The following is a 144,179-nucleotide window of genomic DNA, read 5'->3' as shown; positions in this document are numbered from 1 at the left end:
CTTAAGACTAACTAGTTGGAGAAGATTAAGCAAACAGTTGGAGAAGATTAGGCTCGGAGTTGGATGAGGAGGATAGAGCAAAACCAATCTCCCTTTGTGCAGTCGCACTGAAATGTAGAGACGTTGGCCGTGTGACATTTTAGTACAACTGCACAAAACACTCTTAAGAAAAAAGTGATTTGTGCTGTTCACCAAAAGGTCGCAATAGCAACAAGGTGAAATGGATAGCCCTATTTGCAAAAAAGAGGTAGAAAGGTAACAATTACTGGCCAATAACAGTTGATGACACATACGACGAAAAAAGAAGAAGCATATTCCTTGTCCTAAGGGAAGATAACAACACGGTTGTGTTTGTCTAAAATGGTGTGAGGACGAGATTGCAATATGGAAAGTACGCCGGACGAGCTACGTTTTGGGCAAAGAACTATGGAAGATCCACATGCAAGATTTTCCACATGCAACGACGTGGGAAGACGGGAAGTGGAGCAAGGCCGGAGGGGATGCCCGGGGGTCGTCGGGATGCAACTAGGAGAGCGGCGGCGGGCGGGATCTGCCCATACTGCGGCAGCGAGCAGGTGGCATAGGCCCTACCGCGTCGAAGCTTGGTCAGAGAGAATGGAGGGTACCACAGATCAGGACGTGCTGCCTCGGCGCCGTCGAATGGAGAAACGACGCACATCCTCCCTTTCCACCGGCGGACGGGATGCGGCCGGATCAGAGAGAGAGAGAGAGAGAGAGAGAGAGAGAGAGAGAGAGAGAGAGAGAGAAAGAGAGAGAGAGATAGAGAGAGAGAGAGATGCCACCGCTGTCGGTGTCAAAACCGGCGGATCTCGGGTAGGGGGTCCCAAACTGTGCGTCTAAGGCTAATGGTAACAGGAAGCGGGGGACATGATGTTTACCCAGGTTCGGACCCTCTCTATGGAGGTAATACCCTACTTCCTGCTTGATTGATCTTGATGATATGAGTATTACAAGAGTTGATCTACCACGAGATCATAGAGGCTAAACCCTAGAAGCTAGCCTATGATTATGATTGTTGTTGTCCTACGGACTAAACCCTCTGGTTTATATAGACATCAGAGGGGGCTAGGGTTACACAGAGTCGGTTACAAAGAAGGAAATCTACATATCCGAATCGCCAATCTTGCCTTCCACGCAAAGGAGAGTCCCACCCGGACACGGGACGAAGTCTTCAATCTTGTATCTTCATAGTCCAATAGTCCGGCATAAGCATATAGTCCGGCTGTCCGAGGACCCCCTAATCCAGGACTCCCTTAACCGCCACCTTGTGTGAGATACTCTGAAGAGATACAAACCCAAGCAGGCATGCTCCTTTGTATATAGTGGAGCGGACTACCTTTTTCTCCATAAAAACCATTTTATATTCTGTGTAAGTGCCATTGAGCGATATAACTTTATTTAAAAATAACGCGCCAATGCATCAAGTCAAACTTTGTTTCGGGCACGCGTGGTACACAACCTCCGTAGGTAAACAACCGCTACACACGTTCAAATTAGCACGTGGGCTGCCATTTCGTATAGAAATGAGCTCCACCGTGTACCCATGCGAGTGTGGCTGGGCACGAAGCGTGAGTACGTGCACCTATTCTCTTTGTGTACGTACACCACCTACGCGGGGTTGTGTGAGAGAGATACAAATGTACAAAGATATAGTGTGTGGGTTCGTGCGTGTTTTTTTTTCTGGGGGGGGGGGGTGTGTGTGAGAAATAGACAAGCAATATATGTGGATGATATTTCAATCAAAAAATGTAACATATGCAATGTGTGTGAAATAGAGTCCTGGATATATCATATATATAGAGGGGGTGATCCACGAGAAGAAAATGGAGTTATCATTGGGTTGAGTTATCCACAGAATCGAAGAGAGGGATGATGGGTGTGTGTGTGTGTGTGTGCGCGCGCACGCGATCGATAAAGAGTGCCATCGAATTTGTTTGTGCCCATGTCAAAGATATAGGGTGGCTGGCCTACTGGAATGTGAGAGGGGACATGTGTAGTTTGTATCTATGGCATGGATACCTACCTACAGCACTCGACTATCGGTGTGTGGTGGGGGTGGGGGTGGGGGGGGGAGACCTAATTAACTATCGAGGTACAATGGCTGGTATATGTGTGGAGGAGGAGAGAGGCCTACCTTATGTATCGAGGGAGATCGATCGGCATCCATGCATATGTGTAGGAGAGGAATAAGGTTGGGAGAGAGACAGAGCTAGACTGTTGGAGGGGGTGGTGGTGGAGTTGCTTCTAACAAATGGTGGGAGAGGCTTGCTAGACAAATGGAGGGCACACCTGCAATATCAATAAGAGAGGGGATGGCTGCCTGTCTGTGCACGTGGGCATGAGAGACGGGTTAGGAGGCATGCACGAATGATGAGGGGGGACAATATGGCTGTGGTAAGCAGATGTAACTACATAGGAAGATCAATCGTCCTTTGTCAGAGAAAGGAGAGACATAACTTGTGAGGTACATCGATCGATGGGTGGGGGAAAATATTTAAAATCAACCTAGGTATATGTAGGGAGATCGATCGGTATACATGCATGTATGTGTTAGAAGCAAATAAGGCCCGGGGAGAAGGATAGAGAGAGAGGGATGTAGCTAGGAGGTGGTGCGAGAGGCATACTATATCGAGGGGGAAGGAGTGTGCGAATACGAGATCGATGAAAAGAGGGGTGGGAGTGAGGCATGTACGGTGAGAAGAGAAGAGGGAAAGCTTGTGTTTGTGGTAGGCACACCTGGCTAGAGAGGCATATCGATCGATGTGTGCCGTAAAGAAGGAGCTGGGGGTCCTACACACACCATGGGTGAACGACCTAAAGTGAAAAGAAGAATTTGCGCGATGGAGCTAGAGAATGCTGAGGGAGGGTGAGAGGGGTGCGGGCGTGTGCATGCACGAGAGAAAGTTAGCGCTAGCTACAAAGATAAGAGGATTGTGTGGGTGTAAAAGACGAATAGAGATCATAATTCATTACAAAAAGTGAATTCGGATATTTGAAGAATTTATCATAGTGTTTTAAACCGACGCATGTGTGAACATATATAACGGTGATACACATGGTGTGGTTATGAACATGTTATACTACATATAATATATTTTATCTCTACTCTTATAAAAAACAGAGTTGTTGATGATGGTGTGCCTGCCATCCTACAATATAGTTAGTACATCAAATGTACTATTATTTGGAATCAACACCAAGTGTATTCAAAAAATTGAATTCGAGTTCATATAGTACACATAGTTCATATCTATCTCTATAGTAATCATGTGGTGAGTTGTTAAGGTAATACACGAATGATGGTTGAAGTTGGCAACAACCATGAATGTAGATTCTTATTGAAATAGAGAAATGAATTCAAATTTAGTTCGAATTGCAACGGTAGTATAGACATTTGGTTGCACTAAAATGTTGGTATGAGTAGGTGATAACCCGCAAGTATACAGGATCAATTGTAGCATTTTTCGATAAGTAAGAGTGTCGAACCCAACGAGGAGCTAAAGGTAGAACAAATATTCTCTCAAGTCCTATCTGCCACTGATATGACTCTCCGCACGCTTAGTGTTCACTTTACCTAGAACAAGTATGAAACTAGAAGGACTTTGTAGGTGTTGTTGCATAAGTTTGCAAGATAATAAAGAGCACGTAAATAAAAGATAGGGGCTGTTTAGATAAAGAAGCAATAAAGTAAATATAGCGAGTGTGGAAAAGTGGTGGTAGGAGTTGTGAAAGTGTCCCTAAGCAATTGACTACGTTACTGGACCGGTAATCACTATTACAATTTTATTTGAGGGAGAGGCATAAGCTAACATACTTTCTCTTCTTGGATCATATGCACTTATGATTGGAACTCTAGCAAGCATCCGCAACTACTAAAGATCATTAAGGTAAAACCCAACCATAGCATTAAAGCATCAAGTCCCCTTTATCCCATACGCAAACAACCTACTTACTCGGGTCTGTGCTTCTGTCACTCACGCCACCCACCATAAGCAAATCATGAACATATTGCAAACCCTACAACGGGGATCCCTCACGCTTGTGCAACACGGAGAGCACCATAGGACAACACCAATAATAAAACATGCAACTCAAACCAATCATAGCAATTCATCAATCACTAATAGGACAACGAAAATCTACTCAGACATCATAGGATGGCAACACATCATTGGATAATAATATGAAACATAAAGCACCATGTTCAAGTAGAGGGTACAGCAGGTTGCGGGAGAGTGGACCACTGAATATAGATGGGGGAAGGTGATGGATATGTTGGTGAAGATGGCGGAGGTGTTGGTGAAGATCGCGGTGATGATGATGGCCCCCGGCAGCGTTCCGGCGCCACCGGAAGCAAGGGGAGAGAGCCCCCCTTCTTCTTCTTCGTTGACCTCCTCCCTAGTTGGGAGAAGGGTTTCCTCTCTGGTCCTTGGCTCCCATGGCGTGGGAGGGGTGAGAGCCCCTCCGAGATTGGATCTGTCTCTCTGTCTCTCTCTGTTTCTGCGTTCCCTGATTCTGCCCTTTCACTGTTTCTTTTATATCCGGAGATCTGTAACTCCGATTGGGGTGAATCTTTCACCCAGATTTTTGTCATAAAATTAGCTTTCTTGCGGCAGAAGAAGAGCGTTAACCGCCTTACGGGGTGCCCATGAGGGTACAGGGCACGCCTGCCCCCTGGGGCGCGCCCCCTGCCTCGTGGCCCCCCGGGCACCGTCTCGCGTTGATTCTTCCTCCCCAAAATCACAAATATTCCAAAATAATTCTCCGTCCGTTTTTATCCCGTTTGGACTCCGTTTGATATTGTGTTTCTGCGAAACATAAAACATGCAACAAACAGGAACTGGCACTGGGCACTGGATCAATATGTTAGTCCCAAAAAATAGTATAAAAAGTTGCCAAAAGTATATGAAAGTTGAATAATATTGGCATGGAACAATCAAAAATTATAGATACGACAGAGACCTATCAGTAAGTTACATGCATTATACAACCAGCAAATTTTTTTAATTGGACATAACATGGATTCATACTCTGTTTTGAATAGCATTTGTATAGTAAAACGGGACAAGACTCTTTCTTTGTGTGGTGTGAATAGTTTTATTTTTTTCCTTCGTTGAGGGAAGTGCGAATTGATTTGGTACGTACAAGTACAATATTACACGTTAGGCTTGTCCCTAAAATTCCACCCATGCCTTGTTATATCCCAAAAATTCAGATATCATGCTCCCAAAACTGGCGCCTTCACAACCCGCGCCTTGCTATCCCGAAATTACAACGCGCGCGAAAACTCCCTCCAGCTGCCAAATCCCGACACGCGAAATCCCCCTTCTAACCCTGAGCCAAAAGGGCCACTAATTCAAATTGGTGGGGGTACTTTTGTAACACACCCTACATTTTGGACAAGCGCGTCCCTAAGTCATGGTCCCCCCTCCTATCACCTCCTTTTAGCCATTCGAAATCCCAGGCCGCCATAACCTCTCCGCTCCAGCCACGAAACCCCACCCTCCTCCATCCGCCACCTAACCGCTGCCCAGCCGGAGCCTCTTCCCCGACAACATCGTCCACCACAATAGCTTGACGTCCCTCATCCACCTCCCTGGATGAGGATCCGTCGTCCATTTCGTCGTCCCGCCGGTTCAGCCGCCCCGTCCTCCACCTCCAAGGAGCTTCTCCAACGATCGCCTCGTCTATTGCGGCTGCTCCATCCCCACAACGCCGCCTTAACCTGCTCCACCAGAACTGCAACATCCTCACCGACTCCTCGGACGAAGCTGAGGCCTACTCGGCGCCACCAAAGAGGTTGCACACTCATCGCATCACACCTTCTCCTTAACTCGACCTCCCGGCGCCAAAGGTGCTCCATCCCGCACCCTCATGGGGAGGCTACCTCAAAGCCGGCGCTGCGGGAGACATCTCCATGGCGGCTCTCCCCTAGTGCGAGGCCCCTTCAGCGGCGGCGTCCATACCAGCCGAATCTGCTCCTGTTGCTCCGGCTCTCGCTCGATCACTCATGTTGTTGCTGCTGCTATGGCTCTCGCTTGCTCGCTCGCGTAGCTGCTGCTGCTCCGGCTCTTGCTCGCTCGCGCTGCTACTGCTGCTGCTCCGGCTCTCACTCGCTCGCGCTGCTGCTACGTCTAGAGCTTGCGTTGGTTTTCCTTGAAGAGGAAAGGGTGATGCAGCAATAGTAGCGTAAGTATTTCCCACAGTTTTTGAGAACCAAGGTATCAATCCAGTAGGAGGCTCCTCAAAAGTCCCACACACCTACACAAACAAACAAAGAACTCGCAACCAACGCAATAAAGGGGTTGTCAATCCCTTCATGACCACTTGCAAAAGTGAGATCTGATAGAGATAGTATGATAAGATAAATATATTTTTGGTATTTTATAATATAGATTGGAAAAGTAAAGATGCAAATAAAAATAGATTGAAAGCTTATATCATAAAAGATAGACCCGGGGGCCATAGGTTTCACTAGTGGCTTCCCTCGAGATAGCATAAGTATTACAGTGGGTGAAAAAATTACTGTCGAGCAATTGATAGAAAAGCGAATAATTATGAGATTATCTAGGCATGATCATGTATATAGGCATCACGTCCGTGACAAGTAGACCGACTCCTGCCTGCATCTACTACTATTACTCCACACATCGACCGCTATCCATAATGCATCTAGAGTATTAAGTTCATAAGAACAGAGTAACACCTTAAGAAAGATGACATAATGTAGAGGGATAAACTCAAGCAATATGATATAAACACCATCTTTTTATCCTCGATGGCAACAATACAATACGTGCCTTGCTGCCCCTGCTGTCACTAGGAAAGGACACCGCAAGATTGAACCCAAAGCTAAGCACTTCTCCCATGGCAAGAAAGATCAATCTAGTAGGCCAAGACAAACTGATAATTCAAAGAGACTTGCAAAGATAACTCAATCATACATAAAAGAATTCAGAGGAGATTCAAATATTTCTCATAGATAAACTTGATCATAAACCCACAACTCATCGGATCTCGACAACCACACCGCAAAAAGAGTTTACATCGAATAGATCTCCACAACGGATGGGGAGAAAATTGTATTGAGATCCAAAAAGAGAGAAGAAGCCATCTAGCTAATAACTATGGACCCGAAGGTCTATGGTAAACTACTCACAACTCATCGTAGGGGCTATGGTGTTGAAGTAGAAGCCCTCCGTGGTCGATTCCCCCTCCGGCGGAGCACCGGCGAAGGCTCCAAGATGGGATCTCGTGGATACAGAAGGTTACAGTGGTGGAAATTGTGTTTCGTTGGCTCCATGGATGTTTTTGGGGTACGTAGGCTTATATAGGAGGAAGAAGTACGTCGGTGGTCGCCCGAGGGGCCCACGAGACAGGGGGCGCCCTACCCTCTCGTGGCCACTTGGTCGCTTCTTGACTTGCACTCCAAGTCCTCTGGATCACGTTTGTTCCAAAAATCACGCTCCCGAAGGTTTCATTCCGTTTGGACTCCATTTGATATTCCTTTCTTCGAAATACTGATATAGGCAATACGGGCTGGGCCTCCGGTTAGTAGGTTAGTCCCAAAAATGATAAAAATGTGTAAAATAAAGCCCATAAACATCCAAAAGGGGTAATATAATAGCATGGAACAATAAAAATTATAGATACGTTGGAGACATATCAAGCATCCCCAAGCTTAATGCTGCTCGTCCTCGAGTAGGTAAATGATAAAAACCGAATTTTTGATGTGGAATGCTACCTAGCATATTTCTCAATGTATTGTTCTTTATTGTGGCATGAATGTTCAGATCCAAATGATACAAAATAAAAGTTCATATTGACATGAAAATGGTGATACTTCAAGCATACTAATCAAAGTAATCATGTCTTCTCAAAATAACATGGCCAAAGAAAGTTATCCCTACAAAATCATATAGTCTGGCTGTTTATCTATCTTCATCACACAAAGTATTTAATCATGCACAACCCCGATGACAGGCCAAGCAATTGTTTCATACTTTAATAATCTCAAACTTTTACAACTTTCACGCAATACATGAGCGTGAGCCATGGACATAGCACTATATGTGGAATAGAATGGTGGTTGTGGAGAAGACAAAAAAGGAGAAGATAGTCTCACATCAACTAGGCATATCAATGGGCTATGGAGATGCCCATTAATAGATATCATTGTGAGTGAGTAGGGATTGCCATGCAACGGATGCACTAGAGCTATAAATATATGAAAGCTCAACAAAAGAAACTAAGTGGGTGTGCATCCAACTCGCTTGCTCACGAAGACCTAGGGCATTTTGAGGAAGTCCATCATTGGAATATACAAGCCAAGTTCTATAATGAAAAATTCCCACTAGTATATGAAAGTGACAACATATGAGGCTCTCTAACATGAAGATCATGGTGCTATTTTGAAGCACAAGTGTGGAAAAAGAGATAGTAGCATTGTCCCTTCTCTCTTTTTCTCTCATTTTTTTCTTTTTTCTTTTTTTTTCTTTGGCCTTTATTTTTTCTTTTCTTTTTGGCCTTCCTTTTTTTCTTTCTTTTTCTATTTTTCTTTTTGTGAAGTCCGACTCTCATCCCGACTTGTGGGGGAATCATAGTCTTCATCATCCTTTCCTCACTAGGACAATGCTCTAATAATGAAGATCATCACACTTTTATGGATTTACAACTCAAGAATTACAACTCAAAGCTAGAACAAGATATGACTCTATATGAATGCCTCCGGCGGTGTACCGGGATATGCAATGAATCAAGAGCGACATGTATGAAAATTATGAAGGTGGCTTTGCCACAAATACGATGTCAACTACGTGATCATGCAAAGAGCAATATGATAAAAGTAATGCGTGTCATATGAACGGAACGGTGGAAAGTTGCATGGAAATATATCTCAGAATGGCTATGGAAATGCCATAATAGGTATGTATGGTGGCTATTTTTAGGAAGGTATATGGTGGGTGTATGGTACCGGCGAAAGTTGGACGGCACAAGAGAGGCTAGCAATGGTGGAAGGATGAGGGTGCGTATAATCCATGGACTCAACATTAGTCAAAAGAACTCATATACTTGTTGCAAAAATCTAGAAGTCATCAAAAACAAAGTACTACACGCATGCTCCTAGGGGGAAAGATTGGTAGGAAAAGACCATCGCTCGTCCCCGACCGCCACTCATAAGGAAGACAATCAATAAATAAAATTGTGCTCCAACTTCATCACAAAGCGGTTCACCATACGTGCATGCTACGGGAATCACAACCCTCAACACAAGTATTTTTTTTATAATCACCTCAACTAGCGACTTTAATATCACTACCTCCATATCTCAAAACAATTATCAAGCATCAAATTGATCATAGCATCCAATTCACTTTCTATGATAGTTTTTATTATACCCAACTTGGATGCTCATTATTCTAGGACCAAATTTGTAACCATAGCAACTACCATGCTGTTCTAAAAGACTCTCAAAAAGATATAAATTAAGCATGAGAGACTATAAATTTATTCAAAATTAATCCACCACCGTGCTCTAAAAGATATAAGTGAAGCACTAGAGCAAAAACTATCAAGCTCAAAAGATATAAGTGAAGCACATAGAGTATTCTAGCAAATTATAATAAAGTGGGCTTCTCCCAAAAGGTGTGTACAGCAAGGATGATTGTGGTAAACTAAAAAGCAAAGACTAATATAATACACGATGCTCCAAGCAAAACACATATCATGTGGCGAATAAAAATATAGCTCCAAGTAAAGTTACCAATGAAGAAAGACGAAAGAGGGGATGCCTTCCCGGGGCATCCCCAAGCTTAGACTTTTGGTTATCCTTGAATATCTTGGGGTGCCATGGGCATCCCCAAGCTTAGGCTCTTGTCACTCCTTATTCCATAGTCCATAAAAGCTTTACCCAAAATTTGAAAACTTCACAACACAAAACTCAATAGGAAATCTTATAAGTTCCGTTAGTGAAAGAAAACAAAACCACCACATAAGGTACTGTAATGAACTCATTCTTTATTTATTTTGGTGTTAAACCTACTGTATTCCAACTTCTCTATGGTTTATAAACTATTTTACTAGCCATAGAAGCATCAAAATAAGCAAACAACACACGAAAAACAGAGTCTGTCAAAATAGAACAGTCTGTAGCAATCTGTAACTAACGCAATGTTCTGGAACCCTAAAAATCCTACCAAAATAGGAAGTCCTGTAAAATTTGTCTATTGATCAGAATAAAAACGAATAAATGCAAAAGCACGTTTTTGTGATTTAACAAAACTAATTTAGTGCGTGCAAAGTTTGTGTTTTTCAGCAGAATCAAATTAACTATCATCATAGGTTATCCTATAGGTTCTACTTGGCACAAACACTAATTAAAATATAAAAACACATCTAAACATAAGGTAGATTCAAGATTTATTACTAAATAGGAACAAAAACAAAATACACAAAGAAAATTGGGTTGCCTCCCAACTAGCGCTATCGTTTAACGCCCCTAGCTAGGCATAAAAGCGAAGATAGATCTAAGTAGTGCCATCTTTGGCACTAAATTCATAAGTAGCTCGCATGATAGATTCAAAAGGTAATTTGACTTTCTTTCTTGGAAAGTGCTCCATGCCTTTCTTTAATGGAAATTGGAATATAATATTCCTTTCCTTCATATCAATAATCGCACCAATCGTTCTAAGGAAAGGTCTACCTAGAATAATAGGGCAAGAAAGATTGCAATCTATATCAAGAATGATAAAATCTATGGGCACCAAATTTCTATTTACAACAATGAGAACATCATTGATCCTTCCCATTGGCTTTTTAATGATGGAATCCGCAAGGTGCAAATTTAAAGAGCAATCATCAAGATCATGGAAACCTAGAATATCACATAAAGTTTTCGGAATCGTGGAAAACACTAGCACCCAGATCACACAAAGAAAAACACTCATGATCTTTAATTCTAATCTTTATAGTAGGTTCCCACTCATCATTAAGTTTTCTAGGTATAGAAACTTCCATATTAAGTTTTTCATCATAAGATTGCATCAAGGCATCAACGATATGTTTGGTAAAAGCTTTATTTTTACTATAAGCATGAGGAGAATTAACAACGGATTGCAACAAGGAAATACAACCTTCTAAAGAACAATTATCATAATCAAATTCCTTGAAATCCGAGATAGTGGGTTCAATGCTATTTAAAGTCATGACCTCTCCAATCCAACTTTTACCAAATTTAGCATCAAGATCTAAAAACTCCGAATTCTTGGGACACCTTCTAGGTAAAGTTGACTCATCTTCAGTCCCATAATTATCAAGATTCATATTGCAAAACAAAGATCTAATAGGAGACGCATCAATAACTTTAAGATCTTCATCATTATTTTCATGGAAACTAGAAGAACACGCCTTTATAAAGCAATCTTTCTTAGCACACAATGTAGCGGTTCTTTCTTTGCACTCATCAATGGAAATTCTCATGGCTTTTAGAGACTCATTGATATCATGCTTAGGAGAAGAAGATCTAAGTTTAAGAGAATCAACATCAAGCGAAAGTCTATCAACGTTCCTAGCTAAATCATCAACTTTGAGCAATTTTTGTTCAAGCAAGGCATTACAATTCTTTTGAGAGATCATAAATTCTTTCACACTATTATCAAAATCAGAGGGCATCTTATTAAAATTACCATAATAATTACTATAGGAATTTCTATAATTATTAGAGGAATTACTAGGGAACGGTCTAGCATTAAAGTTTCCTCTATAAGCATTGTTTCCAAAACTATTCCTAACAACAAAATTCACATCCATAGATTCATTATTATTCTCAATCAAAGTAGACAAAGGCATATCATTGGGATCAAGAGGAGTATTCTTAGTAGCAAACAATTTCAAAAGTTCATCCATCTTTCCACTCAAAACATTGATTTCTTCTATAGCATGCACTTTTTTACTAGAAGATCTTTCGGTGTGCCATTGAGAATAATTATCCATACTATTATCAAGAAGTTTTGTAGCATCTCCTAACCTGATTTTCCATAAACGTGCCTCCCGCGGCCGAATCTAAGAGATTTCTAGAAGCAAAGTTCAAACTGGCATAAAATTTTTGTATGATCATCCATAAATTCAAACCATGAGTAGGGAAATTGCGAAGCATCAATTTCATTCTTTCCCAAGATTGGGCAACATGATCATGATCAAGTTGTTTAAAATTCATAATATCATTCCTAAGAGTGATGATCTTAGCGGGAGAAAAATACTTAGAGATAAAAGCATCTTTGCACTTGTTCCAAGAATCAATAGTATTTTTAGGCAAAGACGGAAACCAAACTTTAGCACGATCTCTAAGTGAAAACAGAAATAACTTCAATTTAACAATATTTTTATCCGTATCTTTCTTCTTTTGCATAACACACAAATCAACAAAGTTGTTTAGATGAGTAGCGGCATCTTCGCTAGGAAGGCCGGCGAATTGATCTTTCATAACAAGATTCAGCAAAGCAGTATTGATTTCACAAGACTCAACATCATTAAGAGGAGCAATCAGAGTACTATGGAAATCATTATTATTGGTATTCGAGAAATCACACAATTTGGTATTATCTTGCGCCATGGCAACAAGTAATCAAACACACAAGCAAACAGAAAAAGGCAAGCGGAAAGAGAGGAGGAGATTGGGAAAGAGAGGGCAAATAAAACAACAAGGGTGAAGTGGGGGAGAGGAAAACGAGAGGCAAATGGCAAATAATGTAAATGCGAGGGAGATGAGTTTGTGATGGGTACTTTGTATGTCTTGACTTGAGCAAAGACCTCCCCGGCAACGGCGCCAGAAATCCTTCTTGCTACGTCTTAAGCTTGTGTTGGTTTTCCTTGAAGAGGAAAGGGTGATGCAGCAATAGTAGCATAAGTATTTCCCTTAGTTTTTGAGAACCAAGGTATCAATCCAGTAGCAGGCTCCTCAAAAGTCCCGCGCACCTACACAAACAAACAAAGAATTCGTAACCAACGCAATAAAGGGGTTGTCAATCCCTTCAGGCCACTTGCGAAAGTGAGATCTAATAGAGATAGTATGATAAGATAAATATATTTTTGGTATTTTATAATATAGATGCAAAAATAAAGATGCAAATAAAAGTAGATTGGAAGCAAATATGATAAGAGATAGACCCGGGGGCCATAGTTTTCACTAGAGGCTTCTCTCACGATAGCATAAGTATTACGGTGGGTGAACAAATTACTATCGAGCAATTGATAGAAAAGCGAATAATTATGAGATTATCTAGGCATGATCATGTATATAGGCATCACGTCCATGACAAGTAGACCGACTCCTGCCTGCATCTACTACTATTACTCCACACATCGACCGACTCCTGCCTGCATCTAGAGTATTAAGCTCATAAGAACAGAGTAACGCCTTAAGCAAGATGACATGATGTAGAGGGATAAACTCATGCAATATGATATAAACCCTATCTTTTTATCCTCGATGGCAACAATACAATACGTGCCTTGCAACCCTTTCTGTCACTGGGTAATGACACCACAAGATTGAACCCGAAGCTAAGCACTTCTCCCATGGCAAGAAATATCAATATAGTAGGCCAAACCAAACTGATAATTCGAAGAGACTTGCAAAGATAACTCAATCATACATAATAGAATTCAGAGGAGATTCAAATATTTCTCATAGATAAACTTGATCATAAACCCACAATTCATCGGATCTCGACAAACACACCGCAAAAAGAGTTTACATCGAATAGATCTCCATAAGAGAGGGGGAGAACATTGTATTGAGATCCAAAAAGAGAGAAGAAGTCATCTAGCTAATAATTATGGACCCGAAGGTCTGTGTTAAACTACTCACAGCTCATCGGAGGGGCTATGGTGTTGATGTAGAAGCCCTCCGTGGTCAATTCCCCCTCCGGCGGAACACCGACGAAGGCTCCAAGATGGGATCTCGCGGATACAGAAGGTTACGGTGGGGGAAATTGTGTTTCTTTGGCTCCCTGGATGTTTTTGGGGTATGTAGGCTTATATAGGAGGAAGAAGTACATTGGTGGCCGCCCGAGGGGCCCACGAGACAGGGGGGCGCGTCCTACCCACTCTTGGCCGCCTCGGCTGCTTCTTGACTTGCACTCCAAGTCCTCTAGATCATGTTCGTTCCAAAAATCATGCCCCCGAAAGTTTCATTCCGTTTGGACTCCGTTTGATAATCCTTTTCTTCGAAATACTGAAATAGGCAAAAAAACAGCAATACGGGCTTGGCCTCCGGTTAGTAGGTTAGTCCCAAAAATGATAAAAATGTGTAAAATAAAGCCCATAAACATCCAAAAGGGATAATATAATAGCATGGAACAAGCAAAAATTATAGATACATTGGAGACGTATCAAGTATCCACTATGTTCTGAGATTGATGTTGATATGACTTTGCTATGCTTAATGCTTATCACTAGGGCCCGAGTGCCATGGTTTCAGATCTGAACCTATTATGTTTTCATGAATATATGTGAGTTCTTGATCATATCTTGCAAGTCTATAGTCACCTATTATGTGTTATGATCCGACAACCCTGAATTGAAAACAATCGGGATACTTCTCGGTGATGACCGTAGTTTGAGGTGTTCATGTATTCACTACGTGCTAATGCTTTGGTCCGGTACTCTATTAAAAGCAGGCCTTAATATCCCTTACTTTCCATTTGGACCCCGCTGCCACGGGAGGGTAGGAGAAAAGATGTCATGCAAGTTCTTTTCCATAAGCACGTATGACTATATTCGGAATACACGCCTACATTACATTAATGAACTGGAGCTAGTTCTGTGTCACCCTATGATATAACTATTACATGAGGAATCGCATCCGACATAATTATCCGTCACTGATCCAATGCCTACGAGCTTTTCACATATTGTGCTTTGCTTATTTACTTTACCATTGCTACTGTTACAATTACTACAAAACTGCTATCGTTACTTTTGCTACTGTTACCATTACTATCATACTACTTTGCTACTAAATACCTTGCTGCAGATACTAAGTTATCCAGGTGTGGTTGAATTGACAACTCAACTGCTAATACTTGAGAATATTCTTTGGCTTCCCTTGTGTCGAATCAATAAATTTGGGTTGAATACTCTACCCTCGAAAACTGTTGGGATCCCCTATACTTGTGGGTTATCGGGGGGAGGGGGGGGGCTAGAGGGATGGCCGGGGCGGCAGCGGACCGGCAGTGTGGAGTTGTTTCGGGGCGGCGAGGCGGCGGTGGACTGGCAGTGGGGAGTTGTTTTGGGGCGGCAAGGCGACGCGGGAGCTGACAGTTCGGCCGGTGGTGGCTGGCGGCTAAGGGGGTGCAGGTTGAAGATGAACTGCAGGCCCTCCCTAAACTACATGTGAAGTGCCTCTCTGCTACCATTGCGTTCAGTTTTGATAGTAACATTCAGATTCCACAGTAAATTTCAGTTTCGACTATTAAGTTTAGAGTCAACAGTTTTTACCTCATCTTTTGTAGTCAGGTGGTTTGTAAATTTTACACCTATCACTTTTTGGTAATGTATTTTACATCATATATAGGAAATGCTATTAGAATCCTACTTGAGATTAACAATGTCTGTCTTGTGCTGCTTCATCTTCGACGTCTTACGGCCCACCAGAGCTGCTCCAACAACGAAACGATCCATCACAACAGAGCAGTGCCCTGGACGCCGTCTATAGATTCCTCAGATCTTCCTCCACAGCTCTGACAGCCACCTATGCCTCAACTTCTTTAGCGACCAACCCAATGATGCTCAGGTTGCCACGACTATGGCAAAGAGGTTGTACACTTGTCGCATCACTTATTACTCTACATTCATGTCGATCAATTAGGGCTATTTTCGTTCAACGGAAAAACATAGCAATATGAAATTTTCCTATGGCACTCTACTATTCAACTACTCATGCATTTTGTTGAAAGGAATGGAGCAAAACATCCACCTGGACCTACTTTATTTTTGGATCCATCCGCTGGTTGTTACCATTACTCTAAATTTCTGCATGCTCTCCGTACATAATCTCACTACATTTTTTTGTATGCATGTCAGATATTGTACACAGTCATGCTGAACATGTAGAGAAAAAGAGAAGAGTTTTGCGCGGCAATACAATGTCATGCAGCCATCGCTCCATGGTTGGTTCAATGGCAAACCTTCCCCCTCTCCAGATTGTAATCCAAAGGAAGATATCTGTTCTGAGGCAGATTCAGACGCAACTGACCACTCCTATTTACCCCCAAGGTGTTTGCTCTAACTTGGCATGACGATGTTAGTCATATCATGCATATGTTGCCTTGCAGTGCCTACTTTTGACATCATATATGTCATCTGCTTAGTTTAGACATGTTCTGTAATGCCACCAATTTAGTTTCAATATCATATATGGGGATTATGCAGTCTCATTTATTTTAGCCAGCCATAATATATGTGAAATGTGCAATGCCACCACGTTTAACCAGGCATCATATATGTAACATCCCAAATTTTCAATTTGGAATGTTATACATAGATCATCTTTGCATATCATATTTTTTTTTGCATTTTGGCTTGATCCTAGAAATTTCACGCAGCTCAAGGACCCACGAAGAGAATTGGGAATTTCGTTATTTTCATATTTGAGTTTTCTCAAATTTTGAAAATAGGATCATTTGATTTTATTTATTTTATCTTCAGTTATTTCTACTATGAAAATATGAGAGAGGGACTAAAATGACTTTCCCAAAATAAAGAAATATTGAGGATTTGATAATAAAATCAAATTAGATTTTATTTTGGACTTTATTGCTATTTTACTTGAATTTAGGAAAAATGCGGGTTTTTCAAAATTGCATTTAGGCCCCAAATAAATGTTCATCTGAACCGGCTTGATTTTAGAAGTTGGGAAAATTTATTTCGGGATTTTTGGAGTCCCTTTAGTATTTCTTATATTTCTTTTTCTGCGCGTAATGTTAAAAAAAAATGAAACCGACTTTGGGCCGTGTTCGGCCAGGACTCCACCTGGCCGGGGCCTTTATAAAGCGCCACCCGAGCCCACGAGCCACCAGCCCGCCCCCGCGCCCAAACCCTAACCCTAAGCCGCCGCCGCCGCCCCGAATCCCGCACCGCCGCTGCCTGCCGCAGCCGACGCTGCACGCCGCCGCTGACGCCGCATGCCGCCGCCGCCTCGGATACCGCCGCCTCGCCGGACCCCGTCGCCCCCTCGCCAGAGTAAGCCGCTGCCTCGCCGCCGGCGGTTTTCCTCGAGAAAACTGTTCGGTTTTCCGCTGGTTTTTCGTTCGTTTAGAAAAAACCCTAGATCTGTTTTTTTTCGGTTTAGTTTATTTAGCGGACCTTCGTCCGTATGTTCGTTTTAACGAACGGTTTTTGTCGTTTAGCCGCAGACAGCTAACGTTCGTTCGTTACTCTGTTCATTAGTTTTTCTTTTTCTCGGATTTTCCGCGATTATTTCTGATCGTGATTTCCGATCTGTTTTTCTTTTTAGTTTATCTTTTCGCTCTTTTATTGGAATCAGACAATTCAAGCACCTAGAGTTTCGTCTCGAAACCCTCTTTCCGTTTAACCAACTCAAACAAGTTTTTGCTACTGTAAAATTTGACTTAGGCCCAGATTAGTAAATGAAGCTTGTTTCTTTCGCCGTTTGACTTTCGTTGTTTTGTTTGATTTGATTTTTTTGCAAACCGGAGTTCTTAAGTTTTACATGTGCATTAGATGAGTACTTATTGTATGCTTGTTTGTTTGCGATAGAATACCCGGAGTGCGCCGCTTGCTACTTTGAATCTCTAGGTTTCACGGACCATCAGCAAGGCAAGTAACACTTTGATCATACCTCTTTACTACCCAGTTTTATTGCATTGATGAATCCTTAAACAATTGCATGATTAGGATCTGTTTAATATGTGGGTTTTGGGAAGTAGATGAGGTAGTACCTATTACCTGTTTTCTTATCAAACCCTTGGGAGTTACTTCTACGTTTGCTTATTATGCCATGCTATGCTAGTAGACGTGGATTGGGTGAGTGTATCCATGACAGATGTGAGATTGTTTAATTAATGGTTTATTTAAGGTGGCAACTTTAATACACATCTGGGTGGATTGAGGAACCTGGGTATTCCAGTGATTGCCTGTGTTTTTCTTTATGGACCGCCACCCAGGCTCAAAGGGATCATGAGATTTTTCATGCTAGAAACTTCCATGTGCAGCCACAAGCTACTATGGGCTCTAGCATAGTTGATTAAGTCGTGCGAACTCTTACAGTGGTAGACTAGCAGATGTAGGGGAAAGTAGGTGTAACGGTCTACGCGATCGTAAGGTGTTAGCGCTTCTGAAAGACTATGTCTCGGTCATCCGTTTCTCAAACACCATGTAGTGGGAGAATCCCAACGGAGGAGATCGAGTCTTGTGGGGAAAAGTGCGCAAACCTCTGCAGAGTGTATGAACTAATCATGCTTAGCCGTGTCCCCGGTTATGGACGTTTTGAGTATCTAGTACTTGGATTATCATGTGAATCTCATCATGTTACTTTTAATTAATACTGTTGGGTTTTAATGATAATGTTTAATTGGGATTGAGAGGGTGTCTACACTCTCAATGTTTAACAACCACCATGATAGTTAAATAAAATTTATTCCTTTGTAGTAGGGAAAAATTGGCTTTATGCAAAAACTGTAACCATAGAGCTTTCCACCAGCCATTTATGCATGTAGTATAGCTTTATTTTTTTCATTACTCTCTATGTGTTACATTGCCAGCATATTCCATGTGCTGACCCGTTTCGGGCTGCAACGTTCATGTTGCAGACTTTTCAGATGACGAGTAAGGTGCCTTTAGGTCGTGGTTCTATACTCAGTGATGCCTTTGGAGTTGATGGACTACTTATCTTCCAAGCCTTCTGCTGTTATCGTTATTAGATGGCCTTAATCCATATTTATTGTAATAAGTTCTCTTTTGAGACATTCGATGTAATAAGTGTGTGATTGCTACTCTGTTATAAATCCTTCAAGTACTGTGCATGTCAGCATTACTGATCCAGGGATGACACTGATGCACGGAGATCAGACTGTTTGAGGTCTGGTCGCTACAAGATGGTATCAGAGCACACGCTGACTGTAGGACACAACCACTAAGCTAAAACCCTAGATCACTACTCTCTCTCTTCTCATTTCTGACTCCTCATCTTTTCTACTCTTTTAGGATGGCGGATGCAAGGAACAAGTTCACGCAACCGGATGAAGATACACCCTTTGGACGCCACCTAAAGGAAGTCACTAGATATCTGAACATCGGAGTACCAAGTTTCACATGGACCTACATCGCCACTTTACCCGAAGAAGAGCGCTGGATGATTCAAGTTCAAGTCCCAGGAAGGACGTTCATGCTAGTCACCGAGCCCATAGAGTTTTCCTTTGATGCACCAACCTGGAGTCTAGGAAAGAGCATGGCAGCTCACATCACCATGGGATGCATTGGAGAAGTTTACCACAAGGATCTCAAGGATACTATCAACCAGATTTGTGGGCACCGAGATGAGCAATGGGAGATGATCAGCACTAGGAAGGATAGATCAATCACAGCTTTCATCCAGGAGTTAAACCAGCACATACGACGCCAGGAGAACCAGATGTGGGCAGACATGATGGATCTGAAGAAGGCCTTGACCAAGATCATGGAGCTGGAGGAAGAACTCAAGTCTACGCGTGATGGATATGAGGTGGAAATGATGACACTCGTAGAGAAGAATGATGATCTGAAGAAGAAGCTAAGAGTGTTCATGGGCTTTCCCGCAACTAGAGGAGAAGATGATTGCACTTGTCCAGAGAACTACATCATCATCGACGACACCCACTCGGACACAGACAATAGCGATGATGACTATGTTGATGAAGCCGGAGCAGATATCATGAATCTTCATCAGAGCAATTTTTCTAGTCAACCACCATAACAGTAGTAGTATTCCCCATGTATCTAGTATAGTCCGAGCACTTTTGTAACGATAGTTAGACCGTTGTATGCCCTTGTTTGATTTGAATGAAGTGATTTTGTTTGCTTTTGTCTCATGTGCATATGGGTAGTGTTTTCTCTCTAGACCTCATTCTATTCTATATTATCATCTTTTCTAAAACCTCAGATGCCTCCGAGACGTGACAATGGATTTGCTTTCCCACGAGAGCTCACTCAGTAGATCCAGCAGCATAATGCGTTGATGCAGTTGCTAGTCCAGAATCAGAATCAGGGGAACAACAACAACAGCAACAACCCACCACCACCACCACCTATTGATCACTTAACCCGTTTCCTTAGACTGAATCCGCCGATGTTCTCCAGTAGCACTGAGCCGATAGTTGCAGATGATTGGCTCCGCAAGATAGCCAGGGAGTTAACCACTGCAGGATGCACAGATGCAGAGAGGGTGCATTTTGCCGCACATCAGCTGGAAGGACCCATAGCATCATGGTGGGAGAATTTCACAGCCACTTATCCTATCGACACTGTCACATGGGATCAGTTTCAACAGGCTTTTCGCAACTTGCGCCAAGGAGGACAGACAGTTGGCCAGTATGTGGATGACTTTAGTAAGCTAGCACGTTATGCCCCAGATGACGTTGCTACGGATGCAGCTAAGCAGGAGAAGTTTCTGGAAGGACTGAATGATGAGCTGAGCATGCAGTTGATGGTAGCAACCTTCAACAACTATCAGGAGTTGGTAGATCGTGCTCTTACGATTGAAGGGAAGCAGCAGCAGATTGAGAACCGCAAGAGGAAGTATGGACAAGGGAAGTACAATTCTGGAGCTCAGCAAAAGCCATGTTTTACCTGGAAATCGGGAGGACATTTTCAGCATACCCATGGGGGAGGTAGTTCGCACAATCACTATGGTTCCAAGAACGGTAACGGGAATGGAGGAAGCAATGGCCAGAACCGTACCAACCCGTCAACCCCAGCCAAGAGAGACCTGAGCCAAGTCACTTGCTATAAGTGCGAGAAGACTGGACATTATGCCAATGAATGTCCTGAAGCCCAGAATGGGAATGGCAATGGAAGCTCAGGAAAGAAGCCGAACCCTTTCAACAGGGGACAGGTGAACCACGTTAATGTGGAGGAGGTTGAAGCCCAGCCAGATGCACTAATAGGTAAGTTTTTGGTTAAGTCATTTGCTGCAATTGTTCTTTTTGATACTGGTGCATCACATTCATACATATCAAGGGGATTTGTGGATAAGAATAAACTGCCCACCAAGGTTCTTAGAACACCTATGTTAGTAGGCTCACAAGGAGCGGGGTATATGGCCAGTCGAGGATGTTTTCAAGTGCCATTGAGTATAGGTAGGCATGTTTTCCCTCGGATTTAATCATTTTGGAATCCCAAGGCTTGGATGTAATTCTGGGTATGGATTGGCTATCGATGTATGGAGGAAACATCGATTGCACCAGTAAGTCAATTTTGCTTACCACCCCAGAAGGAAGAAGGATCAAGTATGTATCGCGGCATGAGCCGAAGAGGACACAAGTAAATTCCTTATCAGGAGTTGTGCAGGAGGAAGTACCAGTGGTGAAGGATTCCCCTGACATATTTCCCGAAGAGTTGCCAGGCATGCCACCGGATAGAGGCGTTGAGTTTTTGATTGATCTTTTGTCAGGCATAGGGCCGATATCTAAGAGACCATACCGGATGCCTGCACAAGATTTGGAGGAAATTAAGAAGCAAATTAAGGAGTTATTGGATAAAGGATATATTCGCCCAAGTTCTTCACCTTGGGGATCACCGGTGCTTCTAGTGGAGAAGGATGGATCTTTGAGGATGGTTGTTGATTATCGAGGACTGAATGAAGTGACCATCAAGAACAAGTACCCACTGCCGATGATCAATGATTTGTTTGACCAATTGCAAGGAGCTAAGGTATTTTCCAAGATCTATTTGCGATCACGATACCATCAGTTGAAGATTCGATAGCATGATATACCCAAGACAGCTTTTTCCACCAGGTATGGGCTATACGAGTATACCGTTATGTCATTTGGTCTGACTAACGCACCTGCGTATTTCATGAACATGATGAACAAGGTGTTTATGGAGTTTTTGGATAAGTTCGTCGTGGTGTTCATTGATGACATTTTGGTTTATTCAAAGAATGAGGAAGAGCATAAGGAGCATTTGCGTTTGGTACTGGAGAAGCTCAGAGAACCTCAATTATATGCCAAGTTCAGCAAATGTGAGTTTTGGTTGAAAGAAGTTGGATTCCTTGGACATGTTATATTTGGAGAAGGAATAGCAGTAGATCCCACCAAGGTTGTCACTGTGACAAATTGGGTAACACCAACAACAGTTAGAGAGATTCGGAGTTTTCTAGGACTGGCAGGATACTACCGGAGATTCATTGAAAATTTCTCGAAGATTGCGAAGCCTATGACGAAATTGTTAAAGAAGGATACCAAGTTCAAATGGACTGAGGAATGTGAGGCCAGTTTCCAGGAGTTGAAGAAATGTTTGGTTACATCGCTAGTGTTGATTTTGCCGGATCAGCTCAAGGATTATGAGGTGTATTGCGGTGCTTCACGTCGAGGACTTGGAGCCGTGCTTATGAAGGAGGGAAGAGTTGTATCGTATGCTTCTCGACAGCTTAAGCCTCATGAGCTGAATTATGCCACACATGATTTGGAGTTAGCAGCCGTAGTGCATGCATTGAAGACATGGAGACACTTTCTCATCAGAAAACATTGTGAGGTGTACACAAATCACAAGAGTTTGAAGTACATTTTCACACAGAAGGAGTTGAATCTCAGGCAAAGGAGATGGTTGGAACTCATCAAGGATTATGACATGAGATTGCATTACCATCCCGGAAAGGCTAACGTAGTAGCCGATGCGTTGAGCTGTAAGAGCCATGTCAACACACTCATGACCGGAGAGTTACCAAAGGAGTTAGCCGAGGATCTTCGTGAACTATGTTTGGAAATAGTTCCGAGAGGCTATGTAGCAGCATTGGAGATGCAGTCAACCCTAATGGATAAGATCAGAGAAGCTCAGAAAACTGACAAGGAGATTGCCTCTATAAAGGAGCAGATGAGCAAAGGAAAAGCTAAAGGATTTCGTGAGGATGAGCATGACACCTTATGGTTTGAGGACCGCGTTTACGTGCCTAATGACCCGGAGATCAGGAAGTTGATTCTATAGGAGGCCCATGATTCACCGTACTCGATTCACCCAGGAAATACCAAGATGTATTTGGATTTGAAGGATACTTTCTGGTGGACCGGAATGAAGAAGGATATAGCGGAGTATGTAGCAGTATGTGATGTCTGTCAGAGAGTGAAGGCAGAGCATCAGAAGTCGGCAGGATTGCTACAGCCATTGCCAATACCCGAATGGAAGTGGGATAAGTTAGGCATGGATTTTATCACAGGATTGCCCAGGACTCGTTCAGGCTATGACTCGATTTGGGTTGTAGTTGATCGTTTGACGAAGGTAGCTCATTTCATCCCAGTGAAGAGCACTTACACCAGTGCTAAGTTGGCTAAGGTCTACATGACCAGGATCGTATGTCTGCATGGAGTTCCGAGCAGTATTGTATCAGATAGAGGAACCCAGTTTACCTCAAAGTTCTGGAATCAGTTGCACAAAACTTTTGGTACCAGGCTAGAGTTCAGTACAACTTTTCACCCGCAGACAGATGGACAGACCGATAGAGTCAATCAGATTTTGGAGGATATGCTGAGAGCTTGTGCGCTAGATTATGGATCAAGTTGGGACGATAATTTTCCATATGCAGAGTTCTCCTACAACAACAGTTATCAATCTAGTTTGAAGATGGCCCCTTTCGAAGCTTTGTACGAAAGGAGGTGCAGGACCCCATTATCGTGGGATGAAGTTGGATACCGCCAGTTGTTTGGACCAGATTTGATTAAGGAATCTGAACAGAAGGTGAAGTTGATCCGCGAGAGGCTCAAGGTAGCCCAGTCCAGGCAGAAGAGCTACACAGATTCTAAACGCAAGGAGACAGTTTACGAAGTCGGAGACAGAGTTTATCTTCGTGTATCTCCACTTCGGGGAGTTAAGCGCTTTGGAGTTAAGGGAAAGTTAGCGCCACGTTTTGTGGGACCATACAAAGTTTTGAAGCGTATGGGAGAAGTTGCTTACAAATTAGAATTGCCCGAAGGATTGTCAGGAGTTCACGATGTGTTCCATGTTTCCAGTTGAAGAAGTGCCACACAGAGATGGCTGATATACCGCTGAGAGATACAGTGCTGCTGGAAGCGATTCAGTTGGATAGTGATTTGACCTATGAGGAGAAACCAGTCAAGATTCTCGAATATGCCAGCTGAGTCACCCGCAGCAAGGTTATCAAGTTTTAAAAAGTTCAGTGGAGTCACCACACCGAGGATGAAGCCACCTGGGAGCGAGAGGAAGATCTGCTGAAGGACCACCCTCACCTATTTTCTAGCCAACCCGAATCTCGAGGGCGAGATTCATCTTAAGGGGGGTAGGTTTGTAACATCCCAAATTTTCAATTTGGAATGTTATACATAGATCATCTTTGCATATCATATTTTTTTGCATTTTGGCTTGATCCTAGAAATTTCACGCAGCTCAAGGACCCACGGAGAGAGTTGGGAATTTCGTTATTTTCATATTTGAGTTTTCTCAAATTTTGAAAATAGGATCATTTGATTTAATTTATTTTTTCTTCAATTATTTCTACTATGAAAATATGAGAGAGGGAATAAAACGACTTTCCCAAAATAAAGAAATATTGAGGATTTGATAATAAAATCAAATTAGATTTTATTTTGGAGTTTATTGCTATTTTATTTGAATTTAGGAAGAATGCGCGTTTTTCAAAATTGCATTTAGGCCCCAAATAAATGTTCATCTGAACCGGCTTGATTTTAGAAGTCGGGGAAAATTTATTTCGGGATTTTTGGAGTCTGTTTAGTATTTCTTTATTTGTTTTTCTGCGTGTAATGTTTAAAAAAACGAAACCGACTTTGGGCCGTGTTCGGCCAGGAGAAAACCGTTCGGTTTTCTGCCGGTTTTTCGTTCGGTTTTTTTAGAAAAAACCTAGATCTGTTTTTTTCTAGTTTAGTTTATTTAGCGGAGGTTCGTCCGTACGTTCATTTTAACGAACAGTTTTCGTCGTTTAGCCGTAGACAGCGAACGTTCGTTCGTTAGTCTGTTTGTCAGTTTTTCTTTTTCTAGGATTTTCCGCGACTATTTCTGATCACGATTTCCGATCTGTTTTTCGTTTTAGTTTATCTTTTCGCTCATTTATCGGAATCAGGTGATTCAAGCGCCTAGAGTTTCGTCTCAAAACCCTCTTTCTGTTTAACTAACTCAAACAAGTTTTTGCTACTGTAAAATTTGACTTAGGCCCAGATTAGTAAACGAAGCTTGTTTCTTTCGCCGTTTGACTTTCGTTGCTTCATTTGATTTGATTCTTTTTGCAAACCGGAGTTCTTAAGTTGAACTTTCTGGTTTGATCTCTTATTTGAGTTTTACCTGTGCATTAGATCAGTACTTATTGTATGCTTGTTTGTTTGCGATAGAATACCCAGAGTGAGCCGCTTGCTACTTTGAATCTCTAGTTTTCACGGACCATCAGCAAGGCAAGTAACACTTTGATCATACCTCTTTACTATCCAGTTTTATTGCATTAGATGAATCGTCAAACAATTGCATGATTAGGATCTGTTTAATATGTGGGTTTTGGGAAGTAGATGAGGTAGTACCTATTACCTGTTTTCTTATCAAACCCTTGGAAGTTACTTCTACGTTTGCTTATTATGCCATGCTATGCTAGTAGACGTGGATTGGGTGAGTGTATCCATGACAGATGTGAGATTGTTAAATTAATGGTTTATTTAAGGTGGCAACTTTAATGCACATGTGGGTGGATTGAGGCACCTGGGTATTCCAGTGATTGCCTGTGTTTTTCTTTATGGACCGCCACCCAGGCTCAAAGGGATCATGAGATTATTCATGCTAGAAACTTCCGTGTGCAGCCACAAGCTATATGGGCTCTAGCATAGTTGATTTAGTCATGCGAACTCTTACAGTGGTAGACTAGCAGATGTAGGGGAAAGTAGGTGTAACGGTCTACCCGATCGTAAGGTGCTAGCGCTTCTGAAATACTATGTCTCGGTCATCCGTTTCTCAAACACCATATAGTGCAAGAATCCCAACGGAGGAGATCGAGTCTTGTGGGAAAAGTGCGCAAACCTCTGCAGAGTGTATAAACTAATCATGGTTAGCCGTGTCCCCGGTTATGGACATTTTGAGTATCTAGTACTTAGATTATCATGTGAATCTCATCATGTTACTTTTAATTAATATTGTTGGGTTTTAATGATGATGTTTAATTGGGATTGAGAGGGTGTCTACACTCTCAATGTTTAACAACCACCATGATAGTTAAATAAAATTTATTCCTTTGCAGTAGGGAAAAATTGGCTTTATGCAAAAACTGTAACCATAGAGCTTTCCACTAGCCATTTATGCATGTAGTATAACTTTATTTTTTTTCATTACTCTCTATGTGTTACATTGCCAGCATATTCCATGTGCTAAACCGTTTCGGGCTGCAACATTCATGTTGCAGACTTTTCAGACGACGAGTAAGGTGCCTTTAGGTCGTGGTTCTATACTCAGTGATGCCATTGGAGTTGATGGACTCACTTATCTTCCAAGCCTTCCGCTGTTATCATTATTAGATGGCCTTAAGCCATATTTATTGTAATAAGTTCTCTTTTGAGACATTCGATGTAATAAGTGTGTGATTGCTACTCTGTTATAAATCCTTCAAGTACTGTGCGTGTCAGCATTACTGATCCAGGGATGACACTGATGCACAAAGATCAGACTGTTTGAGGTCTGGTTGCTACAATATATTTGAATGAGATCTTGCCCATCCTTTTCTTCATTACATTTCCATTCGTCGACAATGTTTGTACATTAAACTACTCTTATTGTGGATCAGCCATTTGAGTGGGTGATGGAAAAATCTGGAGTGAAAACAAAGCCTTCAGAGCAGACAGTGCTACCTGTCAAAGCAGATCTTTTGCTGGGTCCCGATAGCTCCTCAGAGATGGATCAGAGACAGATGACCAGTCCTATTCCCCCACCGAGGTGTATGATCTAACTTGGCATGATTATACTGCTCATATCATGCATATGGTGTCTTGCATTGCACAGTTTAGACATCATATACACAATATTCAACACCATGTTCTTAGTTCAGACATCATATATGCGAATGCCCTCTGCTTAGCATATAAATCACATATGTGAATTAAATCATGCGATCCTGATTACTTAGATACCATGTATGTGAATTATGTCATGCGATCCTGTTTAGTTAGTCATCATATCTTTGAATTATGTTATGCTATGCTATCCGGTTTAGATAGACATCATATATGTGAAATTATGTCATGCTATCCATTTTAGTTAAACAATATACATGTAAACTATTTCATGCCCTCTTTTTTCCACACTATCTATTGCATCTGTCTCTCATACAATGTCTATACATTCAACTACATTTCCTATTTATCAGCCATTTGAATTGGAGCGGGTGATGGCAGCATCTAGCAGAGTAAAAACACGGTCTTCAAACAAAACAGTGCTACCTCTTGGTCGAGATAGCACCCTGGTCTTACATGCACGAGAACCAGCCCTACCACACATAACCCAGACTCTCGCAGATTTTACCCCTACTGCGATGGACAGAGAACCAGTTTCACCCAATCTAACCCCAACCCGAGTAGATAGTAACCCAGTTCCTGTTGACACATCACCATCTCCACTACAGATCTCCCAAACAAGAGCAGTTAGTAAGGCATCTCCAGTGCTCAAAGCTCCAGTACTACCACGGCAAACCCCAACTCCACAAGTTAGTACACCCATTCCTGTGGAGGAAGCACAACCAGCCATTCATAGTTTAGCATCTATCGCATTTGATGTTGTTAAATCCTATATGCGTATCTTCCCATCATGGAAATATTGTACTGAAGATGATGGAAAATGCCAGTTGCAGGTGTTTGTCCAGGAGTTATGTGTAAGTAATGTTATTCATGGCAATTACTTTGCATTGTCCCATACATTCTACCTCCATGATGGTTATACTACAGCAAATTTTCCCATTTTTCTCTATAGAGAAGGATCGATTTGGAAACTCAGGATGAGGTAACCTGCGCTAATAACTCTGCTATCTTCAAGAATGCTTGCTGGCAGTATCTGAATTACCTGAAGAAAGCATACTTCACTGGCAAAGAAACTCATCAAATTCCCTTGCGTTCTCCTGAGACACATTTACTGGACGATGACTGGGAACGCCTTGTTCTGTACTGGTCCCAAACCAAGAATGTGGTAAGGCCTATGAGCTCATTTTATTTTAAGTACTATATACTTGCGTCTTACTGTACTCTGTTCATGTAGAACAAGTGCTTAAACCTGAAGAACAACTGCTCTCATTTAAGATTCCATTGCTATCGTGTATACTACTTTGCTCTTGTATCACTGTATTTACTCATGCAAACTTATTATTAAATTGAACGATCCAAAGGAAAGTCCAATGGCACAATAGGTATGTTTACACATGTTTCCTTAACAGGTTTGCTCTTATAAATAGCTCTATTGATTTCAATTTCAATTGTGTATACAGTTGACTTCTCATATCATGCACATTACTAGCATCACAACAGGGCCAATAGTGTTGTTGTACCTGTAGACCCGTGGTACCCATCTGAAATCTTGTTGTGCCGTGTAGTTTCCCACGCTTTGTATTGTTTCAGTGTTGCTTTCTCTTGAACTGGTATGATTTGAACCGTGTCTCTATTTTGATTTGTCAAGACAATGCAGTGACCATAGGACATAGATATATGTTTGTTTGATGCTTTTATAATGTACTACTTGACAATAGAAGACTTGGTAGTTTAATCTTGTCCACCTTACTAATGAACTGATTCACCGAAATGAGTTTCATATACTAGTACATGCTAAGCCTGTTATGTGTCTGCTTCTTTCTTCTTTTAGAATGCTGACAGCATATTAGGGAAGAGTGCCTTATTAAGCATTGGTTAAGGAAGTAATGCAGATAAGCTTCAGGATAGTGATACATCCTTGTTGGTCACCAACAAAGCTGATAAAACAGCTAAGGAAAACTATCTTGAAGACAGTGAGGCAACCCCAAAGTCCTGTCTTGGTTTACTGTTCGAGTTACTCGCCACTACCGCTTGCACAAGCTATTCAAACTTATTGCCTGAATCAATTCGATTTCTTGAGTCTCAACTACAAGCTAAAAGACACCGATCAGCTGTGCTGCGAGAAGAAGCGGAAGGACTGCGGAAGTCCCTAGAGCATTTAGATGCATACTTTCTGGTGCAATAACAAGCGTTGGAGGATTTTAGCGCCAAACAAGACAAAGCTAAGAAGCCTGTTAAGCTTATTGCCAGCATGGTGGATACCCAGGATAACGTTTCTTGAGCTCTTCTGAAGTTGTTTCAGTTATGGACTTGTTTTGCTGCCGCGTTTATTTGCACTGGTAGCCAATTTTGACGGGCAGTGTATGTAATATGCTGCTTTGTTCCCTATATTGGCACTAGTGGAGAACTTTGATGCCCAGTGGATGCAATATGTGTAATAGCTATAATAGGCTAGCGTTAGTTGCTTGCTTATTTATTTCCTTATTGTCTTATTTAGTTGTTTGCTTGTAGTCACTGCAGTTCTTTTTCCGCGTTTTTCTAGTGGCCACAATAACCTATTTTTGGTAACTAGGCCACAATAATCATGGCAACACACAGACTGTTGTAACCATGGGCCTCCTGCGGGCCGTAGGATCCATGGGCCTTCTACGGGCCGTATGATCCATGGGCCTTCTACAGGCCGTAGGATCCACAGACTTTCTATGGGTCGTATGATCCATGGGCCTTGAGGGAGTCCTGGACTAGGGGGTGTCCGGATAGCCGGACTATAATCGTCAGCCGGACTCCAAGACTATGAAGATACAAGATTGAAGACTTCGTCCCGTGTCCGGATGGGACTTTCCTTGGCGTGGAAGGCAAGCTTGGCGATACGGATATGTAGATCTCCTACCATTGTAACCGACTCTATGTAACCCTAGCCCTCTCCGGTGTCTATATAAACCGGAGGGTTTTAGTCCGTAGGACACACAACCATTACAACAATCATACCATAGGCTAGCTTCTAGGGTTTAGCCTCCTTGTTCTCGTGGTAGATCCACTCTTGTACTACCCATATCATCAATATCAATCAAGAAGGAGTAGGGTTTTACCTCCATCGAGAGGGCCCGAACCTGGGTAAAAACATCGTGTCCCTTGTCTCCTGTTACCATCCGCCTAGACGCACAGTTCGGGACCCCCTACCCGAGATCCGCCGGTTTTGACACCGACATTGGTGCTTTCACTGAGAGTTCCTCTGTGTCATCACCGATAGGCTTGATGGCTTCTTCAATCAACAACAACACAGTCCAGGGTGAGAATTTTCTCCCCGGACATATCTTCGTATTCGGCGGCTTTGCACTGCGGGCCAATTCGCTTGGCCATCTGGAGCAGATCGAAAGCTACGCCCCTGGCCATCAGGTCAGATTTGGAAGCCTAAACTTCACGGCCGACATCCGTGGAGATTTGATTTTCGACGGATTCGAGCCACAGCCGAGCGTGCCGCACTGTCACGATGGGTATGATCTAGCTCTGCCGCCGAACAGTACCTTGGAGGCCGCACACGAATCCGCTCTGACCCATAGTTCAGAGCCGACCGCACAGATCGAGGACAGGTGGCTGGACAGCGCCTCGGGAGCTGCAACTTCTACGGTGATGGAGCCGAATACTGACCTTGTCCCTTATAAAGCTCGTGACTCCGAGGTGCTGGACTCCTTGCCGGACTCCGAACCTCCTGCGCCCCTACCAATCGAATCCGATTGGGCGCCGATCATGGAGTTCACCGCCGTGGACATCTTTCAGCACTCACCCTTTGGCGACATCCTGAATTCGCTAAAGCATCTCTCGTTATCAGGAGAGTCCTGGCCGAACTGCTGTCAGGATGGTTGGGATGCGGACGACGAAGAAAACCAAAGCCAACCCACCACCCACTTTGTAGCCACTGTCGACGATCTAACCGACATGCTAGACTACAACTCCGAAGACAACGACTGTATGGACGACGATGCCGGAGACGATCAAGAACCAGCGCCTATAGGGCACTGGAAGACCACCTTGTCATACGACATATACATGGTGGATACCCCAAAGGATGGGGACGGCGAAGAAGCAGCGGAGGCAGATTCCTCTAAGAAACAGCCCAAGCGCTGACGTCAGTGGCGCTGCTCTAAATCCTGCCACAGCAAGAATGGAGACTCCAGCACCGGAGATAATAACACCCCAGAGAGTGCCGAAGACAACCCCCTCCAGCAAGATTCAGCACAGGAGGACAGAGAAGCCAGCCCTCAAGAGAGAGCGGCAGATGAGGAGATAGAGGACGACAATTACATGCCTCCCTCCGGAGACGAGGCAAGCCTCAACGACGACGAATTCGTCATGCCCGAGGATCCAGTCGAACAAGAGCGTTTTAAACGCAGGCTGATGGCCACGGTGAACAACCTAAAAAAGAAGCAGCAACAACTTCGAGCTAATCAAGACCCGCTGGCCGATAAATGGACCGAGGTCCTCGCGGCCGAAGAGTATGAACTCGAACGCCCCTCCAAAAGCTACCCAAAACGCAAGTTGCTCCCCCGACTAGAGGAGGAAGCATACAAACCTTCATCACCAGCGCACAATACGGCAGACCGACCACCTCGTGGCCGCGACAGAGAGGCATCTAGGCCCTCCGCCAGAACCGTACCCCGGCACCGCTCGAAAAGCGCGAAGCCACGGGGAAATGCACCGGACTTGCGGGATATATTGGAGGACAAGGCAAGACAATCCAGATCCATCTACGGATCACGTGGGCGCCCCACGACCCATGACGACTACCGTCGCACCGGATACAGCAACTCCGGCCGGGCCGAACACAGCAGACAACGCTCTCTTGAGCTACGTCGTGATATTGCTCAATACAGAGGCGTCGCACACCCACTATGTTTCACAGACGAAGTAATGGATCATCAAATCCCAGAAGGGTTTAAACCTGTGAACATTGAATCCTACGATGGCACAAAAGACCCCACGGTTTGGATCGAAGATTATCTCCTTCATATCCATATGGCCCGCGGTGACGATCTCCACGCCATCAAGTATCTCCCACTCAAGCTTAAAGGACCAGCTCGGCATTGGCTTAACAGCTTGCCCGCAGAGTCAATTGGGTGTTGGGAGGACCTGGAAGCCGCATTCCTCAACAACTTCCAGGGCACATATGTGCGACCACCAGACGCCGATGACCTAAGCCACATAATTCAGCAGCTAGACGAATCGGCCAGACAGTTCTGGACACGGTTCCTAACAAAGAAAAATCAAATCGTCGACTGTCCGGATGCAGAGGCCCTCGCAGCCTTCAAACATAACATCCGCGACGAGTGGCTGGCCCGGCACCTAGGACAGGAAAGGCCGAAATCCATGGCAGCCCTCACATCACTTATTGTTGGGGAACGTAGTAATTTCAAAAAATTTCCTACGCACACGCAAGATCATGGTGATGATATAGCAACAAGAGGGGAGAGTGTTCGTCCACGTACCCTCGTAGACCATAAGCGGAAGCGTTAGCATAACGCGGTTGATGTAGTTGTACGTCTTCACGATCCGACCGATCCAAGCACCGAACGTACGGGGCCTCCGAGTTCAGCACACGTTTAGCTCGATGACAATCTCCGGCCTCCGATCCAGCCGAGCTCCGGAGATGAGTTCCGTCAACACGACGGCGTGGTGACAATGATGATGTTCTACCGGCACAGGGCTTCGCCTAAACTCCGCGACGATATGACCGAGGTGGGATATGGTGGAGGGGGGCACCACACACGGCTAAGGAACGATCCGTAGATCAACTTGTGTGTCTATGGGGTGCCCCCCCGCCCCCATATATATAGGAGCCAGGGGGGAGGAGGCCGCCGGCCAAGGAGGGCGGGCCAAGGGGGGAGTCCTACTCCCACCGGGAGTAGGACTCCCTCTTTCCAAGTAGGAGTAGGAGAAGGGGGGAAAGAGGAGGAAGAGGAGAAGGAAAGGGGGGGGGGCGCCGCCCCCTTCCCTTGTCCTATTCGGACTAGGAAGGGGAGGGGCGCGCGGCCCCCTCCTGCCTCCTTCCCTCTTCTCCCTCGAGGCCCATGTAGGCCCAATAACCACCCGGGGGGTTCCGGTAACCTCCCGGTACTCCGGTAAAATGCCGATTTCACCCGGAATCATTCCGATGTCCAAACATAGGCTTCCAATATATCAATCTTTATGTCTCGACCATTTCGAGACTCCTCGTCATGTCCGTGATCACATACGGGACTCTGAACAAACTTCGGTACATCAAAACTTATAAACTCATAATAAAACTGTCATCGAAACGTTAAGCGTGCGGACCCTACGGGTTCGAGAACTATGTAGACATGACCTAGAACCATTCTCGGTCAATAACCAATAGCGGGACCTGGATGCCCATATTGGTTCCTACATATTCTACGAAGATCTTTATCGGTCAAACCGCATAACAACATACATTGTTCCCTTTGTCATCGGTTTGTTACTTGCCCGAGATTCGATCGTCGGTATCGAATACCTAGTTCAATCTCGTTACCGGCAAGTCTCTTTACTCGTTACGTAATACATCATTTCGTAACTAACTCATTAGCTACATTGCTTGCAAGGCTTATAGTGATGTGCATTACCGAGAGGGCCCAGAGATACCTCTCCGACAATCGAAGTGACAAAACCTAATCTCGAAATACGCCAACTCTACATGTACCTTCGGAGACACCTGTAGTACTCCTTTATAATCACCCAGTTACGTTGTGATGTTTGCTAGTACCCAAAGTGTTCCTCCGGTAAACGGGAGTTGCATAATTCTCATAGTTACAGGAACATGTATAAGTCATGAAGAAAGCAATAGCCGTATACTAAACGATCAAGTGCTAGGCTAACGGGATGGGTCATGTCAATCACATCATTCTTCTAATGATGTGATCCCACTAATCAAATTACATGTCTATGGTTAGGAAACATAACCATCTTTGATTAATGAGCTAGTCAAGTAGAGGCATACTAGTGACTATAGTTTTGTCTATGTATTCACACATGTATCATGTTTCCGGTTAATACAATTCTAGCATGAATAATAAACATTTATCATGATATGAGGAAATAAACAATAACTTTATTATTGCCTCTAGGGCATATTTCCTTCAGTCTCCCACTTGCACTAGAGTCAATAATCTAGATTACATAGTAATGATTCTAACACCCATGGAGTCTTGGTGCTGATCATGTTTTGCTCATGAGAGAGGCTTAGTCAACGGGTCTGCAACATTCAGATCCGTATGTATCTTGCAAATCTCTATGTCTCCCACTTGGACTTGGTCCCGAATGGAATTGAAGCGTCTCTTGATGTGCTTGGTCCTCTTGTGAAATCTGGATTCCTTTGCCAAGGCAACTGCACCAGTATTGTCACAGAAGATCTTCATTGGTCCCGATGCACTAGGTATGACACCTAGATCAGAAATGAACTCCTTCATCCAGACTCCTTCATTTGCTGCTTCAGAAGCAGCTATGTACTCCGCTTCACATGTAGATCCCGCCACGACGCTTTGTTTAGAACTGCACCAACTTATAGCTCCACCGTTTAATATAAACACGTATCCGGTTTGCGATTTAGAATCGTCCAGATCAGTGTCAAAGCTTGCATCGACGTAACCATTTACGACTAGCTCTTTGTCACCTCCATATACGAGAAACATATCCTTAGTCCTTTTCAGGTATTTCAGGATGTTCTTGACCGCTGTCCAGTGATCCACTCCTGGATTACTTTGGTACCTTCCTGCCAAGCTTATTGCTAAGCATACGTCAGGTCTGGGACACAGCATTGCATACATGATAGAGCCTATGGCTGAAGCATAGGGAACATCTTTCATTTTCTCTCTGTCTTCTGCTGTGGTCGGGCATTGAGTTTGACTCAACTTCACACCTTGTAGCACAGGCAAGAATCCTTTCTTTGCCTGATCCATTTTGAACTTTTTCAAAATTTTGTCAAGGTATGTGCTTTGTGAAAGTCCTATTAAGCGTCTTGATCTATCTCTATAGATCTTGATGCCCAATATGTAAGCAGCTTCACCGAGGTCTTTCATTGAAAAACTTTTATTCAAGTATCCCTTTATGCTATCTAGAAATTCTATATCATTTCCAATTAATAATATGTCATCTACATATAAAACTAGAAATGCTTCAGAGCTCCCACTCACTTTCTTGTAAATACAGGCTTCTCCAAAAGTCTGTATAAAACTATATGCTTTGATCACACTATCAAAACGTTTATTCCAACTCCGAGATGCTTGCACCAGTCCATAAATGGATCGCTGGAGCTTGCATACTTTGTTAGCACCTTTTGGATCAACAAAACCTTCTGGCTGCATCATATACAACTCTTCTTCTACAAATCCATTCAAGAATGCAGTTTTGACATCCATTTGCCAAATTTCATAATCATGAAATGCAGCAATAGCTAACATGATTCAGACAGACTTAAGCATCGCTACGGGTGAGAAAGTCTCATCGTAGTCAACCCCTTGAACTTGTCGAAAACCTTTCGCAACAAGTCGAGCTTTATAGACAGTTACATTACCATCAACATCAGTCTTCTTCTTAAAGATCCATTTATTCTCAATGGCTTGCCGATCATCGGGCAAGTCAACCAAAGTCCATACTTTGTTTTCATACATGGATCCCATCTCAGATCTCATGGCCTCTAGCCATTTTGCGGAATCTGGGCTCATCATCGCTTCCTCATAGTTCGTAGGTTCATCATGGTCAAGTAACATGACTTCCAGAATAGGATTACCGTACCACTCTGGTGCGGATCTTACTCTGGTAGACCTACGAGGTTCAGTAGAAACTTGATATGAAGTTTCATGATCAATATCATTAGCTTCCTCACTGATTGGTGTAGTTGTCACAGGAACCGGTTCTTGTGATGAACTACTTTCCAATAAGGGAGTAGATACAGTTATCTCATCAAGTTCTACTTTCCTCCTACTCACTTCTTTCGAGAGAAACTCCTTCTCTAGAAAGGATCCGATTTTAGCAACGAAAATTTTGCCCTCAGATCTGTGATAGAAGGTGTACCCAATAGTCTCCTTTGGGTATCCTATGAAGACACATTTCTCCGATTTGGGTTCGAGCTTATCTAGTTGAAGTTTCTTCACATAAGCATCGCAGCCCCAAACTTTAAGAAACGACAACTTTGGTTTCTTGCCAAACCACAGTTCATAAGGCGTCATTTCAACGGATTTTGATGGTGCCCTATTTAACGTGAATGCGGCCGTCTCTAAAGCATAACCCCAAAACGATAGCGGTAAATCGGTAAGAGACATCATAGATCACACCATATCAAGTAAAGTACGATTACGACCTTCGGACACACCATTTCGTTGTGGTGTTCCAGGTGGCGTGAGTTGCGAGACTATCCTGCATTGTTTCAAGTATAGACCAAACTCGTAACTCAAATATTCTCCTCCACGATCAGATCGTAGAAACTTTATTTTCTTGTTATGATGATTTTCCACTTCACTCTAAAATTCTTTGAACTTTTCAAATGTTTCAGACTTGTGTTTCATTAAGTAGATATACCCATATCTGCTCAAATCATCTGTGAAGGTGAGAAAATAACGATATCCGCCACGAGCCTCAACATTCATCGGACCACATACATCTGTATGTATGATTTCCAACAAATCTGTTGCTCTCGCCATAGTTCCGGAGAACGGCGTTTTAGTCATCTTGCCCATAAGGCACGGTTCGCAAGTACCAAGTGATTCATAATCAAGTGATTCCAAAAGCCCATTAGTATGGAGTTTCTTCATGCGCTTTACACCGATATGACCTAAACGGCAGTGCCACAAATAAGTTGCACTATCGTTATCAACTCTGCATCTTTTGGTCTCAACACTATGAATATGTGTATCACTACTATCGTGATTCAATAAAAATAGACCATTCTTCAAGGGTGCATGACCATAAAAGATATTACTCATATAAATAGAACAACCATTATTCTCTGATTTAAATGAATAACCGTCTCGCATCAAACAAGATCTAGATATAATGTTCATGCTCAACGCTGGCACCAAATAACAATTATTTAGGTCTAATACTAATCGCGATGGTAGATGTAGAGGTAGCATGCCGACCGTGATCACATCGACTTTGGAACCATTTCCCACGCGCATCGTCACCTCGTCCTTAGCTAATCTTCGCTTAATCCGTAGTCCCTGTTTCGAGTTGCAAATATTAGCAACAGAACCGGTATCAAATACCCAGGTACTACTGCGAGCATTAGTAAGGTACACATCAATAACATGTATATCACATATACCTTTGTTCACTTTGCCATCCTTCTTATCCGCCAAATACTTGGGGCAGTTCCGCTTCCAGTGTCCAGTCTGCTTGCAGTAGAAGCACTCAGTTTCAGGCTTAGGTCCAGACTTGGGTTTCTTCTCTTGAGCAGCAACTTGCTTGCCGTTCTTTTTGAAGTTTACCTTCTTCTTCCCTTTGCCCTTCTTCTTGAAACTAGTGGTTTTGTTAACCATCAACACTTGATGCTCCTTCTTGATTTCTACCTCCGCAGCTTTCAGCATTGCGAAGAGCTCGGGAATAGTCTTGTTCATCCCTTGCATATTATAGTTCATCACGAAGCTCTTGTAGCTTGGTGGAAGTGATTGGAGAATTCTGTCAATGACACTATCATCAGGAAGATTAACTCCCAGTTGAATCAAGTGATTATTATACCCAGACATTTTGAGTATGTGTTCACTGACAGAACTATTCTCCTCCATCTTGCAGCTATAGAACTTATTGGAGACTTCATATCTCTCAATCCGGGCATTTGCTTGAAATATTAACTTCAACTCCTGGAACATCTCATATGCTCCATGACGTTCAAAACGTCATTGAAGACCCGGTTCTAAGCCGTAAAGCATGGCACACTGAACTATCGAGTAGTCATCAGCTTTGCTCTGCCAGACGTTCTTAACGTCGTCAGTTGCATCAGCAGCAGGCCTGGCACCCAGCGGTGCTTCCAGGATGTAACTTTTCTGTGCAGCAATGAGGATAATCCTCAGGTTACGGACCCAGTCCGTGTAATTGCTACCATCATCTTCCAATTTTGCTTTCTCAAGGAACGCATTAAAATTCAACGGAACAACAACACGAGCCATCTATCTACAAACAAACATAGACAAACAAAATACTATTAGGTACTAAGTTCATGATAAATTTAAGTTCAATTAATCATATTACTTAAGAACTCCCACTTAGACAGACATCTCTCTAGTCATCTAAGTGATCACGTGATCGAAATCAACTAAACCATGTCCGATCATCACGTGAGATGGAGTAGTTTCAATGGTGAACATCGCTATGTTGATCATATCTACTATATGATTCACGCTCGACCTTTCGGTCTCCGTGTTCCGAGGCCATATCTGTATATGCTAGGCTCGTCAATTATAACCTGAGTATTCCGCGTGTGCAACTGTTTTGCACCCGTTGTATTTGAACGTAGAGCCTATCACACCCGATCATCACGTGGTGTCTCAGCACGAAGAACTTTCGCAACGGTGCATACTCAGGGAGAACACTTCTTGATAATTAGTGAGAGATCATCTTAAAATGCTACTGTCAATCAAAGCAAGATAAGATGCATAAAGGATAAACATCACATGCAATCAATATAAGTGATATGATATGGCCATCATCATCTTGTGCTTGTGATCTCCATCTTCGAAGCACCGTCATGATCACCATCGTCACCGGTGCGACACCTTGATCTCCATCGTAGCATCATTGTCGTTACGCCATCTATTGCTTCTACAACTATCGCTACCGCTTAGTGATAAAGTAAAGCAATTACAGGGCGTTTGCATTTCATACAATAAAGCGACAACCATATGGCTCCTGCCAGTTGCCGATAACTTCGGTTACAAAACATGATCATCTCATACAATAAAATATAGCATCACGCCTTGACCATATCACATCACAACATGCCCTGCAAAAACAAGTTAGACGTCCTCTACTTTGTTGTTGCAAATTTTACGTGGCTGCTACGGGCTTAGCAAGAACCGTTCTTACCTACGCATCAAAAACCACAACGATAGTTCGTCAAGTTGGTGCTGTTTTAACCTTCGCAAGGACCGGGCGTAGCCACACTCGATTCAGCTGAAGTGAGAGAGACAGACACCCGCCAACCACCTTTAAGCACGAGTGCTCGTAACTGGTGAAACCAGTCTCGCGTAAGCGTATGCGTAATGTCGGTCCGGGCCGCTTCATCTCACAATACCGCCGAACCAAAGTATGACATGCTGGTAAGCAGTATGACTTGTATCGCCCACAACTCACTTGTGTTCTACTCGTGCATATAACATCAACGCATAAAACCTAGGCTCTGATGCCACTGTTTGGGAACATAGTAATTTCAAAAAAATTCCTATGCACACGCAAGATCATGGTGATGATATAGCAACGAGAGGGGATAGTGTTCGTCCACGTACCCTCGTAGACCGTAAGCGGAAGCGTTAGCACAACGCGGTTGATGTAGTCGTACGTCTTCACGATCCAACCGATCCAAGCACCAAACGTACGGGGCCTCCGAGTTCAGCACACATTCAGCTCGATGACGATCTCCGGCCTCCGATCCAGCCGAGCTCTGGAGATGAGTTCCGTCAGCACGACGGCGTGGTGACGATGATGATGTTTTACCGGCGCAGGGCTTCGCCTAAACTCCGCGACGATATGACCGAGGTGGAATATGGTGGAGGGGGGCACCACACACGGCTAAGGAAAGATTCGTAGATCAACTTGTGTGTCTATGGGGTGCCCCCCGCCCCCGTATATAAAGGAGCCAGGGGAGGAGGCCGCCGGCCAAGGAGGGCGCGCCAAGGGGGGAGTCGTACTCCCACCGGGAGTAGGACTCCCTCTTTCCAAGTAGGAGTAGGAGAAGGGGGGAAAGAGGAGGAAGAGGAGAAGGGAAGGGGGGGCTCCGCCCCCTTCCCTTGTCCTATTCGGACTAGGAAGGGGAGGGGCATGCGGCCCCCTCCTGCCTCCTTCCCTCTTCTCCCTCGAGGCCCATGTAGGCCCAATAACCCCTCGGGGGGTTCCGGTAACCTCTTGGTACTCCGGTAAAATGCTGATTTCACCCGGAACCATTCCGATGTCCAAACATAGGCTTCCAATATATCAATCTTTATGTCTCGACCATTTTGAGACTCCTCGTCATGTCCGTGATCACATCCAAGATCTTTATCGGTCAAATCACATAACAACATACATTGTTCCCTTTGTCATCGGTATGTTACTTGCCCGAGATTCGATCGTCGGTATCCAATACCTAGTTCAATCTTGTTACCGGCAAGTCTCTTTACTCGTTACGTAATACATCATTCCGTAACTAACTCATTAGCTACATTGCTTGCAAGGCTTATAGTGATGTGCATTGCCGAGAGGGCCCAGAGATACCTCTCCGACAATCGAAGTGACAAAACCTAATCTCGAAATACGCCAACTCTACATGTACCTTCGGAGACACCTGTAGTACTCCTTTATAATCACCCAGTTACATTGTGACGTTTGGTAGTACCCAAAGTGTTCCTCCGGTAAACGGGAGTTGCATAATTCTCATAGTTACAGGAACATGTATAAGTCATGAAGAAAGCAATAGCAGTATACTAAACGATCAAGTGCTAGGCTAACGGGATGGGTCATGTCAATCACATCATTCTTCTAATGATGTGATCCCACTAATCAAATGACATGTCTATGGTTAGGAATCATAACCATCTTTGATTAATGAGCTAGTCAAGTAGAGGCATACTAGTGACTATAGTTTTGTCTATGTATTCACACATGTATCATGTTTCCGGTTAATACAATTCTAGCATGAATAATAAACATTTATCATGATATGAGGAAATAAATAATAACTTTATTATTGCCTCTAGGGCATATTTCCTTCACTTATGACCCTCTTCTGTGCGGGGGAGGACAGCTGGCTAGCCCGCAGTAACAACCTCAGCAAAAATTCTGGCAATCCGGACAGCAAGGACCGCAATGGCAGGTCGCGTTGCAACAAAAACAAACGCCGCGTTAATGGCGATAACACTGAGGATACGACAGTCAACGCCAGATTCAGAGGCTCTAAACCCGGTCAGCGGAAGAAGCCATTCAAATGGACCACTCTGGGTCCATCCAATTTGGACCGAATACTCGACCGCTCTTGCCAGATACATGGCACCCCCGAAAAGCTAGCTAACCACACCAACAGGGATTGTTGGGTATTCAAGCAGGCAGGAAAATTAATTGCCGAAAACAATGACAAGGGGCTGCATAGCGATGATGAGGAAGAGACCCGACCGCCGAACAGTAGAGGATAGAAGGGTTTTCCCCCACAAGTGCGGACGGTAAACATGATATACGCAACCCACATACCCAAGAGGGAGCGGAAGCGTGCACTTAGGGACGTGTATGCGATGGAGCCAGTCGCCCCGAAGTTCAACCCATGGTCCTCTTGCCCGATCACTTTCGATCGAAGGGACCACCCCACCAGTTTCCGCCATGGCGGATTCACCGCATTGGTTTTAGACCCAATCGTCGATGGATTCCACCTCACTAGAGTCCTGATGGACGGCGGCAGCAGCCTGAACCTGCTTTATCAGGATACAGTGCGCAAGATGGGCATAGACCCCTCAAGGATTAAACCTACAAAGACGACCTTCAAAGGCGTCATACCAGGTGTTGAAGCCAATTGTACAGGCTTAGTCACACTGGAAGTGGTCTTCGGATCCCCGGATAATTTCCGAAGCGAGGAGTTAATCTTCGACATAGTCCCGTTCCGCAGTGGCTATCACGCTCTGCTCGGACGAACTGCGTTTGCAAAGTTCAATGCAGTGCTGCATTATGCATACCTCAAGCTCAAGATGCCAGTCCCTCGTGGAGACATCACGGTCGACGGAAACACGGAACGCTCCCTCCGAACGGAGGAACACACAGCGGCTCTCGCGGCAGAAGTACAGAGCAGCCTTTTAAGGCAATTTTCGAGTCCGGACGTTAAACGACCGGACATGGCCAAACGCGCCCGGAGTAACATCAATCAAGACCACCTGGCACGTTCCGAGCACGCGTAGCAATGTGGCCCCAACCCCAGCCCTTGCATGATTGCAAGACCAGCTCTTCGCGTACACCACTACGCTCTGAAGATACCATGGGCATAGGGGGAGGGGCACGAACACGACAGGCCCAGAGTGCGGCTTAACCACACCAGGGGCTCCCAAGTGTGTCACTCTTTTTTTTTTCCACAGGACCCCGTTCACCAGAGGCCCTGTCCGGCGGTAAACCTGCCGAACTCACAATGCAACAGCCAGGGAGGGATAAAGGCTACGACGAACACTCAGGTGGTCTCCATTATGAGCATTAAATTTGTTAAATACACCAGTCCGCAGCCTACCCCTGGAGGGGGACATGATTAAATAGTCCAAACCCTTGCTTACCGCACCATTTGTATCGTTCTGCACTCATAGCAGAATTCCTGGAATAAACAATGCATCACTTTTTGTTTATAATTGCATTCCTTTCTTTTTATTATATGTTCATCTATGACATCTTGCATCCGTACACTTTGGTACGGCCGAATACACCAGGGGCTTATGTTCCCCGCATTATGGTGTGGCAAGTCCGAACACTTTCACAAGTGCGGCACCCCGAACTTATAGCACTATATGCATCGGCTCCGAATCATGTCTTAGGTCAATAGTTGGGTTTGCCCGGCTCCCATGTTTTCGTACCTTACGTTCCGTTCTATTGGCTAAGGTAGCACTGGGAGAACCACTGCGATTGCGCCCCGGTTGAGCTGGGCGAGCGCCTCAGTGGAGAAAGCTAAAACTGACTGTCATGATAAGGCGAGAGCTGGTCGCTATTCGAGAGGTCTTTTTGAGTCCCTAAAGACTTATGCCGCTTAGAGCGAGGAACCGGCTGTGTCCGGCCAAGGCGTGGATAGCGCCCCGAATTCGGTCTTCCGAACACTGGGGGCTTCGCCGAAATTTAAAATTATAGAATTCTATGGCTAAGTGAGAGTGTTCAAGCATTATAAGTTCGGTTGCCTTGTTCGTTGTGTTGAGCGCCTCCCTAGATGGACACAAAAATGGGAACAAGAGCGCTCAAGTTTATCCCGAACACCCCAGCACTCGTGGCATGGGGGCTGAAGCCGACGACTTGCCATCTCTCAGATTTGATAAACGGCCGCACAGAAGGTAATATTTTAAATTAACAAGCGTTGCTTAGCGCATATGAACAAAGTTTTCAGCGCACAGGATAACGCATTGCGAGTCTATTAAAAAATTACATCTTTGGGGCACTCATCCGCAATCTTGTGGGCACCCTTCAGGACACTCTTATAGTACATTTCGGGCGTACGATACTCCTTGCCCGCTGGTGGCGCATCCGTGATAAGCTTCTCAGCATCCAGCCTACCCCAATGCACCTTTGTGCGGGCAAGGGCCCGATGGGCACCTTCAATGCAGGCGGAGTGCTTGATGGCTTCCACCCAGGGGCACGCATCCACCAGCCGCCGCACGAGGCCAAAGTAGCTCCCAGGAATGGCCTCTCCAGGCCATAGCCGGACTATGAGGCCCTTCATGGCCTGCTCGGCTACCTTGTGGAGCTCGACCAGCTGCTTCAGCTGGTCGCTTGGGGGCACCGGATGTCCGGCCTCAGCGTACTAAGACCAGAAGACCTTCTCCATTGAGCTCCCCTCCTCGGCCCAGTAGAATGCAGCGGCATCGGACACACTGCGAGGCAGATCTGCAAACGCCCCTGGAGAGCTCCGAATTCGGGTAAGTAACAGGTAATTTACATTCACATGCTTGCTTTGCATGAAAAATGCCTTACTCGCCGCTATTTTCTTCACCGCCTCAATCTCCTGGAGGGCCTTATGGGCCTCGGCCTTAGCGGCTTTGGCACTTTCAAGAGCTGAGGCAAGCTCGGACTCTCGAGTCTTCGAGTCGCGCTCCAAACTCTCATGCTTTTCCATGAGAGCCTGGAGCTCTTGCCGCACCTCCGCCACCCGCGCCTCCTGCTTCTCTCGCTCTGCTCGTTCCGTGGCCATGTTGCATTCGGCCGCGGACACGGCCTCCTTCAGGTTCGCCACCTCGTTCGTGGCCCCTGCAGTACCCATGTTATCCTTGTTATTTTTATTGCAATCAAAATACTTTTTCTGTAAGGTACAAATTTAATGCGGTGTTACTCACCTTCTTTGTCGTCGAGCTGCTTCTTGGCAAGGCCGAGCTTGTTCTCGGACCGCTCGAGGTCCTGCTTCAAAGCACAGACCTCCGCAGTCAGTGCGGCAGAGGTCAGCAGCGCAGCCTGCAAACCCATATTGACATAATTGTTAGCACTCCTGCGTATATCTTTTATTGATCCTCAGTCCGGTTTTTCTTTCCGAACACCGAACCGAGCATCAGGGGCTACTGTCTATGCGGTATTACCTTACGTATTTTAAAACTTCTTACCTCAAAGCCTGTTAGAAGGCTGTTGCAGGCTTCGGTCAGGCCGCTTTTGGCGAGCTGAACCTTCTGAATCACCGCACTCATGATAGTGCGGTGTTCTTCCTCGATGGAAGCGCCGTTGAGCGCCTCCAACAAGTTGTCCGGTGCCTCCGGTTTGATGGAGGCTGCCGGTGTCACGGTCTTGCCCTTCTTACGAAGGGGCCGCCTGCCGGACTCCGGAACCACTGCAGGTTCCGGCATGGAGTCCGGCGCAAAGTCCGGGAGGCTGCCTTGCGGCACCTCCGGAGCCTCCTCCTGATGGGTCCCCTCCTGGGATCCCACCTCGGCGTCGTCAGCATCACGAGGGGTGGAGGAGGTCGGAAGGGAATCCACATCCGACGGAGGCAGGGACCCACTTGATGAAGCGGGAAGATCATCCTCGGCCGGACCACAGGTAGTGTGCGGCATTAGAAGGACACTGCGTGACACAAAAGAGAAATTATAAATCATTCAGGAATCCGGATACTTACGATCTTGCCGGAGGCTTGGCCCTTGAGGGCCACCCTTCGTCGCCAATGTTGGTGTTGGCAGAGCTGTCCGGAGGAAGGGTCGTTCCCCTCTTGGACCCTTCGGCCTCCCCTGTCGGGGAAGCCTTCCTCTTCCTCTCTCCCCCCTCTTGGGGAGAGTCTTCTTTCTCCTCCTCGTCTTCGGGGGAGGAGTCCGCCTCGGAGCCATCGGACGATGAATCCAATATCACCTGGCACCGAGAACTCCTTCGGGTTCCCGTGGCCTTCTTCTTGGCCTTCTTCTCCGGCACCACGTAAAGGGCCGGAACCAGCAGCCCCGTCAAACGGGTGTCCGCTGGGTCTTCGAGAAGAGGAGCCGGACAGTCTACCTGTCCGAACGTCCTCTGCCAGTCCTGTCAAAGGCATTGGGAGTTTTATATCCCACATAGAATTCAACTATGAAAGAAAATAAGTGTCCCATAGAGGATAACAAAGCTTACCTCGCTGGCCGGGCGCTTGGTGCTGAATCCGCGGTCTTCCGTCGCGGATGCGGGGGCTTCTCCGCCCTTGAACATCACCCTCCAGGCAGCTTCGTACATCGTGTCGAAGAGCCCGCTCAGGGTCCGGTGCTGTGCCGGATCGAACTCCCACAAATTGAAGGCCCGCTGTTGGCAGGGGAGAATCCGGCGGACGAGCATGACCTGGATCACATTGACAAGCCTAAGCTTCTTGTTCACCAAGGTCTGGAGACAGGACTGGAGTCCTGTCAGCTCCTCCGAACTGCCCAATAGCAAGCCCTTCTCTTTCCAGGAGGTGAGCTGCATGGGGATACCAGATCTGAACTCGGGGCCGCTGCCTATTTATGGTCACCCGGCTCGGTGATGTAGAACCACCCCGATTGCCACCCCTTGACGGACTCCACGAAGGCCCCCTCGAGCCAGGTGACGTTGGGCATTTTGCCCACCATGGCGCCTCCGCACTCCGCTTGGACGCCCTTCACTACCTTTGGCTTGACATTGAAGGTTTTTAGCCACAAGCCGAAGTGGGGCTGGATGCAGAGGAAGGCCTCGCACACGACGATAAACGCCGAGATGTTGAGGATGAAGTTTGGCACCAGATCATGGAAGTCCAGGCCGTAGTAGTACATGAGCCCCCGGACGAAGGGGTGCAACGGGAAGCCCAGTCCGCGGAGGAAGTGGGGAAGGAATACGACCCTCTCATAGGGCCTGGGGGTGGGGATGAGCTACCCCTCGTCGGGCAGCCGGTGCGCGATGTCACTGGAAAGGTATCCGGCGCCGCGCAGCTTTTCGATGTGCCCCTCCGTAACGGAGGAGGCCAACCACTTGCCTCCCGCTACGGACATAGCTGGAGAAGGTTGAGACGAGATGCGTGGACTTGGGCGCTGGAGCTCGAGTGCGCGGAGATGGATAAGCAAAGGAGGAAGAAGGCGTAGGTAAAAAGGTGGATCCTTATCCCCTTATATGGGCAGACGAAGACTATGCGTCCCCACCTGCCTGGTAAAACTCGCTTATCCCCCAAGCGCCACCATCAATGGCGCAGTTGGGTTACCCACGTCCATATTGATGGGAATCCCGAAATAAGGGAACACGATCTCTGCTTCGACAAGACGTGCCAAGGAAACCGCTTCGCTAAATGCGCTGAGGTGGTATAATAAAAAACAATTCAAGTAAAGGCTTGGTAGTGGCGTGACGTCATGCCACAGAATATGTCAGCAGATTGAACTTGTGTACATATTATTCTCTCTACGATGGAATGTGGAAATTATTTTGTAGAGCCGGACACTATCCTCGTGTCGGTGTCAAAACTGGCGGATCTCGGGTAGGGGGTCCCGAACTGTGCGTCTAGGCGGATGGTAACAGGAGACAAGGGACACAATGTTTTACCCAGGTTCGGGCCCTCTTGATGGAGGTAAAACCCTACGTCCTGCTTGATTAATATTGATGATATGGGTAGTACAAGAGTGGATCTACCACGAGATCAAGGAGGCTAAACCCTAAAGCTAGCCTATGGTATGATTGTTGCAATGTATTTGTGTCCTACGGGCTAAAGCCCTCCGGTTTATATAGACACCGGAGAAGGCTAGGGTTACACAGAGTCGGTTACAATGGTAGGAGATCTACATATCCGTATCATCGTCCGCCGAATACAGCAAAACGTGCCCGAAGCAATACCAACCAAGACCACCTGGCACGATCAGAGCACGCGTAGCAATGCGGCCCTAACCCCCGCCCTCGCATGATTGCAAGAACAACCCTCCATGTACATCATTATGCTTTGGAGATACCATGGGCGCAGGGGAAGGGGCATGATCACAATGGACCCAGAGTGCGGCTCGACCACACCAGGGGCTCGCAAGTGTGCCCCCCTTTATTTTATTATTATTATTATTTTTCTTTCTCTGAATACATAGGACTCCGTTAACAAGAGGCCCTGTCCGGCGGTGAATTTGCCGAACTCACGATGCAACAACCAGGGAAGAAAGAAGGCTGCGACGAACACTCAGGTGGTCTCAATTACGAGCATTAAATTCGATTATATACACCAAGTCCGCAGCTCATCCCTGGAGGGGGACATGTTTAATTAGTCCAAACCCCTTGCTTACCGCACTATTTGTATCAGTCCGCACTCATTGCAGACTTCCTTTAATAAATAAGGCAGAACTTTTTTGACTGCAATTACATTACTTTTTATATATATGTTCATTACATGACATCTTGCACCCGTATATTTTGGTACGGCCTAATACACCAGGGGCTTATGTTCCCCACATTATGGTGTGATAAGTCCGAACACTTTCATAAGTGCGACACCCCGAACTTATAGCATTATATGAATCGGCTCCGAATCATGTCTTGGGTCAATAGTTGGTTTTGCCCGGCTCCCACGTTTTGGTGCCTTACATTCCGTTCTGTCGGCTAAGGTGGCACTGGGAGAACCACTGCGATTGCGCCCCGGTTGAGACGGGTGAGCGCCTCAGTGGAGAAAGCTAAAACTGACCGGCATGATAAGGCGAGAGACTGGTCGCTGTTCAAGAGGTCTTTTCGGGTCCTTAAAGACTCATGCCGCTTCGAGCGAAGTTCCGGATAATGTCCGACGAAGGCGTGGATAGCTCCCCGGATTTGGTCTTCCGAATACCAGGGGCTTCGCCGAAATTTAAAATTATAGAATTCTATGTCTAAGTGAGAGTATTCAAGCATTATAAGTCCGGTTGCCTTGTTCGTTGTGTTGAGCGCCTCCCTAGATGGACCCAAAAATGGGAACAAGAGTGCTCAAGTTTATCCCGAACACCCCAGCACTCACGGCTCGGGGGCTGAAGCCAACGACTTGCCATCTCTCAGATTTTATAAACGGCCGCACAGAAGGTAATATTTTAAATTAAACAAGCGTTGCTTAAGGCGCATATGAACAAAGTTTTCAGCGCACAGGATAATACATAGCGAGTTTACTCAAAAATTACATCTCTAGGGCATTCATCCGCAATATCGCGGGCTCCCTTCAGGACAGTTTTATAATACATTTTGGGCGTGCGATACTCCTTGCCTGGTGGCGGTGGGTCAGTGAGAAGCTTCTCCGCATCCAACCTGCCCCAATGCACCTTTGTGTGGGCAAGGGCCCGACGAGCACCTTCAATACAGGCGGAGCGCTTGATGACCTCCACCCAGGGGCACGCCTCCACCAGCCGCCGCACGAGGCCGAAGTAGCTCCCAGGCATGGCCTGTCCAGGCCACAGCCAGACTATAAGGGCCTTCATTTCCTCCTCAGCTACCTTGTGGAGTTCGACCAGCTGCTTCAACTGGTCGCTTGGGGGCACCGGATGGCTGGCCACAGCGTACTGAGACCAGAAGACCTTCTCCGTTGAGCTCCCCTCCTCGCCATGGTAGAATGCGGCGGCATCGGACACACTGCGCGGCAGATCTGCAAACGCCCCTGGAGAGCTCCGAATGCGGGTAAGTGTCAGGTAGTTTACATTAACATGCTTGCTTTGCATGAAAAATGCCTTACCCGCCGCTATCTTCTTTAAATCTTCAGCCTCCTGAAGGGCCTTACGGGCCTCGGCCTTGGCGGACTTGGCACTTTCGAGAGCCGAGGCAAGCTCGGACTCTCGAGTCTTGGAGTCACGCTCCAAGCTCTCATGCTTCTCCATGAGAGCCTGGAGCTCTTGCTGTACTTCCGCCACCTGTGCCTCCTGCTTTTCTCGCTCTGCCCGTTCCACGGCCGCACTGCGTTCGGCCGTGGACACAGCCTCCTTCAGGGCTGCCACCTCGTTCGTGGCCCCTGTAATACCCATATTATCCTTGTTAATTTTATTGCAACCAAAATCCTTTTCTGTAAGGTAACTATTCAAAGCGGTGTTACTCACCTTCTTTGTCCTCGAGCTGCTTCTTGGCATGGCCGAGCTCTCGCTCGGACCGCTCGAGATCCTGCTTCAATGCACCGACCTCCGCAGTCAGTGCGGCAGAGGTCAGCAGCGCAGCCTGCAAACCCATATTGACATATTTAAAGCAACCCTGCGTATATCTTTTTAGATCCTCAGTCCAGCTTTTCTTTCCGAACACCGAACTAAGCATCAGGGGCTACTGTCTATGCAGTATTACATTACATAATTATAACTTCTTACCTCAAAGCCTATTAGAAGGCTGCTGCAGGCTTCGGTCAGCCCACTCTTGGCGAGCTGAACCTTCTGAATCACCGCACTCATCATAGTGCGGTGTTATTCCTCAATGGAAGCGCCTTTGAGCGCCTCCAGCAAGTTGTCCGGCGCCTGCGGTTGGGCGGAGGCCGCCGGCATCATGGTCTTACCCTTCCTTCGAAGGGGCCGCCTGCCAGACTCCGGAACCATTGCAGGTTCCAACGTAGAGTCCGACGCAAAGTCTGGGAGGCTGCCTTGCGGCGCCTCTAGAGCCTCCTCCTGATGGGTCCCTCTCCGGGATCCCACCTTGGCGTCCTCATCGGTGCGGGGGGTGGAGGCAGTCGGAAGTGAATCCACATCCGACGGGGCCAACGACCCGCTCGATGAAGCGGGGAGATCATCATCGGCCGGACTGCAGACAGTATGCGGCATTAGAAAGGCACTATGTGGCACGAAAGAAATTTCATATTATACAGGGATCCGGATACATACGATCTCGCTGAAGGCCACTCCTCTTCACCAACATTGGTGTTGGCGGAGCTATCCGGGGGAATAGTTCTCCCCCTCTTGGACCCTTCGGCCTCCCCTATTGGGAAAGCCTTCCTCTTCCTCTCTCCCTCCTCCGGGAGACAGTCTTCTTCCTCCTCCTCGTCTTCGGGGGAGGATTCCGCCTCGTCGTCGGACACCTGATTACGGGAACTCTTTTGAGTCCCCGTGGCCACCTTCTTGGCCTTCTTCTCCGGCACCACGTGCGGTGCCGGAACCAGCAGCCCCGCTAGACGGGCGTCCACTGGGTCTTCTGGCATGGGAGCCGGGCAGATGAGCTGCTCGGCCTTCTCCATCCATTCCTGCCAAAGGAAAAGAGAGATTGAAACCCTCTTAGAATCAATCTATTTACCAGAAGTGTCCCGTAAAGGGGTTGAATCACTTACCTCATCAGCTGGATGCTGCGAGTGAAATCCGTGATCTTCCGTCGCGGAAGCGGGGGCTTCGGCGCCCTTAAACAGCACCCTCGAGGCGCCTTCGTACGTCGTGTCGAAGATCCCGCTTAGCGCCTGGTGCTGTTCCGGATTGAACTCCCACAGATTGAATGCCCGTTCTTGGCATGGGAGAATCCGGCGGATGAGCATGACTTGGACCACGTCGACGAGCCTGAGCTTATTGTTCACCAGCTTCTGGATACAGGCTCGGAGTCCCGTCAGCTCCTCCGGATTGCCCCACAACAAGCCCTTCTCTTTCCAAGAGGTGAGCTGCGTGGGGATGCCAGATCTGAACTCAGGGGCCGCTGCCCACGTGGGTTTGCGCGGCTCGGTGATGTAGAACCACCCGATTGCCACCCCTTAACGGAGTCCACGAAGGCCCCTTCGAGCCAAAGAATGTTGGGAATCTTGCCCAACATGGCACCTCCGCATTCCGCTTGCGTGCCCTTCACAACCTTCGGCTTGACGTTGAAGGTCTTGAGCCACAAGCCGAAGTGGGGCCGGATGCAGAGGAAGGCCTCACACACGACGATAAACACCGAGATGTTGAGGATGAAGTTCGGCGCCAGATCGTGGAAATCCAGGCCGTAGTAGAACATGAGCCCCCGGACAAAAGGGTGAAGTGCAAAGCCCAGTCCGCGGAGGAAGTGGGGGAGGAAAACGACCCTCTCATGGGGCCCGGGGGTAGGGATGAGCTGCCCCTCGTCGGGCAGCCGATGCGCGATGTCGCCGGAAAGGTATTCGGCGCTGCGCAGCTTGGTGATGTGCTCCTCCTTAACGGTGGAGGCCAACCATTTTCCTCCCGCTCCGGACATGGTCGGAGAAGGTCGAGGCGAGATGCGCGAGCTTGGGCGTTGGAGCTTGAGTGCGTGGAGATGGATAAGCAAAGGAGGAAGAAGGCGTAGGTGAGAAGGTGAATCCTTATCCCTAATATATAGGCGGGCGAAAACTGTGCGTCCCCCACCGGCCTGGTAAAACTCGCTTATCTCCCAAGCGCCACCATCAATGGCGCGGTTGGGTTACCCACGTCCGTATTGATGAGAATCCCGGAATAAGGGGAACACGATCTCTGCTTCGACAGGACGTGACAAGGAAACCGCTTCGCTAAAGGTGCTGAGGTAGTATAAGAAAAAACGATTCAAGTAAAGGTTTGGTAGCGGTGTGACGTCATGCCGCATAATACGTCAGCAGATTGGACTTGTGTACATTTTATTCTCTCTACGGTGGAATGTGGAATTTATTTTGCAGAGCCGGACATTATCCTGGTGTTCATGATCTTCTCTGGATTATTCAAGGGACGAAGCCGCCTTGCAATGCCGAACTGCGCGCCGGACTTATCGTCATTGAAGCCTGGTTCAGGGCCTACTGAGGGAGTCCTAGACTAGGGGGTGTCCGGACAGCCGGACTATCATCATCTGCCGGACTCCAAGACTACGAAGATACAAGATTGAAGACTCCGTCCCGTGTCCAGATGGGACTTTCCTTGGCGTGGAAGGCAAGCTTGGCGATACAGATATGTAGATCTCCTACCATTGTAACCGACTCTGTGTAACCCTAGCCTTCTCCGGTGTCTATATAAACCAGAGGGCTTTAGTCCGTAGGACACAACATACATTACAACAATCATACCGTAGGCTAGCTTTAGGGTTTAGCCTCCTTGATCTCGTGGTAGATCCACTCTTGTACTACCCATATCATCAATATTAATCAAGCAGGACGTAGGGTTTTACCTCCATCAAGAGGGCCCGAACCTGGGTAAAACATCGTGTCCCTTGTCTCCTGTTACCATCCGCCTAGACGCATAGTTCGGGACCCCCTACCCGAGATCCGCCGGTTTTGACACCGACATTGGTGCTTTCATTGAGAGTTCCTCTGTGTCGTCACCAATAGGATCGATGGAATCTTCAACCAACAACGCTGTCCAGGGTGAGACTTTTCTCCCCGGACAGATCTTCGTATTCAGCGGCTTCGCACTGCGGGCTAATTCGCTTGGCCATCCAGAGCAGATCGAAAGCTACGCCCCTGGCCATCAGGTCAGATTCGGAAGCCTAAACTTCACGGCCGACATCCGCGGGGACTTGATCTTCGACGGGCTCGAGCCACAGCCAAGCGTGCCACACTATTACGATGGGCATGATCTAGCTCTGCCGCCGAACAGTGCCTCGGTGGCCGCACAAGAATCCGCTCTGGCCTTTAGACCGGAGCCGATCGCCCAGATCGAGGACTGGTGGTTGGACACCGCCTCGAGGGCTCCAACTTCCACGGCGATGGAGCCGAAAACTACCCTTGTCCCTCGCGAAGCTCGCGACTCCGAGGTGCCGGACTCCCTGCTGGACTCCGGACCTCCCGCGCCCCTGCCAATCGAATCTGATTGGGCGCCGGTTATGGAATTCACCGCCACGGACATCTTCCAGCACTCGCCCTTTGGCGACATCCTAAATTCGCTAAAGCATCTCTCGCTATCCGGAGAGTCCTGGCCGGATTATGGCCAGGATGGTTGGGATCCGGAAGACGAAGAAATTCAGAGCCCACCCACCACCCACTTTGTAGCCACTGTCGACGATCTAACCGACATGCTAGACTACGACTCTGAAGACATCGACGCTATGGACGACGATGCCGGAGATGAACAGGAACCAGCGCCTACAGGGCACTGGAAGACCACCTCGTCATACGACATATACATGGTGGACACCCCAAAAGACGGGGACGGCGAAGAAGCAGCAGAGGCAGATTCTTTAAAGAAACAGCCCAAGTGCCGGCGTCAGCGGCGCCGCTCTAAATCCCGCCACAGCAAGAATGGAGATTCCGGCACAGGAGATAATAATACCCCAGAGAGTGCCGAAGATAATCCCCTCCAGCAAGACTCAGCGCAGGAGGATGCAGAAGCAAGCCCTCACGAGAGGGCGGCAGACGAAGAGGTCGAGGATTATAACTATATGCCTCCCTCCGAGGACAAGGCAAGCCTCAACGACGACGAATTCGTCGTGCCCGAGGATCCCGTCGAACAAGAGCGTTTCAAACGCAGGCTTATCGCCACGGCAAATAGCCTAAAGAAAAAGCAGCGGCAGCTTCAAGCTGATCAGGACCTGCTGGCCGATCGATGGACCGAGGTCCTCGCGGCCGAAGAGTATAAACTCGAATGCCCCTCCAAAAGCTACCCAAGACGCAAGTTGCTCCCCCGACTAGAGGAGGAAGCATACATACCTTCATCACCAGCGCACGATACGGGAGACCGACCACCACGTGGTCGCGACAGAGAGGCATCCAGGCCCTCAACCAAGACCGTACCCCGGCATCGCTCCAAAAGTACGAAGCCAAAAGGGAACGCGCCGGACTTGCGAGACGTATTGGAGGACAAAGCAAGGCAATCCAGATCCTTCTACGGATCACGAGGGCGCCCCATGACCCGCGACGAATACCGTCGCGCCGGATACAATAACCCCGGCCGGGCAGAACACAGCAGACAATGCTCTCTTGAGCTACGTCGTGATATTGCTCAATACAGAGGCGCCGCACACCCGTTATGCTTCACTGACGAAGTAATGGATCATCAAATCCCTGAAGGGTTTAAACCCGTAAACATCGAATCCTATGATGGCACTACAGACCCCGCGGTTTGGATCGAAGATTATCTTCTTCACATCCATATGGCCCGCGGCGACGATCGCCATGCCATCAAGTATCTCCCACTCAAGCTTAAAGGGCCAGCTCGGCATTGGCTTAACAGCTTGCCCGCAGAGTCAATTGGGTGTTGGGAAGACCTGGAAGCCGCATTCCTCGACAACTTCCAGGGCACGTATGTGCGGCCACCAAACGCCGATGACCTCAGCCACATAATTCAGCAGCCAGACAAATCGGCCAGACAATTCTCTACACGGTTCTTGACAAAGAAAAACCAAATTGTCGACTGTCCGGATGCAGAGGCCGTTGCAGCATTCAAACATAACATCCGCGACGAGTGGCTAGCCCGGCACCTGGGATAGGAAAAGCCGAAATTCATGGCAGCCCTCACATCATTAATGACCCGCTTTTGCGCGAGAGAGGATAGCTGGCTAGCTCGCAGCAACAACCTCAGTAAAAATTCTGGCAGTCCGGATACTAAGGACAACAATGGCAGGTCACGTCGAAGCAAAAATAAACGCCACATTAACGGCGACGACAAGGAGGATACGGCAGTCAACGCCGGATTCCGAGGCTCTAAACCCGGTCAACGGAAGAAGCCATTCAAAAGAACCATTCCGGGTCCGTCCAATTTGGACCGAATACTCGACCGCTTATGCCAGATACATGGCACCCCTGAAAAGCCAGCTAATCACACCAACAGAGATTGCTGGGTGTTCAAGCAAGCAGGCAAGTTAATTGCCAAAACAATGACAAGGGGCTAAACAGCGACGACGAGGAAGAGACCCGACTGCCGAAGAATAGAGGACAGAAGGGTTTCCCCCCACAAGTGCAGACGGTGAACATGATTTACGCAACCCATATACCCAAGAGGGAACGGAAGCGTGCACTAAGGGACGTCTATGCGATGGAGCCAGTCGCCCCGAAGTTCAATCCATGGTCCTCTTGTCCGATCACTTTCGATCGAAGAGACCATCCGACCAGCATACGCCATGGCGGATTCGCCGCATTGGTTTTTAGACCCAATCGTCGATGGATTTCACCTCACGAGAGTCCTGATGGACGGCGGCAGTAGCCTGAACCTGCTTTATCAGGATACAGTGCGCAAGATGGGCATAGACCCCTCAAGGATTAAACCTACAAAGACAACCTTTAAAGGTGTCATACCAGGTGTGGAAGCCAATTGTACAGGCTCAGTCACACTGGAAGTGGTCTTCGGATCCCCGGATAATTTCCGGAGCGAGGAGTTAATCTTCGACATAGTCCCGTTCCGCAGTGGATATCACGCTCTGCTCGGACGAACCGCGTTTGCAAAGTTCAACGCGGTGCCACATTATGCATACCTCAAGCTCAAGATGCCAGGCCCTCGTGGAGTCATCACGGTCAACGGAAATACGGAACGCTCCCTCCGAATGGAGGAACATACAGCGGCTCTCGCGGCAGAAGTACAGAGCAGCCTTTTAAGGCAATTTTCGAGTCCGGCCGTTAAACGGCCGGATACAGCAAAACGCGCCCGAACAATACCAACCAAGACCACCTGGCACGATCAGAGCACGCGTAGCAATGCGGCCCTAACCCCCGCCCTCGCATGATTGCAAGAACAACCCTCCGCGTACATCATTACGCTTTGGAGATACCATGGGCGCAGGGGAAGGGGCACGATCACAATGCACCCAGAGTGCGGCTCGACCACACTAGGGGCTCGCAAGTGTGCCCCCCTTTCTTTTATTATTATTTTTTTTCTTTCTCTGAATACACAGGACTCCGTTAACAAGAGGCCCTGTCCGGCGGTGAATCTGCCGAACTCACGATGCAACAGCCAGGGAAGAAAGAAGGCTGCGACGAACACTCAGGTGGTCTCAATTACGAGCATTAAATTCGATTATATACACCAAGTCCGCAGCTCATCCCTGGAGGGGGACATGTTTAATTAGTCCAAACCCCTTGCTTACCGCACTATTTGTATCAGTCCGCACTCATTGCAGACTTCCTTTAATAAATAAGGCAGAACTTTTTTGACTGCAATTACATTACTTTTTATATATATGTTCATTACATGACATCTTGCACCCGTATATTTTGGTACGGCCTAATACACCAGGGGCTTATGTTCCCCACATTACGGTGTGATAAGTCCGAACACTTTCATAAGTGCGGCACCCCGAACTTATAGCATTATATGAATCGGCTCCAAATCATGTCTTGGGTCAACAGTTGGGTTTGCGAGGCTCCCACAGTTTGGTGCCTTATGTTCCATTCTGTCGGCTAAGGTGGCACTGGGAGAACCACTGCGATTGCGCCCCGGTTGAGCCGGGCGAGCGCCTCAGTGCAGAAAGCTAAAACTGACCGGCATGATAAGGCGGGAGACTGGTCGCTGTTCGAGAGGTCTTTTCGGGTCCTTAAAGACTCATGCCGCTTCGAGCGAAGTTCCGGATAATGTCCGACGAAGGCGTGGATAGTGCCCCGGTTCGGTCTTCCGAATACCAGGGGCTTCGCCGAAATTTAAAATTATAGAATTCTATGGCTAAGTGAGAGTGTTCAAGCATTATAAGTCCGGTTGCCTTGTTCGTTGTGTTGAGCGCCTCCCTAGATGGACCCAAAAATGGGAACAAGAGTGCTCAAGTTTATCCTGAACACCCCAGCACTCGCGGCTCGGGGGCTGAAGCCAATGACTTGCCATCTCTCAGATTTTATAAACAGCCGCACAGAAGGTAATATTTTAAATTAAACAAGCGTTGCTTAAGGCGCATATGAACAAAGTTTTCAGCGCACAGGATAATACATAGCGAGTTTTACTCAAAAATTACATCTCTAGGGCATTCATCCGCAATATCGTGGGCTCCCTTCAGGACAGTTTTATAATACATTTCGGGCGTGCGATACTCCTTGCCCGGTGGCGGTGGGTTAGTGAGAAGCTTCTCCGCATCCAACCTGCCCCAATGCACCTTTGTGCGGGCAAGGGCCCGACGAGCACCTTCAATACAGGCGGAGCGCTTGATGGCCTCCACCCAGGGGCACGCATCCACCAGCCGCCGCACGAGGCTGAAGTAGCTCCCAGGCATGGCCTGTCCAGGCCACAGCCAGACTATAAGGCCCTTCATGGCCTCCTCAGCTACCTTGTGGAGTTCGACCAGCTGCTTCAACTGGTCGCTTGGGGACACCGGATGGCTGGCCTCAGCGTACTGAGACCAGAAGACCTTCTCCGTTGAGCTCCCCAACTCGCCACGGTAGAATGCGGCGGCATCGGACACACTGCGCGGCAGATCTGCAAACGCCCCTGGAGAGCTCCGAATGCGGGTAAGTGTCAGGTAGTTTACATTAACATGCTTGCTTTGCATGAAAAATGCCTTACCCGTCGCTATCTTCTTTACATCTTCAATCTCCTGAAGGGCCTTATGGGCCTCGGCCTTGGCGGAATTGGCACTTTCGAGAGCCGAGGCAAGCTCGGATTCTCGAGTCTTGGAGTTCCGCTCCAAGCTCTCATGCTTCTCCATGAGAGCCTGGAGGTCTTGCCGTACTTCCGCCACCTGTGCCTCCTGCTTTTCTCGCTCTGCCCGTTCCGCGGCCGCACTGTGTTCGGCCGTGGACACAGCCTCCTTTAGGGCTGCCACCTCGTTCGTGGCCCCTGTAATACCCATATTATCCTTGTTAATTTTATTGCAACCAAAATCCTTTTCTGTAAGGTAACTATTCAAAGCGGTGTTACTCACCTTCTTTGTCCTCGAGCTGCTTCTTGGCATGGCCGAGCTCTCGCTCGGACCGCTCGAGATCCTGCTTCAATGCACCAACCTCCGCAGTCAGTGCGGCAGAGGTCAGCAGCGCAGCCTGCAAATCCATATTGACATATTTAAAGCAACCCTGTGTATATATTCTTAGATCCTTAGTCCGGCTTTTCTTTCCGAACACTGAACTGAGCATCAGGGGCTACTGTCTATTTGGTATTACATTACATAATTATAACTTCTTACCTCAAAGCCTGTTAGAAGGCTGCTGCAGGCTTCGGTCAGCCTGCTTTTGGCAAGCTGAACCTTCTGAATCACCGCACTCATGATAGTGCGGTGTTCTTCCTCGATGGAAGCGCCTTTGAGCGCCTCCAGCAAGTTGTCCGGCGCCTCCGGTTGGACGGAGGCCGCCGGCGTCACGGTCTTTCCCTTCTTTCGAAGGGGCCGCCTGCCGGACTCCGGAACCATTACAGGTTCCGACGTAGAGTCCGGCGCAAAGTCCGGGAGGCTGCCTTGCGGCGCCTCCGGAGCCTCCTCCTGATGGGTCCCTCTCTGGGATCCCACCTCGGCGTCCTCATTGACGCGGGGGGTGGAGGCAGTCGGAAGTGAATCCACATCCGACGGGGCCAACGACCCGCTCGATGAAGCGGGGAGATCATCACCGGCCGGACTGCGGACAGTATGCGGCATTAGTAGGACACTATGTGACACGAAAGAAATTGCATGTCAGGGATCCGGATACTTACGTTCTCGCCGGAGGCCTGGCCCTTGATGACCACTCCTCCTCGCCAACGTCGATGTTGGCGGAGCTGTCCGGGGGAATAGTTCTCCCCCTCTTGGACCCTTCGGCCTCCCCTGTTGGGGAAGCTTTCCTCTTCCTCTCTCCCTCCTCTGGGAGAGAGTCCTCTTCCTCCTCCTCGTCTTCGGGGGAGGATTCCACCTCGTCGTCGGACACCTGATTACGGGAACTCTTTCGAGTCCCCGTGGCCACCTTCTTGGCCTTCTTCTCCGGCACCACGTGCGGTGCCGGAACCAGCAGCCCCGATAGACGGGCGTCCGCTGGGTCTTCTTGCATGGGAGCTGGGCAGATGAGCTGCTCGGCCTTCTTCATCCATTCCTGCCGAAGGAAGAGAGAGATTGAAACCCTCTTAAAATCGATCTATTTACCATAAGTGTCCCGTAAAGGGGTTGAATCACTTACCTCGTCAGCTGGATGCTGCGAGCGAAATCCGCGATCTTCAGTCGCGGATGCGGGGGCTTCGGCACCCTTAAACAGCACCCTCCAGGCGCCTTCGTACGTCGTGTCGAAGAGCCCGCTTAGCGCCTGGTGCTGTTCCGGATTGAACTCCCACAGATTGAATGCCCGTTCGTGGCATGGGAGAATCCGGCGGATGAGCATGACTTGGACCACGTCGACGAGCCTGAGCTTATTGTTCACCAGCTTCTGGATACAAGCTCGGAGTCCCGTCAGCTCCTTCGGATTGCCCCACAACAAGCCCTTCTCTTTCCAGGAGGTGAGCTGCGTGGGGAGGCCAGATCTGAACTCGGGGGCCGCCGCCCACGTGGGTTTGCGCGGCTCGGTGATGTAGAACCACCCCGATTGCCACCCCTTAACGGAGTCCACGAAGGCCCCTTCGAGCCAAAGAACATTGGGCATCTTGCCCAACATGGCACCTCCGCATTCCGCTTGCGTGCCCTTCACAACCTTCGGCTTGACGTTGAAGGTCTTGAGCCACAGGCCGTAGTGGGGCCGGATGCAGAGGAAGGCCTCACACACGACGATAAACGCCGAGATGTTGAGGATGAAGTTTGGCGCCAGATCATGGAAATCCAGGCCGTAGTAGAACATGAGCCCCCGGACAAAAGGGTGAAGTGAAAAGCCCAGTCCGCGCAGGAAGTGGGGGAGGAAAACGACCCTCTCATGGGGCCCAGGGGTAGGGATGAGCTGCCCCTCACCGGGCAGCCGATGCGCGATGTCGCCGGAAAGGTATCCGGCACTGCGTTTCTTGGTGATGTGCTCCTCCTTAACGGTGGAGGCCAACCATTTGCCTCCCGCTCCAGACATGGTCGGAGAAGGTCGAGGCGAGATGCGCGAGCTTGGGCGTTGGAGATCTAGTGCACGGAGATGGATAAGCAAAGGAGGAAGAAGGCGTAGGTGAGAAGGTGAATCCTTATCCCTAATATATAGGCGGGCGAAAACTGTGCGTCCCCCACCGGCCTGGTAAAACTCGCTTATCTCCCAAGCGCCACCATCAATGGCGCGGTTGGGATACCCACGTCCGTATTGATGAGAATCCCGGAATAAGGGGAAGACGATCTCTGCTTCGATAGGACGTGCCAAGGAAACCGCTTCGCTAAACGTGCTGAGGTGGTATAATAAAAAATGATTCAAGTAAAGGCTTGGTAGTGGTGTGATGTCATGCCGCATAATATGTCAGCAGATTGGACTTGTGTACATTTTATTCTCTCTACGGTGGAATGTGGAATTTATTTTGCAGAGCCGGACACTATCCTGGTGTTCATGATCTTCTCTGGATTATTCAAGGGAGGAACCCTCCTTGCAATGCCGAACATTATGCGTGCCGGACTTATCGTCATTGAAGCCTGGTTCAGGGGCTACTGAGGGAGTCCTGGACTAGGGGGTGTCCGGACAGCCGGACTATCATCGTCCGCCGGACTCCAAGACTACGAAGATACAAGATTGAAGACTTCGTCCCGTGTCCGGATGGGACTTTCCTTGGCATGGAAGGCAAGCTTGGCGATACGGATATGTAGATCTCCTACCATTGTAACCGACTCTGTGTAACCCTAGCCTTCTCCGGTGTCTATATAAACCGGAGGGCTTTAGTCCGTAGGACATAACATACATTACAATAATCATACCATAGGCTAGCTTTAGGGTTTAGCCTCCTTGATCTCGTGGTAGATCCACTCTTGTACTACCCATATCATCAATATTAATCAAGGAGGACGTAGGGTTTTACCTCCATCAAGAGGGCCCGAACCTGGGTAAAACATCGTGTCCCTTGTCTCCTGTTACCATCCGCCTAGACGCACAGTTCGAGACACCCTACCCGAGATCCGCCGGTTTTGACACCGACATTGGTGCTTTCATTGAGAGTTCCTCTGTGTCGTCACCGATAGGAAGGATGACTCCACCCGTTTTCAAAGATGGTGTTTTCGCCAAAGGGGCCTTGGCCGCCGGCCAAACTATCCGGCTAGGTGGTTTTCTTATGACCGCCTGTCCGGCCACGGCTTCGACGATGACTTCTCAAGTCGTCAAAAGCAATCTCCATGTCAGCTCGGAATTCGCCGAGCGGCTAGATCCGACAAAGCTCTCGTCTGTCAATGAACTCTTGGATCGCATCGCTGCCCTGGGAGTCGCTACGGACTACAATCAGATTGGGCTTAAAACCGATCCGAGAGAGATTAACTCTCCCCAGGTTACCCACCACGTCGCAGTGGTAGAGGAACAATGCGGCGAATCTCCTCCTATATTAAAAACTAAACATGTCCGGGCTTCCGAACCCTCCACACCGGATTTCCGCGGAGGAACGGACTTCGATCGAGCACTGAACTTAAAGTCAGGCATCGGACCGGACTCGCTGGACAGCATCCAGCAATCCAAGCTTCCAAAATTGGAAACTTCACGGCCTTTAAGCCCCAAGATGGGTAGGGATCCGGATTTTATTCCACCCACTCGCCCAGACATATGCGATCTATCTCTAATACGGCAAGAGCCCGCTGAAACAGTACATCACTACTGGGCCAGATTCCTCTTGGTTATGGACAGGATAAAGGACTGCCGAGAGGAAAACGCAATCTCAATCTTTTTCAATAATTTCACGGACAAGGGAATACTGAACGCCATCGGCCACCGTAAAATCACACGCTTCACCGACCTGGCATCCATAGTACGAAAATACTGTGCGATGGAGAGTTTCCGGAAAACCAAAAATCAGTTTTGGGACAATCCGGCTCCGAATACAACCCTAGTCCGCAACAAAAGGGTGCACCATATTGAGGCACCAGATGCAAAAAGCAAAAGGCAAAAACCCCTTAAAGGGCACGGAACCGTACTGGAAGGATGGCTCAGCGGACCCTGTAAGCTTCATAGTACAGAGGGCGCCGTCCCAACACATAGCCTTCGAGCATGTTGGATACTACGGCAGGTGGCCAAAAGTGGCGAGGATCTTCTAGCCCCGGAAAACTACTCCAACAATAGCGGTACGGTATCAACAGTCTTCGAGACCTTCGCATCAAATAATATGCGAAAACGAACAATCCCACTCGCATCAACTGTGGCGAGGAGCTTCGAGCATGTTGGAATGGACTTTTGGGTCGAAGGCGATCCGATGAGTATTCGCGGAAGGAAGATGGTGTGATTTGGATCTGTATTATTGCCTCTTTTGTAGGCGGATGATTTGCACGACTAGGGGGTGAAACATAAAAGACACCCTGGCTTTTCGCATTCGTGCGACGCGTGGAAGAAGGCCATTATTGGGCGTAGAAGCCAAGAAGCACAACATTTATGAGGACGCCGGACACTGTTCGGCAGGTACATGGAACTTGAAGGGAGAACCCGCCTTGCAACGCCGAAGACTATATACGCACTGGACTTATCGTCATTGAAGCCTGGTTCGGGGGCTACTGAGGGAGTCCTGGACTAGGGGGTGTCCGGACAGCTGGACTATCATCGTCCGCCGGACTCCAAGATGTTAGTATTCGGCTCCATCACCGTAGAGGTTGCAGCCCCCGAGGCGGTGTCTAGCCACCCATCCTTGATCTGCACGGCCGGCTCCGAATTAAGGATCAGAGAGGACTCATGTGCGGCTTCCATGGCACTGTCCGGCAGCATAGCTAAATCATGCCCATCGAGACAGTGCAGCGCGCTCAGCTGTGGCTCGAATCCATCGAAGATCAAGTCTCCGCGGATGCCAGCCGTGAGGTTTAAGCTTCCAAATCTGACCTAATGGCCAGGGGCGTAGCTTTCGATCTGCTCCAGATGGCCAAGCGAATTGGCCCGCAGTGCAAAGCCGCCGAACACGAAGATCTATCCGGGGAGAAAAGTCTCCCCCTGGACTACGTCTACGTCGTTGTTAATGATCGAAGGAGCCATCAAGCCTATCAGTGACGACACAGAGGAACTCTCAATGAAAGCACCAATGTCGGTGTCAAAACCGGCAGATCTTGGGTAGGGGGTCCCGAACTGTGCGTCTAGGCGGATGGTAACAGGAGACAAGGGACATGATGTTTTACCCAGCTTCGGGCCCTCTTGATGGAGGTAAAATCCTACGTCCTGCTTGATTAATATTGATGATATGGGTAGTACAAGAGTGGATCTACCACGAGATCAAGGAGGCTAAACCCTAAAGCTAGCCTATGGTATGATTGTTGTAATGTATGTTGTGTCCTACGGAGTAAAGCCCTCCAGTTTATATAGACACCGGAGAAGGCTAGGGTTACACAGAGTCGGTTACAATGGTAGGAGATCTACATATCCGTATCGCCAAGCTTGCTTTCCACGCCAAGGAAAGTCCCATCCGGACACGGGACGGAGTCTTCAATCTTGTATCTTCGTAGTCTTGGAGTCCGGCGGATGATGATAGTCCGGCTGTCCGGACACCCCCTAGTCCAGGACTCCCTCAGTAGCCCCCGAACCAGGCTTCAATGACGATAAGTCCAGCGCGTATATAGTCTTTGGCGTTGCAAGGCGGGTTCTCCCTTCAAGTTCCATGTACCTGCCGAACAGTGTCCGGCTTCATCATAAATACTGTGCTTCTTGGCTTCTACGCCCAATAATGGCCTTCTTCCACGCGTCGCACGAATGCGAAAAGCCAGGGTGTTTTTTATGTTTCACCCCCTAGTCATGCGAGTCATCCGCCTACAAAAGAGGCAAAAATCCAGATCCAAACCACACCATCTTCCTTCCGCGAATACTCATCGGAGCGCCTTTGACCTAAAAATCCATTCCATCATGGACCGTCGACGCGGCTCCTCTTCTCACGCTCCCAGCCCACCACCAGGAGTTTGGAGGAGATGCTCTGTTCCGCACAACGAGCTAGTGAAGCTCCAAGCGGGGGGATATCTCCCTCCGGCCTTCATGGTCCCGGTTGGAGCTGGGCTGGCCACCTACCAAGGTGGGAAGCAAGCGGAGGCTACCCCAAGTCCCAACAAAGGGGAGCGGGTATGCTTCGTCCCCTATCTGATAAGGGGACTCGGATTTCCAATATATCCGTTTCTCCGCGGGCTCCTGGAGTTCTATGGACTCCAGCTCCATCACCTTACGCCCGCCTCTGTCCTACATATCGTGGGCTACGTAGCTCTTTGCGAGCTGTTCCTGGGCATCGAGCCCCATTTTTCACTGTGGAGGAGGCTGTTCTGCCTCGTACCCCGTTCTCACGAGGGATCCATATATCAAGTGGGCGGCGCCGAAATATGGCGCATTGCCGGGACCGGATACCCATCAGGTACCCCTAAGAAGGCGTCCGAAGACTGGCCTTCGGAGTGGTTTTACATAGAAGACGCTCCGCTGCCAGACCCAGTCCGGATTGGCCTCCCGGAGTTCAGTGCTGCTCCTTTGAAGAAATGCCTCAGCTGGCGCCCGCGGAGCCCTCGATTGGAGGAAGACAAGAGCGTCCATTACCTGATGGGCCGAATAAGATTACTGGCCCATTCCGGGATGACCATGATTGGAGTCATGGAAACATGCATCATGCGGGGGGTACAGCCATTGCAATACAGAGGCCACCCCATGTGGGATTTCAACGGGGAAGATGATGCCACCCGTCATGGCCGCGTAGGGCCGGATTCGACCGAGGATCTGGTGCAGATCCTGTCCGGCCTGTACAAGGGGGAGAAGGAGGACTTCCTTCGAACGAACCCCTTGAATGGGTTTTCCATGAACAACCCTAGAGGCTGGGTAAGCGAACACTTTTAAGGGCTCAACCCATGCTTTCGAAGTTTAGGCTTCTTACATTATGTCTTCGGCGCAGGAACTACGCCGGATTGTGGAGGACATGGTAAGTCCCGCTCCGCAACCCGAGGATCCAGAAATATCCCAGGATCCGGCCTCCGAAGAGGACCCGGATATCCAGGTGGAGCTGATCGACGGGGTGTTCCACCAACTCAGCGTGGATAACGCTTTAGTCGCCATTACGGCGGACTACCCCGGACTATGTCCGGCTTCCCAGGTGACTGTGACCGAGGCCCGGACACCATTACCTCTTCCTTGCCCATTTCTGACCTTCGCGAACGATGGTGTTTTGCAGGAAGCGCCTTCAAGGCGGGAAGCCGAGCCCGCGGTGGCTGACCAACGAAGGTCAGTCCGGACCAGCAGGCGGAAAAGGAGCATGGCACGGACTGAGATGTCGCCGCAAAGGTATAGCTCGTATTTAAATTTTCAGAGCAACGTTCCTAGGAAGCGTCTGAGTGCTCATGATCTTTGTAGGAGAAAAAGCGCCCGCCGGACTGCGGGCGTAGAGGTTGCCGATCCGACCCATACCAGCCAGGCTCCAGCTCCCGGCCTAGAGGGGGAGGCAAGCGCAAGGCGCGGGCCGGATATCCCTCCAACGGAGGATGCCGACAGACTGTCCGCCACCAAGTCTGAGGTGGAGAGCGCCATGAACCACAGGCGCCACCGGACAGTATTTCGTGAAGCGTGCTTCTCCCCTGAGGCATTGGACGCCTTTAACACAGGGGACGCGCATCTCCGTGCTGCTCAAGACGGTTTTACCAGAGCCACGGAGCAGTATGTGAAAGACATATGAGTAAGGGAATTTAATGGTTATATATGCCAGTAGCCCCCGAGACTTAAAGTAGTTATGTTAACTGATTTAAGGATCATTTGAAACACAAGCTCTTACTGAGAAGAATGCCCAGCTGTCTCAGGAGCTGCAAGAATGCAAGGCCCAACTTGAGGCTGCACTCGCTACCGCGGGAGGAAACGCAGAGACCCCTCCTGGTAACACATTTTTATTAATAAATATAAGCGCTGTGCAGCGTGCGCGCAAGTCTAATGATGACATCGCAGGTGCCGCCGGACAGGATCCGGACCGGCAGGAATTACTGCGCCAGCTGAAGGCCGGCGAGAGGGTGCTGAATAGGGTGCAGCAAGAAAGGAACCAGCTCCAGGATGCCAACGCCAGGCTCGGAGAAGAGCTAAAAGGCGCTCAGGCTGGGCTGTCCGGCTCCGTTAAGGAGAATCAGCAGCTTCGTCGCGGCATCTATAGTAAGTGCTTGAGCGGACTCCTTTGAAAAGAAGAGTTCAGCGAGGAAGTAAATTGACATAATATGTCTTGTAGGTATACTCACAGGTCGCCCTGCGGAGGAGATGCCCATATCAACGGGTGATCAACTTCTCGAGCAGTTGCAACTACTCGAACGAGTTCGGTAGGCAATGAGTGGCGTCGTCCAGGCTTTGTGGCCAGCCCTTTCCCTACCCGAGGGCCTTGGGGAGCTTGCGGAGAAGCTTCAGGGAGTGCGGCAGCGCTTCCGTTTATGGAAGATTTCGGCTTGCTGTCAAGGTGCCAGGGAGGCTTGGGCCATGGTGAAGACGCGTTACAAAAGGCGGATCCCAACCACATGGCCGAAGTTGGACCGGTGGGGCCCGATGGGAAGGAGATCCCTGTGAGTTTAGTATACAGCCAAGTAGAGTTGGCTGCGAAATTTTCCCAACGAGACTGTAAGTTAGACAACCTGTTAGACGGGATTGAGGAGGAATACAATCAGTAAATTTGACAATGTATTCTAAAATGACATGTGAAATGCCTTCTAGCCGGATTGTAGATCGTTTGTCTTTGCTGACCTTTTTGCTTCAACCTCGGGACCCTAGAGTCCGGAGTGTGTCCGAATACCTTCTTGGTTAAGAAACAACCGAGGTATGCATGGAGACCAGGCGTAGGGGTCATTAGTGCTTTATCAGACAAGTGCCCAACTAGTTATGTTATATTACATGGTTAGTAAGAAACATCTTCCAGGGAGAATAGTTCTGTTAAGGGTTCCTTTCCCTGGGAGGCATACCCTAAAGTGCATGCCTGGACTGCGAAAAAAGCAGAAAAACATCTGGGGGCAGATAAATAAGTAGGTAAAAAATCATCTTTCAAGTCACCGACCGAATATTCCCTTAAGAACGCTAGCTTTCGGCTTCACCCAGTCTGAGGTACACATCCGGCTGACCCGGCAGTAACAATCGCAGAGGTGCTCCCTTTACCTCCTAGACGAACAATCGGGAACGTAGGGGTAAGCACAGGAGCCAGGTAACCCAGCTTGGCCAAAACTTAAGTCATATCGATGCATATAATGGTGAGTAAAAGGTACATGTGGAAGCTTGACACATGTGTTGGGCATGAAGCCTTTATAATTTGAGCTTCTGGAAAAGAAGCCCCCAGGTATAATGAGTGCGGATGGCACATCTAGTGTATGCGAACAATGCGCGAGTAGGCCCTTAAGGGCTTTTTAGTAGAAGGGGTAAGAGAAGAAAGAGAAACAAAAGACAGCTGAAGTGTAAAAATTTGAACGGGGGAAGGGGACGAACTCTTAGTCCGGCGCTAGGCATAGAATCTTCGGAGGCGGGCTGCGTTCCATGGGTTCGGCTCGAGTCGGTTATCCGACGCATTTCGTAGACGGTACGCTCCGCCGGTCAGGACTTGATCGATAATGAAGGGGCCCTCCCATTTGGGCTTGAGCTTGTCCTTTTTCTTGTCCGGCAGGCGTAGAACTAGTTCGCCAAAGTTGTAAGTCTTGGCCCGTACTTCTTTGCTTTGATATCTTCGAGCCTGCTGCTGATAGAATGCGGAACGAGCCTTGGCGACGTCGCGTTCTTCCTCCAATGTGTCCAAGCTGTCCTGCCGATCCAGCTCGGCCTCTCTTTCTTCGTACATGCCCACTCGAGGTGAGTCATGAATAATGTCGCAGGGCAGAACTGCCTCTGCGCCGTATACCATAAAAATGGTGTGAATCCGGTAGTATGGTTGGGCGTTGTCCGCAGCCACCAGAGTACGGAGTCAAGCTCCTCTACCGAGTGCGTGTCGGATTTTGTAAGTGACCGCACTGGTCTGGGTTTAATGCCGCTCATTATTAGACCATTTGCTCGTTCCACTTGACCGTTGGTTTGAGGGTGATAGACTGAAGCGTAGTCGAGCTTGATGCCCATATTTTTGCACCATGACTTAACCTCGTCGGCCGTGAAGTTCGTGCCGTTGTCGGTGATGATGCTGTGGGGGACACCGTAACGGTGTACTACCCCGGATATAAAGTCTATCACTGGTCCGGACTCTGCCGTTTTGACCGGTTTGGCCTCTATCCATTTGGTGAATTTATCCACCATGACCAATAGGTACCTTTGCTTGTCGGTTCCCCCTTTAAGGGGTCCAACCATATCAAGCCCCCAGACCGCGAACGGCCAGGTAATGGGTATAGTTTTGAGGGCGGTGGGTGGCATATGGCTTTGATTAGCGAAGAGCTGACAACCGACGCATCTCTGGACTAAGTCCTGGGCATCTGCCCGGGCCATCGGCCAATAAAATCCTGTACGGAATGCCTTTCCTACAAGGGCTCGGGCTGCTGCGTGGTGTCCGCCTAGTCCGACATGAATTTCAGCCAGGAGGTTTCGCCCTTCCTCTTCGGAGATACACCTTTGCAGGACTCCGGTTGTACTTTTCTTATAAAGTTCTCCCTCATGGACCTTGTAGGCTTTCGATCGCCGGACTATGCAGCGGGCCTCATTTTGGTCTTCGGGGAGTTCCTGCCTAAGCAAGTAGGCTAGGAATGGTTCTGTCCACGGGGCGATTACTGCCATTATGTCGTGGGCTGAAGGTGTTATGTCATCGGCTGGATCGCCGGTCGGCGCAGTTATTTCCGGTTTGTTGTTTCCGGACTCCTCTTCCCATAGTACGGATGGCTTGAAGAGCCGCTCCAGGAAGATATTTGGAGGGACAACGTCACGTTTTGCACCAATGCGTGCCAGTACGTCGACCGCTTGGTTATTATCTCGGGCTACGTGATGGAATTCGAGTCCTACAAACCGAGCTGACATTTTTAAGACAGCATTGCGATATGCTGCCATTTTTGGATCCTTGGCATCGAAATCTCCATTTATTTGGGATATTGCAAGGTTTGAATCCCCGCGCACCTCTAGGCGTTGAATGCCCATGGAGATTGCCATCCGGAGACCGTGTAAAAGGGCCTCGTATTCGGCTGCGTTGTTGGAGTCCATGTACATTATTCGAAGTACGTATTGGACTGTGTCCATGGTTGGGGACGTCAAGACGACGCCAGCCCCCAGTCCGGCCAACATTTTAGAGCCGTCGAAGTGCGTAATCCAATTGGAGTATGCGCCGTACTCTTTAGGGAGTTCGGCTTCGGTCCATTCAGCAACAAAGTCAGCCAAAACTTGTGACTTTATAGCTCGCCGAGGTTTGTAAGTTATATCGAATGGTAAGAGCTCAATGGCCCATTTTGCAATCCTGCCCATTGCGTCGCGGTTATTTATAATGTCATTGAGTGGTACTTCAGAGGCCACTATTATCGAACACTCTTGAAAGTAGTGTCGGAGCTTCCGGGATGCCATGAACACCGCATACGCTATCTTCTGATAGTGTGGGTAACGGGACTTGCAAGGGGTTAGCACAGTGGATACATAATACACTGGTTTTTGAAGAGGGAATTTATGCCCTTCTGTTTTTCGTTCGACGACGAGTACCGCGCTTACAACTTGATGCGTTGCTGCGATGTATAACAACATTGGTTCGCCCAGATTGGGCGCAGCCAGGACCGGATTTGTTACCAATATGGCCTTTATTTCTTCGAGTCCGGCGGTGGCAGCATCCGTCCACTCGAAGTGTTCGGTGCGCCTAAGGAGGCGATAGAGGGGCAATGCTTTTTCTCCTAAACGGGAGATAAAGCAGCTTAGAGCCGCCATGCATCCAGTCAATTTTTGTATTTGCTTGAGGTCTTTTGGGATATCTAGCTGTGACAGAGCTCGGATCTTGGCTGGGTTTGCTTCAATTCCTCTACCGGATACAATGAAGCCCAGTAGCTTTCCGGCTGGAACGCCAAAAACGCATTTTTCCGGATTCAGCTTGATGTCATATGCTCTGAGGTTGTCGAATGTGAGCCTCAAGTCGTCTACTAGAGTTTCGACGTGTTTGGTTTTGACGACTACGTCGTCTACGTATGCCTCTACTATTTTGCCGATCTGGGTGGCCAGACATGTTTGAATCATGCGCTGATATGTTGCGCCAGCATTTTTAAGTCCGAAGGGCATCGTGTTGAAGCAGAATGGTCCATATGGAGTGATGAATGCCGTTGCGGCTTGATCTGCTTCCGCCATCTTGATTTGATGGTAGCCGGAGTATGCATCGAGGAAGCACAACGAATCATGCCCTGCGGTAGCATCGATAATTTGGTTGATGCGGGGGAGAGGAAAGGGATCCTTTGGGCAAGCCTTATTGAGGTCTTTAAAATCGACACATAGGCGCCATGATTTCTCCTTCTTTGGTACCATTACCAGATTTGCTAGCCAATCCGGATGTTTGATATCTCTGATGAATCCGGCTTCCAATAGTTTGGCTAGCTCCTCTCCCATTGCCTGTCTTTTGGGTTCGGAAAATCGTCAAAGAGCCTGTTTGACTGGCTTAAATCCTTTTAGGATGTTTAGGCTGTGTTCTGCCAACCTGCATGGGATTCCGGGCATATCCGAAGGATGCCAGGCGAAAATGTCCCAATTTTCCTGAAGGAATTCATGCAGTGCGGCGTCTACTTCGGGGTTCAATTGTGCCCCGATGGAGGCCGTCTTTGTTGGGTCCGTTGGATGGACCTGGAATTTTATTATTTCATCTGCTGGTTTGAAGGAGGTGGACTTGGATCTTTTATCGAGTATCACATCGTCCCTGTTCACCGTAGAGCACAGCGCGGTGAGTTCTTCTGCCGCTAGGGCTTCGGATAGTGCCTCCAGGGCTAGTGTGGCTGTCTTGTTTTCGGCGCGGAGTGCTATGTCCGGATCACTGGCGAGAGTGATTATTCCGCCGGGCCCAGGCATTTTGAGCTTCATATACCCGTAATGGAGTACGGCTTGAAAAATTGTGAATGCCTCTCGTCCTAATATAGCGTGATATCCGCTGTTGAACGGGGCCACTTGGAACGTGACTTCTTCGGATCTGTAATTGTCCGGCGAGCCGAACACCACATCGAGTGTGATTTTTCCGGTGCAGTGTGCTTCCCGGCTAGGGATTATTCCTCTGAAGGTTGTGCTGCTTCGCTCAATACGGCTCCAGTCTATTTCCATTTTTTGAAGAGTTTCCTCGTAGATGAGGTTTAGTCCGCTGCCGCCATCCATGAGGACCTTTGTAAGTCGAAAGCCGTCCACTAAGGGACTAAGCACCAGTGCGGCTGGTGCTCGGGCTGTTCGGAATTTAGGTTCGTCGCTGGCGTTGAAGGTGATGGCTGTGTCGCTCCATGGATTTGCTGTTGCTACTTGGTAGACTTCGGTGAGGCCGCGGATTGTTCGTTTTCGCATATTATTTGATGCGAAGGTCTCGAAGACTGTTGATACCGTACCGGTATTGTTGGAGTGGTTTTTCGGGGCTACAAGCTCCTCGCCACTTTTGGCCACCTGCCGTAGTATCCAACATGCTCGAAGGCTATGTGTTGGGACGGTGCCCTCTGTACTATGAAGCTTACAGGGTCCGCTAAGCCATCCTTCCAGTACGGTTCTGTGCCCTTTAAGGGGTTTTTGCTTTTTGGTTTTTGCATCTGGTGCCTCAATATGGTGCACCCTTTTGTTGCGGACTAGGGTTGTATTCGGAGCCGGATTGTCCCAAAACTGATTTTCGGTTTTCCGGAAACTCTCCATCGCACAGTATTTTCGTACTATAGATGCCAGGTCGGGTGAAGCGTGTGATTTTACGGCGGCCGATGGCGTTCAGTATTCCCTTGTCCGTGCAATTATTGCAAAATATTGAGATTGCGTTTTCCTCTCGGCAGTCCTTTATCCTGTCCATAACCAGGAGGAATCTGGCCCAGTAGTGATGTACTGTTTCAGCGGGCTCTTGCCGTATTAGAGATAGATCGCATATGTCTGGGCGGGTGGGTGGAATAAAATCCGGATCCCTACCCATCTTGGGGCTTAAAGGCTGTGAAGTTTCCAATTTTGGAAGCTTAGATTGCTGGATGCTATCCAGCGAGTCCGGTCCGATGCCTGACTTTAAGTTCAGTGCTCGATCGAAGTCTGTTCCTCCGCGGAAATCTGGCGTGGAGGGTTCGGAAGCCCGGACATGTTTAGTTTTTAATATAGGAGGAGAGTCGCCGCATTGTTCCTCTACCACTGCGACGTGGTGGGTAACCTGGGGAGAGTTAATCTCTCTCAGATCGGTTTTAAGCCCAATCTGATTGTAGTCCGTAGCGACTCCCAGGGCGGCGATGCGATCCAAGAGTTTGTTGACAGACGAGAGCTCTGTCGGATCTAGCCGCTCGGCGAATTCCGAGATGACATGGAGATTTCTTTTGACGACTTGAGAAGTCATCGTTGAAGCCGTGGCCGGACAGGCGGTCATAAGAAAACCACCTAGCCGGATAGTTTGGCCGGCGGCCAAGGCCCCTTTGGCGAAAACGCCTTCTTTGAAGATGGGTGGAGGCATCCTTCCTATCGGTGACGACACAGAGGAACTCTTAATGAAAGCACCAATGTCGGTGTCAAAACCGGCGGATCTCGGGTAGGGGGTCCCGAACTGTGCGTCTAGGCGGATGGTAACAGGAGACAAGGGACACGATGTTTTACCTAGGTTCGGGACCTCTTGATGGAGGTAAAACCCTACGTCCTGCTTGATTAATATTGATGATATGGGTAGTACAAGAGTGGATCTACCACGAGATCAAGGAGGCTAAACCCTAAAGCTAGCCTATGGTATGATTGTTGTAATGTATGTTATGTCCTACGGACTAAAGCCCTCCGGTTTATATAGACACCGGAGAAGGCTCGGGTTACACAGAGTCGGTTACAATGGTAGGAGATCTACATATCCATATCGCCAAGATTGCCTTCCACGCCAAGGAAAGTCCCATCCGGACACGGGACGGAGTCTTCAATCTTGTATCTTCGTAGTCTTGGAGTCCGGCGGACGATGATAGTCCGGCTGTGTGTCCGGATAGCCGGACTATCATCGTCAGCCGGACTCCAAGACTATGAATATACAAGATTGAAGACTTCGTCCCGTGTCCGGATGGGACTTTCCTTGGCGTGGAAGGCAAGCTTGGCGATACGGATATGTAGATCTCCTACCATTGTAACCGACTCTGTGTAACCCTAGCCCTCTCCGGTGTCTATATAAACCGGAGGGTTTTAGTCCGTAGGACACACAACCATTACAATCATACCATAGGCTAGCTTCTAGGGTTTAGCCTCCTTGATCTCGTGGTAGATCCACTCTTGTACTACCCATATCATCAATATCAATCAAGCAGGAGTAGGGTTTTACCTCCATCGAGAGGGCCCGAACCTGGGTAAAAACATCGTGTCCCTTGTCTCCTGTTACCATCTGCCTAGACGCACAGTTCGGGACCCCCTACCCGAGATCCGCCGGTTTTGACACCGACAGGCCTTCTTTAGGCCGCAGGATCCATTGGTCTTCTACGGGCCGTAGGACCTATGGGCCTTCTACGGGGCGTATAATCATTTCGCCAAACATGGGCCATACTATCCGTGGACCATAACGGGCCATTAATAGGCCGTATTTGATAACGCTATGAAAACAGCCCAACGGGTTAATGGGCCGAATGTAACCTCATGCTGAATTTGGCCCACAAACGGAACATGCCAGTAACGGACTGTAACTAACCGGATTATAGAAATGAGCCCAAGACTAAATGGGCCCTTAGAAGACCGAAAGTTAACATGGGCTAGAAACGGCCGACGGAATAATGGGTCGTTAATGGGTATAAAGCGATACACTGCACATTATGGGCCAGTTTCAACTCGGGCCTTCAATGGGCCCAGAGTTACAAAAGGCCTCATATGGGCGGAAAGACATCATGGTCCATACATGGGCCAGAAGTTACAACAGGCTGAATCATATTGGACGGCCCAGATGAAGCTACTGGGCTTAATTTCGATAGGCTGTCATGGGCTGGGAGTTAGCGGGCCGTAAATGGGCTATACACGAATAGGCCGTTAACAGGCTTTTCGTGGGCCGGCCTGTTACCTTTTGACCAAGTCAAATGGGCCAGACTTTTCACCAGAATGTCCCTCTGTTGGGCCGTGCCACGTGTCGACGTATCATAGGCGCCTCCTGTCCAATGAGTGGATGACATCTGTCCCAACGGTGAGCCAACACGTGTTTCCTTTTGCACGTGGAAAGTCCCCATTGGTCCAGGCTGTTAACGGGTTATCGGATCCAAAATCGGACCCGATAGCTTAACCACAACTTGTTACGGTGAATGCCACATGTCGGTCACCCTTGACGAAAGAACTTCTATGACGCACGATTTATCGTCATGGAAGTGGACACTTCCGTGATGATAATTTTGGTAATGTCATGGAACACTTCTATGGCAGCACAGGTATGATTATCTTGATTCTGTCATAAAATCGTCATGGATGTACATGCATGACAGAAAATGTGACCTACTGTGACAAACATGTATCATCATGGAAGTGTATTTTTTGTAGTGAATATAAAGTGACATTCTTTTGCATTAAGGTTTTATGCATCCAACCATAAAAGCGCATGACAACCTCTGCTTCCCTCTATGAAGGGCCTATCTTTTACTTTTATCTTCTACCCTTATACAAGAGTCATGGTGATCTTTACCTTTCCTTTTTATACTTTTTCTTTTTGGCAAGCACTATGTGTTGGAGAAAGATCCAGATATATATATCCAATCGGATGTAGGTTATCTTGAAGTATTATTATTGACATTACCCTTGAGGTAAAAGGTTGGGAGGCAAAACTATAAGCCCCTATCTTTCTCTGTGTCCGACTGAGGCTTTCAACTCATAAGTATCGCATGAGTGTTAGCAATTGTGAAAGACTAAATGATAGTTGATCGAGTATGTGGACTTGCTGAAAAGCTCTTGTATTGACTCTTTTCTACATTATGATAAATTGCAATTGCTTCAATGACTGAGATCATAGTTTGTTAGTTTCGAATGAAGTTTTGGTTCATACTTTACCTTGTGAACGAATTATTACTTTATCATAAGAGATTATATGACAATACATGTTGCTGTTTTAAAGATGATAATGATGCCCTCATGTCCGTATTTTATTTTATCGACACCTCTATCTCTAAACATGTGGAAATATTTTTTGGTTTCGGCTTTTGCTTGAGGATATGCGAGGTCTAAGCTTGGGGGAGTTGATATGTCCATTTTGCATCATGTTTTTATATTGATATTTATTGCATTATGGGCTGTTATTACACATTATGGTACAATACTTATGCCTTTTCTCTCTTATTTTACAAGGTTACACAAAGAGGGAGAATGCAGGCAGCTAGAATTCTGGTGCGGAAAGGAGCAAATCTGAGAGACCTATTCTGCACAACTCCAAAAGTCCTGAAAATTTATGAAGAATAATTTTGGAATATATTTTTAATATTGGGCGAAGAAAATACCAAAGGGGACCCATCAGCAGGCTACAAGCCCGGGGGCGCGCCCTACCCCCTTGGGTGCACCCCCTGTCAGCGCAGTTGGATTTGACCTAGGTCAGCGCAGTTGACCTGCTGATGTAGGCATGACGTGTTGCTGGCGCAATATATACTGTTCTAGATTTTAAATAAATATAAATGATCTATTTATTCCAGAAAATACCCTAAACTTCTAAAACTCATAGAAATTCAATCGTAACTCCAAGAATATAATTTATATATGAAAAATTATCAAAAAGATATGAAGAATCTATTTATGGCATTTACATGCATGTTAGAACAACTTTTGACTACTATTTAGGGAAAATCAAATAAATGACATTTAAATAACCACATGTGGAGTTTGAATTTGAACCTTTGGTTCAAATCAACTTCATTTAATATGATTGCTAGTTACATTAGCTCAATCAACATCATGTTGCCATGCCATGTTCATGTATCATATCGTCGCATCTGCTGTATTTTGATTTGTTCCCCGTCGGTGATGTTCTTCACAATAGGGTCTGTTCCCAAGGATACGCTCGAGTATCCACCGGAGGAGCAGTACACCATTGTCGATCTGCAAGGAAAGCAAAACCCCTTTGAGCATTCTGATACAATCCCACTCTCTCGCTCTTGCTCTCTGTTATTTCATTAGGACAACAGCGATTCAACTATTACATGTTGTGGTAGTTGAACCCATTCCTCTGCATGACCTATCTTTCCCACAGTAAATAGTTGAAACCCACTAGCATGAGTAGGAGTTGGTTGATCCATGATATGCCTACTCATTCATGCTTGATTGTTATGCCTGCTGCTTAGGGTCGTCTCAGGTCTGATTCATCTCGGATGGATTGGGATGGTGGTGAGCATGTCCTACTGTTGAGAGCTAAGTGTGTGAACATGATTTGGTAAAGGTACCGATGAGAGGCCATGTAGGAGTACATGGTGGGTCGTCTCATTGAAACCGTCCCCAGGAACCGATTTCTGTGTTTGTGATCCAAGACAGTTACTACCACACATTGGCATCCTTAATTGACTCTCTCGACTTATTAGCTGCCTCGATCTCTGCCGAGGAGTTGCAACTAGTTTCTGGTGGTTGTAGGATATGTGTTGGAGGCCATGCATAGCACTAACCCTAGGGGATGGCTATGTTGTGGTAGATACACCGTGGCTCGGTGTACTGAGGTTCCCGTTTGGTGGGCTCGGGAATCCCCGCACACATCGTTCGGGGCCGTAGTGGAAACCTCGGCCAGATTTCCTTGCGGATGGAACTCAAATAGGCGATAAACCTGGACTAGAGTCTTGTGTGGTTAGTCATGTCATGGCCGACACCCTCGCTGCGATTCTTCTTGAAGGTTGTTGAGTACATGTTGTGTAAGCTTGCTATGACTTGGGTTCATACGTTGATGACTGGCACGTTCATTGCTGGGTTACGTATGCCTGTCTCCGTACGTTTGTGCCAGTTTGGGTTTATGACTAGTCATGTCGGCCCGGGTTCTCTGTCATATGGATGCTAGCGACACAATCATATACGTGAGCCGAAAGGCGCAACCGGTCCCGACCAAGGTAAGGCTGCGACCATGGGAATACCATGCGTGAGGCCGCAAAGTGATTTGATGTGTTACCTGCTAGATCAGTGTGACTTAGGATTAGGGTCCTGACACATTGACATGGTATAGGTTATGTGATGATATTGGAACGTAGGATTGGAACCGACTGAAATAGGAAATCTTACTTTTTCTAGCTAGCCAACCCATAGCCTTTGTTGTAGTAGCTTTTGCAATGCGGTGTTTTAACTCTGTCGTGTCTAATTATTTCAGTTATAAATAATCTAATGTTCAATAGGTCTATGTGATGCTTAAGTATGAATTGTCCACTTCAATTTCACGAATGGCTATATTTGGTTGTTTATAGTGAGTAGATGCCTTGTTTATCTGTATTTGGTTGTTAGATTGGTTGCAGTGAGCATTTGTCCATGTTTCAAGTAGATGCCTTGTTTATCTATATTTTCTTGTTAGGTTGGTTGTAGTGAGCATTTTTCTAGTTTTCAGGCAGATGCCTTGTTCATCTGTATTTGTTTGTTATTTTGGCTGAAGTCAGCATTTGTACAGTTTTCAAGTAGATGCCTTGTTTATCTGTATTTGCTTATTAGGTTGGTTGCGATGAGCATTTGTCCAGTTTTCAAGCAGATGCCTTGTTTATCTGTATTTGCTTGTTAGGTTAGTTGCAGTGAGTGTTTTCCAATTTTCAAGCAGATGCCTGTATTTGCCTATTAGGTTGGTTGCGGTGAGCATTTGTCCACTTTTCAAGTAGTTGCCTTGTTTATCTATATTTACTTGTTAGGTTGGTTGTAGTGAGCCTCTGTCCAATTTTCAATGGCTATATTTGGTTGTTATAGTGATCATATATGCCTTGTTCAAACCTCCGCCACGGCCACCCCAACATCACCCTCCCCTTCCCCGCCGTCCTTGAAAGGTGCCGCCGGGCAAAGCTCGGACTGCGGCGGTGGCTGGGTGTTCTCTCTCGCACGTGAGGTACACAAGAGGCACGGGGGCAGCTTGCTTGCGGAGGGGCGACCCTTGGCACGGCACAGTCGAGCTCGTGGAGACCGGGGGGACGGCGCAGTCGCTGCATGCGCGCGGAGGCGCCTGGGTGTGGTGCAGACGTCAGTGTGTGCGCAGTGGTGAAAGTGCAACTATCCCTAGGTGGTTTTGGTAATTCATAACAACATATAGCTCATTGAGCTAATGCTATTCCAAGATTATTATTTCAGGAAAGCTCAATGAATGGCATGGAATGGATGATGAAAGTGGATCCCTCAAAATACAAAGGACAAAGGATTGGCTCAAGCTCAAAAGCTCAAGACTCTTCATTTTATATTTTAGTGATCCAAGATCACATTGAGTCTATAGGAAAAGCCAATACTATCAAGGAGGGATGAGCTGTTGCTTAATGAGCCTATTGCTTCATGTGCTTTGTGATATGCTCCAAAACCCTCAGCTACTTTCCCACATCCACAAATGACCTAAACCCAAAGCCAAAATCGGTCACACCGATTCTTCCTATCCGGCGCCACCGATTCCAAAAGTCATAGCCACTGCCACAAACCCTAAGCAAATCGGTCTTACCGATAGGGATCTCGGTCTCACCGAGATGGGATTGTAATCTCTCTATTTCCCTTCATAACATTTCGGTCTAACCGAAGTGAGCAATCGGTCCCACCGAGATTGCAATGTAAACTCTCTGTTTCCTTTTTGTAACATTTCGGTCTCACCGAAAAGAGCAAATCGGTCCCACCGAGTTTACCTGACCAACTCTCTGGAAAGCTTATTACCAAATCGGTTGCACCTAGTTTGTGTAATCGGTCTTACCGAGATTACGTTATGCCCTAACCCTAACCGAATTGGTCTCACCGAGATGCATGTCAGTCCCACCGAAAATCACTAACGGTCACTATGTTTACTAAATCGGTCCGACCGTGTCTGTTGAATCGGTCCCATCGAGTTTGGTAAATTGTGTGTAACGGTTAGATTTTGTGTGGAAGCTATATATACCCCTCCACCTCCTCTTCATTCATGGAGAGAGCCATCAGAACAAACCTACACTTCCAACGTACCATTTCTGAGAGAGAACCACCTACTCATGTGTTGAGGCCAAGATATTCCATTCCTACCATATGAATCTTGATCTCTAGCCTTCCCCAAGTTGCTTTCCACTCAAATCTTCTTTCCACCAGATCCAAAACCTATGAGAGAGAGTCGAGTGTTGGGGAGACTATCATTTGAAGCACAAGAGCAAGGAGTTCATCATCAACGCACCATTTGTTACTTCTTGGAGAGTGGTGTCTCCTAGATTGGCTAGGTGTCACTTGGGAGCCTCCGACAAGATTGTGGAGTTGAACCAAGGAGTTTGTAAGGGCAAGGAGATCGCCTACTTCGTGAAGATCTACCGCTAGTGAGGCAAGTCCTTCGTGGGCAACGACCATGGTGGGATAGACAAGGTTGCTTCTTCGTGGACCCTTCGTGGGTGGAGCCCTCCATGGACTCGCACAACCGTTACCCTTCGTGGGTTGAAGTCTCCATCAACGTGGATGTACGATAGCACCATTTATCGGAACCACGCCAAAAACATCTGTGTCTCCAATTGCGTTTGAATCCTCCAAACCCTTCCCTTTACCTTCTTGCAAGTTGCATGCTTTCATTTCCGCTGCCTATATACTCTTTGCATGCTTGCTTGAATAGTGTGATGATTGCTTGACTTGTCCTAAAGTTGCTAAAATCTGCCAAACTCTAAAATTGGGAAAAGGTTAAGTTTTTATTGGTCAAGTAGTCTAATCACCCCCCTCTAGACATACTTCAAGGTCCTACAAGTGGTATAAGAGCTTTGGTCTCCATTTGCTTTGATTTGCATTGCTTTTGGTGGTCATAGCCTTGGTTTCACAACCTAGGAGAGTATGGCGTCTAGCGAGGGAAATTATCACCGTAGAGGTCCTTACTTTGATGGTACTAATTTTGCTAGTTGGAAGCATAAGATGAAAATGCATATTCTTGGACATAACCCTGCCGTTTGGGAAATTATTTGTATTGGCTTGCAAGGTGAATTCTTTGATGGGAGAGAACCAAACCGTGAAGCGAATGCGGAAGAATTGAAGATGCTGCAATACAACGCTCAAGCTTGTGATATCATCTTCAACGGATTGTGTCCCGAAGAATTCAACAAAATCAGTCGTCTTGAGAATGCAAAGGAAATTTGGGATACTTTGATTGATATGCATGAAGGTACCGAATCTGTCAAGGAATCCAAGTTGGATGTGCTCCAAAGTCAGCTTGACAAGTTCAAAATGAAGGATGGAGAAGGTGTCGCTGAAATGTACTCTAGGCTTGCTCTTATCACAAATGAGATTGCCGTCTTAGGGAGTGAAGAGATGACCGACAAATTCATCATCAAGAAGATCCTAAGAGCATTGGATGGAAAGTATGATACCGTGTGCACATTGATCCAAATGATGCCAAACTATAAAGATCTCAAGCCAATGGAAGTCATTGGAAAAATTGTTGCTCATGAGATGTCACTCAAGGATAAGGAGGAACTTCACAACAAGTCAAGTGGTGCTTACAAAGCCTCAAGTGAAGCCCCCACATCATCAAGTCAGAAACAAACCTTCAATGAAGAATTGAGCTTAATGGTGAAGAACTTCAACAAATTCTACAAGAGTAGAAGCAAATAAAGAAGCTCCAAGTCAAGGTCTTACAATGACAAAAGATATTCTAGTCGAGAGCGCAATTGCTACAATTGTGGGAGACCCGGACACTATTCCAATGAGTGTACGGCACCCTACAAAAGAAGAGAAGATTCTCCAAGAAGAAGGAGCAAAAGAGAAGAATCACCACCAAGAGAGAGGAAGAGTAGAGATGATCGTTATGAATGAAGACCCTCACGGAGAAGCAAGGATTCGGAAAGGAAGGACAAGTCATCAAGGAGCTACACAAAACGAAGACATCAAGCTCATGTTGGTGAATGGGTATCCGGCTCCGACTCCGACAATCACTCCGAGAGAAGCTATCACTCCGACTCCGAATATACTCAAGATGAAGGTGTTGCCGGTCTAGCACTTGTGTCAACCAACTCCTACGACATATTTGATTCACCAAATGAAGGTGTTGGAAGATGCTTCATGGCCAAAGGTCCAAAGGTAACACATCCTGAGTATGTTGATTTCAATAGTGATGAAGATGACTTGCTTGTGGATGATGATTTACTTGTTGACAACTCTAGTGATGAATACTATGATGAAACGTCAATTAATCATGCTAATCAAGATAAAACGAATGACAATGATAAGGAGAAGATGGAGCTTCTAACTAAAGAGCTAAATACTCTTAAGTTGGCTCATGAAACTATCTTCGAAGATCATCGAGAACTTTTAAGGGCTCATGAGAAGTTACGCTTTGAAAAGCTCAATCTTGAGTAAGAGCATGAGTTCTTAAAGGCAATCAATGATGATCTCCACAAGAAAAGTTCTTCTTACATTGCCAAGTGTTTACTCTTATCTACTTACATGCCTCAAGTCAAGTCTAGTAACAAGTACAAGAAAGATACTTCCTCTAGTAGTAACAATAATAATGTCAAATCCAATATTGTTGCTTCTAGTAGTTCTCTTGATTCCACTAATGATTCTCTTAGCAAAGTTACACTTGAGCAAGAAAATAGCTTATTGAAGGGCATTATATAGAAAGGTGTTTACAATAGCCTTGCTGGGAGTAAGAAATTCGAGGAAATTGTACGCAAGCAAGGAAGGCACCGGAAGAATCAAGGTGTTGGTTTTGAACGAAAGTTCAATGCCAATGGAGTTGAGTGGGAAGAAGATCAATACCCCAAGACGAAGTTTGTTCCTCAACAAGAGAAGTATGATCCTACTTCCTTCAAGGGAACACAAGCTCAAGATGATCTTCCACCACAAGACCACAAGAACAAAGGCAAGGACAAGCTTCAAGAAGAGATTGATGCATTTGAAGAAGCACCTAAAGCCTCATTCAAGTGGGTTCCAAAGACTACGTCAAGTTCTACTTCATCAAGTACAACTACAACTCCAAGGATTCCCATCAAGATGATGTGTATCCCGAAGAAGAAGAACTAGAGAGTTCTTGAGGGTGACTCCGCCAACATTCTTCACTCATATCATTGTGGCAAGAACAAGTGCAATCAACTTCCACATCTTGCACTAGTTCAAGGAGTCACAAACCCTCATGTTGGTAAGGCAAGGGACAAGGTAACCTAATGACTTCATGGACATCATCTTGTGTGTGCATCACTCTATGTCTATGGATATCCTTGTTTGTTCCTTGTGGGACTAACCCATGCAGGTAAGTTGAAAGTGCAACTCACTCCAAAGGATTGCTCCAAATGATCTACATCAACATTGAGCATCTACATCTTCAACACCTACATGAAGTCATCATCGACAAAACCCAAGGTTAGTTCATCCCTCTAAGGGGGGATCTCACATCTAGGGGGAGCTTAACTCTAAGAATTGAGTCAAAGCAACTCTAATGGTGTGAACATATCAATGCATTATGTAAAACTGGTAACCCCACTTGAGCTTAAACGATGAGTATGACCTATGATCAAATGTTCTCATTTGACTCCTAAGTCAATATACTCATATATAGATGACCTAGTCATCTCCAATTGTTTGATAGATGCTAGAATTGGTTGTGCATCCTTTGCCACATATTTCATTTGCCATCTTATTGTGTGAGCATGTTGGTGCATATTTTACTCATTCAAGGACATCCACTTGTTGTTTTTGATTGTTTGGTCTCTTTTCTTTTTGCCAAGTGGATGGACAAGAATGCCTAAGAACTTTCTCTAGCTATCTATGCTTTTCTCGTCTCAAACTCTATTCATGCTACATCACAAAATTTGATCAAGTCAGATTCGAACCACTCTGTGTGAGGAGCACTCGGAGTCCCCGATTCGTCATGGACTTAAACTTCCAAAACCTCTTTGTGACTCTCTGTCTGACCGATTCCTACATTTCGGTCCTACCGAGATCATTAAGTTGATCTGAGTTTTCAATCTCGGTGCAACCGATTTGAACTTTTCGGTCACACTGATTTGTTGTAACTGTATACAGTTATGCATCTTGGTGCCACCGAGTTGTTCCACTCGGTCACACCGACAGGGTCGGGCTATATATAGTCACGGGCAAAATTTTGGAAATTTCTCCGAAACCCTTCGCCCGCGCAATAGCTCGCTCTGCCATCGAAGGTCTCCGGATCGTCTCCTCGTCGCCAGCAGCATCCTGTCGCTGGTCTCCGCCGTCGTCAATGGATTTCGCCCCCGCCGTTGCCGCTGTAGCGAGTCCACCGCCAAGCTAGGGTATGGACTCAATCTTTGTGCTATCCACGTCTGATTCCTAGAACATTGTATTCTTATTAAATCTTGCCACGATTGAAACACTCCTATCCAGCCAAAGTAGTCCGTAGATTAGATGAGATTCAAATTTTTAGGGTTAGGTTTCCGCCGAAACCATCTCGGACCCACCGAGTTGAAAAACTTGGTCTCACCGATTTGGCTTATGCCATTGCACTAGTGACTCTTGGTCTGACCGAGAATTGCTAATCGGTGCGACCGATTTTAGGTTTCCGTGAAACCCTAGTAGTCTCGGTGCCACCAAACTGTGACTCAGTCCAACTGAGGTCATCAGTTTAGGTTCCAAAACTGCTTCGGTATCACCGAGTTTGAAAATCGGTTGATCCGAAATGCTTTCTGTGGAAAACTAAAACTGAATTTTTGAATCATTCTTTTGCAAAAATCTCTGCATTTTGTGATGCTCATCCATTCTATCTCATCTATAACTCTTCACAGGGTCAGCAGTCAGCTTTTTGAAGCATGTCAGACCAGAGTGACAGCCAGAACAATTCAGAAGAGGAAGTTGACTTGAGCAAGGGCACTAGTCCCTCAATCTCTACAGATGAAGGGAGCAGAAGCACTCCTAGCAACCTGCCCAAGGCTGCTACCAGGCAAAGGAGGAAGAGAACATCAGACTCAGAGGATGAGGACTACAAAGCTGAAGAAGATGAGGCTACTTCCAAGAAAGTAGTGCTCAAGAAGGAATATGGCTCTGCACATAGCACAAAGCCTGGACTGAAAAAGAAAGTTCCTGCCAAGAGGACACCAATGCCTAAAGCCAGAAAGTCCACTCAAGTGCCAGCTCAGACAGAACCCAAAGAGGCACCTGAGAAGAAAGTCACTTCTTCCAAACCCAAGAAAGTCCCAACTAGAGAGACTATGAAGTTTACAATTGAATCAGAGGATGAAGGTGCTCAGGACAAGAAGAAGAAGAGAGCAAGAACCACAACTGCCCAGGTTCTTGGAAAACCCTCAATGAGAAAATATTCTGAAGAAGAGGAAGAGGTTGCTGCACCAGCACCTAAGGCACCTAAGCTTATGGGTGATGCTATAAGATCAGGGGCTACAACATCTAAGCCCAAGGAAGCACCCAAAGCTGCCTCCAAGGCCAAGAAAGTACCAAAGAGGAATACTAGGAGTATTCCAGCTGCTAAGAAGAACAAGGCCCCAGTGCCAAATGTTGCTGAAGAAGAAGATGAAGAAGGTCAAATCCTAAGAAAGCTCAAGCCCAAGATACTAGACCATAATGATGCCCATCCTATGGCTGAGGACATGAGGATCAGGAAGGATTCAGGGCTGAGGCTGTGGAGGATGGAAGATCCATATGCATCAAGGAGAAGAACTGCTGTTCATTACAGGTTCCATACAAAGGAACAGCAGGACTTCTATGAGACAATTCTGTTGGATAAGAAGCCTATAGTTTGTGACATGAGGTGGGTCGACTGGACCTACATCAAGGACAATGAAGAGCACTATCCTGGAGTGCAAGACAGCTTTGTTGCTTGTGGAGTTGCTGATTTTGTTGGACAAAAGTTCACCCACTAGAATGGTGAACTTATCATGCAATTCTACTCCACAACACACTTTTACCCAGATGGAAGAATTGTTTGGATGTCTTAAGGTACAAGGTACCAATCCACTATTGAAGAATGGGCAAGTCTGATAAATGCCCCAAAGGAAAATGAGGATGACCTGGATATCTATGCAAAGAAGAAGATGGATCACAATTCCATGGCTCACATGTACAAGGAGATCCCAGACAAGGCAGTTGAGACACACAAGTTTGGATCAGTCCACTTTCTGCTGTCAGGGCTGCCCACTATCAATTGGATTCTGAGGCATACTTTGTTGCCCAAGTCTGGTGACCATAACATGATCAGAGGGCATGCCATCAACATGTTGCATGTGTTTGATGTGCCACAAAAATTCAAAGTCATGAGCTTGATGATTGAAACAATTAAGAGGACTGCAGCAGATCAGAAGAGGAGCTGTGGATATGCACCTCAGATTCAGGAATTGATCAACTCAAAGATGGGCATAGGGATATATCAATTGGATAAGGAACACTTTCCACTTTATCCAGACTTTGAGGACAATGAGGTTGTCATGAATGAGAATGACCCATCATCAGTTCAAGCTCAAGAGAAGAAGGAGAAGGCTGCTAGGATGCCAACTCAAGAGGAGGCATCTGAGTATTTCTTGAAGAACAAGCAGGACTAGCTTGGTTACTTGATAGCATCAACATTGAGGATTGAGAAGGGACTGGCCACCCTCACTCCGAATCAGGAGAGCCTAGAGAGAATCATGGAACTCAAATTCCATGACCTTGATGTCAAAGTAACTGAGATTCAGTCAGCTGTGGAGCAGCTACAGGATGATATGCAGGAGAGGCAGGGCAAGACTACCACAAATGTGTTTGCCAGAGTGCCCAGAGCCCAGAGGTCAGTTGAAGTGCCAGTGACAGACACTAGATCAACAACTTTAGCACCAGCTACCGCCCCTTCAGTTCCAGTGCAACCAGCTCCAGCATCCACTCCAGCACCCTCTACTTCAACTGAAGACTTCGTCCTTGGAGTTATCCGGACACCACCACCTGAAGATCAAGCCTGAGAGTCGATCTAGCACTATGCATTTTCTGTGAACTTTTTGGTAACTTGTTGCCAAAGGGGGAGAAAAATGTATAGATCATAGGCTTCGAGAGAGAGTGTGTTGCTTTTGTTCTCTCTTGCTTTATTTGGTGGTTAAACTTGTTTGCTTTTGGTCGTTCGAGATACTATGCTTGTGAGACATTGATGATCATGTGTTTGATCATAAGCTACACTTATGCATGTTTAAAGATATTATCTTATCTATCCTATGTGATCATTCACTATGCTTGGTGATGAGTGCATGTATTCAATGTTTATTATTTTGAGCGCTCCACCAAGATGTATGTGACATGGAAGAGTAACCCATGAGCCTAATTCATTGTGCATTTGCAGTCCAAAGCAAATCTTAACCTATGCACAAATTTAGGGGGAGCTCTGGCTTATCACATACTTCTCAAAGCGACGATGTTGTTAAATCTTATTATCATTTGTCGAAGCTTTGATCTATATGTTGTCATCAATTACCAAAAAGGGGGAGATTGAAAGTGCAACTATCCCTAGGTGGTTTTGGTAATTCATAACAACATATAGCTCATTGAGCTAATGCTATTCCAAGATTATTATTTCAGGAAAGCTCAATGAATGGCATGACATGGATGATGAAAGTGGATCCCTCAAAATACTAAGGACAAAGGATTGGCTCAAGCTCAAAAGCTCAAGACTCTTCATTTTATATTTTAGTGATCCAAGATCACATTGAGTCTATAGGAAAATCCAATACTATCAAGGAGGGATGAGGTGTTGCTTAATGAGCCTCTCGCTTCATGTGCTTTGTGATATGCTCCAAAACCCTCAGCTACTTTCCCACATCCACAAATGACCTAAACCCAAAGCCAAAATCGGCACACCGATTCTTCCTATCCGGCGCCACCGATTCCAAAAGTCGTAGCCACTGCCACAAACCCTAAGCAAATCGGTCTTACCGATAGGGATCTCGGTCTCGCCGAGATGGGATTGTAATCTCTCTGTTTCCCTTTGTAACGTTTCGGTCTAACCGAAGTGAGCGATCGGTACCACCGAGATTGCAATGTAAACTCTCTGTTTCCTTTTTGTAACATTTTGGTCTCACCGAAAAGAGCAAATCGGTCCCACCGAGTTTACCTGACCAACTCTCTGGAAAGCTTATTACCAAATCGGTCTCACCGAGTTTGTGTAATCGGTCTTACCGAGATTACGTTATGCCCTAACCCTAACGGAATCGGTCTCACCGAGATGCATGTCAGTCCCACCGAAAATCACTAACGGTCACTAGGTTTACTAAATCGGTCCGACCGAGTCTGTTGAATCGGTGCCACCGAGTTTGGTAAATTGTGTGTAACGGTTAGATTTTGTGTGGAGGCTATATATACCCCTCCACCTCCTCTTCATTCGTGGAGGGAGCCATCAGAACAAACCTACACTTCCAACTTACCATTTCTGAGAGAGAACCACCTACTCATGTGTTGAGGCCAAGATATTCCATTCCTACCATATGAATCTTGACTCTAGCCTTCCCCAAGTTGCTTTCCACTCAAATCTTCTTTCCACCAGATCCAAAACCTATGAGAGAGAGTTGAGTGTTGGGGAGACTATCATTTGAAGCACAAGAGCAAGGAGTTCATCATCAACGCACCATTTGTTACATCTTGGAGAGTGGTGTCTCCTAGATTGGCTAGGTGTCACTTGGGAGCCTCCGACAAGATTGTGGAGTTGAACCAAGGAGTTTGTAAGGGCAAGGAGACCGCCTACTTCGTGAAGATCTACCGCTAGTGAGGCAAATCCTTCGTGGGCGACAGCCATGGTGGGATAGACAAGGTTGCTTCTTCATGGACCCTTCGTGGGTGGAGCCCTCCATGGACTCGCGCAACCGTTACCCTTCGTGGGTTGAAGTCTCCATCAACGTGGATGTACGATAGCACCACCTATCGGAACCACGCCAAAAACATCCGTGTCTCCAATTGCGTTTGAATCCTCCAAACCCTTCCCTTTACCTTCTTGCAAGTTGCATGCTTTAATTTCCACTGCCTATATACTCTTTGCATGCTTGCTTGAATAGTGTGATGATTGCTTGACTTGTCCTAAAGTTGCTAAAATCTGCCAAATTCTAAAATTGGGAAAAGGTTAAGTTTTTATTGGTCAAGTAGTCTAATCACCCCCCTCTAGACATACTTCAAGGTCCTACAAGAGGCGTCGGGGTGCGGCGTGGGTCCTGGATGGCGTGGGGCGGCTCAGATCTGGCCAGGCCAAGCGATGCGGGGAGTCTACATGGAGGCAGACCATGGCGAGGGCCTGATAACCCACAAGTATAGGGGGTCAATTGTAGCCTTTCTCGACAAGTAAGAGTGTCGAACCCAACGAGGAGCTAAAGGTATAGCAAATATTCCCTCAAGTTCTATCAACCACCGATACAACTCTACGCATGCTTAACGTTCGGTTTACCTAGAACCAGTATGAAACTAAAAGTACTTTGTAGGTGTAATAGGATAGGTTGTCAAGATAATAAAGAGCATGTAAATAAAATCTAGGGGATTTTTATATAAAGACACAACTAAGTTAGCTTTAGTGGAGAGCATTTTGTCACAAGAAAGTTATTTGTCCTTAGGCAATCGATAACTAGACCGGTAATCACTGTTGCAATTTTATATGAGGGACATGCATAAGCTAACATACTTTCTCTTCTTGGATCACATGCACTTATGATTGGAACTCTGGAAAACATCCGTAACTACTAAAGATCATTAAGGTAAAACCCAACCATAGCATAAAGTATCAAGTCCTCTTTACTCCCATACGCAAACAACCTACTTACTCGGGTCTGTGCTTCTGTCACTCACGCCACCCACCATAAGCAAATCGTAAACATATTGCAAACCCTACTGCGGGGATCCCTCATGCTGGCGCGACACAGAGAGCACCATAGGGCAGCACCAATAATAAAACATGCAACTCAAACCAATCACGATCATCAATGAACCCATAGGACAAAATAGATCTACTCAAACATCATAGGATATCCATACATCATTGGGATATAATATATAGCATTGAGCACCATGTTCAAGTAGAGATTACAGCAGGGAGAAGGGGTGTTACTCCACTGCATAGAGGGGGAGAGAGTTGGTGATGACAGCGGCAAAGTTGTTGGTGTAGATTGTCATTGCGGGGATGGCCCCGGCAGCGTTCCGGTGCCACCAGGAGAGAGGGGGAGAGAGCCCCCCTTCTTCTTGTTCCTTGACCTTCCCCCTAGATGGTAGAAGGGTTTCCCCTCTTGTCATTGGCTTCCATGGCGGCGGAGGGGTGAGGGCCCCTCCGAGATTTGATCTCTCTCTCTCTCTCTCTGTCTCTCTCTCTCTCTCTGTTTCCTTCTATTTCTATGCTCCTAGATTCTTGCCTCTCACCGTTTCTTAAATTCTCGGAGATCCATAACTCCGATTGGGCTGAAATTTTAACACTATTTTTAACCGGATATTAGATTTCTTGCACCAGAAGAAGGGCACCAACCACCTTACGGGGTGGCCACAAGGACCAGGGGCACACTCTCCATCCTTGTGGGCCTCTCAAGCATCATCTCGCGTTGGTTCTTTTTCCCAAAAATCACATATATTCCAAAAAAATCTCCATAAGTTTTTATCGCGTTTGGACTCCGTTTGATATGGATTTTATATGAAACAAAAAACATGCAACAAACAGGAACTGGGCACTAGATCAATATGCTAGTCCCAAAAATAGAATAAAAAGTTGCCAAAAGTATGTAAAAGTTGTAGAATATTGGCATGGAACAATAAAAATTTATATATATGACGGAGACGTATCAACATCCCCAAGCTTAATTCCTGCTCGTCCTCGAGTAGGTAAATGATAAAAAAGATAATTTTTGATGTGGAATGCTACCTATCATAATCCTGATCATATAATCTAATCATGGCATGAATATTAAGACACGAGTGATTCAAAGCAATTCTCTATCCATTGACATTAGGACAATAATACTTCAAGCATACTAATAAAGCAATCATGTCTTCTCAAAATAACATGGAAAAAGAAAGTTATCCCTACAAAATCATATAGTCTGGCTATGCTCCATCTTCATCACACAAAGTATTTCATCATGCACAACCCCGATAACAAGCCAAGCAATTGTTTCACACTTTTAATGTTCTCAAGCCTTTTCAACTTTCATGCAATACATGAGTGTGAGCCATGGATATAGCACTATAGGTGGAATAGAATATGATGGTGGAGGTTGTGTGGAGAAGACAAAAAGGAAGAAATTCTCACATCGACGCGGCTAATAAACAGGCTATGGAGATGCCCATAGATTGATGTCAATGTGAGGAGTTGGGATTTCCATGCATCGGATGCACCAGAGCTATAAGTGTATGAAAGCTCAAACTAAAAACTAAGTGGGTGTTCATCCAACTTGCTTGCTCATGTAGACCTCGAGCATTTGAGGAAGCCCATCATCGGAATATATTAGCCAAGTTCTATAATGAAAATTCCCACTAGTATACGAAAGTGATAACTCAAGAGACTCTCTATATGAAGAACATGGTGCTACTCTGAAGCACAAGTGTGGTAAAAGGATAGTAGAATTGCCCCCTCTCTCTTTTTCTCTATTTTTTTGTTTTTTGGACCCTCTCTTTTTTGGCCTCTTTTTTTATTTATTTTACTTTTTCGTCCAAAGTCTCATCCCGACTTGTGGTGGAGTCATAGTCTCCATTATCCTTTCCTCACTGGGACAATGCTCTAATAATGATGATCATCGCACTTTTATTTACTTACAATTCATATATTACAACTCGATACTAGAACAAAGATATTACTTTATATGTGTCGGCGTTCTGGGAACGGGGGTTCCCAGACTTGCCTGCATGCAGCCTGCGGCGTGGCTCAAGTGGGGGCCAATGCATCCTAGCTTCATCAGCTCAAGCTCAAGACCCTCGTGAGGGGCCAAGCCTCGCGGGGCGGACGACAGGAAGCTTCCTCAGGAGCAGCCTCCCCAGGCAGGCTCGCAAGGAGGCGGAGAGATCAAGGAGGGGTACCTCCTGAGGAGCCCGTGACGCAAGCCATGACGATCGAAGGCCAGACGGGCGCCGGCCTGCGCAGTGTCCTTGTTTCCCTTTTGGTGCAAAGGGGGCTAGCACGTGCCAAGGCATCAGGAAAAGGTTACCATTTCGGTGCAACAAGACCAAGACCAGTAGAGTGGCAAGATGGAGGTCATTGTGGAGCCCAGGACGACGTCATCATCAGAGACTTTGGCAGCCAAAGACCAACTTTAATCAGGATAAATATACCAGATGTTCCCCTTCAAAATGGCCAATTGTTGGCGCCCTTCCCGCTCATTATTTGGGAAGAGGCCCAGGGCCTCCCTCTATAAATAGGACTAGCCACCAGAGGGTAGAGGCATCAGAGAACAGATCGAAAAGAGAGAGAGAAGCGACTGAACTCACCCAAGCAGTTCATCGCACCAGCTCAAGAACAGCCTCTCGCGAGGCTGTTCTCCCTTTGTACTATTCATCATCAGCCCCTGAGGCAATCCACCACACCACACACTGGAGTAGGGTATTACACCACAATGGTGGCCTGAATCAGTATAAATCTCATGTCCCTTGTGTGTTCATCTTTCTTGCTTAGAACCTTGCGAGACCTCGAGACGTGAGCTGGTAGGGGAAAGATCTTCGTGCGCACCCCAGTGTTCGAACCTCAAGGGTCTGCCGGAACCCGAAATTCGACATTTGGCGCGCCAGGTAGGGGTGCGACGGAATCTTTCTTCCGCTAGTCACGTCAGATCTTCCGCTGTGTCCATGGCTGACGCTCGTCGAGCTCGCGCTGAGCGTCGGAATGCTCTCGCCACCCGCGTCGCCCAGACAGGGCCCATTGGCGGTCGCCCCCGTCGTTCCCCGTCGCCCTGCCGCCAACGCCGCCATCGGCCCGGTGGGGAACGAGCAGCAGACCTCGTCCCTGCATCCTTTAGTGCGGCGCGATGGCCGCACCGCCACCCCATCGCTGACTCCAGCCGGCTCATCGTCCCAGGCCCGTCGCGCCCCCACGGACGCGCACGCCGCGCTGCTCCTGGCGCGTGAGCTCCTGCACTACCGCCTCGTCGATGACCTCTACGAGGACTGGCTCGCCCGCATCACTGAGCTCGTCAGCATCGCAGGGGGCTCTCCCATGCCGTCCCTCTCGCTGCCTCGCCCTCCATCCTGTGCAGGAGGCGAGGAGCAGGAGGTGCCTCCACCGCCTCCTCCCCAAGAAGGCGCCCTGGCTCCAAGGCGCGCGGCCCCAGGACGAGGCCCACCGCGTCCGGCGCCTGTGCGACAAGAAAGGAGTTGCCAAGAGATCCCTCGCCCCCAAGAAGGTGCGCGCGTGCTCCCAGGACCGAAGCGCCACGACCGCATCCCTGCACCGCCACGTCAAGACCCCGCGCTGCTCCAGGCAGCGGTGCGCAGAAATCTCCAGGAGCAAGCCCAGCATCAGCAGAGAGCTCCGGTGGCCACCGCAGGCTGCCGCGCTTTCACCGCCGAGCTGCATAGCGTCGCATGGCCCGACAAGTTCAAGCCGGACCTGCCCCCTCGCTACAACGACACTGCAGACCCCGCGGAGTTTCTTCAGCTCTACGAACTGGGCATCGAAGCCGCCAACGGAGATGATAAGGTCATGGAGAATTGGTTTCCCATGGCGCTCAAGGACGATGCCCGCACCTGGCTCCTGAACCTGGCTCCTGGCACGATCTCCTCCTGGGACGAGATGCGCACCCGCTTCATCGCCAACTTCCAAGGCACTCACGACCGGCCCCCGGCCATGAGTGACCTGCGCCGCATCAAGCAACTGCCAGGAGAGACCCTGCAGAAGTTCATCCAGCGCTTCAACAATGCCCGCCTCAAGATCCCTAGGGTGACTGAGGAGGTCATCATCTCAGCCTTCTCCGATGGCGTGCGTGACATCAAGATGAAAGAGGAGCTAGCAATCCATGAAGACCTGTGCACATCCCTGGAGCTGTTCAACTTGGCGACCAAGTGCGCCAGGGCTGAGGAAGGGCGCCTCTCCCTCCTCGAGCTTCCGGCTGCCGACTCAGAAGAGAAGAAGCCCAAGGTCAAGGACGTGAAGTGCAAGGGGGCTGCTGTGCTCGCAGCAGAGCCAGACACCAAGCAAGGCAGGGATCAGCCTGAGTCATCCAAGGGCAGCCCATACTGCGTGTACCACGACCTCCACACCCACAACACCAATGAATGTCAAGAGCTCAGGGCCGTGCGAAATGGGCGAATCGGCCGATGCCCCGACCGCAACGACCGGGGCTATGGCCGAGGAGGAGGAAGAGGTGGAGGACGATGGGAAGACCGTGGCCCTCGCCAAGGGTGGCGCGACCGACCTTGCGAGGACTGTTGGAAGGACCAGCCTCGCGAGGGAGGTTGGAGGGATCAGCTTCGTGAGGATCGCCCTCAAGGCAATGCAGGCCTCCCTCCTCTGCCACCACCGCCAAGGAGGAATGAAGACCATCACCAGGACGAGGGGGGCGGGGGCTTCCAGGAGCCGCGTGCAATCGCTTGCATCCTGGGCGGCGCCCAGGCCCCAGCCTTTTAGCGCATCTTCAAGTAGTTTGCTCGTGAGGTGAACGCAGTCCTCCCCAAACTTGAAGCCACGCGCCCTCTCAGGTGGTCTGCGTGCGCTATCACGTTCAGCTCAGCGGACCAGCTCAAGTGTGCAGCAATGGCCGGTGTCCTCCCGATGCTTTGTTCCCCAGTCATCAGCAATGTGCAAGTCACCAGGACCCTCATCGACGGTGGAGCTGGACTCAACGTACTGTCCGTCGAGACGTTCAACAATCTCCAAGTGCCATACGATCAGCTTCAGCCGACCAAGCCTTTCTCAGGAGTCACTGACGGTTCCACCATTCCAATAGGGCAAGTTCGCCTTCATGTCACCTTTGGGCAGCGCAACAACTACTGCACCGAGCTCATTGACTTCAACGTCGCCCACATTCGCCTGCAATACAATGCCATCCTCGGGTACCCAACTCTGGCCAAGTTCATGGCAGTGACTTACCATGGCTACAATGTCCTCAAGATGCCAGGAAGCAGTGGAATCATCACAGTGCCTTGCGAGGAGAGTGATGCAGTGTGTTCTCTTGAGCGTGCCTTCCAAGCCGCGGCCATCGAAGACCCAGATCACAGGAGCGGGGGACTCCCAAAGGCGGACCCCAAGAAGAAGAAGGCTTCACCTGGCCCAAACACTCGCGAGGCAGGCACTTTTGGAGGCGTTGCGTCAGGATCCGCGCCCGTTCAAGGGGCGCCACCCTCTGTCGCATAGGAAGGCGCGCCCGGCGCCCTCCTCAGGCAGGGCTCGGGGGCTCTGTCTTGGAGATCCACCGACCTCGCCAAGGTCACGAGGGAGACGCTCGGGCACCACATGGAGGCGTGCTTCAAGGCATGTTTCCCTCAGGAAGTTATGAGGCAAGGAGGGCCAAACCCTCAGGAGTTCATCGCCAGGAACATTAAGGAGCTACAGGAGTCAAGAGTCATGCACGGCAGCCGCTGCCTACCCGCCGTAGCCCCACATCCCAACGAGGATGGTGGGCTGCGCGTCTGCATCGATGTACCGGGGCTCAACCGCGCCGCGTCTCAGGAGCGCCTCTGGCCTTCACGCGTGGGGCGTTGCGAGGGTCCACCTCACAGCTACGTTCGCATGCCTTTCGGCCTGCCGAACACGGCTGCTGCCCACCAGCGCCTGATGAGGAGCATCCTAGAAGCCTAGGTGGCTAGGCACCGTGCGTTCCTCAAGGAGATGGAGATGGACCTCAAGGAGCCACCCGGACCCCTAGAGCCTCCCGAGACTCAGGGCTCCGGAGGCTCGTGAGGGTTGGCTTCTTCACCACACGTCGTCAGCTACTCCGACACTCGCTCAGCAATAGTATCAGGTGACATCTTTCCAAGTACCATTTTCAGTTGGGAGTGCCCGCAGGGCTGCATCATTGCCAGGTCGCGTGGGTCCGTCCCTGCGGCATGTATCCGTTTTGCTTATGCTCTTTACCTACCCTGTTCGGGGCGCCCCTCGGGCCGCATTATCCCCAAGCTGCTCGGGCCTGACCCAATGGCGTTTGCTTTTTCTACATCTATCTAAGTGGATTTGCTCCCCCGTGCTTAACATGCTAGACCTAATCGCCTGCTCGATTGACACCTACCTTTGGAGCCACTCGCTCTGGCACGACACTTGCGCACGGGTCCGTCCCTACAACGCCGAAAAATCTGAGTGGCTGAGCTCTGGCCGCGGCAGCCCCGCAAGGCGCCACCTCACCAGGCCCTCGGTGCCCCAACCACTCGCTTGGAGCGACCAATGGTTGGCTAGCAACCGTGACGACAAACCTTGTTTCCCCTTCGTGATTGGTATGCAGGACCCGCTCCAGGAGTAACACTAGTGGTGTCGCAAGCCTTCTCTCCTTCTCTCCGGCATGATTCGCTTGCACGTTAAAAGGGGGCGCCTGAGCATCGCGACTCATGGGCTCTTACTGGCTCTCCAGCCCTCACCCCCTGGCCTTGACCCACGACATCGCGACCTGTCATACCAGCGGCGGCTGAGCTCGCTCGAGGGATGGGACTTGAGGACGCAGAGCGTTAAGGAAAGCACGGGGGAGAGGGAAGAAGCTCACGAGGACCTAACCCAGCAGCACCTCAGCTACCGCCGCGCAGGCCCGGCACCTCAACGAAAACTACTCCAAACCTATGAGATAAGTCACGCGAAAATTGATCCGACTCAGCGCTTAACCCTTGCCTACTGCAGCTCTGTCGCAGCAATGTTGCCTACCTTTCTCGCCCAGCGGGGGCTGCTTGAGCGCTAAAGGGGACCTCCTGAGCATCACGACTCAGGGGCTCTTACTGGACCTTGGGCCGCTCACCTCTTGGCCTTGACCACGACATCGTGACCTGGCATACCAGCGACGGCTGAAGCCTGCCTAGGGACCGGGACCTGTCAGCATAGAGCACCAAGCCCTCATGAGGAAAGAAAGGGGGAGCTAAGCCAGGACAGGACAAGCATTTTGCATTAATTCATCATGAGGATATAATATTCACAAAAAACATGGCCAGCGCCTTACATACCCCCGCGTGGTGGTACTTCGATTTCTCGCAGGGAACAAAAGGTGCTAATCCTAAGGAGCGCTAACTACGCGCGCCTCCGCAGGAGACGCCATCATCAACAGTGGGCCATCAGGCACCGACGCCTACCCCATCCAGATTAGTGGCGTCGGCGGCCTGACGAGCCCGCCCTGCTCCGAGCGCGACACGAGCTCGGGGGCTAGTAGCTGTCGGCACTCGTCTCCGGAGTCGCGTGAAGCTCTGCGGAGTCGCTGGACCCTCCGGCACCTCCGCTGCCGCCTGAGGAGTTGCTGGGGAAGCGATTGGCGGGCCCGGTCCTCGCCACGACGATGCCCCGGCCGCTCTTCTCGGGGCAGCATTCCAGCCGGCGTCCTTCCGCGACGAAGACCTTGAAGAACATCAAGGAGGCACCATTGTATTTGAAATGAATCAGGAGGGCACCTCGATTTCGGCAGACCCGGGCGATCTCGCCCCAGCCACGGGTCATGTAGACCTTTCCCGAAGCGACAACCTCGACCTCCGCTCCGGTCGCAGGGGTACTGCAGTCGGCGTGCTGCAGCCAGAGCTCAAGAGGCCCCCTCGCCGGGATCTCGAAGGCGAAGGAGGGAGGAAGGCGAATACAAGACCGAGGAGCCATCGCTGCGTGGAGCACAAGCTTGCTAGAGGAGCCCTCGGCGTGGACTCCAGGAGGAACGACGCGCACCGCCGTAACCCACCGGCGTCGACGGCGGCTCCGACGGTGTCGCTCGGCGCCTTCTTCTCCAGGGCCCCCGATGCGGGCGTACAAGGGCAGCGGGAACCCCGGCGGCGGCCGCTCGTAGCAGGGCCTCGATGCCTCCTGTCGCGCGCCCTCATCTCGGCGGTAGAGGACTAGCCGTTTCTTTGGCGGAAGCGGGTCGGGACCCTCTCGGGGGGCCTTCCCCTTCTCTTCTGCAGAGAACCGGCGGATTGGTGCCATTGGTGTGATGTGAAGCAAGGGCGGGGAGGAAGAAAAGGAGTAGCATGGAGAGATGAGCTGGAATGGCTCGCGCCGTTCCGTACTTATAGCCGGAGGAGGTCAACTGACGGCCTCCACGATCGCAGGTAATGATGACCCGTTTTTTCATGTAGGGACTTGTCAAGTCGTGTGGTTGCCGAGGCGTCGTGGGGAAGCACAGACGCCCACGTCCAATCAACTGCCACGCGGCGCCCAAGGCCACAGGCTATTGGGGCCCGCGGCACTTCGCACTTGCCCCTTCGCTTCTCTGCTAAGCCAAGTCCGGGCGCGCCTTGGGCCCGAGGGCTACTGTCGGCGTTCTGGGAACGGGGGTCCCCAGACTTGCCTGCCTGCGTCCTGTGGCGTGGCTCAAGTGGGGGCCCAATGCAGCCCAGCTTCATCAGCACAAGCTCAAGACCCTTGCGAGGGGCCAAGCCTCACGGGGCGGACGACAGGAAGCTTCCTTAGGAGCAGCCTCCCTAGGCAGGCTCGTGAGGAGGCAGAGAGATCAAGGCGGAGTACCTCCCGAGGAGCCCATGACACAAGCCATGACGATCGTAGGCCAGGCGGGCGGCAGGCGGGCGCCGGCCTGCGCAGTGTCCTTGTTTCCCTTTCGGTACAAAGGGGGCAAGCATGGGCAAAGGCATCAGGCAAAGGTTACCGATTCGGTGCAAGAAGACCAAGACCCGCAGAGCGGTAGGATGGAGGTCATCGTGGAGCCCAGGATGGCATCATCATCAGAGCCTTTGGCAGCCGAAGACCAACTTTAGTAAGGATAAGTGTACCAGATGTTCCCCTTCAAAATGGCCAATTGTTGGCGCCCTTCCCGCTCATTATTTGGGAAGAGGCCCAGGGCTCCCTCTATAAATAGGACTAGCCACCACAGGGTAGAGGCATCGAGAGAACAGATCGAAAAGAGAGAGAGAAGCGACTGAACTCACCCAAGCAGTTCATCGCACCAGCTCAAGAACAGCCCCTCGCGAGGCTGTTCTCCCTTTGTACTGTTCATCATCAGCCCCTGAGGCAATCCACCACACCACACACTGGAGTAGGGTAATACACCACAATGGTGTCCTGAACCAGTATAAATCTCGTGTCCCTTGTGTGTTCATCTTTCTTGCTTAGATCCTTGCGAGACCTCGAGACGTGAGCTGGTAGTGGAAATATCTTCATGCGCACCCCAGTGTTCGAACCTCAAGGGTCTGCCGGAACCTGAAATCCGACAATATGAATGCCTCCGGCGGTGTACCGAGATGTGCAATGATCTAGCGTAGAAATGACATCAAAAAATGGACAATCCATGAAAACATCATGCTAGCTATCTTATGATCATGCAAAAAAATATTACAATGAATGATAAAGTCATGTATATGATGACGATGGAAGTTGCATGGCAATATATCTTGGAATGGCTATGGAAATGCCATGATAGGTAGGTATGGTGGCTGTTTTGAGGAAGATATAAGGAGGGTTATGTGTGATAGAGCGTATCGTATCACGGGGTTTGGATGCACCGGCGAAGTTTGCACCAACTCTCGAGGTGAGAAAGGGAAATGCACGATACTGAAGAGGCTAGCAATGATGGAAGGGTGAGAGTGCGTATACTCCGTGGACTCAACATTAGTCATAAAGAACTCACATACTTATTGTAAAAGTCTAGCAGCTATCGAAACAAAGCATTAGACGCATGCTCCTAGGGGGATAGATTGGTAGGAAAAGACCATCGCTCGTCCCCTACTGCCACTCATAAGGAAGACAATCAATAAATAAATCATGCTCCGACTTCGTTACATAACGGTTCACCATACGTGCATGCTACGGGAATCACAAACTTCAACACAAGTATTTCGACAATCCACAATTACCCACTAGCATGACTATAATATCACCATCTTTAGGGCACCAACCGACTTACGGGGAGGCCACAATGACAAGGGGCGCGCCCTCGGTCCTTGTAGGCCCCTCGAGCATCGTCTCACATTGATTCTTTTTCCCAAAAATCAAATATATTCCAAAAAAATATTCGTAAGTTTTTAGCATGTTTGGACTCCGTTTGATATGGATTTTCTGCGAAACAAAAAACATGCAACGAACATGAATGGCACTGGGCACTGGATCAATATGTTAGTCCCAAAAATAATATAAAAAGTTGCCAAAAGTATGTAAAAGTTGTAGAAAATTGGCATGGAACAATAAAAATTATAGATACGACGGAGACATATCAGGGCCCGTGCGCAGGGAGGTCGTGGCCTAGGTGCGTGCGCGCACGGAGCAGGGAGGCGTGCTCCTGCGACTTCGATGGGTGAATGGCGTGGATCTGCAGCAAGGCCAGGATGTCGGGGCAGCGGCCTCGGAGCGATGGCTGCATCGGTGATAACCCAAAAGTATAGGGGATCGCAACATTTTTCGAGGGTAGAGTATTCAACCCAAATTTATAGATTCGACACAAGGGGAGCCAAAGAATATTTGCAAGTATGAGCAGCTGAGTTGTCAATTCAACTACGCCTGGAGATTAATTATCTGCAGCAAAGTGATCAGTAGAAAAGTAGTTTGAAAGTTTTGATCGCAGTGCTAACAGTAACAGTAATGGTAACATTGGTAGCAATGATTTTGTAGCAAGTGTAACAGTAGCAGCATCAGTAGTAACATCAAGAACAATATAAGAGAAATTGTAGGCATTGGCTCGGTGAATTCGTTGGATGATATTCATCATATAACAGTCATAACCTAGGGTGATACAAAACTAGCTCCAGTTCATAAATATAATGTAGGCATGTATTCCGTAAATAGTCATACATGCTTATGGAAAGAACTTGCATGACATCTTTTGTCCTACCCTCCGGTGGCAGCGGGGTCCATAAGGAAACTAAGGGATATTAAGGCCTCCTTTTAATAGAGAACCGGAACAAAGTATTAACACATAGTGAATACATGAACTCCTCAAACTACGGTCATCACCGGAAAGTATCCCGACTATTGCCACTCCGGGGTTTACGGATCATAACATGTAATAGGTGAATATAACTTGCAAGATCGGATCTAGAACATAGATATAATGGTGAAAACATAAACGGTTCAGATCTGAAATCATGGCATCCGGGCACAAAGTGACAAGAATTAAGCATGGCAAAGTCATATCAACATCAATCTCAGAACATAGTGGATACTAGGGATCAAGGCCTAACAAAACTAAATCGATTACACATCCAACTTCTCACCGACCAGTGAGCCTACGAAGGAATTACTCACTCCCAGTGGGGAGCATCATGGAGTTGTCTATGAAGGAAGGTTGGTGATGACGAAGATCGAAGGTCCCCCTCTCTGGAGCCCAAAACGGACTCCAGATCTAGCCTCCCGATGAAGAACAAGAGGTGGCGGTGGTTCCGTATTGTGAAACGACATAATTCTTCCTGCGTCATTTTTTCTGGAAAAATAGGTATTCCGGGAGTCGGAATCAGGGTCTGCGGGGCTACCAGGTGGGCACGACCCACCTGGGCACGCCTGGAGCGGGGCGCACCATGGTGGGTTGTGCTCACCCAGGCCCCCCCCCTACGGTGGTTCTTGGCTCCAGTATTTTTCTTTTATTCTGAAATAAATTTCCAAAAAGTTCCTGTCGGCGTCCTAGATTCAGGGGTATCCAGTCCTGCCTGCCCGCGTCCCACCACGCGGCTTCGTCAACGGCCTGGTATGGCCTAGCTTCAACACCAATACCGCAAGACCCTCGCGAGGGGCCAAGCCTCGCGAGGCAGACGACGCCAAGACCCCCGAAGGAATTGGCCTCCTCAGGAGGGCTCCTGAGGGGCAGAGAGTTCTATGCAAACTACCTCACGAGGCTCAGCTGACGTGAGCCATGAAGACCAAGGCCAGGCGGGTGCAGAGCGCAGGTTTCCTCTTCGGTGCAAGGGAGGGAAGCCACAGGTGCGGAGTCCCGAGGAATCAGCCAAAGGTTTCCATTCTGGTGCAACAAGATTAAGACCGCCAGGACGGAGGTCATCACCGAGCCCACCACAGCGTCACGACCAGAGGCTTTTCGCAGGCGAAGAATAGTTTTGTCAGGATAGACTGTACTCCTTGTCAGGATAGACTGTACTCCTTGACTGTACACCAAAACGTTGGCCCGAACCAGTATAAATCTTTGTGTCTTTGTGTCTCTTTGAGCTCGACGTGCTAGGCTTAGGATGATCGTGAGTAGGCAGGCTAGGCAGGTTGAGATCTCCGCACGCAACCCAGAGTTCAAACCTCTCAAGGGTTGCCAGATCCCTAAATCCAACATTTGGCGCGCCAGGTAGGGGTGCATCGGACATTCTCTTCCGTCGACCAGTCCTCCGCCGCTCCACCGACGCCATGGCCAACACCCCGAGAGCCCACGTCGAGCACTGGGTCGTCCAGACCTCCTCGGAAGCACCCATCAGTGAAGAAGACCTTCACTCTGCCCTGTTTCCGGCCCGTGTTCCGCCAGGGGCGACCAGCCGCATGGGGCGCACAGCGCAGTCTTCTCCACTGGCGCCGCGCCGCAGCCGCGAAGCCGTGCGATCTGCGAACTACACTGGAGCATTTGCTCCGCACTCGCGCAGGGAACAAGCAAACATGCGGGCAGCGGTCAACATATCTATAATTTTTGATTGTTCCATGCTATTATATTATCCATCTAGGATATTTTATATGCTATTTTATATGATTTTTGGGACTAACCTATTAGCCTAGAGCCCAGTGCCAATTTCTGTTTTTCCCTTGTTTTTGAGTTTTACAAAAAAGGAATACCAAACGGAGTCCAATTGACGTGACAATTTTTGATGATTTTTTATGGACCAAAATATGCCCCGTAAGTGAAAGAGCTGGGCCAGAAGAGTCCCGAGCTGTCTACGAGGGTGGAGGGCGAGCCTCTATAGCCGCCGCAAGCCTCTGTAGCCACCAAAAACCAATCGGGACCCTGTTCCGGGACCCTGCCGGAGGAGGGATCCATCACTGGTGGCCATCTTCATCATTCTAGCGCTCTCCATGACGAGGACGGAGTAGTTCACCCTCGGGGCTGAGGGTATGTACTAGTAGCTACGTGTTTGATCTCTCTCTCTGGTGTTCTTGATTTGGCATGATCTTGATGTATCGCGAGCTTCGCTATTATAGTTGGACCTTATGATATTTCTCCCCCTATACTCTCTTGTAATGGATTGAGTTTTCCCTTTGAAGTTATCTTATCAGATTGAGTCTTTAAGGATTTGAGAATACTTGATGTATGTCTTGCATGTGCTTATCTGTGGTGACAATGGGATATTCACGTGATCTACTTGATATATGTTTTGGTGATCAACTTGCGGGTTCAGTGAACTTATGCATAGGGGTTGGCACACGTTTTCGTCTTTATTCTCCAGTAGAAACTTTGGGGGCACTCTTTGAAGTACTTTGTGTTGGTTGAATAGATGAATCTAAGATTGTGTGATGCATATCGTATAATCATGCCCATAGATACTGGAGGTGACATTGAAGTATCTAGGTGACATTAGGGTTTTGGTTGATTTGTGTCTTAAGGTGTTATTCTAGTATGAACTCTATGATAGATCGAATGGAAAGAATAGCTTCGCGTTATTTTTACTATGGACTCTTGAATAGATCGATCAGAAAGGATAACTTTGAGGTGGTTTCGTACCCTACAATAATCTCTTCGTTTGTTCTCCGCTATTAGTGACTTTGGAGTGACTCTTTGTTGCATGTTAAGGGATTGTTATATGATCTAAATATGTTATTATTGTTGAGAGAACTTGGACTAGTGAAAGTATGAACCCTAGGCCTTGTTTCAACGCATTGCAATACCGTTTACGCTCACTTTTATCATTAGTTACCTTGATGTTTTTATAATTTCAGATTACAAAAAACTATATCTACCATCCATATTGCACTTGTATCACCATCTGTTCGCCGAACTAGTGCGCCTATACAATTTACCATTGTATTGGGTGTGTTGGGGACACAAGAGACTCTTTGTTATTTGGTTGCAGGGTTGCTTGATCGAGAGCATCTTCATCCTTCGCCTCCCACGGATTGATAAACCTTAGGTCATCCACTTGAGGGAAATTTGCTACTGTCCTACAAACCTCTGCACTTGGAGGCCCAAGAACGTATACAAGAAGAAGGTTGTGGTAGTAGACATCAAGGCACGCGCTAGGAGAGGGCCCCAGCCGATCCCCCATGCCAGGCTAGGTGCTGGACATACATGAGGCCGAGCTCTCCTTCGAACCACCACCAAGCTCTGCCGACGTCCCCAACAGCGGCAGCGTCTAGGTACAATTAACGCCACAGGGGCACGCTTACACTAACCATGGATCGCAGGTGAACCAAGACGCGGCGACCACCAGGACCCTCAGGATGGCGGACCCCCCTCAGGAGCGCGAAGGACATTGGGAGCACCATGGGGGAAGCCCAACGGCGGGGCCTTCCTTGTGCTGCGCGGAGCATGATCCAGCCTGGAGGTAGGTTCCCTGCCGGGGAAGGCGCCGGCGAGCCCTTCTCCTCGGAGGGGGGCTTATGGTCTCCGAGGACGCCGCCAGCGTCCCCTTGGCCCCTTGGTCTTGTCCTGGTTTCCGGTGTCCCCAATAGTGGTCAGGGGTGGCGCACAGTGGGGTCCTCGTCGGGCGACATGAAGCAAGGCCCTAGCCTGTGAAGGTCTCTGCTCGTGACACTCTCAGATAATAATGAGTGGGGTTGTACATGCCCTAGATTCTCCTGAGTGCCACCCTGGGGCCTCACGGGGGCTCCCACCCATGTCCTAGTGGAAGCACTTAGCTCCATGCTAGTGAGAAGACCGAAGGCTGAAAGACTGAAGACTAGCTAGGCGCCGGACGCGGCCGTCTGCTTTTTGCCTCCTTTTTGTATTTGCTTGCCGACTTTTTACAGCAGTTTGTCTTTCGTGCGTTTATAAAAATGGGGGGAGTTTTCTCGTTTCGTGCCGCTCTCTTGCTTTCAGCTCTTGCGTTCTTTGTGGAAACTCGTGACCGCTACCCTGCCCTCGAGCACCTGGTGAGCGGGGCTGGGTACGGTGTACGTGCTAGTACCAATCGCTCCCCTTGGGGCTTGAAGGTGTGGCAGCCCCGCGCGCCCACCTCGTCACAGTCTAGCAGTTGGATCCTCATGAGGCACTCCACGGCAGGCCAGTAGGCCCCTCGAGAGGCACAGAGCCTCGCGAGCCCACAACAGGCTCGCCTCAGGAGAAGGGGCCCGGCCGTGACGCTAGGCCCCATGCAAGACCTCCAAAACCCAAGATAAGTCATAAGCAACTACCATGCTCAGCGACTCACAGCCCTACGGGTCCCTACTCCGGATGTCACTTCAAAAGCATTTAGCAATCTCACACATCATAAGGGGCACCCCCTTTCCAAAATGCTCTCACAAGAATATGTTTGAGTTTTTGTTATACAGGATAAAGCAAAAGAAACACGGGCCTAGCTTCAAGTCCAGGCGATGCCTTCCATCCAGCTCAGCACGTGCCTTCGCCACCCTCTTCTCCACATCCACCTGGGCCTGAGCTTCTCGGGCGGCGATGGCGTCCTCAGCTACGGTGGCCTGTCGCTCCCTCACCTCCAGCCTCTCCAGCGCCAAGCTGTGTTCCACAGCCTCTAGTGTCAATCCTCATGGCGCCTCAAGAGCTCCGCCTCAGCAAGGGCTACCTCACCTGGTGAGGAGGCCAGTAGGGTACGACGCTCCTTGACTTTGTGCAGCGCGGTCGCATTTGAAGATAGAAGATCTCGCTCCCGCTCCTCAGCCGCCTCGCGATGACGGTTGGCTGCCTCGGCCTCTTCCATGGTGCGGGCGCAAGCGAGGCCGCCGCGCGTGCTTCAGCTCCGTCACGCTGAAGCTTCACAAGGTTGGTGGCCACCTTCAACCGCTGCCACTCATCCTCCAAGCGGCAGTTCTCCGCCTCAAGCCTGGTGTCGACGTTGGCAAGCTCCCCGCCAAGATGGACCATCACACGCATCGCTTCACCAAAGAGCCCTAAGCGCACCGCGCTACACCCGTGAGCAAATGCGAGCTCATCGCCAAGATCTTCGTCGGCTCCGAAAGTCGCTCGGGAGGTGCTAGGCGCTCTGCCAGTCGCCGGCCGGGGGCTGGCTGGCGTAGCCCCACAGCTTGAAGACGAAGGCTTCCCAGAGGGCACCCCCTAGCCGGCAATGACAAGAGGAAGGATCACCGGCGCACCCCTCATCTCGCGGGCAGAGTCGCGGGCGGAAAGAACATGGGGCCCGACTTCGGGGCACCCTCGCGGTGTCATGTTGGATGGAGTTGGTCCCACGCCCTGCGTAGGCTTGGGGCGCTGGGGGCTGCGCGCATGCGCCAAGATGGAGTCCTTGGGGGTGCCTGCCTCCCGAGGTTTCGCCTTCGTGGAGACCCTGCAAAACCCTAGCCATGAGAAAACGTGGCGCGCTTGGGGGTCAAGAGCAAAGGTACTTACTCATCGGCAGCCACGTATCTCCTCGGCTTCAGCGGCCGACGGGTTCCATCCTCGCGGCACAGGGACCTCTTCCTCTTCAGGAGAGACTTGAGGCACAGGCGGCACCTACCCGGTCCCGCTGGGTGATCCTCAGGAGGGGGAGCACTCAGCGTGGTATCTGGAGCAGGGGTCCCAAGGGCAGGGGTACCCGGCGAGACTTTCTAGCTCACAGCTCCGGGGCCATTGGTGGGATCCTCATTGTAAGCAACCACCCTAGAGCCACCATCCCAGGCGTCAGAAGCGCCTGCATCCGGAGCCTGGGGTTGCACCAGTTCTGCGGCGGCTCCTTCCCGGGCCCCAGAAGCCTCAGGCTGCTGAGCCTCTAACGGGGCCGGGCCTCCGAAGGAGCTCTCGACAGTTGATGGAGGGGTGCGCCCCCCTGCCTCCACACTCGGGGCGCTCACGGCAGGGTCGATCAGGAGAGGAGCCACGAAGACGGGATTCTCACGGGGCCCCTCAATGCCCTCGGGAAGAAACCCCCACTCATTGAACAAAGGCATCTGCCCCGCGAAGGCTACCTTGTTTGAGCACAGATAGAGAAGGCCGCCACCCCCCGGAAGGTCAGCAGGCTCGGGCTCGCTAGTCAGGAGCTTGAGCACTATGCTCAAGGTATCAAAAGCAAGCGATAGCTTCTGCAACCTCATCGGATCTTCGGCGCCTATGAATTCCCACATCGGGCGAGAATGGCGCTGGAGGGGAGCAATGCGCTACTTCACGAATTCCTTCACCACCATTGGCGCCGTCACCTCCAGTTCCTGGAGCCTCGCCAACCTCTTCCAGACAAAAGCAAGACACCGGTCGGTGAGCTTCTCATGGCACCAGCCGGAGCTAGGCGAAGCCGGCAACCCAGGAATCGTGAGTAGGGGGCTGAATGTGCGGGCGTCCATCAGGAGCCACTGCTTTCGGAATCCCTTCGCGACAGGCGAAAGCTGGAATTTGATCCCCGAGCCAGCGGTCGCGGCCATGGCTTCGAAGGTTGCGCACCCAGAGCGTTGGCGGGCGTCCACCAACCGAAGTAGGAAGAAATGGCGAAACAAGGCCACAGAGGGAGTGATGCCCACCATGGCCTCGCAGAGGAAGGCGAAGACGGCGAGGAGGAGGATGGAGCAAAGGTCCGGATGCAGCACATGGATCTGGTAATGCGACATCACGGCATTGAAGGAAGGGGAGAATGGAGGAATCAACCCAGCAAGAAGAGCATGGAGATGGATGGGGATCTCAGTAGCACTCATCTCCCTGGTTCGCCAAGACGCAGGGCGGACAGCCGTCGCCCTCCCTCATCGGAATCGGTAGTGAGCGCATGGTGAACCTTGTCCAGCCCCTCCTTATTGATCACCGTCGACTGCTGAGGGGCTGGCTCTAGGGCCGGTGGAGGACAAGCCAGTGCGAGCGGCTTCCCCTTCTTCTTCCTCGACTTGGGAGCGATGGCGAATACCAAGTGAGGGCAAGGCACCGGCACCAGATCTATGGACGCGGCAGCAAGATTGGGAAGGAGGAAACAAGAGCCGGGCATGGTAAACTGCAAAGGGCGAGTTGCACTGACAACGGGCGGCTGTTGGGTCTACCGGGTATCAAGGCGGCATGGGGAAGTGGAGACGCCCACGTCCCATCAACCACCACGTGTCTTGAGGGCCGCAGGCCGATAGGGCCCGCGGCGCTCCGCCCTTGCCCTTTGGCTTCGCCTAAAAGGCAAGTCCGAGCGCGCCTTGGGCCAGGGGCCTACTGACGGCGTCCTGGATTCGGGGGTATCTAGTCCTACCGGCCTACGGCCCACCACGTGGATGCGTCGACGGCCTGGTACGGCCCAGCTTCAACACCAACACCGCAAGACCCTCGCGAGGGGCCAAGCCTCACGAGGCGGACGATGCCAAGACCCCCGAAGGAACTGGCCTCCTCAGGAGGGCTCCTGAGGGGCGGAGAGTTCTATGCAAGCTACCTCACAAGGCTCAGTTGATGTGAGCCATGACGACCAAGGCCAGGTGGGCGCCAGGTGGGTGCAGAGCGCAGGTTTCCTCTTTGGTGCAAGCGAGGCAAGCCATAGGCGTGGAGTCCCGAGGAATCAGCCAAAGGTTTCCATTCTGGTGCAACAAGACCAAGACCGCCAGGACGGCAGGACGGAGGTCATCGCCGAGTCCACCGCAGCGTCACGACCAGAGGCTTTTCATAGGCGAAGACTACTTTTGTCAGGATAGACAGTACTACTTGTCCTCTTTCAAATCCCGCCATTGTGGAATCCCTTCCCACTCATATTTGGGAAGAGGACCAAGTCCACTATATATAGGACCTGGCCACCACCATAGAAAAGGATCAAGATCAGTACAAGTACACCAGCTCAAGAACACCTCACCTCCTGCGGCTTGTTCATCCACTATACTAGTTCATCCATAGCCCCTCGAGGCAATCCACCACACCACACTGGATTAGGGTATTACACCACAACGGTGGCCTGAACCAGTATAAATCTCTGTGTTTTTGTGTCTCTTTGAGCTCGACACGCTAGGCTTAGGATGATCGCGAGTAGGTAGGCTGGCCAGGTTGAGACCTCTGCACGCACCCCAGAGTTTGAACCTCTCAAGGGTTGTCGGATCCCTAACTTCGATAGTTCCGTTCCATTGTAAGAACTTCTATTTCTGCACAAAACAACACCATGGTAGTTCTGCTGAAAACAGCGTCAGTCTAGGTTAGTTTCATTAAAATCAGGCAAATTAGAGTCCAAAACAAGAGCAAAAGCGTTAGGAAAATTAGATACGACGGAGACGTATCAACTCCCCCAAGCTTAAACCTTTGCTTGTCCTCAATCAATTCAGTTGATAAACTCAAAGTGAAAAAGAAAAACTTTTATGAACTCTTTTGCTCTTGTTTACATAAATAAGCTTAAGTAGCACCCAGGGTTTCAGCAAAGATTTTAACTAACCATGTCAACAATAACTCTTAAAAATTATATTAACTCATATCAATGACATAATCAACTAGCGAGCAATAATAAAATATCTCAAATGACAACACCTTGTCAAAACAATCATGATATAATATGACAACAATGGTATGTCGCTAGCCCTTTCTGAGACCGCAAAACATGAGCACCTCCAAAGTTCAAGCAGCGACTAAACATTGTAATTCATGGTAGAAAAGATCCAGCCATGATGCATCCAACATTAACTATACACAATGCATGAGGATGACAATAGTGCTCTCAAGATGTGGCGCTTATTTGAGAAGGTGATGACTCAACATAAAATTAAGTAGATAGTCCCTTCGCAGAGGGAAGCAGGGATTTGCAGTGGTGCTAGAGCTCATTTTTTAAAACAGAGATAAATGAAATTTTGAGAAATGCACCCTTCCTGTTTACTTCGCCACCATTAGTTATCGAAATCTTCCATGTTAAACACATTAGTGGTGGTTCCCAAGCGATAAAAGTAAAGGTTTACTCCCCGTCCACCAACAAACACACTCCACGACTAGTCGAATCCACGGGTACCGTCCATACTAACATCATTCCTGGGGAGTTTTTTTTAATTATTTGCAATTTGATTTCGGGACTGGGAATCCCTATTACCGCCCCTCTCATGCAAGGATGAGTGAATAAACACTCATCATGAGAATAACCCGCTTAGCATGGAAGATACCAACTACCTCCTGTTCCTCTATGAACAATCCAGGCACACAAAAACGGATGTTTATTTGAGGATTTTAGAGGTGGCACATGCAAATTTACTTAGAACGGTAGGGTAATACAACATATAGGTAGATATGGTGACCTCATCTGGAATAACTTGGGTTTTAGGATTTTGATGCACAAGCAGTATTTCCGCTTAGTACAGGCGAAGGCTAGCAAATAGGTCGGGAAACGGCCAGCTAGAGAGCAAAAACGGTCATGAACATGCATTATGCATAATGAACATTGGATACTAGCATGAGTAGGATATGAACACCATGAACATAAATATCATAAAGGCTATGTTGATTTGATTCAATGACATGCATGAACATGAGCCAAGTCAAGCCACTCGAAACATTCAGTGGAGGATACCATATCATCATACTTCATCACAATCATTTTAACACAATGTTGACATCCAAGATAAATCATTATCCACCCCTAGCTACTTAAGCATGCCATGAGAAACTATAATCCCTAATTGTCATTACAAACATGTTTGATCATAATATGCTGAATCATGGATACTAGGTTAAACATATTTACAAAAATAGAACAAGTTGAGTTCATACCCGTTTTTCTCTGCCACAACCATTTCACCAAATATCGTCATTATTGCCTTTCACTTGCACGACCGAATGATATGAAAATAATAATAGTGCAAGAGTGATGTGGACTAAGCTGTAATCCACAAACATTTAATTCAAAAGGAGAAGACAAGGTAATTTGGCTATTTGTTAGATCCACAATAATGCATATGAGAGCCACTCAACATTTTCATCGTGGTCTTCTCCTTGGTATGACTTAATAAACAGAAAAAGAATTTCAAAGAAACGCATCGAAATATTTTTGGAGTTTTTAGTTTTCCAAACACACAATAAGAAAGCGAGAAAATAAATCTAGCATGGATGATACAATGAAAAAGTGTGAACACTGACAACTAGAATGAAATGTGTGAACATGAATGTAATATCGGTGGAAATACGTACTCCCCCAAGCTTAGGCTTTAGGACTAGCTTGGTTATCACCGTCCACGGCCTGCATAGTAGTCAGAGTGGTAGCTAATGGAGGCTCTTGGTGCAACCAACTCAGCCCGCCGAGCAGCCACAACCTCCGCGTTCTGCGCGCGAGCCTCACTCTCAGAAACATAATATCTTCTTTTGCTATCAAAATCAAAGAGAGCAGGCGCAGGAAAAGCAATATGCACAATGTCTTTTTTTATTGAACCTCAGGTTATAAGTATAATTATCAATTTTGCCCTTAAGGAACTTATGGTTCTTCATGGCCTCAAAGTCTAAGTACCGAGTAGGTAGGATTGGGTCATTAGGCCAAAGTGACACACCAATCTTTGTTGCTAAACGTGAAGCATAAATCCCACCATAAAAATAACCACTACCAGCATTATGTTGCAACATGTGTGCAACAATCACTCCAAGGTTATAACATTGGACACCGGTGAGGGCAGTGTGTATGAGGCTCAAGTCATGAGTGCACAATGTACTACAGTCTTGTTTGCCTACGATACATTTGCCATTGAACAGTGCAAAGTATTGAATTGGTGGGAAGTGAATACTTTTCATTCTACCTTGTATCACTCCTCTATCCTCTCTGTAACAAAGGCTAGTCAGGAATGTCTCATATTTAGACCTTGGTGGTTCATCTAGCGAACCCCAAAATGGAATTTTGCAGAAATTAGAAAACGTCTCTAGAGGTAAGGTAAATGGAAGGTCATACAATTTAAACGACACTCTAGACTCACGAGGATGGCATTTAATTCTTTAGTAAACGATTCTGTAAGGCTGAGATTTTCATTGCGCTTATCTTCAATGTAGGGACACAGCTCGGCGTTGTGAACAATTTGCTCAAATTCTTATTTAATACCTACACTCACCATAAAGTCATTGCACGACCATAGGCAGGATTTGATAGAGGCTTCCCGTATTGAACTTGCGCTTGGTTCAACATAAGACCAACACACTGAGCCACCACTAGATGATGCCTCCAAAGACCTCCTCCTCAAAGAACTCTAAAGAAATTCATCTTATTCCTATAGATAAAATTCTGAAATTTTTAGTCCACAAAATTTTTGTCAACCAAACTTCACAAGATTGAGAGCAACTACTCATAAGCATGCATAGAAGCTATACTTAGCATTCGAACTACTTAGAACTCTAAGAATTCAACATGCAATCTCATCTACAGCAACACCAAGAGTAGATAATTATTCAAAATATAAACCACTAGAGCAAAAACTGATTGGACTAATGGAGGAGTCACATACCAAGTAGCAATCCCCAAAACAGTTTCAGAAATGGAGCTTCGACAAAAGAGATCGAAATCCGTGGGTTTGAGAGCAAGAACACGAGAGAGAGAGCAATGGTGATTTTTTTCTGGAGGTAGGAGATGAGATGAGCTCAAGGGATAAGTGACGGGGCCCATGTGGGGACCACAACCCACCAGGGCACGCCTGGGGCAGCTGGTGCACCTAGGTGCGTTGTGCCCACCTGGTGCACCCCCTCTGATGTTATTTGCACTAAAAATTCAGAAATATTCAGAAAAACATTATAAATTTTTAGGACATTCCGAGAACTTTTGTTTTTGGGTCATTTTTTATTGCACGGAAAATCCAGAAAATATGATAAACATGGCATTTTATTTTATTTAACTACGAAAAACAGAAAACAAAAGGTAAGGACAGAAGGCAGTGCCTACTAAATACATCATTTTCATACCTCTCAAAGATGATCCATTAATAAGGTTGATCAAGTCTTATTAACAACCACCTTCAATTAGCATGAAACCGACGAACTTTCATAGAACACTAAGTTACCTCAACGAGGATATGCATGTCCCCAACAATAAGTATATCATATTTCTTTTTGGCAGTAGGTAGAAGTAGTTGAAAACTTCCAATAGTGAGTGTCGGAGATTTTTTTCAATAACATTTATACCAATCACTTGGAATTTTTTCTTCGAAAAGTGCACCGTATGCTCATTACCATTGATATGAAAAGTGACCTTGCTTTTATTACAATCAATAACAGCCCCTGTAGTATTCAAAAAGGGTCTACCAAGGATAATCGACATGTTGTCGTCCTCGGGCATCTCAAGTATGACAAAGTCTATTAAGATAGTAACATTTGCAATAACAACGGGCACATCCTCACAAATACCGATAGGTATGGAGGTTGATTTGTCAGCCATTTGCAAATATATTTCAGTAGGTGTGAGTTTATTCAAGTCAAGCCTTTTATATAAGAAAAAAGGCATAACACTAACACCAGCTCCTAAATCGCACAAAGCAGTTTTAACATAGTTTCTTTTGATGGAGCAAGGTATAGTTGGTATTCCCGGGTATCCAAGTTTTTTAGGTACTCCATCCTTAAAAGAACAATTAGCAAGCATGGTGGATATTTCAGCTTCAGGTATTTTCCTTTTATTAGTGATGATGTGTTTCATATATTTTGCATAAGGGGCCATCTTTAAAATATCAATCAAGCGAGTACACAAAAAGACTGTCCTAATCATTTCAGCAAAGCGTTCAAGTTCTTCATCATCTTTCTTCTTATTTGATTTAGGTGGAAAGGTCATTGGGTTTTGAACCCATGGTTCTCTTTTCCTTCCATGTTTTCGAGCTACAAAGTCTCTTTTATCATATCTTTTATTTTTGGGTTGTGGATTATCAAGATTAACAACTGGCTCTATTTCAACATCATTATCTGGTTCTTTATCTTTGTCTAGTTGAGTTTCTTCATGAACATCACCATTATCATTTTCATTATCACTAGATGAATGTTCATTACCAGATTGAGTTTTAGCATCAGAAATAGAACACTACTAGCTTCAAGAGGTTTTTCTATTTCAGGTTCACTAGAGGTATGTGATACGTCTCCAACGTATCTATAATTTATGAAGTATTCATGCTAATATATTATCATTCATGGGTGTTTTACAATCATTTTATAGCAACTTTATATCATTTTTTGGGACTAACCTATTGACCCAGTGCCCAGTGCCAGTTGCTGTTTTTGCTTGTGTTTTACATCGCAGGAAATCACTATCAAACGGAGTCCAAACACTGCAGAACTTTTTGGAGAATTTTTATGGACCAGAGCAGCACTTGGGGGGTGCCCCGAGGTGGGCACAACCCACTAGGGCGTGCCTGGGCTCCCTGGCGCACCCAGGTGGGTTGTGCCCACCTCGCTGGCCTCCCGCACCCCCTCTTTGTCCTATAAATTCCCATATATTCCAAAAACCTTCGGGATAGCCCTAGATTAGAAGTTCCGCTGCCGCAAGGCCTCTGTATCCACGAGATCCAATCTGGACCCTGTTCCGGCATCCTGCCGGAGGGGGGAATCATCTCTGGTGGCCATCTTCATCATCCCGTCGGCCACCATGATGAGGAGTGAGTAGTCAACCCTCGAGGCTGAGGGTTTGTACCAGTAGCTATGTGTTTAAACTCTCTCTCTCTCTCGCTCATGATCTATATCATGGGCTTTGTTAATATAGATGGATCATATGATGTTTCTCCCCTCTATACTCTTGTTGTGATGAACTGAATCTTTACCCTTTGAAGTTTTGTCTTTTCTGATTGAATATTCAGAGATGAAAACACATGATGCATGTCTTGCGGTCTGAATACTTGAGGTGACAATTGGGGTATCATATTGATTCACTTGATGTATGTTATGGCACTCAACTTGCGGATTCCTGAGGTGACGTTGGGGTAATCTATGCACAGAGGTTGATGCACATTTTTATTATCTTTTCTTTGATAGAAACTTTGGGGTCTCTTTGTAGTTCTTTGTGTGGATTGACTATTATGAATATGAATTTGCTTTGGTGTTATTTTAGTACGAACTCTTGATTAGATCGATCGGAAAGAATAGCTTGCGTTATTTTAGTACAAACTCTAGGATAGATCGAACAGAAAGAATAGCTTTGAGGTGGTTTCGTACCTTACAAACATTTTCTATCTTTTGTTCTCCGCTAATAGGAACTCAGGAGTGATTCTTTATTGCATTTGAGGGATAATCATATGATCCAACTATGTTAGCATTGTTGAGAGATTGCACTAGCGAAAGTACAGACCCTAGGCCTTGTTTTTAAGCATTGCAATACCATTTTTGTGCCTGCTTATTATTTTCTACCTTGCTGTTTTTATTTATTCAGATTATAAAAATATATTTCTACCATCCATATTACACTTTTATCACCATCTCTTCGCCGAACTAGTGCACCTATACAATTTGCCATTGTATTGGGTGTGTTGGGGACACAAGAGATTTCTTGTATTTGGTTGCAGGCTCGTTTGAGAGAAACCATCTTCATCCTACACCTCTCACGGATTGATAAACCTTAGGTCATCCACTTGATGAAAAATTGCTTCTGTCCTACAAAACTCTGCGCTTGGAGGCCCAACACGTGTCTACAAGAATAAAGTTGCGTAGTAGACATCAAGCTCCTTTCTGGCGCCGTTGCCGGGGAGGTGAGTGCATGAAGGTATATCTTTAGATCTTGCAATTTAATATTTTAGTTTCTTGCTTTATCACTAGTTTGGTTTATAAAAAGAAAACTACAAAAAAATAATGGAATTGAGGTTGCATCATATTATTGATCATCTTTATAATATCTTTCTTGAAAATGATGGATTGGAAAATTGTGCTCAATTGTTAGAAGAAGTCAATAAAATGTTTGGCACAAGTTATTTGAATGATGAGCATGATTGCAATGTTGTTGGTATGAATTCTTTGAATATCCATGATGCTAGAATAAGCAAAGCTACAAGCTTGGGGTGCTATATTTGATGAAGATGATATTTTTAGTCCCCCAAGTTTTGATGCGAAAATTTATTATGATGATTGCAAGCCTCCTATTTATGATGATTATATTGATGAACATGGATTTGGAGAGGTCATGACTTTATTTAATGACGAGTCCACTATTTTGGAAGAGGTTTTGATTGATTTTGACAATGAAGTTGCTATCTATGATGATTATGGTGATGACATGTATGCTTTAAAGAATGATGATAACCATGAAACTTGTCATCATGATTTTAATTTTTGATCATATGATAGTTATTTTTTTGAGTTTGCTCCCACTACTATTGATGAGAATAAATTTGCTTATGTGGAGAGTAACAAAATTTATATGCTTATGTATCACAAAAAGAATGCTTTATTTGATAGTTATATTGTTGAATTCATTCATGATGCCACTGAAAATTATTATGATGGAGGAACATATGCTTGTAGGAATTGCAATAATATCAAGTTTACCCTCTATGTGTTGAAAAATCTTGAAGTTATGTTTGTTTTGCCTTCCTATGCTAGTTGATTCTTGCTCCCAAAAGTTATTTGCTCACAAAATCCCTAAGCATAGGAAGTGGGTTAGGCTTAAATGTGCTTGCCTTGTGTTTCATGATGCTCTTGTTATGTTTCAATTCATATGTTTTGTGCAAGTATCATTGAAATCATCATGCCTAGCTAAAAGGCATAAAATAAAAGCGCTTGTTGGGAGACAACCAAACAACTTTACCTACTGTTTTTGTGTGTTGAAATGATTATACTACTGTAGTAATCATGTTTTATTGCTTTTGTTTCAATAAAGTGCTGAGTAAAGCCTTTGGGATAGTGTGGATGATAGTTGACTTGATTCCGTCCAAAAACAGAAACTTTTGCACTCAGTCCAGGAAATTTAGAAATTCACTGGAACGTTTTTTTAATCTGATTTTTTACAGGTGATATATATACAAATTATCTACGTTGTCCGAATTTTTCAGAATTTTTTGAGTAGCATAAGTATGGTTGGAGTACAGATAACTACAGACTGTTCTGTTTTTGACAGATTCTGTTTTCGATGCATAGTTTGCTTGTTTTCTAGTTTCTGTGGCTTATATTGCTCGATATAAATTGTAGAAATGATATGCTACAGTAGTGATTGTGTAGAAACAATTATGAACCTTGTCTTTGAGAGTACAAAGTGAAATGGTTTGCTCTTTATCATACTAACGCATCTCACGAAGTTCCATTAAGTTTTGTGTGATTGAAGTTTTCAAGTTTTGGATGAGATATCGATATGAAGAGAATAAGGAGTGATAAGACCCCAAGCTTGGGGATGCCCAAGGCACCGCCAAGGTAATATTCAAGGAATATCCAAGAAACTAAGCTTGGGGATGCCCCGGAAAGCATCCCCTCTTTCGTCTCCAACATTATCGGTAACCTTACTTGAGGCTATATTTTTATTCGTTACATGATATGTGTTTTGCTTGGAGAATCTTTTTCTTGTGTTAGGATTTTCTTTCTGTTATTTAAAATAATTTTTTGCATCTTTATTTTCAATAAAAATGTCAAGGATAGCCTTTACCATGCTTATTTTGCAAGTATACATGTTGCTGTTTCAAAACAGAAAGTTTATCGCTGTTGCAAAAATTCCCTTTAAAAGTGAGAGTATGATAAAATGTTGAAACTTTTTGCATAATGATATCTGATAAATTTTCTATAGTGTGGTAATTTTTCATAATTTTTGGAGTTAGGGAAGTATTGATACTCTTGCATTCTTTATATACTCTACTGTTTTTACAGATTGCTGTTATGTTTGCATTGCTTGCATATGTTTGCTTGTTTAATGATTCTATTTGAGGATAGGAGTATTAAATATGCAGAGTCATATAGTATGCAATGTTAAATAATAATTTTGTCATTTGCTATAGTAGAGAATGATAAGGTTTTTGCATTGGTTTATACTAACTTATCTCATGAGTTCTTGTTGAGTTTTGTGTGGATGAAGTTTTTGAGATTTAGGGAAACCATGATATAAAAGAATTAAGGAGATACAAAATATCAAGCTTGGGGATTCCCAAGGCATCCGAAGATAATATTTCAAGAAGTCTCAAGCATCTAAACTTGGGGATGCCCCGGTAGGCATCCCACCTTTCTTCTTCAACAATTATCGGTTAGTATCGGTTGAACCTAAGTTTTTGCTTCTTCAAATGATGTGTGCTAATCTTGGAGTGTCATTTTATTTTGTTTTGCTTGCTGTTTTAATAAAATACTTAGATCTAAAACTTTTAAATAAGAGAGAGTCCTCACATAGCTATTTATTTACTTAACTACTCGCATGATCTTCACTTATATCTTTTTGGAGTAGTTAGTCATTTACTCTTGTGCTTCACTTATATCCTATGAGTAAATTGTTGAATAAATTGAATGTAATGAAGTTGAAATTATATGTTCATATCATGTCGAGTAGTAGCTTCACATTGGGTTTATAAAGTGAAATCTTTTAAAGCTTGACAATCACAATATTGGTCATACAAACAAATACACTATCTTGGAAATCTTTTGTGATCGTGAGCCCCCATCAAAATATTATATGCCAAAATTGTTGACGTTGGACAAGGAAGACAAGGTTATGATTTATGTTTGTTCATATTCACATCGAAGTTATATTGTCATAGATCCTTCAACATGTGGTGCTTGCCCCCCATCTTTGCTAGCCAAAAATTCCGCACCAAGTAGAGATACTACTTTGTGCATCCAAAAACCCTTAAACCCAAATCATATTTTCAATTGTCCACCATACCTACATAAGCATTGAGTCAGATCCTTCAAGTAAGTTGTCATCGGTGCAATAAGGCAATAAGAATTGCTTTTAAAAGTGTGAGATCATTTAGTGTAAGAGAAAATTGAGCATTGTATGAACTTGTGATGGTAAAGAATAAAAGCGACAAACTGCATAATAAAGGTTGCCATCACAAGGGGCAATATAACGTGAGCATACAAACAAATAAGCGCATGGCAACCTCTGCTTCCCTCTGCGAAGGGCCTATCTTTTACTTTTATGTATTTACTTTTATGCAAGAGCCAAAGTTTTTCTCTCTATTCCTTTTTATTTTTCTCCTTTGGCAAGCATCATGTGGTGAGGAAAGATCTAGGCACATATGTCCAGCTGAATATGGGTAGCATGAGTTATTGTTGTTGACATCACCCTTGAGGTGAATACGTTGGGAGGCGAAACTATAAGCCCTTATCTTTCTATGTGTCTGGTTGAAACATTTTGCTCATGTGTATGCGGTGAGTGTTAGCAATCATAGAACACTATAAGATGGTTGAGTATGTGAAGCTCTTACTTAAACTCTGCTGAATAAGTTGAATTACAATTGCTTGGTGGCTGAGAACATAGGTTGTTGAGTTTCAAGAAAATTCATTGTTTGAACCTTAACATGTGAATTGGTTGCTACTTTAACATGAGAAGTTTTATAAGAAAGAATTGCAGTTATGATGCTAGAAAAAGTGATTGAAATTATCATTGATCAAACTTATGCACTTTGCTAGCATTCACACTTTATAAATTATTTCTTTTATCATTTACCTACTCGAGGACGGGTAGGAATTAAGCTTGGGGATGCTGATATGTCTCGAGCGTATCTATAATTTATGAAGTATTCATGCTAATATATTATCATTCGTGGGTGTTTTACAATTATTTTGTAGCAAATTTATATCATTTTTTGGGACTAACCTATTGACCCAGCGCCCAGTGCTAGTTGATGTTTTTTTCTTTTTTTTACATTGCATGAAATAAATATCAAATGGAGTCCAAACACCGCGAAACTTTTTGGAGAATTTTTATGGATCAGAACACCCAGCATGGGCCAAAGCAGCACCTGGGGGATGCCCCGAGGGGGGCACAACTCATCATGGCACGCCTGGGCCCCCTGGCGTGCCTAGATGGGTTGTGCCCCCTCGGTGTCCTCCCGCACCCCCTCTTCTCCCTATAAATTCCCAAATATTCCAAAACCCTTCGGGGTAGCCCTAGATCAGAAGTTCCGTCGCTGCAAGGCCTCTTTATCCTTGAGGTCCAATCTAGACCATGTTCCAGCACCTTGCCGAAGGGGGGAATCATCTCCAATGGCCATCTGCATCATCCTGGCGGCCACCACGATGAGGAGGGAGTAGTCCACCCTCGGGGCTGAGGGTTTGTACCAGTAGCTATGTTTTTAATCTCTCTCTCTCTCGTGATCTATATCATGGGCTTTGTTAATATAGATGGATCATATGATGTTTGTCCCCTCTATACTCTTGTTGTGATGAATTGAATCTTTACTCTTTGAAGTTTTGTCTTGTTGGATTGAATATTCAGAGATGAGAAAACATGATGTATGTCTTGTGGTATGAATACTTGAGGTGACAATTGAGGTATCATATTGATTCACTTGATGTATGTTATGGCACTCAACTTGCGGATACCCGAGGTGACGTTGGGGTAATCTATGCATAGGGGTTGATGCATGTTTTTATTATCTTTCCTCCGATAGAAACATTGGGGTCTCTTTGTAGTTCTTTGTGTGGATTGAGTATTATGAATATGAATTTGCTTTGGTGTTATTTTAGTACGAATTCTTGATTAGATCGATCGGAAAGAATAGCTTGCATTATTTTAGTACGAACTCTAGGATAGATCAAACGGAAAGAATAGCTTTGATAAGTAAGAGTGTCGAACCCAACGAGGAGCTAAAGGTAGAACAAATATTCCCTAAAGTTCTATCGACCACCGATACAACTCTACGCACGCTTACCGCTCGCTTTTCCTAGAACAAGTATGAAACTAGAAGTACTTTGTAGGTGTTGTTGGATAGGTTTGCAAGATAATAAAGAGCACATATATTTAAACTAGGGGTTGTTTAGATAAAGAAGCACTAAAGTAAATATAGCGAGTGTGGAAAAGTGGTGGTAGGAGTTGTGAAATTGTCCCTAAGCAATTGACTACTTTACTAGACCGATAGCAAGTTTTATGTGGGAGAGGCATAATATAACATACTTTCTCTTCTTGGATCATATGCACTTATGGTTGGAAATCTAGCAAGAATCCGCAACTACTAAAGATCATTAAGGTAAAACCCAACCATAGCATTAAAGCATCAAGTCCCCTTTATCCCATACGCAAAAACCCCCTTACTCGGGTTTATGATTCTGTCACTCAAGCGACCCACTATAAGCGAATCATGAACGTATTGCAACACCCTACAGCGGGAACGCCTCACGTTTGTGCGACACGGAGGGCACAATAGGACAACAACATAACCATAAGCAAATTAAACCAATCATAGCAATTCACCAATCACTGATAGGACAATGAAAATCTACTCAGACATCATAGGATGGCAACACATCATTGGATAATAAGATGAAGCATAAAGCACCATGTTCAAGTAGAGGGTACAGCGGGTTGCGGGAGAGTGGACCGCTGAATATAGATGGGGGAAGGTGATGGAGATGTTGGTGAATATAGCGGAGGTGTTGGTGTAGATCGCGATGATGATGATGGCCCCCAGCAGCGTTCCGGCGCCATCGGAAGCAAGGGGGAGAGAGCCCCCCTTCTTCTTATTCCTTGGCCTTCTCCCTAGATGGGAGAAGGGTTTCCCCTCTGGTCCTTGGCTCCCATGGCATGGGAGGGGCGAGAGCCCCTCCGAGATTGGATCTGTCACTCTGTCTCTCTCTGTTTCTGTGTTCTCTGGTTCTGCCCGTTCACCATTTCTTTTATATCCGGAGATCCGTAACTCCAATTGGGTTGAAACCTTCGCCCAGATTTTTCTCCGAAAATTATCTTTCTTGCAGCAAAAGAAGAGCGTCAACCGCCTTATGGGGTGCCCATGAGGGTCAGGGGCGCTGGGACCAATTCATAAAGCAAATCACTACTCTAGGTACTGCTGCAAACCAATTCATATTTTGTTTTTGCATTGTGTCTACTGTAATATAGCTTTTCCATGGCTTAATCCACTGATAGAAATTGATAGTTTCATCAAAACAAGCAAACTATGCATCAAAAACAGAATCTGTCAAAAACTGAACAGTCTGTAGCAATCTGAATATTCACCATACTTATGGTACCCCAAAAATTCTACCAAAATTAGTAAAAAAAAGATAGTGCAAAAAAAAAATCAGAACCTTTTGATTTTCTAGTTAAAAATTTAAAATCGCGCACTACAGCCAAAGTTTCTGTCCTGCACCGTACAAACCAACAAGCAGTAAACATCCTAAAGGCAAACCTTGGCACATTATTTTTATAGTACAATGGAATTGTACAAGGGGATAATTATTTTTGATGAAAAGTTTCTGTAATTGAGATTCAGAAAGTTTCCGTGAGCATGAACAAAGTTCAAGGAGCTCCCCTACTTCAACAATGCTTATCTCTCTCACTTTCACTTTCCTTTTTGAAAAGTTTTGGGTTCCCCTCTTAATTTGTTTGTTTTTAGGATATATGAAAGAACTCAACAGAAATAAATGACTCTCTAAAACTTCCGGGTTGTCTCCCTGGCAGCGCTTTCTTTAAAGCCATTAAGCTAGGCATATAGTGCTCAAGTGATGGATCCACCCGGATCCCAAGGTAGATCAAAGCCAATTTTAATTAACAATGATTTGTAATTTAGTAGAGAGCACAAAGTAACATATATCATGCAACAACGAAGTCTAACTCTCTTCCTATGCATCGGCATGTCATAAAAGAACAATTCATGCACACATAGTGAATGCCAATGTATAGTATAAGCAGTTTCTTGCAATTTTATCATATTGGAAACATAAAGCGGCAGAGGTGTAGTTCCTCTCTCATAATAATTGCAAGTAGGAGCAGCAAGAACATGCATATCACATTCAAAATTATCATGTGCAATGGTAAAAGGCAACCCATCAATATAATCCTTAATAAGCACAAACTTCTCTGATATAGTGTAGTCGAGAGAATTCAAAAAGATAATAGGACTATCATGCGTGGGTGCAATAGCAACAATTTCATGTTTAATATAAGGGACTATAGCAAGTTCATCTCCATAAGCATCATTCATATTGGCATCTTGGCCACAAGCATAGCAAGCATCATCAAAAAGGGATATTTCAAGAGAATCAACGGTATCATAACAATCATCATAGCAATCATCCTTCGGTAAGCACGAAGGGGAATTAAACAATGTATGAGTTGAAGAGTTACTCTCATTAGAAGGTGGGCACGGGTAGCTAATGCGCTCTTCCTCCTTTTGTTCTTTGCTCTCCTCATCATCTTTTGCATCCAATGAGCTCACGGTTTCATCAATTTCTTCTTCCATAGACTCCTGCAAAATATTAATCTCTTCTTGGACAGCGGAGAATTCCTCAATTTATGGTTTAACATAGGCATTAGAAGCATAATTATCATAACAATATTCAAGTATGGCAAAATTTTCAGATTTGTAAAGGGTGGCATCATACTTTTCAATGAAAGAAGCAATTTCTTAAGCGCCCTTAAAAGCAACAAATTCTTCAATTTGTTGAACATCATAGTAATTATAAACACCCTTAGCATACAAAGATACGATTCCATTATCAATAAACTCACATTGGTAGGGAAGGTGTTTCTTAGGGTTTTCAGAACAACAAGTAAAATCATATATTTCACATAAATTCCAAGCATAGCATTGCAAACGATGAATTTGATACATTAAAAGTTTCCCTTTTTCAGATATGCGGTGTCGCACATAACAAGCATGCTCATCTAAAGATTTGCCCTCAACTAAGCTAGTGGGGGTTTCAGCACAAGCACAAAGGGATCAAAGATGATCCAAGTAAAAAGCTTCAGGAGTGTGATAGATTTTGAGTGGTTCTTCAACCATTGGTTCAGTAGGTACAACTAATTTTTTTGGTATTTTGCGTTTCCTACCCATAATGAAAGATAGAAAACAACTAAGAACAACAAATAAAAAAATACTTAGTGATAAAGCAAACAAGCACACACGAGAATATTCACCCCACGCTATGACACCCCGGCAATGGCACCAGAAAAAGGTCTTGATAACCCACAAGTATAGGGGATCAATTGTAGCCTCTTTTGATAAGTAAGAGTGTCAAACCCAATGAGGAGCTAAAGGTAGAACATATATTCCCTCAAGTTCTATCGACCACCGATACAACTCTACGCACGCTTAATGTTCGCTTTACCTAGAACAAGTATGAAACTAGAAGTACTTTGTAGGTGTTGTTGGATAGGTTTGAAAGATAATAAAGAGCATGTAAATACAAGCTAGGGGCTGTTTAGATAAATAAGAAATAAAGTAAATATAGCGAGTGTGGAAAAATGGTGGTAGGACTTGTTAAATTGTCCCTAAGCAATTGACTACTTTACTAGATCGATAGCAAGTTTTATGTGGGAGAGGCATAAGCTAACATACTTTCTCTTCTTGGATCATATGAACTTATGATTGGAACTCTAGCAAGCATCCGCAACTACTAAAGATCATTAAGGTAAAACCCAACCATAGCATTAAAGCACCAAGTCCCCTTTATCCCATACGCCACAACCCCCTTACTCGGATTTATGCTTCTGTCACTCAAGCAACCCACTATAAGCGAATCATGAACGTATTGCAACACCCTACAGCGGGAACCCCTCACGCTTGCGCGACACGGAGGGCACAATAGGAAAGCAACATAACCACAAGCAAATTAAACCAATCATAGCAATTCACCAATCACCGATAGGACAACGAAAATCTACTGAGACATCATAGGATGGCAACACATCATTGGATAATAATATGAAGCATAAAGCACCATGTTCAAGTAGAGGGTACAGCGGGTTGCCGGAGAGTGGACCGCTGAATATAGATGGGGGAAGGTGATGGAGATGTTGGTGAAGATGGCGGAGGTGTTGGTGTAGATCGCAGTGATGATGATGGCCCCCCGGCGGCGTTCCAGCGCCACTGGGAGCAAGGGGGAGAGAGCCCCCCTTCTTCTTCTTCTTCTTCTTCTTCTTCTTCTTCTTCCTTGACCTTCTCCCTAGATGGGAGAAGGGTTTCCCCTCTGGTCCTTGGCTCCCATGGCATGGGAGGGGCGAGAGCCCCTCCGAGATTGGATTTGTTTCTCTGTCTCTCTCTGTTTCTGCGTTCTCTGGTTCTGCCATTTCACCATTTCTTTTATATCCGGAGATCCGTAACTCTGATTGGGTTGAAACCTTTGCCCAGATTTTTCTCCAAAAATTAGCTTTCTTGTGGCAAAAGAAGAGCATCAACCGCCTTACGGGGTGCCCACGAGGGTCAGGGGTGCGCCCCCTGCCTAGTGCCCCCCTCGGGCACCATCTTGCGTTGATTCTTCTTCCCAAAAATCACAAATATTCCAAAAATATTCTCCGTCCGTTTTAATCCCATTTGGACTCCGTTTGATATGGGGTTTCTGCGAAACATAAAACATGCAACAAACATGAACTGGCACTGGGCACTGTATCAATATGTTAGTCCCAAAAATAATATAAAAAGTTGCCAAAAGTATATGAAAGTTGTAGAATATTGGCATGGAACAATCAAAAATTATAGATACGACGGAGACGTATCAGCATCCCCAAGCTTAATTCCTGCTCGTCCACGAGTAGGTAAATGATAAAAAGATAATTTTTGATGTGTAATGCTACCTAGCATAATCTTGATCATATATCTAATCATGGCCTGAATATTAAGACACGAGTGATTCAAAGCAATAGTCTATCATTTGACATACAAACAATAATACTTAGGGCATCCCAGCAAACAATCATGTCTTTCAAAATATCAATGCTTTAGAACATTATCCCTACAAATCATATAGTCTTGTATGCTCCCTTTTCTTAACACAAGGTACCCCTCATGACTATCCCGGTGTCAGCCAAGCAATTGTTTCATACTTTAGTATTCTCAAACTTTTTCAACTTTCACACAATACATGAGCGTGAGCCATGGATATAGCACTATGGGTGGAATAGAATATGATGGTGGAGGTTATGTGGAGAATACAAAAAGGGAGAAAGTCTCACATTGACGCGGCTAATCAATAGGCTATGGAGATGCCCATCAATTGATGTCAATGCGAGGAGTAGGGATTGTCATGCAACGAATGCACTAGAGCTATAAGTGTATGAAAGCTCAAACTAAAAACTAAGTGGGTGTGCATCCAACTTGCTTGCTCATGAAGACCTAGGGCATTTGAGGAAGTGGATCGTTGGAATATACAAGCCAAGTTCTATAATGAAAAATTCCCACTAGTATATGAAAGTGACAACATAAGAGACTCTCTATATGAAGAACATGGTGCTACTTTGAAGCAAAAGTGTGGTAAAAGGATAGTAACATTGCCCCTTCTTTTTTTGAATGGGGCAATGCTCTATAATGATGATCATCACACTTTTATTTACTTACAACTCAATATTACAACTCAATATTACAACTCGATACTAGAACAATGATATGACTCTATATGAATGCTTCTAGCGGTGTACCGGGATGTGTAATGATCTAGCATAGCAATGACATAAAAAAAGGACAAGCAATGAAAACATCATGCTATCTATCTTACGATCATGCAAGGCAATATGACAATGAATACTCAAGTCATGTATATGATGATGATGGAAGTTGCATGACAATATATCTCGGAACGACTATGGAAATACCATGATAGGTAGGTATGGTGGCTGTTTTGAGGAAGATATAGGGAGGCTTATGTGTGACAGAGCGTATCATATCACGGGGTTTGGATGCACCGGCGAAGCTTGCACCAACTCTCGAGGTGATAAAGGGCAATGCACGGTACCGAAGAGGCTAGCAATGATGGAAGGGTGAGAGTGCGTATAATCCATGGACTCAACATTAGTCATAAAGAACTCACCTACTTATTGCAAAAATTTATTAGCCCTTGAAACAAATTACTACACGCATACTCCTAGGGGGGAGGTTGGTAGGAGTTAACCATCGCGCGCCCCCGACCTTCACACAAAGATAAACAATCAAAATACAATGCGCGCCAATTTGGTTACGTAGTTAGTAGACCATACGTGCATGCTTCGGGAATCACAAACCTTAAAACCAATATCCTTACTAAACACAACCATCTACTAGTACCTCCCACATATTATCATCTCTATATCGCAAAACTATTGCAAGGAATCAAACATATCATATTCAGTGATCCACAAGTTTTATGTAGGATTTTATGACTAACCATGTGAATGACCAATTCCTGTCATCTCTCTAAATAGATATAAGTGAAGCAAGAGAATTTAATTCTTTCTACAAAAGACATGTCCATGCTCTAACAAATATAAGTGAAGCAAAATAGCATTCTATAAATGGTGGTTTTCTATGTGAAGAGAAACAAGCAATCCAAACTTCAAATGATATAAGTGAAGCACATGAAGCATTCTATAAAGCCATACTCAAAATATATAAGTGAAATGCAATGAGCATTCTATAAATCAACCAAGGACTATCTAATACTAGCATGGTGCATAAAATAAAAGTGAAAATTAAATGCAAAAGACGCTCCAAGACTTGCACATATCGCATGAACGAAACGAATTCGAAAACATACCGATACTTGTTGAAGAAAGAGGGGATGCCTTTCGGGGCATCCCCAAGCTTAGACGCTTGAGTTTCCTTGAATATTTACTTGGGGTGCCTTGGGTATCCCCAAGCTTGAGCTCTTGCCTCTCTTCCTTTTCCTCATATCGAGACCTCCTCGATCAAACACTTCATCCACACAAAACTTCAACAGAAAACTCGATAAGATCCGTTAGTATAATAAAGCAAATCACTACTCTAGGTACTGCTGCAAACCAATTCATATTTTGTTTTTGCATTGTTTCTACTGTAATATAGCTTTTCCATGGGTTAATCCACTGATAGAAATTGATAGTTTCATCAAAACAAGCAAACTATGCATCAAAAATAGAATCTGTCAAAAACAGAACAGTCTGTAGCAATCTGAATATTCACCATACTTATGGTACGCCAAAACTTCTACCAAAATTAGTTAAAATAAACAATTTTTATAGAAAGACAGTGCAAAAAGAATCAAAACCTTTTGATTTTATAGTGAAAAATTTAAAATCGCGCACTACAGCCAAAGTTTCTGTCCTGCACCGTACAAACCAACAAGCATTGTAAACATCCTAAAGGCAAACCTTGGCACATTATTTTTATAATAAAATGGAATTGTACAAGGGGATAATTATTTTTGATGAAAAGTTTCTGTAATTAAGATTCACAAAGTTTCCGTGAGCATGAACAAAGTTCAAGGAGCTCCCCCACTTCAACAATGCTTGTCTCTCTCACTTTCACTTTCCTTTTTGAAAAGTTTTGGGTTCCCCTCTTTATTTTTTTGTTTTTAGACTATACGAAAGAACTCAACAGAAATAAATGACTCTCTAAAACTTCCGGGTTGTCTCCCTGGCAGCGCTTTCTTTAAAGCCATTAAGCTAGGCTTATAGTGCTCAAGTGATGGATCCATCCGGATCCCAAGGTATATCAAAGCCAATTTTAATTAACAATGATTTGTAATTTAGTAGAGAGCACAAAGTAATCGGCATGTCATAAAAGAACAATTCATGCACACATAGTAAATGCCAATGTATAGTATAAGCAGTTTCTTGCAATTTTATCATATTGGAAACATAAAGCGGCGGAGGTGTAGTTCATCTCTCATAATAATTGGAAGTAGGAGCAGCAAGCACATGCATATCACATTCAAAATTATCATGTGCAATGGTAAAAGGCAACCCATCAATATAATCCTTAATAAGCACAAACTTCTCCGATATAGTGTAGTCGAGAGAATTCAAAAAGATAATAGGACTATCATGCGTGGGTGCAATAGCAACAATTACATGTTTAATATAAGGAACTATAGCAAGTTCATATCCATAAGCATCATTCATATTGGCATCTTGGCCACAAGCATAGCAAGCATCATCAAAAAGGGATATTTCAATAGAATCAACGGGATCATAACAATCATCATAGCAATCATCCTTCGGTAAGCATGAAGGGGAATTAAACAATGTATGAGTTGAAGAGTTACTCTCATTAGAAGGTGGGCACGGGTAGCTAATGCGCTCTTCCTCCTTTTGTTCTTTGCTCTCCTCATTGTCTTTTTCATCCAATGAGCTCACAATTTCATCAATTTCTTCTTCCATAGACTCCTGCAAAATATTAGTCTCTTCTTGGACAGCGGAGAATTCCTCAATATATGGTTTAACATAGGCATTAGAAGCATAATTATCATAACAATATTCAAGTATGGCAAAATTTTCAGATTTGTAAAGGGTGGCACCATACTTTTCAATCAAAGAAGCAATTTCATAAGCGCCCTTAAAAGCAACAAATTCTTCAATTTGTTGAACATCATAGTAATTATAAACACCCTTAGCATACAAAGATACGATTCCATTATCAATAAACTCACATTGGTAGGGAAGATGTTTCTTAGGGTTTTCAGAACAAGTAACATCATATATTTCACATAAATTCCAAGCATAGAATTGCAAACGATGAATTTGATACAGTAAAAGTTTCCCTTTTTCAGATATGCGGTGTCGCACATAACAAGCCTGCTCATCTAAAGATTTGCCCTCAACTAAGCTAGTGGGGGTTTCAGCACAAGCACAAAGGGATTGAAGATGATCCAAGTAAAAAGCTTCAGGAGTGTGATAGATTTTGAGTGGTTCTTCAACCATTGGTTCAGTAGGTACAACTAATTTTTTTGGTATTTTGCGTTTCCTACCCATAACTAAAGATAGAAAACAACTAAGAACAACAAATAAAAATTACTTAGTGATAAAGCAAACAAGCACACACGAGAATATTCACCCCACGCTATGACTCCCCAGCAACGGCGCCAGAAAAAGGTCTTGATAACCCACAAGTATAGGGGATCAATTGTAGCCTCTTTCGATAAGTAAGAGTGTCGAACCCAACGAGGAGCTAAAGGTAGAACAAATATTCCCTCAAGTTCTATTGACCACTGAGGGAGTCCTGGACTAGGGGGTGTCCGGATAGCCACACTATCATCATCAGCCGGACTCCAAGACTATGAAGATACAAGATTGAAGACTTTGTCCTGTGTCCGGATGGGACTTTCCTTGGCATGGAAGGCAAGCTTGGCAATACGGATATGTAGATCTCCTACCATTGTAACCGACTCTGTGTAACCCTAGCCCTCTCCAGTGTCTATATAAACCAGAGGGTTTTAGTCCATAGGACAACAATCACAACAACAATCATACCATAGGCTAGCTTCTAGGGTTTAGCCTCCTTGATCTTGTGGTAGATCCACTCTTGTACTACCCATATCATCAATATTAATCAAGCAGGAGTAGGGTTTTACCTCCATCGAGAGGGCCCGAACCTGGGTAAAAACGTCGTGCCCCTTGTCTCCTGTTACCATCCGCCTAGACGCACAGTTCGGGACCCCCTACCCGAGATCCGCCGGTTTTGACACCGACATTGGTGCTTTCATTGAGAGTTCCTCTGTGTCGTCACTGATAGGCTTGATGGCTCCTTCGATGATCAACAACGACGTAGACGTAGTCGAGGGTGAGACTTTTCTCCCCGGACAGATCTTCGTGTTCGGCAGCTTTGCACTGTGGGCCAATTCGCTTGGCCATCTGGAGCAGATCGAAAGCTACGCCCCTGGCCATCAGGTCAGATTTGGAAGCTTAAACTTCACGGCTGACATCCGCGGAGACTTGATCTTCGATGGATTCGAGCCACAGCCGAGCGCGCTGCACTGTCTCGATGGGCATGATTTAGCTATGCTGCCGGACAGTGCCCTGGAAGCCGCACATGAGTCCACTCTAATCCTTAATTTGGAGCTGACCGCGCAGATCGAGGATGGGTGGCTAGACACCGCCTCGGGGGCTGCAACCTCTACGGTGATGGAGCCGAATACTGACCTTGTCCCTTGCGACACTCGTGACTCCGAGGTGCCGGACTCCTCGCCGGACTCTGAACCTCCTGCGCCCCCTCCAATTGAATCCGATTGGGCGTCGATCATGGAGTTCACCGCCACGGACATCTTTCAACACTCACCTTTTGGCGACATTCTGAATTCGCTAAGGATCTCTCGCTATCAGGAGAGCCCTGGCCGAATTGCGGTCAGGAGGGTTGGGATGCGGACGACGAAGAAATTCAAAGCCCACCCACCACCCACTTTGTAGTCACTGTCGACGATCTAACCGACATGCTAGACTACGACTCCGAAGACATCGACGGTATGGACGACGATGCCGGAGACGACCAAGAACCAGCGCCTACGGGGCACTGGAAGAACACCTCGTCATACGACATATACATGGTGGGCATCCCAAAGGATGGGAATGGCGAAGAAGCAGCGGAGGCAGATTCCTCCAAGAAACAGCCCAAGCGCCGGCGTCAGCGGCGCCGCTCTAAATCCCGCCACAGCAAGAATGGAGATTCCGGCATAGGGGATAATAACACCCAGAGAGTGCCGAAGACAACCCCCTCCAGCAAGATTCAGCACAGGAGGACGGAGAAGCCTGCCCTCATGAGAGAGCGGTAGACGAAGAGGTAGAGGATGATAATTACATGCCTCCCTCCGGAGACAAGGCAAGCCTCGACGACAACAAATTCATCGTGCCCGAGGATCCCGTCGAACAAGAGCGTTTCAAACGCAGGCTTATGGCCATGGCGAATAGTCTAAAGAAAAAGCAGCAACAACTTAGAGCTGATCAAGACCTGCTAGCCGACAGATGGACTGAAGTCCTTGCGGCCGAAGAGCATGAACTCGAACGCCCCTCCAAAAGCTACCTCAAACGCAAGTTGCTCCCCCGATTAGAGGAGGAGGCATATAAACTTGCATCACCAGAGCACAATACGGCTGACCGACCACCTCGTGGCCGCGACAGAGAGACCTTTAGGCCCTCCATCAGAACCATACCCCAGCATCCCTCGAAAAGCACAAGGCCACAGGGGAACGCTCCGGACTTGCGAGATATATTGGAGGATAAGGCAAGACAATCAAGATCGATCTACGGATCGCGTGGGCGCCCCACGGCACGCGACGACAACCGTCGCGCCGGACACGGCAAGTCCGGCCGGGCCGAACACAGTAGACAAAGCTCGTTTGAGATACGTCGTGATATAGCCCAATATAGAGGCGCCGCACACCCACTATGCTTCACAGATGAAGTAATGGAGCATCAAATCCCCAAAGGGTTTAAACCCGTGAACATTGAATCCTACGATGGCACAACAGACCCCGCGGTTTGGATCGAAGACTATCTCCTTCATATCCACATGGCCCGCGGTGACGATCTTCACGCCATCAAATATCTCCCACTCAAGCTTAAAGGACCAGCTCGGCATTGGCTTAACAGCTTGCCAACAGAATCAATTGGGTGTTGGGAAGACCTGGAAGCCGCATTCCTTGACAACTTCCAGGGCACATATGTGCGACCACCAAACGCCGATGACCTAAGCCACATAATTTAGCAGCCAGAAGAATCGGCCAGATAGTTCTGGACACGGTTCTTAACAAAGAAAAATCAAATCGCCGACTGTCTGGATGTAGAGGCCCTCACAGCCTTCAAACATAACATCAGTGACGAGTGGCTAGCCCAACACCTAGGATAGGAAAAGCCAAAATCCATGGCAGCCCTCACATCACTCATGACCCGCTTCTGCGCAGGAGAGGACAGCTGGCTAGCCCGCGGTAACAACCTCAGCAAAAATTCTGGCAGTCCGGATACCAAGGACCGCAATGGCAGGTCGCGTCGAAACAAAAACAAACGCTGCATTAACGGTGATAACACTGAGGATACGGTAGTCAACGCCGGATTTAGAGGCTCTAAACCCGGTCAGCGGAAAAAGCCATTCAAAAGAACTACTCCGGGCCCGTCCAATTTGGACCGAATACTCGACCGCTCTTGCCAGATACATGGCACCCCCAAAAAGCCAGCTAATCACACCAACAGGGATTGTTGGGTATTTAAGCAGGCAGGCAAGTTAATTGCCGAAAACAATGACAAGGGGCTGCATAGCGATGACGAGGAAGAGACCCGGCCGCCGAACAATAGAGGACAAAAAGGTTTCCCGCCACAAGTGCGGACGGTGAACATGATATACGCAACTCACATACCCAAGAGGGAGCGGAAGCGTGCACTCAGGGACGTATATGGGATGGAGCCAGTCGCCCCAAAGTTCAACCCATGGTCCTCCTGCCCGATCACTTTTGATCGAAGGGACCACCCCACCAGTATTCGCCATGGCGGATTCGCCGCATTGGTTTTAGACCCAATCGTCGATGGATTTCACCTCACTAGATTCCTGATGGACGGCGGCAGTAGCCTGAACCTGCTTTATCAGGATATAGTGTGCAAGATGGGCATAGACCCCTCAAGGATTAAACCCACAAAGACGACCTTCAAAGGCGTCATACCAGGTGTAGAGGCCAATTGTACAGGCTCGGTTACACTGGAAGTGGTCTTCGGATCCCCGGATAACTTCCGAAGCGAGGAGTTAATCTTCGATATAGTCCCGTTCCACAGCGGCTATCATGCTCTGCTCGGACGAACCACGTTTGCAAAGTTCAACATGGTGCCGCACTACACATACCTCAAGCTCAAGATGCCAGGCCCTCGAGGAGTCATCACGGTCAACGGAAACACTGAACACTCCCTCCGAACGGAGGAACACACAGTGGCTCTCGCAGCAGAAGTACAGAGCAGCCTCTTAAGGCAATTTTCGAGTCCGGCTGTTAAGCGACCGGAGACGGCCAAACGCGCCCGGAGTAACCTACAACAAGACCACCTGGCACATTCCGAGCACGCGTAGCAATGTGGCCCCAACCCTAGCCCTTGCATAATTGCAAGACTAGTCCTTCGCGTACATCATTACGCTCTGGAGATACCATGGGCATAGGGGGAGGGGCACGACCACGACAGGCCCAGAGTGCGGCTCAACCACACCAGGGGCTCCCAAGTGTGTCGCGCTTTTTCTTTTTTCTTTTTTCTTACCCACAGGACTCCGTTCACCAGAGGCCCTATCCGGCAGTAGACCTGCCGAACTCACGATGCAACAGCCAGGGAAGGAGAAAGGCTACGACGAACACTCAGGTGGTCTCCATTACAAGCATTAAATCTGTTTAATACACCATTCCGCAGCCTACCCCTGGAGGGGGACATGTTTAATAGTCCAATCCCTTGCTTACCGCACTATTTGTATCGTTCTGCATTCATGACAGTATTTCTGGAATAAACAATGCATCACTTTTTGCTTATAATTGCATTTCTTTCTTATATATGTTCATTTATGACATGTTGCATCCGTACACTTCGGTACGGCTAAATACACCAGGGGCTTAAGTTCCCCACATTATGGTGTGATAAGTCCAAACACTTTCACAAGTGCGACACCCCGAACTTATAGCATTATATGCATCGGCTCTGAATCATGTCTTGGGTCAATAGTTGGGTTTGCCCGGCTCCCATGTTTTGGTACCTTACGTTCCGTTGTATCGGCTAAGGTAGCACTGGGAGAACCACTGCGATTGCGCCCCGGTTGAGCTGGGCAAGCGCCTCAGTGGAGAAAGCTAAAACTGACCGTCATGATAAGGCGAGAGCTGGTCGCAGTTCGAGAGGTTTTTTTGAGTCCCTAAAGACTTATGCCGCTTAGAGCGAGGAACCGGCTTCGTCTGGCCCAGGCGTGGATAGCGCCCCGAACTCGGTCTTCCCAACACTAGGGGCTTCACCGAAATTTAAAATTATAGAATTCTATGGCTAAGTGAGAGTGTTCAAGCATTATAAGTCCGGTTGCCTCGTTCGTTGTGTTGAGCGCCTCCCAAGATGGACCCAAACATGGGAACAAGAGCGCTCAAGTTTATCCTGAACACCCCAACACTAGTGGCATGGGGGCTGAAGCCGACGACTTGCCATCTCTCAGATTTGATAAACGGCCGCACAGAAGGTAATATTTTAAATTAACAAGCGTTGCTTAGCGCATATGAACAAAGTTTTCAGCGCACAGGATAACAAAATGCGAGTCTACTCAAATATTACATCTTTGGAGCACTCACCCGCAATCATGCGGGCACCCTTCAGGACACTCTTATAATACATTTCGGGCGTACGATACTCCTTGCCCGCCGGCGGCGCGTCAGTCAGAAGCTTCTCAGCGTCCATCCTGCCCCAGTGCACTTTTGCACGGGCAAGGGCCTGACGGGCACCTTCAATGCAGGCGGTGTGCTTGAGGACCTCAACCCAGGGACACGCGTCCACCAGCCGCCGCACCAGGCCGAAGTAGCTCCCAGGCATGGCCTCCTTGGGCCACAGCCGAACTATGAGGCCCTTCATGGCCTGTTCGGCTACCTTGTGGAGCTCGACCAGCTGCTTCAACTGGTCGCTAAGGGGCACCGGATGTATGGCCTCAGCATACTGAGACCAGAACACCTTCTCCGTCGAGCTCCCCTCCTCGGCCCGGTAGAAAGCGACAACATCTGACATGCTGCAGGGCAGATCCGCGAACGCTCCTGGAGAGCTCCGAATTCGGGTAAGTAATAAGTAATTCACATTCACATGCTTGCTTTGCATGAAAAATGCCTTACCAGCTGCTATTTTCTTCAAATCCTCGATCTCCTGGAGGGCCTTGTGGGCTTCGGCCTTAGCGGCTTTGGCGCTCTCAAGAGCCGATGCAAGCTCGGACTCTTGAGTCTTTGAGTCACGCTCCAAACTCTCATGTTTTTCCATGAGAGCCTGGAGCTCTTGCTGCACCTCCGCCACCCGCGCCTCCTGCTTCTCCGGCTCGGCTCGCTCTGCGGCCGCATTGCGTTCGGCCACAGAAACCGCCTCCTTCAGGGTCGCCACCTCGTTCGTGGCCCCTGTAGTACCCATGTTATCCTTGTTATTTCTCTTGCAACCAAATCCTTTTCTGTAAGGTACAAATTTAATACGGTGTTACTCACCTTCCTTGTCCTCGAGCTGCTTCTTGGCATGGCCGAGCTCGCTCTCGGACCACTCGAGGTTCTGCTTCAAAGCATCGACCTCCGCAGTCAGTGCGGCAGAGGTCAGCAGCGCAGCCTGCAATCCATATTGACATATTTTTTAGAACTCCTGCGTATATCTTTTTAGATCCTCAGTCCGTCTTTTCTATCCGAACACCGAACCGAGCATCAGGGGCTACTGTCTATGCGGTATTATATTACATATCTTAAAATTCTCACCTCAAAGCCTGTTAGAAGGCTGCTGCAGGCTTCGGTCAACCCGCTATTGGCGAGCTGAACCTTCTGAATCACCGCACTCATGATAGTGCGGTGTTCTTCTTTGATGGAAGCACCGTTGAGCGCCTCCAACAAGTTATCCAGCGCCTCTGGTTGGACATAGGCCGCCGGTGTCACAGTCTTGCCCTTCTTACGAAGGGGCCGCTCGCCGGACTCCGGAACCACTGCAGGTTCCGGTGCGGAGTCCAGTGCAGAGTCCGGGAGGTTGCCTTGCGGCACCTCCGGGGCCTCCTCCTCCTGGCGGGTCCCTTCTTGGGATTCCACCTCGGTGTCGTCAGCATCACGGAGAGTTGAGGCAGTCGTAAGGGAATCCATATCCGACGTGTCTAAGGACCCGCTGGACGAAGTGGGAAGATCGTCCTTGGCCGGACTACAGGTTGTATGCGGCATTAGAAAGACACCGTGTGGCAAAATGAAAAATTATAAACTATCTAGGAGTCCGGATACTTACGATCTTGCTAGGGGCTTGGCCCTTGAAGGCCACTCCTCCTTGCCGTCGCCAACGTTGGTGGAACAGTCCGGGGGAAGGGTCCTTCCCTTCTTGGACCCTTCGGCCTCCCTCGCTGGGGAGGCCTGAAGGAAATATTCCCTAGAGGCAATAATAAAGGTATTATTTATTTCTTATTTCATGATAATTGTTTATTGTTCATGCTAGAATTGTATTAATCGGAAACATGATACATGTGTGAATACATAGACAAACAGAGTGTCACTAGTATGCCTCTACTTGACTAGCTCGTTAATCAAAGATGGTTATGTTTCCTAGCCATAGACATGAGTTGTCATTTGATTAACGAGATCACATCATTAGGAAAATGATGTGATTGACATGACCCATTCAGGTAGCTTAGCACCCGATCGTTTAGTATGTTGCTATTGCTTTCTTCATGACTTATACATGTTCCTGTAACTATGAGATTATGCAACTCCCGTTTATCGGAGGAACACTTTGGGTGCTACCAAACGTCACAACGTAACTGGGTGATTATAAAGGAGTACTACAGGTGTCTCCAAAGGTACATGTTGGGTTGGCGTATTTCGAGATTAGGTTTTGTCACTCCGATTGTCGGAGAGGTATCTCTGGGCCCTATCGGTAATGCACATCACTATAAGCCTTGCAAGCAATGTAGCTAATGAGTTAGTTACGGAATGATGCATTACGTAACGAGTAAAGAGACTTGCCGGTAACGAGATTGAACTAGGTATTGGATACCAACGATCGAACCTCGAGCCAGTAACATACCGATGACAAAGGGAACAACGTATGTTGTTATGCGGTCTGACCGATAAAGATCTTGATAGAATATGCAGGAACCAATATGGGCATCCAGGTCCCGCTATTGGTTATTGACCGGAGATGTGTCTCGGTCATGTCTACATTGTTCTCGAACCGTAGGGTCCGCACGCTTAAGGTTTCGATGACAGTTTTATTATGAGTTTATGAGTTTTGATGTACCAAAGGAGTTCAGAGTCCCGGATGAGATCGGGGACATGACGAGGAGTCTCGAAATGGTCGAGACGTAAAGATCGATATATTGGACGACTATATTCAGAGTTCGGAATGGTTCCGAGTGATTCGGGTATTTATCGGAGTACCGGAGAGTTACGGGAATTCGCCGGGGAGAAGTATTGGGCCTTATTGGGCCATACGGGAAAGAGAGAGGGGCTGCCTAGGGCAGGCCGTGCCCCCCCCATGGCCTAGTCCGAATTGGACTAGGGGGAGGGGCCGCACCCCCTCCTTCCTTCCCTTCTCTCTTCCCCTTCCTTGTCTCCTACTCCTACTACTTGGAAGGTCTCCTAGTTGGACTAGGAAAGGGGGAATCCTACTCCCGGTGGGAGTAGGACTCCCCTAGGGCGCGCCATAGAGAGGGCCGGCCCTCCCCTCCTCCACTCCTTTATATACGGGGGCAGGGGGCACCCCATAGACACAGAAGTTGATCTTCGTGATCGTTCCTTAGCCGTGTGCGGTGCCCCCCTCCACGATATTACACCTCGGTCATATTGTAGCAGTGCTTAGGCGAAGCCCTGCGACAGTTGAACATCAAGATCGTCACCACGCCGTCGTGCTGACGGAACTCCTCCCCGAAGCTTTGCTGGATCGGAGCCCGGGGTGCGTCATCGAGCTGTACGTGTGTCAAGAACTCGGAGGTGCCGGAGTAATGGTGCTTGGATCGGTTGGACCGGGAAGACGTACGACTACTTCCTCTACATTGCGTCAACGCTTCCGCTTCGGTCTACGAGGGTACGTAGACAACACTCTCCCCTCTCGTTGCTATGCATCACCATGATCTTGCGTGTGCGTAGGAATTTTTTTGAAATTACTACGTTCCCCAACAAGGCCTTCCTCTTCTTCCCTCCCCCCGCTGGGGGAGAGGCTTCTTTCTTCTCCTCCTCATCCTCAGGGGAGGAGTCCGCCTCGGAGTCATCGGACTATGAGTCCGATACCACCTGACGCCGGGAACTCCTTCGGGTTCTCGTGGCCTTCTTCTTGGCCTTCTTCTCCAGCACAACGTAAAGTGCCAGGACCAGCAGCCCCGTCAAATGGGTGTCCGCTGGGTCTTCTAGAAGGGGAGCCGGACAGTTAACCTGTCCGGACGTCTTCTGCCAGTCCTGTTAAAGGCATTGGGAGTTTAGATCCCGCATAGAGTCAAACTATGAAAGAAATGAGTGTCCCATAAAGGATAACAAAGCTTACCTCGCCGGCCGGGCGCTGCGTGCTGAACCCGCGATCTTCGGTTGCGGATGCGGGGGCTTCTCCGCCCTTGAACAGCACCCTCCAGGCGGCTTCGTACATCGTGTCGAAGAGGCCGCTCAAGGTCCGGTGCTGTGCCGGATCAAACTCCCACAAATTGAAGGCCCGTTGCTGGCAGGGGAGAATCCGACGGACGAGCATGACCTGGATCACATTGAGAAGCTTAAGCTTCTTGTTCACCAGGGTCTGGAGACAGGACTGGAGTCCGGTCAGCTCCTCCGAACTACCCCATAGCAAGCCCTTCTCTTTCCAGGAGGTGAGCTGCATGGGGATACCAGATCTGAATTCGGGGGCCGCTGCCCATTTAAGGTCACGCGGCTCGGTGATGTAGAACCACCCCGATTGCCACCCTTTGATGGATTCCATGAAGGCACCCTCAAGCCAAGTGACGTTGGGCATTTTTCCCACCATGGCGCCTTCGCACTGCTCTTGGCTGCCCTTCACCACCTTCGGCTTGACATTGAAGGTCTTTAGCCACAAGCCGAAGTGGGGCTGGATGCAGAGGAAGGCCTCGCACACGACGATAAACACCGAGATGTTGAGGATGAAGTTTGGCGTTGGATCGTGGAAGTCCAGGCCGTAGTAGTACATGAGCCCTCGGACGAAGGGGTGAATTGGGAAGCCCAGTCCGCGGAGGAAGTGGGCAAGAAATACGACCCTCTCATGGGGCCTGGGGGTGGGGATGAGCTGCCCCTCGTCGGGCAGCCGGTGCGCGATGTCGCTGGACAGGTATCCGACGCCGCGCAGCTTCTTGATGTGCCCCTCCATAACGGAGGAGGCCATCCACTTGCCTCCCGCTCCGGACATGGCTGGAGAAGGTTGAGGTGAGATGTGCGGACTTGGGCGCTGGAGCTCGGGTGCGCAGAGATGGATAAGCAAAGGAGGAAGAAGGCGTATGTAAAAGAGGTGGATCCTTATCCCCTTATATATGGGCGGACGAAGACTATGCGTCCCCACCGGCCTGGTAAAACTCGCTTATCTCCCAAGCGCCACAATCAATGGCGCGGTTGGGTTACCCACGTCCGTATTGATGGGAATCCCAGAATAAGGGGAACACGATCTCTGCTTCGACAAGACGTGCCAAGGAAACCGCTTCGCTAAACGCGCTGAGGTGGTATAATAAAAACGATTCAAGTAAAGGCTTGGTAGTGGTGTGACGTCACGCCACAAAATACGTCGGCAGATTGAACTTGTGTAAATATTATTCTCTGTACGATGGTATGTGGAATTTATTTTACAGAGCCAGACACTATCCTGGTGTTCACAATCTTCTATGAATTATTCGGAGGAGGAACCCGCCTTGCAACACCGAAGACAATATACGCGCCGGACTCATCGTCATTGAAGCCTGGTTCAGGGGCTACCGAGGGAGTCCTGGACTAGGGGGTGTCCGGATAGCCGGACTATCATAATCGGCCGGACTCCAAGACTATGAAGATACAAGATTGAAGACTGCGTCCCGTGTCCGTATGGGACTTTCCTTGGCGTGGAAGGCAAGCTTGGCAATACGGATATGTAGATCTCCTACCATTGTAACCGACTCTGTGTAACCCTAGCCCTCTCCGGTGTCTATATAAACCGGAGGGTTTTAGTTCGTAGGACAACAATCACAACAACAATCATACCATAGGCTAGCTTCTAGGGTTTAGCCTCCTTGATCTCGTGGTAGATCCACTCTTGTACTACCCATATCATCAATATTAATCAAGCAGGAGTAGGGTTTTACCTCCATCGAGAGGGCCCAAACCTGGGTAAAAACATCGTGCCCCTTGTCTCCTGTTACCATCTGCCTAGACGCATAGTTCGGGACCCCCTACCCGAGATCCGCCGGTTTTGACACCGACAACCACCGATACAACTCTATGCACGCTTAACATTCTCTCTACCTAGAACAAGTATGAAACTAGAAGTACTTTGTAGGTGTTGTTGGATAGGTTTGAAAGATAATAAAGAGCACATAAATACAAGCTAGGGGCTGTTTAGATAAATAAGAAATAAAGTAAATATAGCGAGTGTGGAAAAATGGTGGTAGGAGTTGTGAAATTGTCCCCAAGCAATTGACTACTTTACTAGATCGATAGCAAGTTTTATGTGGGAGAGGCATAAGCTAACATACTTTCTCTTCTTGGATCATATGAACTTATGATTGGAACTCTAGCAAGCATCTGCAACTACTAAAGATCATTAAGGTAAAACTCAACCATAGCATTAAAGCATCAAGTCCCCTTTATCCCATACGCCACAACCCCCTTATTTGGGTTTATGCTTCTGTCACTCAAGCAACCCACTATAAGCGAATCATGAACGTATTGCAACACACTACAGCGGGAACCCCTCACGCTTGCGCGACAAGGAGGGCACAATAGGACAGTAACATAACCACAAGCAAATTGAACCAATCATAGCAATTCACCAATCACCGATAGGACAACGAAAATCTACTCAGACATCATAGGATGGCAACACATCATTGCATAATAATATGAAGCATAAAGCACCATGTTCAAGTAGAGGGTACAGTGGGTTGTGGGAGAGTGGACCGCTGAATATAGATGGGGGAAGGTCATGGAGATGTTGGTGAAGATGGCGGAGGTGTTGGTTTAGATCGCGGTGATGATGATGGCCCCCCAGCGGCGTTCCGGCGCCACCGGGAGCAAGGGGGAGAGAGCCCCCCTTCTTCTTCTTCTTCTTCCCTGACCTTCTCCCTAGATGGGAGAAGGGTTTCCCCTCTGGTCCTTGGCTCCCATGGCATGGGAGGGGAGAGAGCCCCTCCAAGATTGGATTTGTTTCTCTGTCTCTCTCTGTTTCTGCGTTCTCTGGTTCTGCCCTTTCACCATTTCTTTTATATCCGGAGATCCATAACTCTGATTGGGTTGAAACCTTCGCCCAGATTTTTCTCCAAAAATTAGCTTTCTTGTGGCAAAAGAAGAGCATCAACCGCCTTACGGGGTGACCACGAGGGTCAGGGGCGCGCCCCCTGCCTCGTGGTCCCCTCGGGCACCATCTCGCGTTGATTCTTCTTCCCAAAAATCACAAATATTCCAAAAATATTCTCCGTCCGTTTTTATCCCGTTTGGACTCCGTTTGATATGGGGTTTCTGTGAAACATAAAACATGTAACAAACAGGAACTGTCACTAGGCACTGGATCAATATGTTAGTCCCAAAAATAATATAAAATTTGCCAAAAGTATATGAAAGTTGTAGAATATTGGCATGGAACAATCAAAAATTATAGATACGATGGAGGCGTATCAGTTGGGGACACAAGAGATTTCTTGCATTTGGTTGCAGGCTCGTTTGAGAGAGACCATCTTCATCCTACACGTCTCACGGATTGATAAACCTTAGGTCATCCACTTGAGGGAAAATTGCTACCATCCTACAAAACTCTACGCTTGGGGGCCCAACACGTTTCTACAAGAATAAAGTTGCATAGTAGACATTAGTATGCAAAGTCCTATCGTTTTTCTTTTTCTTCTTCTTAGAAGGACTAGTGCATCAGTGTTTATTCTTCGAGATTCTTGTTCAATTTTTTGGGTGTCCCTCAGCATGAAGTGGTTCCTGAGTCATTTTACCTCCTCTAGTTGCCACTCTAACAACAAAGTCATTTATATTATTGTTCATTTCATTTAGCAATTCTTTATGAGATTTAGCAATTTGTTCTAACTTGGTATGAACCACAAAGACATGTTTTCCTACACCTCTAACATCATTAGTGATTCTAAATAACAAGTTACTCAAGCGAGCAATCATATCAGAATTGTATTTCAATTGTTTCATAACGTTTTCATTGAAGTGATCTTGTTTTCTAATGTAGTTACAAACTCATAAAGGAATTGACTAGGGTGTTTATGGTAAGGGATGTCACTTTCATCGAATTTCATTAAAGAATTTACCTCTACCACCTGTGGTTGTGGTGTGTCAAGCCCATGTATTTCTTCAATGGGAGGCAAAATTTTGACATCTTCAGATTTAATACCTTTTTCCTTCATAAATTTCTTTGCCTCTTGCATATCCTCACAACTGAGATATAAGATACCCCTCTTCTTAGGAGTGGGTTTAGGCGGTGATTCAGGAAGAGTCCAATCATCATTATTTTTCAATATGTTATTCAATAATTCCTCTGCTTGTTCAACAGTTTGTTCCCTGAAATCACAAACAGCACTACTATCTAGGAAGTCCCTAGAAGCATTGGTTAGTCCATTATAAAATATATAGAGTATTTCTTTTTTTAAGAGGATGGTCCGGCAAAGCATTCAACAATTGGAGAAGCCTCTCCCCAAGCTTGTGGGAGACTCTCTTCTTCAATTTGCACAAAGTTAAATATTTCCTGTAAGGCATCTTGTTTCTTATGAGCAGGAAAATATTTTTCTAGAGAAGTAATAAATCATATCCCTAGGGACTATGCACACGACCAGGAGCAAGAGTCACTACTACAGGATGCTGCTAACGTGACACTACGATCAGAGAACCTTTGACGAAACTGTGTGCGATGCAATAATCGCAAACGGTGGTGTAAAAAAACCGTCAAAAAGGTGCAAAATGTTTGCGATGATGGATGCATCAAACACGGTTCAAATTTTGGTTGCGTGTGAGATTCAGGGCATACGGTTCAGTTAAATAACTTTTTTCGATGAGGAGGAACAAAAGAAATGGGCTGCCAGATGAAGGTGTGTGCGATATGCAGCGTACACTTCACTCGGACGAACCGTTTATGATTAGGTAACACAAAAGAATTGATCAGACAGATCAAGGTGTGTGCGATATACGGCATGCGGTTCACTCGGATGAACTGTTTGTGTTGAGACAAGAGAACAGAAACGGTTCAATATAACAAGATGTGTGTGATACATGACAAACAGGTCTGCAATCAGAAATGTGTGCGACGACCGATAATAACACAGACAATTGCTTCTAATAAGACGTATGTGATATGCTCTGTCTACACAACATCTATTGGCCATCGGGGGACGGGCGGTCGTCCCGATACGCCATAAGGATGCGAAGAGGCATCCTATATCAGCAAGGACTAGCTGTTCCACCAGTAGCTCATGTAAGAGAACTCTCAAGTTAAGTGTGCTCAGGCTGGAGCAGCCATCAGATGGGTGACTGGATGGGAAGTTGTGTTGATGTTAAATTAAATGATCAGATGGGTCATATTTGTCAAATTAAATGACTGATATAAACCATCCCACGAGTTAATTTAACACATGTTAAAGAAGGTCTACCGCATTACATTTTGACAATGTGCGATACGTGGCATACAGTTGATCCATCCGACCTGTTTGTGATGGAATAATCCGTGTGTGTTGTGGGCAAACGCTTGCTAGTATTCAACCATTTGTGATTGATGAATTCATCACCGACGGGTGCCCTAGTGTGGTCCGTGTTCATCTGATCATCATCTACTTCTTGTGCTATCTCGATGTTCCTCCTATGCTAAGTTTCCATTAATTGATGGTGTTTTATGAACACGCCACCATTTCCCGCCATTTCATCACCTATTTCCTGCCACCCAGCGATATTGCGCATAAACCTAGGCGGCGCGCGACGCACGGAGGCGACAAGTGCAGCCTTTAGCACATCCACCTTTTCCGAGCATGCCAACCCAGCAAAGCGCCGCCTCTACCATGAACCTCGTCGATGAGGAAAACAAGCAGGCGCCACGGCCCATCGAGGCCGAGGCGCTCCCCGGCAAAATGATGGACGAAGCCGTGATGCGCATCATCGGCAGGGTTGAGCAAACCTTTGGCGCATGGCGCTTGAGCGCCGTAGATCAAGATGGGCATG

This window comes from Triticum aestivum, chromosome 1B (assembly GCF_018294505.1).
Source record: "Triticum aestivum cultivar Chinese Spring chromosome 1B, IWGSC CS RefSeq v2.1, whole genome shotgun sequence".
NCBI classification, from domain to species: domain Eukaryota; kingdom Viridiplantae; phylum Streptophyta; class Magnoliopsida; order Poales; family Poaceae; genus Triticum; species Triticum aestivum.
The sequence above is the reverse complement of the archived record's forward strand: the minus strand, read 5'-3'. Positions refer to the sequence as shown.